Below are 144,179 nucleotides of genomic sequence, written 5' to 3' on the forward strand. Positions count from 1 at the left end.
CTGAGAAATTTTCTTATATTATTTCTTTGATAATTTCTTTCCTTCTGTTTTCTCTCTCTAGGACACATATTAGTTGACCACCTGGGTTGAACTGTTAATATTCTTCACCTCCTTTTTTTCTATTGTCTCTTTGTCTTTTTGGTTGACCTTCTTGGAGATTTTCTCAACTGCTTCCTCCTACCCGTATACCAGTTAAAAAAATTTCTATTATCATATTTTAATTTCTGCGAGGTCTTTCTCACTATCTGAATGCTCTCTTTTTTGGAAAAGTTTTCTTGTTTTGTGGGTGCATTATCTTCTCTTATCCCCAGACTCGAAGAATGTTAATTATAGATTCATTTGATAATTTCTTCTCTTCTCTGTGTTGACTCTATTTTTTTCAAGTCCTTTATTCATGTTTGCTTTAGTCTCTAGCATTATATTAGAGGCGTTTTCAAATGCCTGACCTCCTTGACTGTTATTCCATACTTAAAAGTGAGGGATTAGGGGCATTGTTTGGAAGCTTTATATGCATAGACAGGGCTTATGCCTGGGTGTTTCATTGTTGATGATCTGGCAGGGGCAGGGTAAGCTTTTGGGGGTGAGGAGTAGGGGAAGAGACACTAAAAGTTTCACCATCCATAGGTTTTTCTCTTGGGGCATTCAGTTACTCTGGAGAGGGAACCTCTAATCTTCTGCCTGAGAGGTTATGCTTGCTGGCCCATATTCTTGGAGCTGAGCAGAAGAATATAGTGGGACTTCACTATTCAAAACTGTAGAATTTCACTTAACTCATTGTCAGAATGGCACCTCCTTCCAGTTCTCTGCTCAGCCCAGGCCTCCCACCTTCCTAATGCAGTTTTTTTCATAGAGAAAATCTCTAGCTTCTGATGGATGGGAGAGAGATGTGCCTGGTTATTTGGGGCAGAGGAGAGGAATCTGGGAATCTGCTTGCTCCCCAAACCAAATTTCAGCAAAAACTTGTTTATGGCCCCAATTTCACTCTCATTTCAGAGGTAGTAGATGTCTCTAATTCCTGGGGCCTTCTGAGATTCTATGGCAAGAAATGGTCAATTTTCCACCATATAGGTAGTCTTTTTGCTTGATTAAGTCATTTACAACTTGTCTATCCGCTTCCAAGCTTCCAAAAGTTTGTTGACATCTATTATATGTTATCACCCATTCTCTTTGTCCTTTGGGTTTTATATATTGTTTTATACTTTTTAGTGGCATTTCAGGAGGAAACAGAAATAGAATATGTATCTAATCTACATTGTTTAACCAGAAGTCTTAGCTTTAATTTTTACCACTTGCTCTTTGAAACATTTTTAAATTGGTAAGCACATTGAAAATTCTGATATTTAATTTGTATTTTTTCAGTGCAATAAGTTATTGGGGAAAACAAAAACAAAACAACTACTTTTCCTTTTCCTTCCATTCATCATCCAGTTGTATGAGTTTGTCCTAAACAGATAAAAGATGAACAGACATTCAATAAGAGTTTTTGAACAAGGCAAAATTAATCTGGGCTGATTGCACCAAAATTTCTGATATAGGCAACTACAGAAGCTCAAAGAAAATAATAAAATCAGATCACAGCTAATAATATTGACTCATAGTACCTCAAGCATACATAACTCTTTTGCTTACCACATCTGACTTATCCACCACTACTCACCATAAACTCCATGGAAAATAGCACATTTTATTACACTTCAAAACTTTAATGTCCTCACTTCCTGTCCAGCATCAATAAGTGGTCTTGTCTATTGTAGTTTTATTTTTTCAGGTAGTAAACAAGTGACTATTCTACTTACTTGAATTTTTATCTCTACTCACTTTGATTCTTTTAATGTTAAGAAAAACTGTTGTCAATCTCATAATGTTTTGTATGAATTCAAAACTGCATGTTAATTTCTTTAATGTTAGTGGAAGCACAGAGTTCTCAGTGCTTTACTCAGAAAGTAAAAGAAAGTATTAGTAGTCATAATAACTAATAGCCACAATGAAGATGATAATCAAAGGTTAAACCCACCAAAATGAATTTTTGCAGTTAACTTCTGTGGGTGTCAAAATCTTGATTGCAAATGTCAGTTCTTTCCGTGGTTAGTGACATCAATTAATTGAAAACAAGATGCAGGAACATGCAGATGCTTGTTTAAACAAGTAAATGCAGCGTGGCCTGCAGTAGGTAGGTCTCACTTTGCAAATATTACATGTTCTTGGGAAGGCAGACAGACAACAAGTTTAGACTTGAGGATAGCAAATGTCAATGAGGCTAAGGAGAAATATTTCCAGTTCTTTTTGTTGCCCTGAGAAATAATTTTCCCACATATCTAGAAGGAAAAAAAATGTATATTGGTCCAGGGATTTAGCATTTCATTATCAGTTTTACTCAATACTTAAAACGTGCATAGTGTAAATTCTCCATTAATCTCTTCTACTTCCAAGGATTCATTCACCAGCTATTTACTGACCTTCAAATATGACAATATTTTTCTTTTAAATTTCTAACATATTCCAAAGAATTGTGCTGAGCTATCTCAAGGTCAACAAATCCAAAATTAATCAAACTATCTACCTACCATGCCTAACGTTTTTGCTAAATGTCTTAACTCAGTTAATTGTTTTACCATCTAATCAGCCACCTAAAGTAAAAATTTTAGTCATATTCAGCTACCAAGCACAATCCTTGCACCAGCACCAGTAAATATTTCTCATTAAATTAATGGATAGATTTTCAATGCTTTCTCATCCTGTCCTTCTAACTGACGATCTAGTAAGTTCTATTCACTTTACTTCAAATCCCCTGTAAGGGCATCCCTTCCCTTGATGCACTATTGCTGCTCTAATACGGGTCCTCAAGCGTCCTAACTCTTGTGTCCCTACTGTTTAAACTGTCTACATCCCTACAGCACAGAATTGGAATATTTTAACTTGGTTCAAAAATATTTGATTTCTCCCTTATGTCTGCAAAACAAAATTCCAACTTTTCCCCCTCACTCTCTAGTTATTAGACTCGACTCTTGCTCCTTCCCCTGACTCATTAACTGAACCCTCCTCTAAGGCCACACTTGCCCGTTTTTTATCACACACACATGATCATTTCATAGCTCCATGCCTTTGATCATATTATATCCTATGCTGGAATGTTCCTTCCCTCTATTGTCTAGCCTGCTCAAATCCTGATCATCCTTAGCTCCTAATCCAAACAACTCTTATGCCTCTAATCAGAATTATTTTTTTACTCAAAGCTTTCTGATACTTTTTATTCATACTTCTGCTCTAGCTCTCAACACAGTCAAAGCTGTATTTTATAATCTGTTCATGTGTCTGCCTCTCTCTGAAGCCCTAAAAATCCTGATCATGCTTAGCTCCTAATCCAAACAACTCCCATGCCTCTAATCAGAGTTAATTTTTTGCTCAAAGCTTTCTGATACTTTTTATTCATACTTTTGCTCTGGCTCTCAACATAGTCAAAGCTGTATTTTATAATCTGTTCATGCGTCTGCCTCTCTCTGAAGCCCTAAAAGGCCCTATTCCCAGCACTTAGATAGCACCTCGCCCACAGTAAATGCTGTAGAACATTTGCACAATTAGCATTGACTTAAAGCCATATATATATATTGTTATTATTATTGAGAATTACATATATATTTCAGGAGTGAGAGGAAAACACTAAAATAAAATTGAACCAGAAAGTCTTTAGTATTGAGAAGAGGGTGAAAAATATTAAAACAGTGTGATCCATGATGTGATATAGATTGATATCTCAAAAAAGATCACCTTTTCAGTGAACAGAGGATCACCAAAAAATAAGATTTCTGCTAGAAAATCAGCCTCTGCCGCCCCCCCCCCCCACTGCCCCTTAGCCCCCACTCCTCATACTGTTCCTTTCCTTTTCCTTCAGACTCTTCAGACCACAAGTAGCTTGTGAGGACAGTATTTAGGCCTTGGTATTCATTCTTTATTCTTTATTCACTGGGTTTGTGCTTTCCCATCTCATCTTCCAGGTGTCATGAGTGCAGCTCGAAGAAGCCCAGTGCTTAAGATGAGATAATACGATGCGTGTGGGAGGGAAGCATTCCAGCTCCCCTTGGAAAGCTTTCATTTCATTCCAGTACCTCTGAGAGAACACGAGCCTATCTGGAATGTTCTGCCCTCTCTCTCTGCTGCCGTGTTCTCCCTTATTAGAGGAGGGGATTGGAGAGGAGAAAGCAGGCTGTCTTGGGTTCCTCCGCACACTCCCAGGCTCTCCCTGTATCAAGTTCTGTATTTGCAATGGCCTCATATATAATGTGCCAACTGAGGGGCCAGCAGTGGCAAGAACTTGCTGGGTCTGAATTTTAATTACACGTGGTGAAGAGTCCTTGCTCGTTCAGAGAATGCTACTCTTCAGGTTTGCTTTCTTTTAGTGAGGGGGCATTTTATCCAATTAAAGAGAAATTATCAGAGAGTAAAGAGGCCAAGTACCCACCTCAATCTCACTGCAAACTTGCCACATGAGAAGGTACTAATTAAACTTACCTGACCAATGGTAACAGACTCTTCTCCAGCAGAGCAATCGTTTTTTAACTCTTTATTATAAAAAAATTATAAATATATACTAATTAGAAAGAATTGTAAAGATCCCACATGTAATCATTTTCAGCTTCAACGGTTATTAACAATTATTATCCACCACTCCCACACTTCCACATTGTTTTGAAGCAATTCAGACATCTTGTTATTTCATTCATAAGTATTTTTAAGTATCACATATGAATCTTATTAGCAATATTGTTAAAACAGTTTACCTTTGATTAATGAACTTCTTATTTTACCACAGAATTCATATTTTGTTGCCTTGAAACTTGAGAAGTAAATGGGGCTTCCATAGTATATTGAATGTGTAAAACTTACATGGACAGTTGGATTGTGTGAACTGGCTCTTTCCCTGTGATTAGTCTATTCTGTACACAGTGGCGTCCAGGGTGCAGGAACGCCCCTCCTTTGGTCACCTAGTAACTTTTCACTGGTCAACAACAAGCTGAATAAACTATTATGTTGCGGAAAAGTGCTTGGCTAGCCAACTTGGATCATCTCCTAGATTTTAAGAGAAATAACCATCGCCAAATTTGAATTCACTAAACCTTTGGGCTTTGCTGGCAGGAAAAAAGCATTCCACTCTTGGAGCATAAAATGGATACAGAAGACATGGGCTCAGGTAAACTAGGCCAAATATTGAAGCAGATTTGGAGACAAAACCTGATGCTAAAGCAGGCGCTCCTGGATGATGACCACTGGGAAGGGGCTGGTAGGGACACTTGGATAGCCACAGTGGTCTTTCTGGGTCAAGAGCTCAGTGGGGCCCTGCACCAACTCTTGGAGCACACTGCTGGGACCCTGCGCTCCACCTGCCAGCAGCTGTATGTACTGCTTGACAAGGAAAATCACTCTATCTGGAAACAAGGCAAGTATTTCTTTCATTTATTCTTTCTCTAAGAAATATTGATCAGATAGCCACTCTGAGAGGAGTTAAGGAGACACAAAGAAGGCTAAGATAGAGTCTCTGTCCAGAAGGGACTAACAGTATAGGGGAAAGAAGATAAGACAAATGTGCGATGATGCAAGGGACTCTGAGGCCAGTTCCATTAGAGACTTACAAATAAAGTGCATTAAGACTTCAGAAGCAGGTGAGATCCCATATTTAGAGTGGGGAATTGGGAATTTTGCTAGAACAAATGTGGTATTTAAACTGAAGCATAAGGAATGAATTGGATTTATGCAGCCGGAAATTGGGAATCTTCAAAGAGCATGCCAGGCTGAGGTATTATTAGCAGGATCCAGGACTTAGAGGTAGGAAAATATAGGCCTAGTTTGAGGCAGAGCAAATAGTTTTTCTATATTGGAATATGATATTCTCTTTTTAGACTTATTTTAGCTTGAACCTATTAATTGCAAAAACATTGGGAAGACTAGGGTAGGCTGGGATATGGAATTGGACCCCCTGACACACACTAAGAAGGGTGCAGTTTCTTGGGAGTAGTTGTGGATGCTGAGAAGTACAGTACGGAAGAAAGAACGTGGTATCTGTTGAATATGATCTCAGACAACAACAGTTACTCTAGATAAGAAACTGGGTGGCATCATGAAATCCAACTCAATAATATAGCATCAAGACAACTGGGCAGGTCTCGTCAGTCAGGAATCCAGGGCAGAAAATGTTAAGGAATTCAGTCTAGAGGGCAGATAGTGGGCATCAGAGAAGTCTATCCAAAGGCAGCATGATGCAGAGACCATCAGCTGGAGCTCATAGCTAGGAATCGAGACTGGAGAGAATTGAATGTGGTCCTAGGCAACATATCAAGACAAATACTTATTCCTGAAAATGGTAAGGACTCACCTACCAGAAGAGGAGTTCAAAATAAAGACAGGGTTCAGGTACAAGATAAAAAAACGAGTTATCAGAACTGGAGCTCAAAGATAAGCCCAGACTAGTGAAAGGATGATTCAGTGATGATTCTGAAAACACTGAGCTGTAGGGCCTTAAATTACATATTCTTTAGCTCAGAATTGAATTCTAAAGATTGGAGGGTTACTAAGCCTGCAAGAAGCCATCAGGTGACTCCAGCTGTGAGGAGAGGAGGGATGAACAAATAGGAGAATGGTAAGGAATGAGGATGGAATGAGAGAATTCTATCAGATTAGATCATGGTGAGGGTTTATACCAGAGAGAAGAGGCTTGACTTGGTTATAGTCCTTGAGTAGCCACTGCAGGTTCTAATCAGAGAGTTGGTATAATTAGAGCTATTCTTTGAAAGACTAATTTGAAAATTGCCAATGATCACCAGCTCAGCAGCAGGAACAGTGTAAACGTAATCCAATTATCATAGCGAACAAAGCACCCAGTAAAATATAGCATCAGCATCGGCAGAAATGATGTCGCTGTGGTAGGCCTGTTACCCAGGTCTCATTTGGAGTGTTCAGATTAATTTTACACAAATAATTATAAGTGGATCATTGATAAACTATATAGTAAATTCAAAGGAAAAGGAACAATTCTCAAAATCATACCAAATGAGGAATGAGTGAAGGAGATGTTGACTTCAATTGAACAGTCTTATGGGGTGGGGGTGGGGGTCATGATATCTGTCTTCAAATATTCAAAGCATTTTCAAGAGCAAGAGGGATTAGATTTACTCTTTGCTACTACCTTAAAAAGCAATTTGTCCCCAATTCCTGGATGTGTTAAAAGAGTGACAGTTGTACAAATGATTTCTCCTTCAGGAGTGAGAGAGGCTTAAATGCCCGGTGAGGGTCTTTGTACATTTCTAAGGTAATCTTGTCGTACCTCATTACATGTTAGTGGAGCAACATAACTTGCTTTAGTTTTGTATTTATTCTTTTTATGTGTCTGTGTGTAGAAATCATTACTTTCATAGACTGCCTCGTGAAAATAAATGAATATTTGGGGAGCACTGTTACACTTCTAAAGAAAGAAGAAAAGGAGATGTGTAATTTATGCGGCGTGCGTGATGAATGTACTCCACTGCAGACAATGTCCGCCATTCAAGATATCGAAGCAACAGACATTGCTGCAAGAGGGGAACAAAATGTCATAGAAACAGCTACTGTTTCTCCTATAAATGGAGAGGAAAGTCATTACACAAACCAGGTCCAGTTAAAAAAAAATAAAACACATCTGAGTTCGGAATTAGTGGAAAAAGAGAACAATACGTCATTGAATGGAGATGTAACAGGGCAAGAAGAGTCACAGAACAAAATGTTCCCAGATAATGCAGAAATTGAAGATGATAAACAAATAGAACACATGACTGTTGAGAACATAAATGGGAACAGGGAAGAAATGCATGACATAATCCAGACGGCAGAAAGAGAAATTCAAGAGAACTCAGAAAGCCAAAGAGAAGGGATTACCACATCCTCAGCAACATGTGATATCTCCAATAAATATGTGAATAATCTTCTTCCCAATGAGTCAGAGAGTCTAAAGCAAAAGAATAACGTAATGGAAAAGGAGTAAGTAAATGCAATGCGAGAGGTGCTTATATATGCCTACTTTCATGTGTGTTTCTATAGTTAGTATACATAGTATTTATACATGAATAAAATTTTATATTTCCATTTTAGATCTCCAAGAGATATTGTAAATCAATAATTCAGTTTCAGTCCCTCCCATAAAAATTTATATGGCTTCTATTACTAATATTGTCTGTTTCTTATAGCTTTAGGAAACAAGCATTAAATGTTTCTTTAAAGGAAGAAGGAATTGACTATGTAAGAAAACAGTTAAATGGAACAATTGTCCAGCACATGGACATTTTTCTAAATCACTACTCTTTCAATTATAATAAGCAAAAACTAGGAGGCTGCAGTGTTCAAATATTAGGAGAGAATTTTCTAGCCTCAGATTTATTTTATTTATATCGTCAAATAAATTCTCAGATTTATTTTATTTATAAATCATTGTGAATTCTTAACGTGTGTCTGTAGAACTCTAGGGGGCTCATAGACAAGCTTTGGGAGGTTCTTAAAATTGAATATATATTTTCATAATTACTTTATCTCCATGAGATGGTCCAGAGCTTTCACCAGATTCTCAAAGAGCCCATGACTTCAAAAAAAAAATGTTGAAATTGACTGATCTATTTTATGAATTATCTCCCCTATGCAAGGGAGTAGTAATTCCTATTTGTCCAAATAAAATAAAATATTCACAAGTCATATTTTCCTAGCAAACATAACACCCTTAGAAGACAATGAAGAATAATGAAAAAAAATCATTGGTTTGGGAGTCGGACAGACTTAGATTTTATCTCCTGTTTTATTACATCCTAGTTCTGTGACCCTGGGCAACTTGCTTCATTTTTCAGCCCCATTTTCTTCCTTGTAGAAATTATGTATACTTCCTGGGATTATTTGGTAAAGTCAAATGAGGAAATCATGTAAAGTGTCTAGCACTTTGCCATTTTGCAGATGTTCACACTCAGCTCAATGTTAGTATGGTAATTTATTTCACCCCCAACAACTCTCACTTTCTCTACCTCCCACACACTACCAACCTTCACTTATGCCCTCTCTGCCATGATGTGTGTTGCTCTTTCTGATGTACAATACCATTTCCAGGACAACACCACAACTGAGCCTATGATCTCAAGCAAGTCATTTTGCTCACTTTGACCTTAGTTATCTCATCTACAAAATGAAGAGGTTGAGCTGATTTAGCTGTGATGTCCCTATAGGTCTGAGAATCTAATGAATTCTGCAGTGTCACAGCAGTACACTCAATGCATGAAAGACCTCCATGGTTTGAAAGACTCACTGCCACTGCAAAACAACTATTAAAGTAGTCAATATGTGGTTGCCCACTGCACTTGAGAAAAACATTAACACTTCATATCCTCCCATTCAGAAATGACTCAAAGCGTCAACGAATGAGTCATTGCTGAACCACTCCCTCTAACACCTCCTTTAGATGTTCCCTAGTTAGTGATTTCCTCTTTGTGGCATCCAAACCAATCGTGCTTGGCTTGCATATTTAAGAAGATGACTATTCATTTCAGTCCCTCAGGCTAGGAAGCCATCATGCCACATAAAAGATGTGTGTTATAAACAAAACCTAGCTCAGAATCTGTTGTGATTCCTCCCTGGATACCTTTTTGAAAAAAGCCTATCTCTTCTAGTGTGGTTGTCCCAATGTGTACAGACTCAAAGGGAAACAAAACTAGAATAAATCAATGTGATAATTTTAGCGACTGGACTAGATCTGTTTGATTAGGGCTAGGGGAAATGGAAGCCTTTACAGTTCTCCCACTCTACTTCATGTCAGTCTGTTGGAAGAAGAATGTGTTGAGAAGGTTTCCAGGGCACAGAAGAGAGTCATTTTTGAAGTTATGCAATGCTGGGTCACTGTAGCCTCTATTAAGTAAAGTTTCTCATTTTCTGTCACCATCATCAGAGAATACTCAAACAGACCAATGTGCTGGGTAATTTTCTATTCCTTCTAACTTTACGGGTTCAGAATTGTAAATATAAATAAATAACCCTCTCTACAATTTCAACATATTTTTTTAGATTTCTGTGTTAAAGAGCACTATGCAATTCAATTTACTAGTAATTGAAAAATAGTTAAAACCTGATTATTCTAGAACTGGGTATTAATGCTGTATTTTCTATAGATCCTCTTATTTCTCTTTGACATTGCTTGTATTGCAATCATTCTACTGGTATGAAATGACAAGCAGTAAAAGAGGAGAAACTCAAGCTGGTAATTTTGATGTAGAGATCTAACATTGAGTTCCCATTTTATGCTAACCTACTATAATAAAAAGTTTAAACATTTTATCTCATTCAATCTTCACACTATTGTGGAATAGGTATTAGTTTCAGTTTGTAATGGATAACAAAAACAGTTCTTTGAAATGATTTGAGGATGTATGATACTATATTAGAAAGTTTGGGCTTTTGGGTTAAAGATGGTGGATTCAGTTATTGATTCTACAACTTACTACCTGTGTGATCTTCAGCAAGTTACATTTTCTAAGCCCCAGTTTCCTTATCCGTAAAATGGTGATGATAGTCATACCTGCCTGACCCCATAGTGTGAGGATTAAATGAAATAATGTGTAGCCTAAAACCCGGTCCACAGAAAGGGCTAAAATATTAGCTGTTTTAATAATAACTATTGATATTTAAGGTCCAATAGTAAGTGACTGATCTCAAATTTAAATTCAAATCTATAAGACTCTAAAATCTTTGGCAAAGGTGATGGTATAAAAAGCAAGAGTAAAATGAATGGTCAAAATAAGTTTTTGGATTGATTCATTAAGGATTGTAAATATTCTGTTTCTAATTACCTCAATTAATCGTATGTTCACAGTACTTTTGTAGCTTTCTCAGCTTTTCTAAAACACGTAATAAACATTGTCATTTGATCTAATGTGTTTAGACAATTCTAATACTAGATATATATTACTCCTTTTTCTCAAAATTTAGGAAACTATTCAGGTATTAGTATTTGGTTTATCAAAAAGCTTCAGCAATCTTTAGATTCCTATTGTGAAGTGAACAAAATTGAGGAATGAATCAACCACTCAAATAATAATAGTAAGAGCAGTAGTCACAATAGTAATAATAGCTAACATATATAACGCCTACTATGTGCCAGGCACAGGTTTTTAATTACTTAGCATATAATAGTTCATTTAATTCTCACATAATAATACCTTCCTATGTGATAGGTATTATTTTATCACCATTTTACACTTGAGGAGACTGAGGTACAGAGAAGAAGTTGAGTATCTTGCCTAAGGTCACAGAGTCAATAAAGTGGGAGAACTGGGATTCACACCAAACAAGGGGGCTCTAGAGCTTGTGCTCTTATGCATTTAGTTATATAGTATATAAATCAAATAATTGGAAAATGATGTCCTTTTTTTCCCCTGCAGATATTTGCATGTGCTGAGTGATGATACTGGTCCCCAAGTGTCTTGTTATATTACAGCACCATCATATGTTCTACAACATCTGGAATGCCGGATAATTAATAGCATGAGTTCTTTAATAGTGAGTGATAATGAAGAGTTGGTCAGCAATGTCATCGCTGTCGAGTGCTCAGATATGGAAAAGAGATTTCCATTTCCAATATGCATTGCAATTCCTTTTACGGCTCGTTACAGGGGAAATTACAGAGACGTCTTGGTGAAAGTGTCTGACGTGAACCTTCAGTCAAGTTACCTAACCCCAAATGCACTGGAAGGAATGAGAGAAAGTTACAAGGTTGGTAAATCCTTGGCTACATCTACGTCTACTGTTTGACTCCTCTTCTAAATATTACTCAGACGACTGGATTGTATCACTCCATTGGTAACAAATGGAAGGGTTGATAAGATTTATGCCAGAGAATTCGCGCTTTTTTGACCATCCTTAAAGATCAAAGAGCAGAAATTATTGGCCAAAGTTAGGAATGAGGAACTTAGGTCTAGGACATAACAAATGTTATACTTTCACCTGGGAAACAAAACCAACATCATGGCTTAATTATCTTCATGCCTTAGACTAGTTTTAAACTAACATTTCTAATGTGATGGACCTCGGTCTAAATTAAGAATGTTAGAATCCCTAGATGATAGTAGCTTTATTTTTATCATTCAGGGGCTGGCAAAATATGTTAAAAATGAACAATTGTTTGTGTGTGTGTGTCTACGCCTTGAGATAGTTATTAAGTCTATAAATGGTGTTTAGTCTGTACATGGAAGACAGTATATGTGGTAGTTAGGATGTGGGTTGTGGAGGAAGATTGGCTGGGTTTGAAATCTGGTTCCTACACTTTCTTGCTATGTGAACTTGGGTAAATTATGTAATCTTGTTATGACTCAATTTCTTCATCTAAAAAATGAACACAATAATAGTGTCTACCTGATAGCATCATATGGATTAAATGAGAAAATACATTTAAGAAGATAAAATGAAGCCTATAAACACCTTAGTAGTTAATAAATTATCATTTTTCATGGTAGACTCTATTGTAATAAATCTGAGGCCCTCTAGGGTCCCAAATTCATATTTTTTAAAAACACTATACATAATTATTAAACTTAGCATAAAGTTGATGCAGACTAAGGTTTAAGGTTCTTCTGTCGGCCACTGAACTTATTTTTTAAACAATTAAAATATTTGTCTTTTCAGCTTTACGTAAGGTGTCATTATTTGAAGAGGAGGGCAGGGAATAAATGTAAGAAAATTCCATGAATACAAGAAATTCTTTATAACACATCTCTTCCTTTTCTGATTTGGATCTTTTCCGAGTTAGAGACAAGGTTACACAGTTGAATATGGGGCTAAGTCTGTGCTAATTATTTACTCCACTTCATGCAAGTAATACATTTTATATTTAGTCTAAGATGCCTGTAAGTTTAATAGTCTGGTCAGCATTGCCCTTGATTGTGGCTTTTTAATTTTGACCAGTCTGTGTGACTGTCATAAGAAAAGCAAAAACTGCTCACAGCACATGTACTTTTCACAAAATGGGCATGCAGGATGTTTAGTAAATGGATAATCAAAGCAAAAGAAAAAAAAAATTAAGAGAACCATTGTCTACTGGAAAAAATAAAAGCATGTAATTTTCTTTTTACAGTTTTCTAATGGTAGTTATCCCTATTTTTAGCTCAAGAAAATTTAAACTCTGGATTCCTTCCAAATTTTTGTGTGGTTCATACGACATTTAAGAATTCTAATTCTGGAGTCAGACAAACTATCGTCAGAGTTTTGTTCATGACGCTCCCTTGCTGAAAAACCCTTCCAATTCCCGAGTATCTGCCAAATGTGCTCTAAATGCAAGACACCCGCCATCGGTTCCCAGAAGATCTTCCTTTCTTGCCTCTCACCATTTTCCCTCCAGCCAATTAAGAACATTCATCGCGTCCTGAATTTTCCCAGCGACGGATTTATGCAGTGATATTGTGAAATCTCTTCCTTAGTCAGTTTTCAAGTGATAGATTACTTTCCATTGTGATTGTCCCTGAAATGTTTGTGTGTGTGTCTGCATGATTATCCACTCACGCCGGGGTGGAGCCCAGCTGCTGTTTTTGGAAGCATGAATAGACCAAATTTCTTCAAGTCTTCCTGCTCGTTTTAAGCTTTGGTGATTATGTATGAGTAGGTAATTTTGTTTTCATTTATGTACTCAGTTCCTTTTTATGTGGTATAAAAGCTTAAATAAGTCCCTGCATATATGCATTACAAATTTAAATGTCACCATATAAAAATAGTGTCTTTTTGCAATCGTTTGCTCCCACTGCATGGAGGAGACAGAGAAAAACTGACTTTACTAAAAGATTATGAGTTGTCAGCAGGAAGACTTTGCTGACAGTACAGGTGCTGTAGCATTTGCGTAAAATACCCAAATGATGAAATTTCAGTACTTGGAATTCCCTGAAACAGTGTTGAATCTTCTGGATAAAGGCCAATATTTAAAGTCCATTCTAGTAAAGAAGGATAGGATTCCCAAAATAATTAATATTTGTGAAAACATTAAATGCGATTGCCCATTTTACATATACATTTTGGGGGGAATTTAAATTTACAACTACATTTATTTCTCTCTTTTCTATCTTGTGGTCCAAATTTAAGAAGCTCGTAATATCTATTCATACTTCATCTCACATCAGGACCATCCATTTGGGGTTAATGGAATCATTCTCAATTGTGGGAGATTACAGGGACAGCATACAGATTTTTTTCACAGTTCAGAGAATGTACTGCACGTACTTCCAGGACAGTGCTGTATTAATGTCCTTTGACGTCTTTGTCTTAATGTCTTTCAATCCATGCAGGGGACCTGTGCTGAAGTGAAAGTTTACAAGTTGGGTATCTTTTCTGTTGTGTCTTGTTTAAAGAAAGAGTCCTTCACAATAACAAAGAAAGGCCTTACTCTTAAGCCAAGCATGGATTCCAGAATATCCTTAAGTTACCCTCCAGGAGTTTTCAGCTCGCCAGTGCTTGTACAATTAAAGGTAAATATTAAAAACTGGTGAGTTCCTTCTCACAGATTTTGTGGGTCATCAAACATGGTCCTAAAAGATAAAGATACAAATATTTAATATAACAGTAAATGAATTCTTCTCTTATACTTTTAATGATGTAACATATAGTGTTATCAGTGATAAAGTGATGATTTGGAGCATATTGAATCTCATTCCAAAATAAATCCCTGTTTTATTTGAAAGGCTTTCCTAGCTAATATCTTGTGTTGTTATATTTATGATGCTTACTGGCAAAAACATACGTTGAATATCTATGATAGAATTGATGCCAGACATTGGGACATTCATATGATTAAAGATTTCCACCTGAAAGGATGGGAAAAAAGAGGCTAATCAGTTAAAATATTTATGATTATGAATATTTGGTTATATTTAATTATAAAACAGCCATTTTTAGAATGAGGATTTAATATATACAAACACTATTTGCAAGATGTGTAATCACGTACATTTTAAAAATATACTTCCTCAACATTCCCTGTCCTTCTAGCCTCAACTCTCCCCCATGCTCTCCTATTTCTTCTAGTTGTTACCATAAGCGGTAAGCAAAGAAGAAAAGTTAGGAAGAAAACATATTATGAATAATTTATTCATAAATATTTTCCATAAACTTTGAAAATTTGGAATCATGCTAGTTATTTTTATTAGTCATTCTTATGTAAGAGCAAACAAATAACTATAGTCTTGTTTCTCTAGTTTCTGAAGATCACTTGGTCTAACAATAGTTCTAATTAGAAATTATGTAAAACGTCTATTTTGTTTTGTAGGTCATTTTGTTGCCTACAATTAAGTGTTTCTCAGTTATTTATAACATAGGACAGGGAACCTAGATTTCAGAAAGACTTTGTTAAAAAGAGACCAAAGACATTGTAAAAAAAGAGACTAAATTTATTAATTTTAATAAATTAATGCAGTGTTGATTCCAGCCAACAATGTGTACAGAAATGAATGAAACTATGTTCCATCAAATTTTCAGAAAATTGGCTTAGAAATGTGCTGATACTTTGATCTTTTGCTATTAGAATATAGGAATATATACATTTTTCTTTGTTTAGGTCCAACCAGTTGACCCATCTGTGGTGGCATATTTAAAAACACAGCAAGATACTTCCTACTCAGTACTATGCACAAGTCCTCTGATTCACGTTCAGCACCCATCAACACATCCTTTCCAGAAGCCAGTCACTGTATTCCTACCTTGTTCTCCACATCCTGATAAAAGGAATCTTAGGTCTGAGATAGATCATAAAAGAACAGCTCGTGCCACAATAAACAAGATCATACCTTTATACCTCAACCGGTGAGTGAGATCCTAATATCTCTAACTGACTTGATGGTAAACAAGGAAACTTAAATGATTTAAAAATGTAATCAGATGCCTTGTATTTAAATATCAGTATTGAAATACTATGAAATATTTTTAATGTAGACATAAAATATTGGTGATCTACAAAAGGTAATGATTTTAGCTGTAATGGGCCCAAAAGTACTCTATGTGGTAAGATTGATAAAAAGAGGCAAAATGAATCCCTGTTTTCAAAGAATTTATGATATGATTAATTACAAAGATGTGGTATGGTGATTTTAATTTCTTTCTTTAAGAGTGTTCTGTTAATACAGGAAAAAGATTAACCTGATCTTTTCTAAAACAAATTAAATTTGGGTCTACATTTGCCATATAGGTAGATTCCACCCTCTCCTAACTTTTATGGTTAAACAAAATCTCCACCAATAAGAAAATTATACATATTCAGTTACTGGCCAGAAATGAAATTGGAGATGAAATGCTAACAACAAATAGGGTACACTGAAAATAGTAATCCTGATCTGAATTTCTGTTCTTTCATTTAATACTTATTTTCTGTTCTTAATGAAAATAGTAGAAGGGAACTTTTCTATTCTTTGGTTCTGCAGGGAAATTTTTTTCTTTGAAAAACTAGATGAGAGAGAAACAAGTTCAGACACTTAATTGAAATAATAACTACTATTAATTGAGAAGGTTAATGTTCCAGCTTCCTTATGTATATTATCTCATCCAATTTCCCCACCACCTTATCTTCATTGTATCAGTGAGAAGACTGAAACTCAATGAGATTAAGAACTTTCACAAGTACCTATACCTACCAACTGGTGCAACCTTGGTGTGGATTCACATCTCTCTATTTCTAATCATGACTCTAGGCAGCCATCCTTATTTAGTTTGAGGTTGCAAGGCTAGAATTTGAAAAGTGGATTATTTGTTCTTTCCCACTATGTTTGCAATTTAGGGGGCTGGAAATAGTAGAAAGTTGTGTTGTAGCTGGGAGAAGAAATCAAACTTTCTCTAGTGTTAGATAGATGAGAGAGAACATGGAAATATAGACATGGTCCAGTTATATATACTTTTGCTACTTGGTGGCAATGTAGTTAATCCATGTTCCTATATATCATGGTAAAGTAAGATTTAAAACCAGAAATGTACTGGAGCTTCCAATCTAAAATGTATCATTCTAATAGATTAAGACATTCTCTTTAAATATCCCCTAAAATACCTACATATATATATTTAAAGATAAGAACTTAAACAACTCTAAAAATTGATTCTGACTGGTAACCTGTTGCTAGAATCTAGTTGACTATTTCTACTGTCTATAGAGTGGATGGCAAAAGATTAATAAAAATAATTTGTGACTGACATGTACTTTACATCACAAAACAAAGCAGCACCATTTGCCAGAAAGATGATAGAAAAAACAATTTGGCTATCCCCAATTGTCTAATCCCATAGTCTACATATACCAATGAGAATATAAATTTATCTGTGTAATACACAAATATCAATTTTGGAAGTGATTAGATCAGTGTTCCTTTGCCCCTCCTTTGCTAGATTTCCACATCCCTCAGAAACAACAGAGCAGAACGTAGAGAGAAAATGGAGGCAGCATATTGCATTGCCAAAAATGAAATTCCCACAAGTGTAGGGGTAAAGGCAGAGGCAGTAAGAGCCCTAACAGAAATGCATACTGAGGGTGGCACATTTTCATACACTCAGTTGATTCAAAGTACTGGAAATCCAGTCAGCACAGGTAGGAGAAGGTTACACCTTAGTCCAGAGTAAGTCATTTATACCTGGTAAAAATGACTAGACGCTGAAAATTGGTTTGGAAATTATACACGTGGATCTGACCTCCAAATCTGAGAAAGAGATTCAAATGGCAACCAAACTGAAAGTGGGCGGATGAACATTGATTCAAGGACAAGAAAAAACAAAATCCTACATGGTATCTTAAGGAAAAAAATTAATACCAATCAATACCACGATTTCAAAAGAAGAGTGAAAGCAACAAAAAACAAACTAGAAATAAAGAAAGAGAGCATCATCTTGACATTTCACAGGAATTTGAATAATGAGAATTACAGTTACCTAGAGAACATTACAGAAATCTATTTTGTAGGTATAGTAGTAAGCATAATTTCCAAGAAACAGAAAGCCATCAGGACAGACCAGGAAAAGACAAAAGGACAGGAGGATGAGATACAAGATAATAGCTGAGCTGAAAAGCAATCGAAGTATGATAAGGAATCTTTTGAAGTGATGTAACCCAATAATTATAGTACCATAGAAGAAGAGACCAACACAACCATAAAAGAAGTAATAATCAGGGAGCCAGCACCTTGGCTTAGCGGTTAAGTGCATGCACTCCGCCACTGGGGGCCAGGGTTCGGATCCCAGGCGCGCACCAACGCACCGCTTCTCCGGCCATGCTGAGGCCGTGTCCCACATACAGCAACTAGAAGGATGTGCAACTATGACATACAACTATCTATTGGGGCTTTGGGGAAAAAAAGGAGGAGGATTGGCAATAGATGTTAGCTCAGGGTCGGTCTTCCTCAGCAAAAAGAGGAGGATTGGCATGGCTGTTAGCTCAGGGTTGATCTTCCTCAGAAAAAACGTAAAATAAAATAAACTTAAAAAAAAAAAAACGGAAGTAATAATCAAAGGCACAGTTGAATTTGTTTTCTGATGTTGATTAAAACCTTGATTTAGAAAGTGCAGATTGATTACTAGACAAAATTTATGGAAAAAACCCTATACTTAGACATAAGGTGGCAAACTGAAATGTAAATTTAAATAAAATATAATTTTTTGAGCATCCATTCAGCAGAAACAGATTAAGTAAAAAGGAGTGAAATTAGTCTAGCTTCAGTCTCCTTCTTTGCAGCATGAAATATCAAGAAAAAAATGGACGAAAACCTTTGAAGTTTTGAGGGAAGGTGTTGTGAAATTAGGATTTTCACCCAACAAAGAAATTTTTTTTTTTTAATACAAGGGCTCACAAAATGTCCTACTCACAAGTTCTTAACAAAAAAATAGATAGATAAAATTGATGAGCTGACTAGATAAAGTGAAATTTAAGAGATCAAGAATAGGACAGTCTTATTTTTACTTTTAAAAATCTGGTACTGAACATAAATAATATAAAAGAAAAAGTGAAAAAGGAAAAGTTCATATGGCAGAGATAACAGAAAGAAAAGAAAACATCACGGTGACATTAAAGAGAAAACTTTAGATGATATAAATAAAATCAATTGTGACAATAAATATAAATGGGTTAAACATAATTTATACTGTTGTCCATTTTAATTTTTAACATTTTTAATACTTTATATGCTGTATTGGGATGATTTCCTTGGATTTATCATATATTTTTACCAATTTCCCCATCAGTGTTTAAACTGTTCATTTTAATCACTAAAATTCTCATTTATAAAAGGCTGTTGCTATATTTTAAAAATCTTTTTCCAAGTTGCTTTGTTTTTTCCTTAGGCTTTCTATTTCTTCCTTTATTCCTTTAATAATTGTAAACATACTCATTTTATGGTCTCAGATTATTCTATCATCTATTAGCATGGTATTTACTCTCATATCTATTAGCATGGTGATATCTAGTACATTGTCTATCATGCTAATTCCATTCTATGAACTTTACCCTTAGAAATTCATTTCCAAGTACTGATTGTAATTTTTGATTGGATCAACTTTTCTTCTTCCCTTCCGTCCCACCCGAAGCAGTTTTCGTGTACTTCTTTGTTGCTTTCTTGAGCCAATGTTCAAAAGGATTTTGATTGCTTTTGTTGTTTCCGCCTTCATGGCCAATGCTGCCCTTTTGGGATTCCAGTTTTATGACTGAGTTAGTTTCAGCTAACAGCTGGAGGCTGTATGTGATGTCCCTGAGTACACATTAAAATCCAGCCCCCACACACCTGGTGTGTGTGCATGGCTGGTGGGATGGGGACAGGCTGATGAGGGTGGAAGTTCCCATAAAATCAGTTCCTGATGTTCCTGAGGGAGGGAAGAGAATTCTAGCTTTTTGAAATTCTTTTTGTTTGTTTGCTTCCAGATCAAGGGGATTTTCTTTCCAGCTTTTGAGTTCATCTAACCTGTGTGTGTGTGTGTCAGATTTTGTCCAGCATTCCTACTTAGTGGGAAGATGGCCACTTGTCATCAATTTGATTGGCTCAAGTGCTAATTTCTTTGCCTTAGTACATGATCTCTCTGCTGGGAAATCCTTTTTCTACCATGTTTAGTTAAAGAACTCTTGTTTATTCTGTAAGTGGCAGCTCAACTTTTTCCTTATCTGTCAAGACATTCTAAGATCTCCAGGAGGGATTGATTAGTCCTCTCTTTGTGTCAGCCCCATTCTTTGTGCACATTTTACATCATATGTCAGTATTACTAAATTCCCTTTTCATTTATCATCACTCAGCACAAGTACAACATAGTTGGTGCTCAAAAAATGTTAGGTGAATTAAATAAATTAATGAGTAAATGTATAGAAATGTAAATTGTATTACTAATTCCTCTATACTTTTTGACAATGTTAAATCTATGTGTTATAACGTGCTCTGTTGTTATTGGTGCTAGATTTGGTAGATGTATTTTCTCCATCCAGCGAGGCATAAATCAATCAAATGAGAACATATATTAATCATTTATTTAACATTCTTTCATCAAAGGGTGAAAGCCAGTTGAACATTTTCTGTGGAACTAGAAACACAATGAAGCAATTCATGCCTCATAAAATAAAAAAGATAAAAACTAGTTAAGGCCAAAACATAGTCTGAATATGAAGCATTAAAGGTCTTTATTGCATTACATTCCTTCATGTCTGAATGATTTCTGGGGAAAAGATGTGAGTCATGTAATTCTGAGCCAGAAAAGATTTCTTGATAGAAATGAAAGGGGGAATTATTTTATTAAATAGATGCTTATTCCATATTATACAAGAAATATTTTAGAGAGTTACCTAGAAAATGTTTTTGCTCATGAAAAATGTCATTTCTACATAATGCTATTGGTTTTAACTTGTTGAAATGTAATATTGAGTCATACACAAGAATATGTGTAAAATACGTGTGTCATATCACGTAATAATAAAATGGACAGACTGTTAAAGCTACCACATAACTGGGCCGGCCCCGTGGCCTAGTGGTTAAATGTGCACATTCTGCTTCTGGCGGCCCGGGTTCGGATCCCGGGCGTGCACCAACGCACCGCTTCTCCGGCCATGCTGAGGCCTCGTCCCACATACAGCAACTAGAAGGATGTGCAGCTATGACATACAACTATCTACTGGGGCTTTGGGGGAAAAAAAAAAGGAGGAGGATGGGCAATAGATGTTAGCTCAGAGCCAGTCTTCCTCAGCAAAAAGAGGAGGATTAGCATGGATGTTAGCTCAGGGCTGATCTTCCACACACACACACATACACACACACACAAAAGCTACCACATATCTTAAGAAATTGGATATTATCAAAACAATTGCATCTCCTCATTTGCCCCTTGCCTATCCCATCCCCAGCCTCCCTACTACAGCCACTTCTTATCCTACCAAAGTTAACCAGTATTTGGAAATTTTGAATTATTTCTTTGCTTTTATTTATTTTTTAGTTTTATCGTGTATATTTTTATTCATCCCTATACAATGTCTTGTTTGGCTTTGTCTGTGATTGAGCTTTGTAAAAATGTATCCTACTGTGTATATAGTCTCATGGTCTTGCTTTTTCATTTTTAATTGTGTATGTTCATTTTTATTGCTATATGATGTTCTATGAAAATAAGTATATATTTTATTTATCCATTTTCCTATTGATGGACATTTGGGTTGTTTTCAATGTTCTGCTAATACAGATAGTACTATAATGACTATTCTTGACTCAAGGTATATTTGCGCAAGTACTGCTTTAGAGTATGTACCTGGAAATCTAACTGTTGAATCAGAGGGTATGCATACGTGTGGTTTTACAAGCTTTATGAAATGGTAGAACTAAACTACAATCTCCCACTGCTGCTCCTCATCTTCTCCAGTCTTGCATATTGTCAGGTTTTATAATTTTGAAAATCTAATGGGTATAAAATAGATCTCATGTGGTTTTAATCTGCAATGTTCTGATTACAATGAAGCTGACATCTTTCAGAATGTCTTTTATTAGACATTTGTGTTTCCTTACATGTGAAATGTCTGATAATGTCACATTTCTTATATATGAAATGTTTTTTGCTCATTTTGAATTCTTTACATTGATTTGTAGGATTTCTTATCATATTATCAATGCTAATCATTTGCCAGTTTGTGGCTTGTATTTTCATATTTATGTGCTGAATTTATCATATTTTTTTATGACTAATGCTTTGTGTCCTGGTCCTAAAATACTTCTATCTCCTGAAATCATGAAAATGTTCTTCTTTATTATCTTATAATTTTAAAAGTTTGAATTTCATTTAAGTCTTTAAACCATCTGAAATTGACTTTTGCATACAGTGTGAGGTAGGAGTATAATTTTTTTCCACATGGATAACATATTTTCCCTTCATCGTTTGGTGAATCTTTTTTTCTTTCCCCAATACTCTGCAACGCCTCCTCTGTCATATAACAAATTTCCTTATTCTGGGCTATTCCATTGGTCAGTCTTTTTATCTAGTTTTGAGCCAATATAACACTGTCTTAATAATTGTAGTTTTATGATAAGTTGATATCTGGTAAGTAAATCATATCATGTTCTTCTTCAGGAGAACTTTGGTTTTTCTCTTCAAATTTTCCCATTCATATAAAATCGAATTAGTTTGTCAAGGTCCACAAGAACAAACTCTGTTGGGATTTTAACTGTAATTGCCTCTGACCTCGAGGTCAATTTGAGAGAAAATAACATCTTTACTATATTGAGTCTTTTAATCTATTACTATTATATATGCTTCTATTTGTGTGGTTCTCTAATGTCTTCCAATGAAGTGTTATATAAAAGTCTCCATACATGTACTACACGTGCTTTGCTAGACTTATTTCTAGATACTTTATAGTTTTGGCTGCTATTATAAATTATATTTAAAATTTTTGTTTTCTGTTTGTTGGGGATATATATATGTATATATATATTTATTTATGTATATATGGATTTAGTGGATTTGTCTACAATGGTATTGAAGCCAGCCACCTTTCTAAACTCTCTCATTATTTCTAATATTTATTTGAGAATTCCTTCAAGTTTTTAATGTAAATTCTTATATCATCTTTAAGCAATGACAGTTTTGTTTTCCCTTCCAGTCATGATGTTTAAGTTTTTAATCCATTTCAAGTTAAGTTTTGCATATGTTCCAATTTCATTCTTCTGCAGGTGGACATCCAGTTTTCCCAAAACCGTTTGTTAAATAGAACATCTTTTCCCCATTGTGTGATTTTCACTTCCTTGTCAAAGACTGGTTGACTATAGATGCGTGGATTCATTTCTAGGCTCTCTATTCTCTTCCAGTGCTCTATTTTCATGCCAGTACCATATTGTTTTGATTACTGTGGCTTTGTAATATATTTTGAAATCAGGAAGTGTGTTGCCTCCAGCTTTGTCCTTCTTGCTCAAGATTGATTTGGCTATTCGGGGTTTTTTTTGGGTTCTATATGAATTTTAAGACTGTTTTTCCTATCTCTGTAAAGAAAGCCATTAGATAGAGATTGGGTTGAATCTGTACATCACTTTGGGCAGTATGGACATTTTAATAATGTTAATTCTTCCAATCCATGAGCACACAATGTCTTTCCATTTGTCTGTGTATCCTTTTTTTGCATATTGTATGCATATTGTATGCGCCCGGGTTCGGATTCCGGGCGCGCACCGATGCACCTCTTCTCCGGCCATGCTGAGGCCGTGTCCCACATACAGCAACTAGAAGGATGTACAACTATGACGTACAACTATCTACTGGGGCTTTGGGGAAAAGAAGGAGGAGGATTGGCAATAGATGTTAGCTCAGGGTCGGTCTTCCTCAGCAAAAAGTGGAGGATTGGCATGGCTGTTAGCTCAGGGTTGATCTTCCTCAGAAAAAAAGTAAAATAAAATAAACTTTAGAAAAAAAAAAACAGAAGTAATAATCAAAGGCGCAGCTGATTTTGTTTTCTGATGTTGATTAAAACTTTGCTGGATGTTTCAGTTATCTATTCCTGCATATCAAACTATGCCAAATATTTTATTATTTCTCATGAGTCTATGGGTTGTTTGGGGCCTCAGCTGGATAGTTCTTTTGTTGATCTTGCTTGAGGTCTATTATGCATTGCAGTAAGATGGTGTCTGAGGTGGGAAGTCCAAGATGGCTTTATTCACATGTGTGGAGGCTTGGTAGTGATAGCTGGAAGCCTGGACTCAGCTGGTATGCAGAAACGGTTGGGCCTCATTTTCGCTCCATGTAGTGCCAAGGCCCCTTTCTTTCCACCTGACTTCTCCATATGGCCTCTTTCTGTCATGTGGTCTTTCATGTGGACTACTTACATGGAGGATCAGAGCTTCGAAAAATGCAAAAGTAGATGTTGCCAGGCTTTCTTAATTCTTAAGCCTGGAATTATCAGATCATCACTTCTGTAACATTCTATTGGTTTTAAAGCAAATCACAGAGCTGGCTCTGGTTCATTGAAAGAGAGTGCTACACAAGGGCGTGAATACTGAGAGGTATGATTAGCATCTTTGGAGACCAGCTATCACATTTGGCATAAGAGTCTAGACTTACATTGATTTTTTTTCTCATTTCTTTGGAGATATTATGCCATTGTTTATGGATTTTATTATTGATGTTGTAAAGAACTCAGTAAATTTAATTTTCATAACTTTATGGGTGATCTGTTTTATCTTGCTGGCTGCTTTTAAGATCTTTTCTTTGTACTTGATGTTCTGCATTTTTCTATGATGTATCTAGATGTGAATTTTAAAAATTTTTTCTGAATGCAATACATCGTGCTTCCTGAATAAGTAGATTTATGTCTTTTCACATTTCTGAGAAATTCTAATGTTTTCTAATCAAATATTTTCTTTCCTCCATTTTATCCACTCTGTCCTTCTGGATTTCCAATTAGATGTATATTAAACCATCTCTTTCTAAATTTCGTATTTCTTTGCTTCTCTTTTATATTTTTCATCTCCCTGTCTCTGTGTGCTATATTCTGTGTAATTTCTTCACATTCCAGTTCAAATGCCACTAACGTTGCATAATTTTAAAATCTATTTTTAATCTACCATTGAGTTACTGTTTTCAGCAATTATATTTTTTGTACCTTAACGTTCTATTTAGCTCTTATTCAAATCCCCCTAATCATTCGTGATAGTCTCTTGCTGCCTGCTTATTTTTATGATACTGTCCTTTATCTTATTAAACTTTTCATACACAGTTGTTTTCATTCTGTATCTACTAATTCCAATACCCGCAGTCTTTGAAGGTGTTTCCTGTTGCTTCTGCTGTTTGTCATTCCTGGTGTTGACTTCCTTGTTTGGGGACTTTTGTTTGTGAGCATATACATCTGAGAATTCTGAAGGCATAAATGGAGCTGCCTTCCTCCAGATGGCGTTTGTTTCTGCCTCTGCTGAGAACCAGGTGCTACTCACCTGGGACTGCTTTAGCCTCGTTAAGAGTCTTGGTCAAGGTCTCAAGTTCACTTTTTATGGATGGGATCCCAAGGATCACAGTTCCTTGTTCTGCTCAATTGATTATCACTTACAGTTTTAGTCTCCTGTATCTAAATTATTGGAAAGGAATTTATCCTTGTGGTAATCCTATCATTCCAGTCTGGTTGCCCCCTCATCTTCAACCCTGGCTTACACATTTTTTGAAGGGGAATTTGGGACATTCCTTTAAGATTCCTCCTGCTTATGCAAAACAACAACAAAAAGTATTAAAAAGTATGTTTGTCAGGATCCAGTTGGTTAGCATTAGGGAGGGAGAGGCCTTAGATTACTTATTCTCTATTTGTTATTTATAGTCCTGTGTTTTGTATATTAAATTCATAATATTTTAGAGAGTCAATCTAAAAAGAAGAGGTCATTTTCTCTATGTTTTTCAGCTTTATTGAGGTATAATTGACAAATAAAATTGTAAGATATTTAAAGTGTACATCATGGTGATCTGATATATGTATACATTATGAAAGAATTCCTCCCATCTAGTTAATTAACACATCCATCACCTCATATATTTACCTTTTTTTTCTTTTTGGGGTGAGAACATTTAAATTCTACTCTCTTAGCAAATTTCAATTATATAATACAGTGTTATCAACTACAGTCACCATGTTTTACATTAAGAAATGGTGATTTTATGAATAGTAAAATCACACATGCTGTATTTCTCTTTGTACTGATCAGCCAGAACTATATTGTCAACACAGGTTAACTTCATTTAATGGAGTAAAACTTCAGCGAAATTTTGAAGGACATGCTTACTGAACAAATATGATTTTTCACATTTGTTAAACTTGGAGGTAGTGTACTGGAAATATTTTGAATTTATTATATACCATTGTATTTAAGAGCATGTAATGTTACCTCTGGATTGGAAAGCCCGATGAGGATGAATTCAGTTTTATCTTTCAAATCAAAAAGAAACCATCACCCAGAATAGCCAACACAATATTAAAGGAGAAGAACAAAGTTGGAGGATTGACACAACTTGACTTCAAGGCTTACTACAAAGCGGCAGTAATCAAGACGGTGTGGTACTAGCAAAAGGGTAGAAAAATAGATCAGTGGAACAAAAGAGAGAACCCAGAAATAGATCCACATGTTATAGTCAACTGATCGTTGACAAAAAAGAACAGGAAATACAAGGAGAAAAGACAGTCTTTTCAACAAACTGTGCTGGAGCAAGTGAACATCCACATACAAAAACGTGAATCTGGACACAGACCTTATACTCTTCACAAAAATTAACTCAAATGGATTATAGACATAAATGTAAAATGCAAAATTATAAAACTCCTAGAAAATAACATAGGTGAAAACTAGATGATCTTGGGTGTGGCGGTGACTTTTTAGATGCAACACCAAAGGTATGATCTATGAAAGAAATTATTGATATGCTGGACTTCCTAAAATTAAAAACTTCTGCTCTGGGAAAGACAATGTCAAGAGAATGAGAAGATGAGCCACAGACTGGGAAAAGGATTTGCAAAAGACAGATGTGATAAAGGACTGTTATCCAAAATATACAAAGAACTCTTAAAACTCAACAATAAAAAAACAAAAAACCCAGTTAAAAAATGGGCGAAAGACCTTAACAGATACCTCACCAAGGAAGATATACAGTTGGCAAATGGGCATATGGGAAGATGCTCCATAACATGTGTCATCAGCGAGATGCAAATTAAAAAAACAATGAGATACCATGACGTACCTATTAGAATGGTCAACGTCTAGGACACTGAAAACCTCAAATGCTGGTAAGGATATGGAGCAGCAGGAATTCTCATTCATTGCTGGTGGAAACGCAAAATGGTACAGCTACTTTGGAAGACAGTTTGTTGGTTTCTTACAAAACTAAACATACTCTTACCATATGATCCAGTAATAGCGCACCTTGGTATTTACCCAAAGGAGTTGAAAACTTACGTCCACACGAAAACCTGCACAAGGATATTATAGCAGCTTTATTCATAATTGTCAAAACTTGGAAGCAACCAAGATGTCCTTCAGTGAGGGAATGGATATACAACATCTATACAGCAGAATATTATTCAGCACCAAAGAGAAATGAGTATCAAGCCACAAAAAGACACGGAGGAATCTTGAATGCATATTGCTAAGTGAAAGAAGCCAATCTGAAAACGCTGCATACTGTATGATATGTACTGGATGACTATCCGGAAAAGGTAAAACTATGGAGACAGTAAAAAGATCAGTGGTTGCCAGTGTTTGGGGTAGGAGAGGGATGAATAGGCAGGGTACAGAGGATTGTTAGGGTGGTGAAAATACTCTGTATAATACTATAATGATGGATACATGTCATTATACATTTATCCAAACCTACAGAATATACAACACAAAGAGTGAATGGTAATGTAAACTATGGACTTTGGGTGATTATGATGTGTCAATGTAGGTTTACCAACCATAGCAAATGTACCGCTCTGATGGGGGATGTTGATAATGGGGGAGGCTATGCATGTATGGCGGCAAGAGATATATGGGAAGTCCTGTACGTTCCTCTCAATTTTGCCGTGAACCTAAAACTGCTCTAAACAAATAAAGTCTAAAAAAGAAAAGAAAAAGAAACTATCCTTGAAAAGTTCCCAGTAATGTCCATTCTACTTGCAGAGACAACATGTTGAGGTACCTTGGAGCAGATGTTTTTTGCATTGGGAAAAATCTTCTGACTGTCTTTTAATTGTGTAGCATTAAGGCATTTATCTGGGAAGGATGTGTCAGGGCGCTGTTACACCTGAGAAAGGTAGCCTGGAGAGGACACTTGTTGCTTTGTTTACCCAGCCACTTTATTTTTTGGGAATTATACCAAAAATTTTGGAAATTGTCCTTTCTATGTGGATCTAATCTAATGGGAGCTCTCATGTTCTTCAATGTCCCTGTTCATTATAATTGAACACTTGACCCCAAATGGGCCAATTATAATTCCCTCAATGCCTGGAATTTTGGATATGGGAAGAGTCTTGGACTCAAGAAAGAGCAAGCCCAGTTATTCTTGAATAAACAAATTGATTTAATAAAGGTTGATTATGTTTTATGGAACTCATAGTACATCAGAATGTTGTCTTTTGTGGCATATAATCAAGTGCTATTCACCGCTAAGCAATACTAGTTGTCAAAATTTGCTAAGAGCATATATAAGAGGAAGAGTTTATTTGCAGAGCTGTTAAGAACAAATGGGATAAATAAGGATGCCACCAAATTGTTTATTTTCAATATGAGTCGTATCTATTATCATATTAAAGTCTAAATTTGAGGTGATGGATGTGTTAACTAACTTTATTGTGGTAATCATTTTGCATCAAGTCATCACATTGTACACCTTAAACTTACACAATGTTATATGTCAGTTGTATCTCAACAAAGCTGGAAAAAATGAAGTCTAAATTTGGTGTTTATATCAGTAAGAACTCTTGATTTTAAGTGACAAAAAAGCAAACCCAAAGTTTTTAAGAAAAAAGAAAATCTTTGGTCCATAGAAATAAAAAAACTAGGGATATATTTTATCTTTATATTTTTCTTGACTCAGAAGGGGCCCAGTCTCTCTCCTCTTCTCTTTCTGCCTTCCTTTGTGCCATTTCCATTCTCTGACATGCTTGTCCCTCATACTGGCAGTATGGCTACATCTTCATAACTCCACATTCAGTGGAAAAGAGGAAGCTTCTTTGCTCCATGAATATATACATGGAGGCCCTGAGTATTATTCTCAACTGCACATCTGTCACAAACCCATCGCTGAGCAGATTACTGGGACCAAAAGGAAAACGTACTATACAGGGAGGGTTAGCCTAGGTTATAGCATAATAACAAAAGCCTGAAATCCCAAGGTCTTATAACAACAATCTTTATATCTCGTACACGCTATGTGGCCATAAAAGGCAAGCTGCCTCCTGGTCATCCTCACTCCTGGACTTATGTTAAAGGGCAATGACTGGCTGATTGCCGTCATGGTGATAGGACAAAGAACTTTGGATAGAACCAAATTAACAAAATTAAATGCTTGGCTTCACAGTGACATATTTCTTTCACTCACTATTCATTAGCCAGAACTAGTCACATGGCCCCACTCAACCATCAGGGACAAGGAAGTGCAATCCTATCACATGCTCAGAATGAGGGAAATTGGATTTTTTTGGCAAACAGCATTAATGAATGTCAAATGCAATATCTGGCTCAAGTTATACGCCTACCTGGACCTGGGAGTAGGGTTAGCCACATTACAGTTGAGAACCTGTTAAGTCCTCATAGAAAAGTTAGGCTATTGGTAGAAAAAAAGTAAAAGTTTCCATCAGGAAAAAAAAAATCAGTATTGCATTTAATTGTCAGTTTCTAGTAAATGACCAAAGTTTTGGATTCAGTGTGAGTGCATCTTTCTGTGTTAATAAATTATTAACTTCCAAGGGTTATAAAATTTATCATATTTGTGGTTATAAACCAAAGCCAAAAACTAAAGGTTTTTTTTTTTTCCCATATACTCCTGATTTTAATCTGGTTGATCCTCTGAAGGAATCAACACAGTCTAAAGTTTTCAGAGTAAACATTTTAAATCTACTTCAGTTCTTAATTTATGGGTCCTAGAACAGCTCAACCTTCGAAACTAAAGTAGTTTTAAACCCATAACTAATTCTATTCACAAATAAGGATGTGGGATTCACACTTGGGTCTTCGTTCTTAATACCTAGCTAGAACGGTTCTGTCCCCTTATGGGTTGTAGCATCATTAGACCAGGTTTTATTTTCCTGCAAGATGTTGAGTATCAAGGATTTTTCTTCCTTTAGTTATAAGGAACAGATATCCATTTAAGTGAATTCAAGAAGAGGAGTTTATTATAAGGCTACAATGGGTAATTTCTGCTTTCTCCATCTCTAGGACTACACTGATTATTTCATTTTGATTTTTCTCCTTTTCTTTTTTAGCATCTGCTCTATTTTTCCTTTCTTAATAATTTCTCTGCTTATTTATTTTTATAGCTCAGGGCACTGCAGCCAAAGGACAATGAGAAGTTAAAATCTCTGGGTCTCTTACTTAGTCAAACTCCAAAGAAAAAGAATCAGATTGGCAGAGTGTTGGAAATTGGTCTACTGTTAATCAAATCAGCTCTAACTGGGGGAAAGTATCACATGGTACATACAGTGGCCTCTTTCAGGGCTTCTGGGTGGGGCAAGTTAGGCAAGAAGGGAATTGTACAAGAAAGCTAACTGGCTCTGTCTGCTGTAGGAATTAGGATGAGAATATTAATATCATTTATGCTTACTACAATTATAAGCGCTTTACAGATATTAACTAATTTAATCCTGTGATGCAGATGCTATTATTAGTCTCATATTATAGATAAGAAAACTGAGATGCAGAGAGATCAGAAAACTTGCCCATGATCATACAGTTAACAAGAGGCAGAGCCACCCAGGATTTTAAAGTAGACAGTCTTGTTCCAGAGTCTGTGGTCTTACCTATTATGCTACACCACTACTCTTGGCTATATCCTAAAGCATCTGGGTTTACACCAGCAAGTTTATTAATGTTTTGAGGGATTCCCTTAACTCTTTTGCCAGTAGTAAAATGCTTCTCATTCTCCAAAGCTCATCTCAAATATCAGCATTTTCACTTTGCAAGCTTTCCTGAGCACCTTCCTTCTGCTGCGAAACCACTCTGTACATTCCCTTAATTACTACACAGATACTTTTTTCTGTATCGGGTAATACTGCAATACTGTGAGCTTCTGTAGCGCAAGGGCAATATATTTCTTATCTTTGCATTCCTGGTGCACAGTATGATTAGTGGCACATAGTATATACTTAATAAATTGTTATTGGATTATTCACTTGGTGAAGGTATGAATGCATTAAATATGATTTGTGCTATACAAATTTTACCAATTTTTCTTCTGCTACCATTATACAGGACAAAAAGTGCTTCTGTAAGAAAACCTGGGAACAATGCCTGTGAATCTTTAAAATTACTGGGATTCAGAAGCCGAGACAGTGGTTGGTTTGTGCTTGACGATGTCGTGGTGAGAACCATGCAGAGTGGCTTGATATCATTCGAATTATGTGAACATTTCGAGAGGTAATACAGTCGTAGACAATAAAAGATGACGTTCTATCCTGATGGTCCATAACTGATGTTTGCAGAAATGGAATCATAGTATTAGATTTTTATTCCTCAACTAGAAATATGAATAGTTCTTTAGGGTGTGCTTAAAATGCAAACCAGGATTGATAGGACTATGCTATCTATAATTTCATTCATGATAGTTTAATAAGTGCTTTTGGAAACCACTCATAACAGATTTATTTTTACAGGTTTCTTCTAACTTCAAAATAGTTTTAAAATAGCTCCTTCATTTCTGAAATTCCATGGAGATAGTAATTAACTGTTCGTATTATGCTCATCTCATAATTAAGTGTATGTAAACTGAATTTGTTATTTCAGTGTCTTCATTTTGCCTTCATATTTGCTTGTTTTCTAGACAGCTCATTAGGAGATATGTTTTAGACAGTTTTTATTTTTTTTATTTTTTTTCCCCCAAAGCCCCAGTAGATAGTTGTATGTCATAGTTGCACATCCTTCTAGTTGCTGTATGTGGGACACGGCCTCAGCATGGCCAGAGAAGCAGTGCATCGGTGCGCGCCCGGGATCCAAACCCTGGGCCGCCAGCAGCGGAGCGTGCGCGCTTAACCGCTAAGCCACGGGGCCGGCCCTGTTTTAGACAGTTTTAAGGTTCATGAGGAGCAGACTCTCATAAAGAGAGGGAAATCATGAAATAAAGGGAAAGCCTTTATTTCAAAATGGAAGATCTTACATCTACCGTTATCTTGGGTCAGAAACAGAGTCCAAGATGAGAATGCAAGTGATTTATTGAGGGAGGGCTCTCAGGTGAATCCTGTAAGGGAATGAAAGAAGCAGGGAGGGCGAGGGAAGAGGATGGGAAAACCTATGATTTCAGCCGGAGTTTTACCTCAGCCTGATACTGTAGGAGAACTCTGGAGTGTGAGTCCTAAGGAGGCTCGGTTTACATCCCTGCATTAGGCGGTCCTTGTCTTTGGGCACGGGGGTGCTCCAGCAGAAGAGGCTCCTGTAGGGCAATTCTCTGGAGAAGAGCTGGGCGATGGGTGGTCCAGCCCAGGGAGCGGTATCTGTATTAGTAGTAAAGTACCACAAACTAGGTGGCTTAAACAACAGAAATTTATTGTTTCACATTTCTGGAGACTAGAAGTCCAAAATCAAGGTGTTCGCAAGGTGCATTCCTTCTGAGGACTGTGAGGGAAGGATCTGTTCCAGGCCTCTCTTCTTGGCTTGCAGGTGGCTATCTTCACATTCACATAGCCTTCTCTCTGTATGCATACTTCTGTGTCCAAATTTCCCCTCTTTATGACACCAGTCATATTAGATTAGGGTGTACTCTAATGACCTCACGTTAACTTGATTACCTCTGTTAAAGACCCTATCTCCAAACAGGGTCACATTCTAAGGTTCTGGGGGTTAGGCCTCCAACATATGAATTTGGGTAGAGGGGACACAATTCAACCCATAACAGGGTCCATCATAGCAATCCTTACCATACAGTGACAGATATGAATGCTGCAATCTCCACTTTTTTATGACATATATTCTGCATCCTATTGATAGTAAATGGTTTATCTTTCTCTTCTATGTTTTGAAGTACCACTCTTTGGTAATGCTGTTTAAAGTATAATTTAAAATATTTAGAGCAGAGCTGAGACTGGATGATTTCTTTGTCTACAAACATCTGTTTTAGAACTTGGTTTGATTTGAGTTGGTTTGATGACTGCCAAGAGTTTCATTAAAAGTCATTCATGAGGGGCTGGCCTGGTAGTGCAGTGGTTAAGTGTGCGTGCCCCACTTCGGCAGCCCAGGGTTCGTAGGTTCAGATCCTGGGCGCACACTGACGCACCATTTGTCAAGCCATGCTGTGGCGGCGTCCCATATAAAGTAGAGGAAGGTGGGCACAGATGTTAGCCCAGGGCCAGTCTTCCTTGGCAAAAAGAGGACGATTGGCAAGGACTGTTAGCTCAGGGCTGATCTTCCTCACAAAAAAAAAAAAAGTCATTCATGAATCTAACCAGTTGGTCATCAGAATGCTTGATTTTTTTTTTTTTTTTTGGTAAGGAAGATTCACTCTGAGCTAAAATCAGCTGCCAATCTCCCTCTTTTCTTTTGCTTGAGGAAGATTAGCCCTAAGCTAACATCTGTGCCAGTCTTCCTCTATTTTGTACGTGGCTTGCTGCCATAGCATGGCCACGAGTGGTATAGGTCTGCACCCAGGAACTGGATCTGGGCCCCCGAAGCAGAGCGTGCCAGACTTAACCAATATGCCATGGGACCAGCCTCCAGAATGCTTGATTTTAAAAGAAGTTTGGATGATAATGGCTCTTTTCTTGGGTGTTATTAGTTACCAGTGATGTTTTTGAGACTGTATGTTCCCCTTAGGTCACGCCTCTTTTCTCCCATGCAGGTTCATTGTGCTTCACCTGTCTTGCATTGTGGACAATAGCCATTTGGTTTCTTTTGTGAAGTCTTTAGAGGAAGCCATGCTCAGCACCACTGCCTCTGTTGTGCTGTATCACGAGAAAGACAATCCATATAGAGTTGTTGTTTTAGTGGTGCCTTCTAAAGATTTAAACCAGGTGCTCAGGAACTTGAGCTTGGAAGGGTTCAGTGGTCCTCCAGAGCCATCTCGCCATTTCCAAGTAAAAGAAGGAGAACAACTTCTTTTAAGATTTACTGGAAACATATATGCTTCAAGTAAGTATAAGACGTCTTTTTTCATATTCTATGGGCTCTCAGCCACACACTTCAGGAGTTCGCTAAACTTGTACTACTAAGGAAAACTTCAGAGGACTGAGGGGACGCTTTTGAAAAAGAGGTAGGGGACAATACTTATTGACTTCTTTCCAGTCTCTTTCTTGTCTTTTTAGAGGATGTATGTCCCTTTATGGGCAGACTCTAAGTGACGGTCTTTTATAATTTTATTTATTTATCTTTTCCCCCAAAGCCCCAGTAGATAGCTGCATGTCATGGCTCCACATCCCTCTAGCCGCTGTACGTGGGACGTGGCCTCAGCATGGCCGGAGAAGCGGTGCCTCGGTGTGCGCCCGGGATCCAAACCCAGGCCGCCAGCAGGGGAGCGCGCGCACCCAACCGCCAAGCTATGGGGTCGGCCTGTGATGGTCTTTTAGAATTAGTCTTCTCCATGATTGCTATCTGAGTCCAAGCTAGGGTCATCTCTTTCCTACACCAATGCAGTGGCCTCCTAAAAACGCCTGTGCTTCCACTATTAGCCACATGAAACCTATTTCCATACGGTAACAACTGTGATTTTTAAAAAATTTGAATCACACTTTATTACTCCCCTGATTAAAACCTTATAATTCCTCCTGTTCTACTTAAAACAACGTCCAAACTCTTCACAATGTCCTACAAAAAAACCTAACCTGAGGTCAGTGGACTCCCAAGAGATGTGTCCAGTATAATTTTCGTATTTATAACTCCATTTGTTTTATTTTCTATATTTAAAAGACTACTCTGAGAAGGAATCAATAGATTTCACAAACTCCAAAAGGGTCCAAGGCACAAAAGCAGTTAAGAACCTCTGATCTAAACGACACACCCCTGCTTACCTCTCATCCTCATATTCATCTAGTGCTTTTTTGTTTCCATTCTAAATCTTACCACAATTTGAAATTATTTTGCTTATTTATTTGTTTACTTACTTTTCATTCGTATACTTATGTTCTTCACCGGAATGTAAATTTCATGAGGGCAATGACTGTGTCTTTCTTGCTATTTACCCCTGAGCCTAGTATAGTGCCTGATACATCAAAGGCTTTCAATAAATATGTAGTGAATGAATGAATATATGGCAATGCTGAGTAAAACAAACAGGGTGAATGAATATGAGAGGTGGCAGGAGAGGTGGGAGATATGAGGGAATGGATGAGACAGAAGAGAGAAAAGGAGATGAAGAGAAAGAGAAAAGGAAGAAAAAGGAAAACACAGAGAGAAAAACCACCGTGTGAGGGAAGAGAGAAAAACATCTTCAGGGGAGTTGCCATCACAGCAATTTCTTTTTCGTTAATTCAGCCCCTTCCCCTCTCTACTTCCTTTCCTTGAGGTAGAATAGACTCTAACAAGTATACACGTAGAGATGAGTTGTGGGGGAGAATTCAAGGATGGGTTTTATGGGGATTTCTGGTCCAGGAGTCTTTGTATAGACTCCACTTGAGGTAATATTCTCCATTCATTTATAAATCAATATAAATCTCATTGATTTTTAGTGATGTCTATTTTCTCTCTAATTCTGGAAATTACCCCAAGCCCCACTGGCTCTTTGTTACTTGAAAAAAGATACAGCTTGAGGCTGAGGCTGTCCTTTTTCTGGTATCTGAGAAATAAGTGTGACTCAAAGTGTCCTGACTTGAGGTGTCTCTTCCACTTTCACATGCAGAGTCTCAGTCTCCTGAATCAGCTGACAGAACTTAATGAGTAAGTGACAAGGGTATCAGCTAAAGGGGAAGCGAAGGGAGGGGAGGGGGAGGAAGGAAGGGTGGATGAGATCCCTTATTACTTGGCTTTTGGAGCACAAACTGCAGTGTGTCCACACTAGGACAATCCCTCTAAGAAGAGATAGTCAAAAACCAGAAGTGTCCCACCCAAACTAATGATGCAAATGATTTTCCTGTACTATTTGTGGCAGCAGCTGTGTTTACCTACTGCCCTAAACAGGAATGAATTACTGCGCTTCTTATAGATAGTGGTACCAAGTGTACTATTGCCTATAATGAGGGGCGGGGGGCATATGCTAAGAAGAGAGTGCCTGAGGATAGCCAGCAGGTTTGCAATTCCTCCATATAAGGAATGGGGAAGAACTCATCTTCATTCAAGGACAATGAGCCAGGTAGGATGCCTGGATCATTTCTGCTTTGCCTTTCCTAGAGACCTATGCTCAGATCTGGAGCCTCACTAGATTCTTCTCCATCTAAGAGGAGCAAGACCCTCAGTAAAGAATTGATATCTCATCCTTTCACCAGGGTGGTCTCTGTGAATCTCAAAGACTTGCAGTGAGAGGTTGTCTGCCTGGAGGGTTCTCCTCCCCACCAATCCTCATCCCCATCTCCCATTATCTCCTGCTCTATCTTCAGATCTCACCTTGAGGATCATGTTCAGAGAAGCCTTCCATATCTGTACTGATTATGTCAGTTCTTATTTTAATTCTTCAGAAACTTATGTACTTCTCTTTTGTGGACTTTGCCGTAGATGCAGTCTTTTATTTATTCATTTAATTGTTTCATCAATGCCAGTTTCTCTGACTACAGTCCTATGGAGGGAGGGCCTGTCTTGTTGATGGGCGCCATTCAATCCCCAGCACCTAGGATGGTACCTGACAGCTAGAAGGAGTTCACTGAGTATTTGTGAAGACAAATTTGTGAAAAATGAAGACAAAAGCTTGGGAAAGGACCTAACACAATGGTAATGTGTGACTAAAAGTATTTAAAACTTTAATTAATGAATTTAGATGACTGCCTTTTGAGCAATATCAACATCTCTATGTTCGTTTATATAGACTAGAGATGATTCTTTTGTGAGGTCATGGGACACGGACTGTATTTCTAGGAAGAGAAAATAAGATAGATAGATGCTCCCCTTGGTTTTTATATTGGCCTTTGGCATTCTTCTGGAAGAAGCTAGAGTATGCTTTCATTCTCTAGGTTAGATCTGTTAATTCAGCACTTAAGCTTCTATTACACGACATCTCAGCCCCCAGTGCACAAAATCCAAAAGTGCTAGAAATGCTTTTACAAAATTTTATATAAAGACATCTTAGCATTACCTATAACATCTAGTAATGTCCTATGGAGGTCTGCATGTGTCAAAGTTGCCCTAAGTGCCTTTGGGCCCAGGGAAGTGATTGTGTCAGATACTTGTGTAGGATGTTAAAATGCCCATCCTTTTATTCATTCAACAAAAATTCCTTGCCCTTATGTATATTATATTCTAGTGGGGAGAGACAGAGAAGCAAGCAAATAAATAAAATGGACAGCTTAATGGGGTGAAAAATGCCTTATGGAAGAATAAAGCAGGGAAAGGAGACAGAGAGTCTCAGAGGGAGTGGCAGAGTTGCAACTTTAAATAAACTCATCAGGGAAGACCTTGAGAAGGAGGCATTTAAACAGAGACTTGAAGAAGGTAAGCGAGCAAGCCATAATCCTGTCTCAGGGGAGTTCGTCCCAGGCAGCAGGATTACAAGTGCAAATGAGCTGAGACAGAAGTGTGCCTGTGTGTTTGATGGAAGGCAGGGAGGCTGGATGAGAGGGAGTGAGACAACAGCTGTAGGAGATGAGGTGAGTACCAATCACGCCTGCCTTGAAGGCCATTGCAAAGACTTTGCCTTTTATTCTAAGTGAAATGGGGAGCCATGAAGGCTTTTCAACAGAGGAGTCACATGATCTGGCTTAGATTATAACTGTGTTGAGAATAGAATATATACATATATATATATAGAGAGAGACCTGTAATAGATTCTATTCTCAACACAGTTATAACCTAACTCAGAGGCAAAGGAAGAAGCAGGCAGACCAGTTAATGAGCCATTGCAATAAACCAAGCAATGGATGATGGTGGTTTAGAGGTACAGGTGGTGGAGATGTGTTAGAATACAGAAATACTCTGAGCCAGTGGTTCTTATAGGATTCTTCTGGTTTCCCATGTTCCTAGTCTTTCACCTCCTCATCTGACTTTTCTAAGCAGAAGCATATATTTCTACATTTGTACTTTCTATGTTGTCAATGAAAAATATTCCAATACCCATTACTGAGAAGAAAATATATTGCTATAAGGAATACCTAGTAACTCACAAAATGCAAATAAATTCTGTATTTCTTTATATGACAAATATTTGTTGAATAGCTACTATCCCAAGGTCCTACTAGAAACTATATACATAATATTTTGAGGAGAAAGAGGTTCTCAAAATGTGAAAGAATGATTGATTTTGTAATTTTGGCATGCAACGAATGGCTTTCGCTTTTGCTTCCCCTTTAAATTTGCCAGTGTGGGGGAAAAAAGTAGAATAGTGCAATTTCTTTGTGCAACTTGCCTTTTTTTCTGGTTCTATTTTTTTCCATGACAAAGGATCTTCAAAATATAGTGTTAGATTTTGGCAACAATGAAATTCCAGCTTTAAAAATTCTACATAGTGTTTTCTATTTATAACACTATGATCATGCTATTTATTACTGGTAAATCCACAACAATTTCATCCCTTTTTCATATATAAATATGACTGTTAGAGATTGCATTGTAGATCTTTATTTTTAAAAATTAACTAGCAGTAAGAGGTAGATAAGTTTTAAATCTAAATCAAACCAATGTAGTTATGCCTTACCCTCAATCCTTGTATTCTATATATAAATTATTCCTTATGAGTAATCATATACCTGGGAGAAGTATAAAATCTTTCAAAGAATGGAAGCAGAAATTTACTAAGTTGTATTCTATTGGGCCCAAAGTAGCAGCACTTTCTTGATAGTACTCTGGTGATATGGAAGTAGAAGTTTGCCAGGTGTTACTCCAGAGATCTGGAAACTCTCGTTTACCTAATCTACGGAGTGAAACTCTTCTAAGAAGGCAAACCAGGGCTAGCCATTCCTGTCCTAGGATGTCCTAGAAATCTGTTTTGTTGAGGAGCCAGTTTGCCTCTCAAATATAGACTTATTCAAAGGGACGTACTCCTATACCTTTCATAACCTAGAATTATTCTATTTCTAAATGTAACTACACTTTAAAATTCATCAAAATGACCTCTAGCAGTCACATCAGGGAGAAAGGTATTCGTTTCTTCTACATCTCTCACTGAACTCTTATTTCACTTGGCAAAATGGGAAGGTTTTCCATGAAAAAGAGTTCTGGGTACTCAACTTTCAGGCTTCTAGGAGCGGAAGATGTTGCAACTTCGATATCAAAGCTTCACATTGACATTTCTTTAAAAAGTGTGAGTGGGTTGTTTTTTGTCATACAAATTCAAAACAGTGGAAAAGTTCTGCTTCTGTCTTGTCATTTGCTATCATTTATTAAGCATTTATTATGTGCCAGGCCCTGTGCCTTTCATTTTATCCATATTATCTCATTTCATTCCCATCCTTGGAGGTAAGTTTTATTTCTCCTGTTTTAAAGATAAGGAAGTTAAGGCTCCAAGAAGCTCAGACATGTGAAAGAACAGGGTAAATATGGCAGTATGTAGCTAAATAGTAGAGGCTGGACGTGGATCTAGAGATTTATGTCCGAAACACATTATCTTAGCTGCTACACTATAGCTTACTTTTAAATTTTGCTGAGGGGAACGCAGACATGCTTTAGGAAACAGACAGTGCTTGTTCTACTATTGCAATGACGAGGTGAAAATATCCTGACGGTCGTGGTAAAATGCCCATGAGTAAAGGATTATGTTCACTAAAGCTCCAGATTTTCAGTGAGCAACTGAGAAAACGTATCATTGCTTTGGGGGAATTCATCAAGCTTTAATAGAAATTTCAGTAACGTGAGTTTAGTAACTATTCCATTTGGAAGTTCTAGAACAGCACTGTCAATTTCTGTGATGGTGGAAATGTTTTATATCTGCTCTGTCAAATAGAGTAGCCACTAGACATGTGGCTATTAACATTTGACATGTGGCTACAGTGATCGAGGAACTGAATTTTTAACTTTATTTAATTTTAATTAATTTTAACTTCAATTTAAAAAGCCACATGTTGCTAGTGGCTGCCATATAGGAAAGGGCAGTTCTAGAATGTCTATCATGAGGTCATGATAGTATACAATATGATGTAAATAGTTAGGGGAAAGGAAAAAGATAATTGAAAGGTGAAAATTTTCTAAATACAGAAAGAGCTGAATGTTTTCAATAGTTTCTTGTTAGAGCAAAATGAAATAGAAAAAGAAAAGAAAAGATGATTAGATCTAGAAGCAGCCAGAGAATACCTAGTCCAATTATAGATGAGAAATCTTTTTAGCAGTCTACACAGTCTCAGCCCATTGCTGCTTTGTCAGGTTTTGTTTTGACAAGAGGCAATGAAACAAAAAAGCTTTAATTGTATTAAAAGATAAAATGATTGTTTGGATTTTAAAAAATTAAGACAAAGTGGTATATCTTAATATTAACAAATGCATTTTACTTCTATTTAGCCAATGGGAAGGATTATGGAAAAGATTACAAGCTTATTTTTCATTTACAAAGAAGACCCAGGCTGGAACTCCAAATCAAAGAGGTGGATGAATTTGGAAACTATAGCTGCTCTCATTATAAGGGCACTATTGAAGTTTATATAGTACCCAAGGGAAAGATAGACCCCAACTTGGCTCAATCTCTTACACTCAGTGAAAACAGTTGTCAGTTGCCAATTTGCAAATTACCATTGAAATTGCCAAAGGTGAGTTATTTTACTTCCCTAATTACCTTGTTTTGTTAATGCTTTATATTTCTCTGTCACAATCAATACCGCAGGCATGCGGATACTTAAGGTTATAAGAAAAGGTAGGAATAAAGTTGACAAGGAAGAGTGGGTAGATCCACTTTCAGAGTGGTAGAATACTTCTCAGGATTTCCACGTTCTTTCATATCAATTTTTCTAACAGGAGTGATTCAAGTTGATGTGGTCCCAACAGTATGTTGTTAACGACTGCGGAAATAATGTCATTCATTTTCTGTAACTGCATTTAAGTAACTGGGAAATTGTTTATGAAAACCCTGAATGCATTTCAGAGCACAACACTCTAAGGAAAAATGATGTGGTGAGCAGGAAAATGACATCAAAATATTTTCACTGGGACTACCAAATCTTGCACATTTGTTTTAGGAGTTAGCGTCTCCTATCTAAACTTCGTATTCTTATTAGGAAAGTAGGATTGAATTGTTTCTCTGAACATGTCAAACAAACAAATAATTTTATTGCTGTGTATAGTATTTCTTTCAGCGAACCAGGACTTAGTACTTCTAAACTATATTCTTTTTTTTGTTTTCTGGTGAGGAAGAGTGGCCCTGAGCTAACATCTGTTGTCAATCTTCCTCTTTTTGCTTGAGGAAGATTGTCCCTGAGCTAACCTCTGTGCCCATCCTCCTCTATTTTCTATATGGGATGCCGCCACAGCGTGGCTTGATGAGCGGTGCTTAGGTCTGTGCCCGGGATCCAAACCTGCGAACCCTGGGCTGCTGAAGCAGAGCCCATGAACTTAACCACTACACCACCAGGTTGGCCCCACAGCATGACATGTTGAGGGGCGTGTAGGTCTGTGCCTGGGATCTGAACCCAAGAACCCTGGGCCACCAAAGCGGAGCATGTGAACTTAATTACTACACCACGCAGCTGGCCCCTAAACTATATTCTTAATGAGAAATATAATTGAAAAATTCATTTTATCACTCCAGAGGAAGAACAAACTTCTTATATTTTAAAGAAAGCCAAAATTATTTTTCCGTGTTTTTACTTTTTGTTATGAATAGCAGAAATACATTTTCCATGGGGTTAGATTTTGTACTAATTTTAAATAAATTAGTAAACTAAGTAATTTGACAAACATTAATTGAAATTCTGAAATAGGGAATGTGCTATGCTAGGCATTATGACAAATACAGAGCTATAGAGTATAATACGTGTCCTAAAGCTGCGTTGTCCTGAATGGTAGCCACTATCCACATGTCTACGGAACACTTGAAATACGGCTAGTCTGAATTGAGGTGTATTGTAAAATACACACCAGATTTCAAAGACTCAGTCCAAAAAAAATATAAAATATCTTGTTAATAATTTGTTTACATTGATTTCATAGTAAATTATAATATTTTGGTTATGGGGTTAAATAAAATATATTATTAAAATTAATCTCTTCTGCTTAAAAAAATTTTTTTTACGTGGCTAACTAGAACATTTTAAATTACTTATATGTCTCAAACTGTATTTCTGTGGGACAGCACTGCTCTAAATGATTTACAGTCTAGAAGAGTATGCAAAACATGTATACAAAACCACCTTGTAAGATAGTAAATGATTAGACTAATGGTAGAACAGTGTACTAATAGTTGTTCAGAGGAGGGAAATGACTTTTCTGGAAGCAGAAATCAGTAGAAGTTTCGTAGTAGTTGTGGCATTTCATGTGAGCTTTGTAAGTTGGTAGAAATTTGGCCATTGAAAATGAAGAAGAAAGTATGTTAGGAGGAGGAAATGGAATGAATTTGAGCGGGGATGGTAGGCATAGCTTAGCAGGAATTAATAATTCATATAATAACCATTATAATCATTTCTAATGTGCCAAAAGTCTTTCAAGTGCTTTACATGCATTGTGTCATTAAATCTTCACAAAAATCCTGCAAGGCGTTATCACTGTTCTCACTTTGTAGGAAACTGAGGCATAGAAATCTTAGGCAACTTGCTCATGGTCCCGTAGCTAAGTAAGTGGCAGAGCTAGGATTCAAACCCAGAAAATCTGCTTCTGACATGTGTACCCTCTGTGTGCTGTTGACTCTTTAGCAGATAAAGCTAGGATTCTTGGTCAAGGATACAGGATAGATCTTACGATATCCATGTTCACCCTTGAAGTTGTATGACAATTTCATGTACACTATGCTTTAGTGTAGAAGTGATATTAAAATTTTAACAAATGATATGACATGGGTTCTGGTCATTCAAACTGAAAGGAGCCATTTGAGCAGAAGTGCAGGGTCCTAGAGACATTAACTCTTTACTTGCTTGTTTTGGGGAGATCCTGGGGTTCCTGAGAGGCATGTGTAGGGTGGCAGAGTCTATTAAACCACTGACACTGAAAATTATATTTAAGAACAGTATAGCCATATAGGTGCATACTCACTCTTAGTTTTTCCTCTGTGCATTTTCATTTCCATCTTAGGGCGTCTGCATTTGCTGCTTACTATGAGTGGGGCCCTCTTCCTTCAGATAGTCACAAAACTGGATCTCTATTATTCAAGTCTCAGCTCAAATATCATCTCCTTATCCTTATTCCCCCATCTCCTTACTGAAAGTCACTCTAACCCATTATCCTTTTAAAATTTACTTCATAACACTTACCATGATTGAAATTATTAGATTTATTTATTTGTTCATTTATTTTCTATTTGCCTTTGCTCCTTGAGAAAGCAAGCTCCATGAGTGGAGGGGTTTGTCTACCCTGTTCCAGCTCCGTCGTCACTAATCAGAATAGTGTCTGGCACATGGAGGCACTCTAAATGTTTGTGACTGGATGAATGAAGGGACATCTGTTAGATTCGATTTGATTAGACTCTAAAACTTTAAGAACCACTGACTTAAAGGAATACTCGAATTCTCTCTAGACAGTGGTTTAGAGCCTCATTGTACAAACTCTTAGCTGGCAGGCTAAGGGGTTGGTTTGGATCAATATGAAGATTTGAGAGAAGAGGCAGGATACACCAGGGGTGCTCTCTCTCTGCAGCTCAGTTTAGCACATTACTTCCTATGGTCACTATGTGGTTCTCCCGCTATGGGATGACTAGAAGGAGGGAAGTAGGGGCCCGCTGGAATTCTCTGGCAGGAGGTGGTGAGGGCCTCCCTGTGATGATGGCAGATGATGGAAAGAAAGGTCCTTGTGTAAGAGGACAGACTTGAGGTCTAAAATGTGACACACATTCAGCTTTCAGTTTGCAGTGTTTTCTCTGTGACCTATCTGACTTCATGAATTAATTAGCCAAGCTAGATAGTTTAGGGGTTTATATAGACTTTGCTCAATAAAAATCTGTGTTAGTGATTGTCTAGGTCTTTTGCATAAGCTCTTCCTCAGCCTTGATTCTAGCACCCACTTGCTTGAGCAATTCCTAGTGGTCATCTCTTACAGCTCTGCTGAGGTGTGGCTTCTTCCAGGAAGCCTTCCCTGACCTCCTATTCATAGCATGTTAGGTGTTCCTGGTGTGTGTTTCCACAACATCCTGTTCTTTCCCCATCACTGTAGTTATCATATTTTACTATAATTACATGCTTCCCAATAAGCAAGTGTTTCTCAATCTTTTTCGTTTTTACCTCCCTAAGGAGTCTTTTTAGAAATCTTTTTCCCTGACCACCCTTCTCCATTAAATTTTAATATCACAGATATACTGTATGTCTGATTATGTACTGTATAAGTATTTGTATTTTATAATTAAAAGTGTAAGCATTTTTTTGGCTTGCCCAAGAGCAAATTTTCTCTCCTGGAGGGTGACGTCACGCCAGTTGAGAATGCATGCAACCGACTGTGCAGGCACATGGCTGTCCTGCTCAATTTGTATTGTCAGTACCAGGCATATAGTACATTCACATAATTTGTGAATGATTAGATGGATGAGACAATTTCTTCGAACCTTAAAATGGTCCAACCTTGAAGTTGATAATCTTGAAACTATATTGGCATATTTAAAAATAGTGCATTTTAAACATATGCTGCCTTTCATACATGAATCTACTGCCTGCATGCCCTCTGTCCTTTTGTTCTCCCAGATGGGTTTGTACAGGGCTTTCCAGGTTCACTCTTTTAGCTCTTCCTGATGCCTAAACAGAGTCTTTACAAGTAAGTTTGTTGGAGTTGAGAAAGAACACGTGGGTGTAGAAACTTTTTCCCTCTTTGCAAACTGACATACCTAAATGAGAATTAAAACCATGACCTTTATTTTTGTGAGAATAGATTTCTTCCATAAAGCTCAGAGTTTAAAAAAGATCGACCTTAACTAGGCAGCATTAGAATATGCTATTTTTCAGGAAATGGAAGTAGCTTTATTATATGGAGTTTGACATTAATGGCCATTGCATTATGCATACATTTATACATGTAGCATAAATTTGGTGAAGGCATTTGTCAAAATTAAAAGTGCTTTCCACACAGAAGACAAGCAGCAAATATTTACTTTTATGTATGTAGATATAAACACACACATGCACACACACATAAGTATAAGGTGTGACCTCAATGTACTATGTCTGATTTCCAAAGATGTGAAAACATATCACCCGTTACTTCATGCTTGGGAGGATCTCTGTGTATCTTATCCTTCAGCCTCCATATTCCATTTATTCATATATTAATTCATTAAACAAACATTTCTTGTATTCCATGGACCAGACATACAGTGGTGTTCCTTGTGTATATGGTCCTATTTTTCCCTTGTCTCTCCATAGACTATTCTTAACTCAGAGGACAGAGTGAGACTTTAAACCATCAGTCAGATCATCTCCTGCCTCTGCTCCAAACCCTGCAGTGGCTCCTAGTTTCACTCAGAGAAAGACTCTATATGAACTTGGCCCCATTGCCTCTAGGACCTTCTCTCCTACACTCTCCTCTTCACTTATTCAACTCAAACCACAAGGACCGTCTTGCTGTTCTTGGAACTTGCCATACATGCTTCTGCTTTAGGTTTTTGGAATGCTTTTCCTTCCATCAGACACCTGCACAGCTAACACCGTCACCTCCTTCAATTCTTTGCTCAAATTTCACTTCCTTTCTGAGGCCTACCCTGATTCTATTTCTTATTGCAATATACTCCCATGCAACCTGATACTCCTGATGCTCCTTCACTTGCTCTGATTTTTTTCTTTTCTCTAAAGCATGGTTACCTTCTAACAAGCATTTCCTCATTTATTATGTTTATTGTGGGAGCACCTCCACTCCACAACTAGGACATAAGCTCCTTGAGGCCAGGGATCTTTGTTTCATTTGCTGCTGGATAGTGAGGACCTAGAATATTGCCTCACATATCTTAGGTGCTCAATAAATGTTTGTTGAATGAATGAATTCATAAATGGAACTTGCATTTTAAGCACCAAAAGTGTGAAGAGGAAAGTGAGAAGTGTCGAGAAGGAAAATAAATTAGCATCAGAGGATTGGCAGAAGTGGTGGTGTACACTTATAGATGGATGATCAGGGAAGGCTTCACTGTGGAGGTGCCTTCTGAGCTGAGGAGCAGAAGTGACAAGAAGCCCATCTACCTGGGTGGCCAGAAGAATACTGCAGTGAGAGAAACGGCAGGTACCAAGACTGATGGGTGTGAGCTTCTAATAAAGGACTCAATGGAAGACCATTATGGCAAGTGTGCGTATGAGGGGCAGAGAAAGGTGATGAGGTTTGAGAGATAGAGAGGGTCCAGGTGAGAGTTCACACTTCAATTTGATCTTCTGAAAATGGTCACATAACCAATAGATGTGAAAACTTATGGCTGAAGAAAACAATGATTGGTCTCTCTGTCTTTCCTAAATTGTGCTTCAAACTTCCACCTTTTACAAAACATTCAAGTAAATTCAATTTATTCTATATCTATTTGTGCTTTGACAGAAACAAGGCAAGTTTCAAAAAACTCAAAGATTTTTTAGGTGGAAGGAAGTGGTGCGTGTGTGTGCACTTCTGAAGTCACATCACGTAGGTGACTGTCTGTGCCGCTTGGTCATTTGCGCCAGCTTGAGTTGTGACTGCCTTTTACTCTTCCTGTCTGCTCAGAGGTTCTACTTTGAAGGAGAGAAGGGCTCTGGGGCTGGTGGTTGTTTCTGCGGGAGGGAGTCTGTTCGAGGCTGCAGTTTCCCAGTCAGACCTAACCTATGTATTTATGTAAGCCGTTGACCCAAGTTTTGCTTAGCCTGAACTTCCTCTTTTTTTTTAACTGAACTCATGACATGTGATTTCTAGCAAATAATGATACTGCTCAACACTTGCTTTCTCACCACATTAAATAACTTGCTGTGTCAAAGGAAGGAAGCATGCAGAGGCTGTTGCGACATTCAGTTCGTCAGCATCGCTACTTTCTCCCCACTTTGGACTTTCATTGCTGTCTCCCTGCCCTGCCAGGAAGATGGCTTTTTTTTCTATATGATTTTTTTTTCCTAACTATATGAAGTACTGAAGAACAGTCTCAATTAAATAAATGAGAAGATTCCAAGCTACTGAAAATTTTTACATTCATGGGCACTTCAATTCTACTGAGGTTTTTCAGTTGTAATAACTTAAGAAGTGAAATCGCACTTATTAGTTTAGAGCTAGCTATTAAGAAAACAGATTAGAAAAAGCATATGCTTTAAAAATAACACTCAGTTAGAGAAATCAGGGTTTGTTTTGTGTGTGTGTTTGGGAATAGTGAACTTACTGGTGATTTTCAAATTTTCTGTAACTTAGCTTCATGCTTTCTTCCAATAACATGTAAGTTGTTTCATGCCCCACTCCCTACTAATTATAGAGGAAAGTCACTAGAATCTTGGCAAGTAGGGATATCAGGTCAATTTTTTTTTAACCTGTGAAAGTTTTATAAGCCTTCTTACTCTTTCCAGTGTTTCAATTCTGGCTCTCCGTGGCGTGCCTTCCAGGCCTGAAATCTAACCTTCCTCTAAGCCATCAGAATGACCTTCAAAGAGAATGACCTTCAAAGACACAATTTTGACCATATCACCAAAAAATCAACTTTACATTGTGCATGAGATGTAAAAGGGAGAAAAATGAGCAAAATTGGTTTAGTCAGGAACAGGATCCTGTATTCTTTTTTGAAAAGTGCTTTGCCCAACAATTTAATCAAAAGAGAATCTTTCCCTTCTCTTTCCCCCTCTCCTACCTCTTCATCTTCCTCCTCCCTTTTCTTTTCCCGGTTTCCTCATCTCCCTCCATCTCTTCACTCCCTTTCCCCTTTCTCCTTCTCTGTCCCTTCTGATCCCTCCTCCTCCTTCCTTCTTCCCCTTTGTCCCTAAAAGGGAGGGTTTTCTCTGCTCAGTGGGCAGTATAACTAAACCAGGAACTGTGCACTATATTGTCATATGCCTGTCAATAATCGTTTTACAAAGGAAGCACATATATTCTTGCCTGTCTGAGAAAATTTAACAAAAAAAGTAATTGATGTGTTTGCATTTATTCTCTTAAAACCGTTAACATTTAATAAGTAAAAAATGATGTTCATTAATTCAAATGATTTTCTAGTTTATGAACTCCAGCTGTTGTTTTTTTCTTTAGATATATCAATCAACATGTCAATTAACAAACACTAATTGTGTCTCCTATATATGAGATATTATGTGGTGCCTAAAAATATAGTAATACATACAATTCAAAATCTTAGCTTTCAAGGAAATTACAGTCCAGTTCAGGAGATAAACCACAAACACTTTAAAAGTTTAAATCCTATGAATAGCAGCAGAGCATTGTCTGATACAGCACCGGAAGTTGAGAGGATGGCACAAAAACACTGGGCAGGTTCTGATCTGCTGTACACAGGGTCACTAGGAGTTAGAATCGACTTGATGGCACTAACAACCAAATGACCTTAAAAGTTATAAAACAATGCAAGAGATAAATACTAATTGAATACAACAATACAGTAATATCACAAGACAGGAACTGATGATTAATTGCAAACGAATGACCAAGATGGTAAATGCTAGGGCATTTCAGAGAAGAGAGTGATCGGTGTGGGCTGAGGTGAACTGGGGGCACTTCATAGAGCAAGATAGATGTAGAGAATGTTTAGGTTCTGGAGAGGAAGAAAGAAAGAGGTAGTAGGTTCCACACAAGAGGGATGGCATGAGCTGAAACTTTGAAGTAGCAAAGCACAAGGGGTGTTTCAAGAAATGACGATAAATAGATCTGTATGGTTTGAGTGGAAGATTTAGAAAAATTTCATATTGGAAATAAGTTGGGGAAAGACTATGGAGGGCTCCGAATGCCTTGTTTAGATCAACCAAATGTCCCTGTGGAATTGTTATAGGTGGGGCCTTCTGTCAAAATTTGTCAAAAGAATATGGTTGATTCCATGATGTAGAGATCAGGGAATGATCATGTAATAAGGCAGAGATTCAAACCAGAGATCCTTAGCATATGAGTAAGCAAAAAGAATCAGCCACTGCTGTTCTTGAAATGAGTTTGGCCATAACTGAATTTGGAGAAGTACGGATCTAGTTAGTTTATAATTAAGCTCATCTTTTATCCTATAAGTAATGGCAAGCCATTGGAAAATTTTAACCAGGAGTGTGACATGATCAAATTTTGTTAGCAATGTCACTGTGAAAGCCTATAAGAATAAGTTAGAAAGAGATGAGCTTAACAACAGTAAAATAAAGGGTGAATGAAGAAGTTCATGGAAGAGATGGTGATGGCCTGATGTAAGACCATAGGAGCAAGAATGGAAAGAAGAGAACAAACAGAGTTGGAGAGAGATTTAGGACTTGGGATCAACTAGACTTGCTGATAGAGTGAATGTGTGTGGGGATTGGGAGGTAGGAGGATGTTGGGAGATGGAGAAAGCTGTGGAGAGGAGAGTTTGGAGGGTGGCTCCCAGGACACTGGTGTGAGTTATAGTCCTATGATACAACATGGTGCTTCATTGACTTTACTTTGGAAGTGTGTTTAAACTTGCATTTCATCTCTATTCCTCCTAATATTGTCCTTTCTGATAGATGATTGCAACTTTCCCCTTGAAGGCCTATCATCAATCCCCTTTTCTGCTCTGGGCCACACAACCAACAGGGTAGTTTTTCTCAAAAACAAATATGATTTTATCACTCTTCTCCTAAAACTTCTCAATTGGCACTTTCTCCTAAAACTTCTCAAATGGCACTTTATATCTATTGATCAAAGTCCAAGCCACTTACCCTGGCGTATAAGGCCCTTCACAAACCCCCACAACCCTTTCATATTCCATTTACCCAACTAACATCTTTTGCTCTATTCCACTTAAAAGTCTCATTTCTTTTATACATTATGGTCTTAACTGCCTCAGAGGCTCTTCCCATAGCTGCCTTATGACTGTATTGACTCTATACTTAGCTCTATTGTCATCTCTTTAGAAGAAGGCTTTAAATTTCCCAGGCAGAATTAGGTACTACATTGTAATTACAACCAAAACACTTTGAATATATACTAAAGTATGGTCTGTTATATTTGTTATTTTTATAACAATAGTGGTTATGATAATTATAACCAATATTTATTAAGTTATTCCTTGATCTTGATAAAGTATCTTGCTAAAGCATTTATACATATTAACTCACTTACTGAAAGGGTATGTGGTTGAAGAAACTGCAGCACAGAGAGGTTTGCTCAAGGGGAAATGAGTAGAAAATGACAAATCTACTATTTGAGCCCAAGTTTGCCTGATTCCAATGGCGGCACTCCTAACCATTATATCTATTATGTCTTTTCGTGACTGAGTTCCTCAGAAATGGGAGCATAGCTCACTCAATTTTGTAATCCCATTTCCTAGTTCACATTCAATAATGTTTTGTTGAACTATTTAATGAATAAATGAATGTGTGCTGGGGACATCGATAAAGCAATTGAAGGTAGAGTCTTAATGCCTGACAGAGATTTACCTATTTCTTGTTCCAGCTAACAGTGACATTTAGCAGAAGCTTTTCAGGCCTTCAAAGGAATGACTAATGTGGAGATTTCACACACTGTGGCAAGACCTGAGAGGAAGATGTTTGTGGCTATCCAGGCCTTTCCCTGCAACATTCATATCACTCTCAGAAAGGCTATCCCTATCACCAAGCCAAAAAAACAAAACAAAACAAAAAACAGCAAATTAAAAAAAAAGCTGTTAGAATATTCTAGAAAGAATACTACTCAGAGTTGAATAGGCACCTTGTCAGGTCTTCAGAATTGACAAAAATATATTGGGATTATAATTTAAAAACGGAACAATAAAGAGAGGAGGTTGAAGTTTATGCAAGTTCTAACAGTGTTGTGTATCTTTGATTCATTGAGAAGCTTTTAAAACCAATAGCATCTCCCATATCACTGCATTTATGGATCAAAGCCATCTGCTTTTGCCAGAACTGCTTGAAATAGCGAGCAAAGTTTTAAGCATGTTAACAATAGTTAACATTTATGGACTGCTTGCCAAATGCCAGCATGTTTGAAGTACTTTATATACATTATGTCATTTAATTCTCACTGCAACCCCATTTAGTCTGTCTACTGCTTGGCCTGTTGGTAGATAAAAAATGAGACTGAAGACATTAATTTAGAAACTAGATTTATCTATTCCAGACTGTTTTTGACAACTTTTCTTTACTGACTCCACGTACGTTCCATTATTGATATCCTTGCTTGCTTTATATCTGCAGCCATCCCTGAAAACCCCTTCCTTCTATCTGTTCCAACTCCTTAGACACTTAGAACTTCTTGAATTGGTCTGTGTGGTTACCAGGGACCTAATGTTTTCTCCTTTTGTGACTGACTTCTTCAAAGGCTGAGAGATATTGACTTCCTTCCTCTTGACCAGCCATAATCAGATTGAAGCCTTAAAGAGAGCCATTTTCTAAGAAGCAATTGAAGAAGATAATGAAGAAACAAAACATAAGTTTGGTGGCATTAAAATGTGCATGGGTTTAAAGAAAGATCTGAGCTAAACAAAGATATGGACTGGCACTGCTTCTGGGATTGGTAGCAGCCTGATTTCATTTCCAGAAAACCTAATTTCCAGATTTATCTCCAAGTGAGACCACTCTGGGTCAGTTCTTCTTCCTCTGAACTCAATTCTTATTTTTTTTCCACACTAATCTTACTTCCCTGTGGGTTTCTGCTGATCTTCAGATCTCTCTATGTAGAAGTACTTCCTTTTGTTGTGTGGGTCAAGCATTTTTGCCCAAGCCTTCAGGAAGTCCTACACTGACTGTGCAATTATAATATCCATGTGAAAACAACTTGGGATATTTACTGATTAATGCTGGTGTCTTTTTTTTTTTTTTTGTGAGGAGGATCAGGGCGTGCACTTAACTGCTACGCCACCGGGCTGGCCTCGCTAGTGTCTTTTCATTTATTTACTTTAAAAGGTTGGTGTGTGTGTGTGTGGAAATTTTCAAAGGCACACAGAAATAGAGAAAATATACAATAAACCTACATGGACCCACCACCCATCATTTTCTGCTGTTCTTGTTTCATCTCATACCCTTGGGTTTTTTTTTTTGAGTATTTTAAAGCAAATCACAGCTATTATATCACTTTACTTGTGAATAATTCTGTACTATGTTTCTCTAAGGCATAAGGACTTAAAAAACACATACAACCGCAATACCATCGCTACACTCAATCAAATTAGCAATTATTACTTAATAGCATCTACTACCCAGCCCATGTTCTATATTCACTTAGTAACTCAATTTTCTCTTTTTGTAGTTAATTTGTTCAAAAACAAGATCCAAAAAATGTACACTCATCTCATTTGGTTTGTGTGTCTCTGCCACCATTTGTTGAATTCTGAGTTTAGGTAACGTCCTTTACAGACATTATATTAATTGACGCTCATAGCACACTTCAGAGCTAGGAACCAGCATCTCTGTCTCACCAGTTAAAGAGTTCAGTAAGAGAGTTTAGATGGCTTGCCTCAACTTGCATGACTTCACAGTGCCAGAGGCTGTACTAGGACCCAGACTTCCAAGTCATTCCTTTTTTATGCTGTTCCACATTCCCCTATTTCTTGAGGAAGCCAGCTCCTTGCTTACTTTATATCTGCCACTTTTATCACTATGTCATATTTTGCCTCTTGTATCCTTTGACCCTTCAGGGTGTTTGGCAAATCTTGATCTTTCAAAGAGCCAGATTGCTTGTACCTTTTGTTGAAACTAATCTTTGGAATAGAGCCGTCATAGCCTAGGATGGTGGTTTTCTTGTTTTCTGGAATTTTTCAGCTCCCGAGGCAGAAGCAGACTTTCTCTGTCATCTTGGTTTTAAATGCGTAGTAATTTCGGAATAGCCCAGTAAGTTCCTCTGTCCTGTCCATGTAGTGACATCAGCTCATAGCTCCTCATTTTCAGAGCAGAGATGGCCACCTTCCCTTTAACATGATGAAGGCTTCGGCTTTCTTTGGCTTAGGTTTTGAGTTCACACTCTGTACTCTTTGTTGATGACTTATAACTCAGATGCCCTCAAAATAATCTCTATGGTTTTAAAACAACAAAAATACTTTCTGTGAGTGTTTATGTAAAAGATAGTAAAAGATATGGATATGATTCCCAGCAAATAAAAGGGGATGCTCAATTATATTGCTTTTTCCCAAATTTTAGAATTGCTAGTGCTTTTTTCTTTCTTTTTTTGGGACAATAACATATCAGCTTTACATAAAATGGATTGACATGGTGAGGAATTTATTCTCTTTTTAATCCTTTCTCTGATCCTCTGAATAGACCTCAGGTTAGTGTTAGCGTGTATTCACATCTCTCTAACACAAAAGCTCCCCTGTAAACAAGCTGAGAACAACTCTCAGGCTCAGTGATCTTGGCTGCAACAGAATTTAACAACATTGTTTTGTTTTAATTGTATTTACTTTTAAGGTTTCCATGTGCTCATACAAGTGAAGTTGTTTTCCTACTTATGATTGAGATATGAGTTTCTTTTAAAAATGTTTTTGTGTAGGTTAAAAAAAAGTAATTTTAAAGAAAAAATATTAAGTAATAACAGTTATTATTTTGAGCAGTTATTACATATGATGCCCTGCTCTAAGTTACATGATATGACTCAATGTTTCCTTCAATGGCACTATGAAGCAGGTACTATTGTCATGTCCAGTTTTCTGAATGAGGAATGCAAGGAATGAAGGGAATACTTTAAGATCACAAAGTTAATAGGTAGTGTGGTCAGGAGTTGAATTCTTCCCCTTCATCTAATACTGGCTCCAAGTCCAGAGCAGTAAAGTTGATGTATGTAAATGGTGAGCATAATGCAAGAGGTACTGGAATGGCTGAGGGAAAGTCCTGCCTTACAACCTTCACTTTACATACAAGTTGTAACTTACAGGTTGTAAATAAAAGATCTGCAGTCTTACAAATGTTAGTTCAAATATTATGTCTGTCACTTAGGGTGGGTTTTTTTGATGAGGAAGATTGGCCCTGAGCTAACATCTGCGCCAATCTTCCTTTATTTTTGTATGTGGGACACCGCCACAGCATGGCCGGATGAGTGGTGCGTAGGTCTGCACCTGGGGGATCCAAACCCGTGAACTCCGGGCCACTGAAGTGGAGTATGTGAACTTAACCACTACACCACCAGGCCAGCCCCTAGTGTGTCTGTTTTTGATCAAATTATTTTAACACTCTAAACCTCAGTTTTCTCATTTGTAAAGTAGGCATAATAACAACTACCTCTCAAGGTTAGAGATATACTAGACTATACCAAGGTTATACAATATACTTTTAGGTTGTTAGAATAATTACTGGTACACAGTAAAAAATAAAAATTAGTAGCTGTTATCATTATCTGGAGGCAATATTATTTATTGTTTAAGTAAGGGCTTTAGATAGACCTGGGTTTCAAGATTAGTTCCATGTTACCTTGGAGAAGTTACATCTGTAAAGTGGGGATGATGTTCTTCAAACTACTATGAGTTTGGAATGAAATAATATAGCTATGTGTTTAGCCCAATCCTTGGCATTTATCCTGCTTAGTATTCTCTGAGCTTCCTGGCTCTGTGGTTTGGTGTCTGACACTAATTTGGGGAAATTCTCACTCATTATTATTTCAAATATTTCTTCTCTTCTTTTCTCTCTTTCTTTTCCTTCTGGAATTCCTATTACCCATATGCTTTTTGTAGTTGTTCCACAGTTCTTGGATGTTCTGTTTTTCTCTTTGCTTTTCAGTTTTGGGGTTTCTATTGAGATATCCTCAAGCTCAGAAATTCCTCAGCCGTGTCTGTCTATTAATAATCCCATCAAAGGCATTTTTCATTTCTGTTAGTCTGTTTTTGATCTGTAGCATTTCTTTTCAGTTCTTTCTTAGAATTTCCATCTTTCTGCTTACATTGCCCATCTGTTCTTGTATGCTGTCTACTTTTTCCATGAGAGCCCTTAGCATAGGCCTTTAGTCATGGGGTGGTGAGGGAAGGGGACGTGTTCTATAGTCCTGTGATGAGATCTCAGTCTTCAGTGAGCCTGTACCTCTGGACTATGAGCTTCACATGTGATTCTCAGTCCCCTCCCCCCCAATTCGGTGGGACAGGATGGCTAGAGTGGCCTGTGGTTGGGTATTTCCCTTCGCCTACGTCAGTTAGGCTCTAACCCCAGCAGATTAGGCTCTGTTTAAAAAGTTTCTTCTGAGGGCAGGACTGGTAAGAAAAACAGAATGCTCTGGCACATTTCAAAATGGTTCCTTTTCCCCTCTGCCTGCCAGAAGCACAAGGGGATTTTTCTCAGATATTCACTATGAAAACCTGGTTGAGCTCCTGCAAGTAAAATTCACACGAGTGTGGAAACTCCCCTCATGACTAAGGTCCCCCTGGAATTTTTAACCCTCAGACTTGTCCACACTGAGCCTCTGGCAATTTGTCAATTACAGATCTGATTTCCTTCTCTGGCCTGGTTCCTGTGGTGGTTTGTGCTTGCGGGTTCCTGCTCTAATAACTTGTGATTCTCTCGCCTGTTGGTCTCTTCATATTTGGGGCAGAGGTTTACCCTGTGACCTTACTTCTCTGACAGATCTAAAGAGAGTTGTTGATTTTTCCGTTGTTGTTAGGACAGAGTGGCAACTTCTAGCCTCTTGCAGCCTGACTGGAAACCGAAAGTCTAGCCCAGTTCTTCACACCAGAATATCCTCACTCAACACTGATATAAGCTCTTATTTGATTTGTAGTTATCTTGGACCCATAACTGCAGCACAAAGTTTTTATGCTAACATTAATCTTTTGTACCAGATTACTTCTTTGATCAATATTCTATCTAACTTATTTACAATGTACACCATTAAGAATTTTATAGGAGTTGTACATTATAAAGATTGAGAATATACAGTTTACTATTATGATGCAATAAATGAACTGAAGTTAAGCAAATGGCAACTATTACTTAGTTGAAGAGGCCTCTTTGCAAAATAAATACAGAGTAGTATTATAATAGTTTGTATAATAAATACAGTAAACAGTGAAAACTGGTACTTAGTTATGGTATCTTAAAAGCTTCTGGAAAATTTGTGCTAAACATACACAGAAATATACTAATTATTTATGCTCCCTTGATCTATTATTATTCATACCACTTTCACTTGCATATCTTCTAACTACAGAATAAATGATCTATTTATAAGAAAAATCTATAGTAAGTGTGTGCGAGTGGGAGGAACATGAGGGTTAAGACTGGATGGAGGAGTCATTGACACAAAAGCTTATAATAATTACCTGTGAAAATCTCTTTACACATAAGTGCCTTAGGATAAATAATAATGCCAGCATGGCATTTTTGTTGCTATTGGTTGTATTACACTGACGATTAGCTGTAATGCTATGTGGCGTCCATTTTAGATGGTACTGCAAATGTCAGAAAGTCCTTAACATTTTACCTTAGACGAAAACTAGTTCTTCAGTAGAGACCCAAAGAACTAGTAGGCAAGTAGAAATTAAAGAGGAAAACTCTACCCCTTGTTATTGCTAGATCTGCCAAATAGCAATAGTATTGTTGTGGGTGCCATTGAAACTAGTGAGTAGTACCTGTTACAATTTAAAATAGGATATTGCTCTAGGAGTCAAGGATACTGTCATTTTATATCATTGTTTCCATTTAGCACTTCAAAATCTGTGTGAAATTGTGGGAAGGATTTATAATTTTTCTGACTTTCCCTCTTTTTTTTGCTTTTATATTAGGTTTTATGAATTATTGTGGTGAGACCTGCAGGAATTTCACCCCATTATCTTTGCTGAGCTCCCTAATTTAATCCATGTTCATCCTTTCAGGCTGAAGGAGGGCACAATGATGACATGATGTTACCAAACAAATCAGCCCTAAAGTCAACCCTTAGCAACAGTTGTTTCCACTGCATTGTTTTTCACTCTTTTTTTCATGCACATATTTCTAGAGTGAGGTTAACTTAGTTAATTCCAGCATCCTAAGCTCCTCGAAAGCACATTATAACAAAAGTGAGTCCTGGCCAAGACTGAAATAGTGAGCTTCTTTCTAGGCCTTGTCAGGGATTAGATGGTCAGCAGCGGCTGAGCCCAGGTCAGCTATGAGACCACAGGGAAGGTATGGTCTCCAGTGCTATTATGTCATGGTAGCACTTGGATCACATCTTGCTGTACATAAGGCTATACTTAACAGGATTAGCTTTAGTTACAAATGGATCTTTGGACAATCATCTATGCATTGGAATTAGAGAGGTGTGGAGAGCCTTTCTGCGTGCAAAGTGAGACTCTAGATCTGTCAAGACTTGTGTGACAGATACAATTAAGTGACTTTTATTGAGTACCCACTATGCACAAGAAACCGAACTAAGCTTTTCCATGTTATTTCATCTAAAATGTATTATCTATTTTATTTCATTTAAAGCTCACTACAAATCTAGGAAGTAGGTAAGATAATGCTAGTGATTTTAAAGTTTAGGAAACTGAGGCACGAATTGACTCAGGAGTCAACAATTGACAGAGGGGGTTTAAATTCAGCTTTACCTGAGTCCACATGCTCAAGCAGCCTGTATTAGGGGAAGAATCAGCTTTGAGTTAATCACAGTGGGTTCAACCCACTGCTCCCTCACTTACTCACTCTGAGGTCTCAGCATGAGACCTAACCACCCTTGAGCCTTGATATTCTCACTCCTCAGAGAGGAAAACAGTAAGAGCTCCCCTTTCTTCCTCACAGTATTTTTGAGAAACAGATGAGACAACCAAGAAGAAAATAATTTGTAAATAACCCTGAAGCAGGCTCAATTCTGAGAGTTTCAGACACGCCTGATATGTGGGTGCTGAGGGTCTACCAGTCCAGAAGATTAATTGCATGGAAGGTGAGGTGCTTTCTTGGGTAAGAAATTAACCTGTGTTCACTGCTGGATCTGAAATAACTAACTATATGAGATATGAAAACAGAATTCTATTTGCAGGGGCATCAGAGTGGGTCTGCCTAAAAACATACACATATTTATATATACTCAATATATAAATATATTTTATTAAATATATATAAATATATATTAAATAGTCTATGTTAAATATACAACATATATATTTAAAGCATAGAGGCCATCAGGTGTCTGGAATAGAGTGCTATGGTTATTAGTGAAATCTGTTTCTCAATTCAGCCCCTTGGATGCATGACTGTGTCCTAAGAGGAAAACTTTTAATTTAAAAACAGAAGACCTGTTTCATTGAGTTCTGTGATACATCAGGGCACAGTCAATATTACTCTAATGTCACGTAACACAAGGGGTAGGGAGCCACTTCCCTCATTGTGTCACATTTTACCACACAACTTATGTACCAGGAGGGCTTAGGGTGGCCACTAATGGAGAATTGCTTTGCTTGGGAGAAGAGTAGGAGAGAGCTGCATGAGCTCCATGTGGAGCAGGTCAGAACGGTATCACTGCTGGCAGGATGCAGCAGAACAGTGACGGGACAGCAGCAGAACAAACCTGTGGTAACCACTGATGTCGAACAACTGTGCTCATGTGGTAGCTCAAGAGCAAAAGTTCAGCATGGGTAGAAACCATCGTGGCGCACTGCACGGTGGTGCACGTGACAGACTACATGGCAGACACAGGAAGGGGAAGTGTGCCCTCAGAAGGATCGTGGATGGCTGCGTTGCCTGGCTGAGCGTTGTGGGGTGCCTGATGGAACGGTGTGGATACCAAGAGAGTAAAGCCCATGGGACTGCCAAAAATACTTCTTTGCCAGAAACTAGAGATTCTGCACGAGGAGGTGTGCACCAGAGCTAGGTCATCTGTGTGACACCAATGAGGTAATCTACGAATTAGAAATTATTATTATTACTGTATCTCTATATTACTAGGTATGTAAGAAGCAATCAGAAGTTCACTTGGGTCCTGACATGATATTGGAAATCTTCATCACTTTTTGGATAAAGATATTTCTTTTGTTCTCCCATGCATTCATTGGGATACCTTTGGGGTGCAAGTTGATAATTGGTGTAAGTCCTACTTGGTAGTGTTTTTCTAAGTGCAGCCACCATACTTCAGTATCTGTATTACCCAGTTTGCTTGTTATAAATGTGGCCTTATCTAAGTCCAACTGAATCAAAATGTGAGCTTACTTTTTTGCCTTTTTCTCAGGATTCATTTTCATGAACACTAAGGTTTGAGAACTACTGCTTTATTTTCTCAGTGAGTAGAAGATAAAACCCCTTGCTGAAAGAGTGGTGGGCAGGGGTGAGGTAGAGGTCTTGCAAAGAGTGGTAAAGATCTGAAATATCTTCTGTACAGAATGGTGGAAGAAATCTTCAGGGATACATAAAAATACTGCTGAGCAGCCTGGTGCCCAGCTAAAGCTGCAGACCCTAAATCTGTGGTGATAAGAGTCCTCATGATTATCCAGGGAGGGTCCCAATGGCTCTCAAGTATTTATTGAGGGTATGGTGTGGCAACCACATGGTAAATATAAGTACTGATATAAAAGAAGACAGAAAAGGATACAATAGGTTCTACCAGCAGTGTGTTCGTAAAGAGGTGTTAAAAACTATTAAAAAAGACAATAGGTAATAAAAACAAATTTTATTTAAAACTTCATGAAGTGAACAGCCTCCTTTCAAAGAACTGCAAAATGGGGCAGAAGGCAAGAAGCTTTTATAAGATGAATAAAGAAGAAGGAACAGACAAATAGAAAATATTTGATTGGCTGAGGCCACAGAGTCAACCTTGTTTGGGGTGAGAAAGCCCAGAGTTGGCCTGGCGTTTGGGGATTGGCTGACTGGATATGCTGCATTTGTGAAAGTTATCTAAGTTTCAGTTTGCTGACATGGCAACCCAGGCAGGAGAGAATCCATCTTGGGCCTAGAAAGTTATCTCAACAGAGGCACAGCTGTATTGTGAAAGAGGCCGCAATACACTGAGCTCTGGCTGATGGCTGGGTCTCAGCTTCTGCTTTTGTCTGTAGCTTCCCTGCTCACGTCCATACTGTGGTTCTGGAATAGCAGGAAAAATGCAGCCCTTGGACATCGTCAAGCTGGAAGAACCAGAGGAAATGGAAGTGCTAGAGCCTGAGGAAGATTTCTAGCAGTTCCCGATTGCAGTCATCAGTGAGATGCGGGAGAATATTGTGTCTTGAGCTCAAGTGCACAGGAAAGCATATATGTGGAACAGGAGCAAGTTGTAGGAAATGGAATTTATCCTCATCCAAATAAAAACGCAGGTGGAAGCCTTGGAGGAAAGTCCTCTGAATCATATTTAGAATGCAAAAAATGGAGTCGAGGGCAGAGTGACCAAAAAGAGTGAGAAGGCCGAGGAGAAGGCCGAGGAGATTGCAAAGGTGGCAGACTAGGTTGGTCTACCTAGTCCGTTGGATAGAGAAAAGCAATTGTCTTGAAGGAGGGTTGGCAATTTACAGCCAAAGGATTCTGGTCAACTGATGGAGATTGGCTGACACTCTGCAGAAGATGAAACTAGAGAACCTTCTGTTTTCTCTGTCTACATGCTGTCCTCATATACGCTATGTTTCTGCTATGGTCTGTGGTTGATGACCTCAATATGAGTTGTGACTGTTAAATGTTTTTGTTTGGGGAAGTCACTTTTATTTAGAAAATGCTCTCACATATGAGAATTAAGGCCTAGATTGTAAGCTCTTGCATCAGTCGTGTTTGTTCCTGGGTTTTGGTTATTTCTATAATTGAGTTGCTTTGCTCTTTCTTGTGTGACCAGATAGTTCCCTGGAGCTTTGGGTCTGTGTGTGACACATGAGACTCGGAGTTGGAGTTCTCCAGCTCTGGAGGTGCTGAAAGAGCTGCATTACTTCTAGAAGATGACTCCATGCAGCAACTGCTAAAGTAGCTGAACAAGGGACCAAACTTCCACTGGGAACATGATGGGCCTGACTTGACTAGGACTGATGAATCAGAAGAAGGAGTGGAGGATGGTATTGTCTGTATTTGGGACTTTAATTTCTGTGTGAGACCAAAGGAGGAGAGATGTATTTTGTTCAAGATTTAAATTTTATGTGGGACACTATCTGAAGTAATCTGTCTGCTCAGTTTCTATGGACAACCTAACTCAGCTTTATTTGACATGGAACCTAGAATGACAGATGAGATCTTGGTGTTCTGTATAAGTTGGTGTAATACCCTGATGCATTTCAGAGGATTTTGGGTGTAAAATAAAAGAGATATTTTCAAAGGCCATTGAGGGGCTGAGAAAGGAATGTGAGGACTGTCTACATTGGATCATAAACTGGACAGGGAATAGGTATCTTCAAGGTTCATAAGTTGTCCAGCTATAAATTCATTTGAGTAGCAGAATTGATAAGTATTTGAGGTCAAAAAAACCCTACTATGAGGGGAAAAAATTACCATGTTAATAAAGGTATTAATTTGCTTGGAAAAAAAAGGATACAATCAAGTACTGAAAGCCTAATTGGGGAGGGAAAATAGGCATATACGAAGGGCATTAATAACAATACAATATTAAGGTAGAAGATAAATTGAATGGTAGTGTATAAATTCCCAAATAAGAAACCAGGGACTAGAGTAGTTGATAAAAGGGGTGGAATTTGACCAGTGCCATGAAAATATGGTAGGATTTGAAGGAGATCATTGAAGTCAAGAAAAGATATCATCACATGAAATAAACAGTTTTTACTACCGTATGTGTAAAATGCATGTCAAGCCTTGTGAAGAATTAATGTAGGAACAAATTACATTATTGGTTCTCAAAGAGATTACAGTTTAACAAGTAGATCCAAGATCATGGCTGGTTCTTGGAGTGATGAAAAGACGCAACAAAGGGAAATTTTTGGAGGTGCCGTGGCAAATAATGTCAGGTAATATAATGGATGTGCCCAAGTCCAGTTTTCTGGGTTGCACACAAAAGATCAAGCTGGAACATGCATGAACTCAACTGAAAAACGGTTTGCTGAGTTTTAAGAATTCAATAACAGGGTTTTATTTAGGCAGCATGGAAAGAATAATCAGTAACTGAAGGAGTCATACCTACAGAGGCTTCTAAAACTCAAGACATAATACCCCTTTTGGGTGTACGTCGCTGTCTTTGGTTCCAATTTTTTTAACCACTTTCAAGTCATTGAGACCTGTGTTGTGCTTAGCGGCGTGAATAAGACACATCTGTACATATCCAAATTATTTATACTTTTATACTGATGCCCTTGGGAGGCTTAGAGTGAAGGGAAAACTGTACATAAGCTCCAGTACCTCCTTTTACAAGGTGAATGTGTGTTGGGAGACAGTTTACAGAAAGCTTGAGAGCCAGGTTTGGATCTGCCAAACAAGCTTCCTGAGCAGTGATGTGTTCAAGTGACATTTAAGAGATTGTATTCAGCAAAATAAAAGATACAATATTAACCTAAAAACAGGTTACTTGAGAGGAATAATGAACCTTCCTTCAACACATAGTAGAACCTGAGAAGATGCAACAGAATAGGACTTTTTGATTGAAAGAAGGAAAGAGAGGAAAGTAGGGAAAAATTAGATCCAGTCCTGCCAATGAAGGCATCCAGAGAGCCACATGTAGACACTGGGAATCTGTGGGAGGGGACATACATAGGATAAGCAGAGGCTTCCCTGTTTGGCTTGGAGCTGACCCTGAGCGCCATTGAAATTTAAAAGGTAGTGTGCAAGGCAAAAATAGTGCACAGACAAAAATCATACAAAAAAAGAAAAAAGAAGAGAAAGGGAAGGGGGCATTGAAAATCCTTGATGAAGAGGCCGTGTGGGAGACCATCATAGCGCCTGGAAGTCTGAAAGAGCCAGCAATTTCCCGCGCCTCCACAGTGCACTGCTCCTGTGGCTGTGCACCAGATGAAGGACTTGGCTTGAATTTTCATGGGTGTGAAAAAATATATATATTTAAACACTAGAATCACTCTCAGTGCATCAAGATGCCATGAGACATCTGTGAAGAAAGAATGATTGGGAATTATTTATACAAAGAAAGGAAAAATCCTAATGTGAACCTTGTCCCAGGCTCAGTCCAGGCCATGTGCCTGTTGATGGGAAAGATAGAATCTGCTGCACTGTTTAAATTGGTATTTCTCTCTCATATTTTTTGAGAGGTTTAAGTACATAGTTGACGTCTTGAAAATTTTATGCACTTATTTTGCAGTGCTACAGTATTAATATACTTGAATTTATGCTGTTCTTATGTTGTTTCTTAATCTCCTCCCATTAAAACTTCTTAATGGAAGTTTTATGTACATGTTTATGTAATGTTTACAACAAGAATCCCTACAAAATATGATATTCAGATTTAATCAGCTTGTACTGAGTGCTCATTCTGAACCAGACAGTGAGCTGTACATTAGCATAGAGCACTTACATCATCCTTGTATCATCGCTGTGAAGTAGGCTTTTTAAAAAAAATTTATTTTGAAATAATTATAGATTTACAGGAAGTTGCAAAATATAGTACAGAGAGGTCCTGTGTATTCTTGACCCAGTTTTCCTCGGTGGTGACATCTTCCATAACTATACTACAGTATCAAAACCAGGCAGTTGACATTGCTGCAATGTGTGTGTATAGTTCTATGCCATTCTATCACATGTGTAGATTTGTGTAACCACTGCATTCAAGATACAGAACTATTCTATCCCCAGAAAGATCTCCCTTGTGCCACTCCTTTATGGTCATCCCCCACCATCCCTGACCCGGGCAATCACTAATCTGTTCTACATCTTTATAGTTCTATAATTTCAACAATGTGATATCAATGGAGTCATAGAGTACGTGACCTTTTGAGACTGGATTTTTCACGCAGCATAATACCCTGAGGTCCATGTAAATTGTTGCATATATCAACCATTTGTTCTTTTTATTCCCGAATAGTATCCCATATTGTGGAAGTACTGTAGTTTGTTTAACCATTCACCTATTGCAGAAAATTTTAGTTGTTTCCAGTCCAGTTTTTAGCTGCTACAAATAAAGCTGCTATGAACACTTTTTTGCAGGTTTTTGTAACATATTTTTTTTTTTTTTTTTTAATAAATTGCTTTTCAGACCGGAGACTAAATAAATTGTCCAGAGCACTGCACAGGTTTCCAAACCCAGACGTTTTTACTTTATCTCCTGTGCTGTTTCCATGATCCCATATTAACCAAGAACCAACTGTTCTGCAGAAAGCATTGAAAAGTAATGACTATATATTTGATGACTTCTTGATAAAACATTGGTTTCAGAATAATATCTGCTCAAAGACTCGATTGTTTTTAGCATCATGGATGCACATCGATTTGCTCATTTATTCACAGGAACTATTGTTTGAGTACCCATTAGGTACCAGGCCCTGTGCTATTGAAGCAGGTGCCTGCCCCATGAGGGCTTGTACAAAATCCTGTATTTGCTGCATAGGGGTAGCTTGCTCTGTGTTCAATGGTTTTAGCAGTTTTAAATTTTATTTGGAAAATATTTATTCAGAATTAATGTGACTGCTCTAATAATATTTAAATGTGTATTCTTAAATTTAAATTTGTTGAAAGATTTGGGTTAATATATTTTGCCTTATCTTAGGAAAGCAATTGCTGAGCATGCATGCCCAAATACACAATCTAATTTTGCAGTATGCAAAATGCAATTCAGTACTTCTTTCAAACAGGGGTGAGGTTCAGATGAATTTTCGTTTGTAGCTTGTTCACAAATTAATGATTTCTTTGCTTATTCTTTGTCTCTTTCCTCCAATAGCATGAAAAATTGATCAACCGCCCACAGAGTACCAGAAGAATTTCTACAGATCCTCTAGGTAAGGAATACGTGCTGTGTCCTCATTACAGTGGTGCTCTTTTCCTCTTATATTTTCTATTTTATGGGAATCCTTTAATAAAAAAGAATAGAGAACTTTGCAATTAAGCAATCCTTAGGTTTATCAGCCTAATGAATGAATTTTCCCTTGGAAGTCGTGCACATATAGACCAAATCATTCTCAAATATGGATGTAATTAAAATTGTGTTAAAATCTACAAGAAATAGGAACCCTATTAGGTATTATTTTACTAAAATAACTAGTAATTCCTTAGTTTAGTAAATAGACAACTATAGTTTGTTCTGAAATATGGACTATTAAATTATAAATCTTAAATTGTGGTCACATCAAATCTACATTTGAAGGCAATAGATTGTATATAATTTTATTTATTTATTTTGCCCCAAAGCCCCAGTAGATAGTTGTATGTCATAGCTGCACATCCTTCTAGTTGCTGTATGTGGGACGCGGCCTCAGCATGGCCGGAGAAGCGGTGCGTCAGTGCGCGCCCGGGATCTGAACCCGGGCCACCAGCAGCGGAGCGGCAGCGGAGCGCGCGCACTTAACCGCTAAGCCCCGGGGCTGGCCCTGAAGGCAATAGATTTTAAATACAGGTATATTGGTATGAAATCACAAAGGAATCCTGTAATATTTGATTGTGGTTATGCGTAATTCAATTACGGAGCAATGATGCAGATTTCAGGGCAGAATTTCATACTTTTATTCTATTTTAGCCTTGAAATAATTCTTTTTGTGATGTTAATAGTTATACTGTGATAGTTTATTGGTCTTCAGAAGGCATCAGTGAGTGTGTTTTGACTACTGTGTCAGGCCCACTGCTAATGGCATAGCATTCCACTCAGGGGTTACCTTTATGGATTTGTACAGAAAATGTGCAGGCTTTACTCACTTACATTAGAAGTGAGTAGGATGGGAATCAACCTTGGTGTTATACACCCTCTCAGAGGCAATAAAACTGTTTTCAAAAAGAGAGCAGGTGATATAGCAAAAACAAAACAAAAAACACCAAAGCCATAACCCCAAAAACCAGAAAAAAAAAAAAAAACCCTAAACAATAACAGCAGTAGATGAAAGCCCAGCAAGATTAATAATGTTGTTAACTTTTGAAGAATTTGATGTTCAAATAAAAGCAACCTCACTACCACTGTCAACACCCACCAGAGAGCACAGGGTATGATCTTTCCTACGTGTACCAGGAAGTCCTAGGTTGTAACACAGTGTGGTCTTGCATGACCAATGACATCTGAGCTGCTGCAGGAAGGAGGATGGTAGATGAGGTTAGAGGAGAATACAACTATGAAAAGTTTTAAATGCTGAGTTAAGAAGTTTAGACAATGGGAGGCGCTTGTGAGAGATTTATTAACAAGGAGTGTATAAGATCAGATGAACTTTGAAAACTTCCCTCTATTAGTTGTGTGGAAGACAAAATTCAGTCAAATCTGAGAGCAGGGATGTGAGTTAGAACCCTCGTTTCTGCAATACTCCAGAAGTGATTAAGTGATTAAGATTGAGTCAGTAAGGCTGGAAAGTGGGAGAAGTGTCTGAGATATGTTTAGAGTTAGGACCAATAGGACTTGGGTTCAGGGGATTAAGAAATAGGCTTTGAGAAATTTGAATAATATTACATGCTTTAGCTTACTCAGCTGAGTGGTCACAGTCATTAAGAAAGTGAATAGAGTGAACGATCAGGTGGAGAGATGGAAAAGCCAAAGTACATTTTGATTTTAGAAATATGGAGTTTGAATCGGCTGTGGTATACAATGGTAAAGATAATTAGGAAAAGAATATTGCAAATGCTGTATTAGGATTTAGAAAAACAAATCCAAAGATGAAGACATAGTATATGTGGGATATTTCACATAGAGGAGATGGTTAAGGCAGTAAGAGTTGATGAATTCATTGACAGGAGAGGACAGAAATAGAAGGCTGAGATAGGAAGCAGTAATTCAACAGTATCAGGAGGCAGAGAGCAGGCAAAGGGGAAAGAGAAGGAAGAGGAGAACCAGGGCCACCTATGGAACCCAAGGGAAGGAATAAAATGCTCTGTAGAAGCCAGAGAAGAGGCAGACTGAGAATCAGCTGCTGTAAGTAGTAGTTAGGAGGGCTCTAGGAAGATTGGAAAGAAAGGCTGCAGCAGAGTTCTAAAGGAGGGCACAGAACCCCTAAACAAGGGTTTAAGGAGTGAGTTGACAGTGACAAACTCGAGGCATCAAGTTTACATTAGGTATGGAAAGATTTTACGGTAAAGGGAAGGAAGAGATAACCCAGTAACTTGAAAGAGTAGCAGAAGCAAAGAGGAGGCTTGAGAGTGTTTGTAAGGAGCATGGAAAGAACCTGTGGTGAGGAGGAGATTAAGAAACAGGTGGGCAGGAAATTACTTGATGAAAAACGCTGTGGGGGATGGAATCTGGCAAACATGGAGGAGTGAGATTTTGTAAAAAAGTGATTTTGAAATGAAAACAAGGTTATGAGGACTCAGGTCAAATGGCTTCCGGTAAAGTAGGAGAAATAGACACTGGCTGAGCGAAACAGAATGAGAGTGAGGTAGAAAACTTTTGGGGTTCTGCTGTGAAAAATTTTAAATTGAATTCAGGAAAAAGACTTTTTACTGGATTTGTAAGCCGCTAAGGGCTTAAATGGTGTAAAAAGCGAGTGCGTTGATCACATTCAGCATGGTTTCATAACCCTGGGCATTCCAGCAGTTGAGTGCAGTGTGAGTAAAGCAGGATTGGTAATGGACAAATTGAGAACAATGAAAGCTACAGAGGACAACCGATTTTAAGGTGGCTGCAAGATCATCATTGATGTACATAGCTGATCATTAGGGGCGGTATGGGTACAGAGGTATGTGAGATCCAGTAGAGATGACAGAATGACAGGGGGCATCAAAGGAATCGCTGTATTAGTGATGGAGGCAAGAAGCATATTAAGCAGGAGCAAAGGAGTAGACGCTGTGAAAGTTTAGGAGGTGGTGGTCAGCAGTAATATTGAGAAGCTGAGACCATGGAGGTGGAATAGTTCTGGCTGATGATGAAACATGAGGATTGGCCATGAAAGTCAGTTTCTAATATGGAGTCATGGCCCAGGTCATTGATGTTGACAAGATTAAGGAACCCTGTAGCCAGTGGTGTGACTGATTAACAACAGCATTGCTGATGCTGCTGCCTGCTGATGGCAGGAGATAGATGATGTGGGTGGGGAGAAGAAGGCCTTCCCATGTAGCGTGGACATTAAAATGAACACACTGCATGATGGAAGCAGGATGTTGGCTTGAAAGGGGTGATGGAGAACAAGGATGTGTTGGCTCCATTAAATCAGGTGCAATTTGTGTGAATAGGTAGCTGGAAGGAATAGTTGAGTAAAACGTGGCAGACATAGAATTCTTTGTTCACAGCAGACCAGGGAAACTGGTGCAGGGGTTAGCATGAGAATGGGAGAAAGTGACTGTGATGCAGGCTCCGGCTGGTGTATGGAAAGAGAGAGATAGTAGGGCTTAGGGGTTTTACTGAGAGTGATGGATCTGAGTTACACATGAAAACATAACCACCAAACAACAACAGAAAAATGGAATCGTGAGTTCAGGTGGTAGACGAGTCACAGGGTAAGGGAAGGGGCATGCTGAACATACAGGATATATTCAGAGAAGATGTTTGTGGTTCTAAATAGTCCGGAAGCCAGGGGAAACATAGGGGTAAAGGACCTTCCACAGAACTGCTCTTTGGGTAGTGGATCTTGGCGAATTTGTGTGTGTGGGTAGTTGAGTGTGTGTGTGTGAGGATTTCCTAGCTACTGGTATAATTTATGCATCAGATTAGTACTACGTAAGAAAAGTATTTTTTGAACCTAAAAATATCCTTTAACATAGTACTACTCAAAGTATGATTGGGGACCCCAGCATCAGCATCATCTAGGAGCTTGTTAAAAATGTCAAGTTTTGGGCCAGCCCCATGATGTAGTGGTTAAGTGTGCGCGCTCCGCTGCTGACGGCCCGGGTTCGGATCCCGGGCGCGCACCAATGCACTGTTTGTCAGGCCGTGCTGTGGAGGCATCCCATATAAAGTGGAGGAAGATGGGCACAGATGTTAGCCCAGGGCCAGTCTTCCTCAGCAAAAAAGAGGAGGATGGGCATGGATGTTAGCACAGGGCTGATCTTCCTCACCAAAAAAAAAAAAAAAAAAGTCAAGTTTTGCCCCCACTTTAGTCCTACTTAACTAGACTATCCGGAGTGGCGCCTAAAAACCACGTTAACAAGCCCTCCATGGAAAGTTAAAATTTGAGAAGCATTTCTAACCCTCTGCAATAGGTGGTTCCCTCAGAAGGTCCTAGAAGTGGTCAGGAGTCAAAGGCTCTTAATTGTACACCTGGGTGGTCCCAAATCTTTCTACTGCTCCGAGGCCAAACCAGAGAGCACTTAGATTCCCTGTGAACAGGTGTGGAGGGTGAGATGCGCACATCCTCCAAGAAAGAGTCCTAACGCTGAGTGTCCACGTGTGCCTGACAGAAACCCTGTGGGATAACTTGCTCTACTGGCTGGCAGACGAGCTTTCGGAAGAAGATGCTATGTGTCTCTCCACATCCCTCCCTCTTCGCCGCAGCACCATTCAGCTCATCAAACTGAAGAACCCTGATGATCTCACAGAACAGATCCATGCACTCCTTTGCTTCTGGAAAAAATCACTCCCAAATTCCACTGATAAACTTCGCCTTCTGGCTCGCCATCTCCGCAAGATCGGCAGGAGTGATCTTTCAGAAGAGCTCAAATTCAAGTGGGAACATAAAGTGTTCACCGAACCACAGCAGTGGTTTGAAATGGCAGAGTAATGCCAGCGTGTTCTTTCTTTTGCCCTAGAAAAGGGTCAGAGTTGGTTTTAAGATGGTTTCTGTCAACAATTTACTGGCAGTTTCCAAGTAATGTTGTTTGAAATGAATCTTTTTGATCAATGTGCTGTTGAGACAAGTGGAGAAGCGCTAATCAGACAATAAAAAGCAATCCTGGGTTTGAGCATCCTTCATGGTTCAGAGACATATGTTCTGCAAGCATAATTGTCTTGAGTTCAGCCAAACCTAATAGCATTTGTAATCGAGTTTGCTCTGTTTACGTTTTAATAGGTGAGGTTGCTTTCTAAGTAGAAAGGAAAGATATGATATACAGAATCCCTTTTTAAATTGTTATCTACATAAAAGGAAACTAGTTACACAGGATTCCAAGAAAATAATTCACATTGTGCACATACCATGGAGCCCACAGGTAACAATGCAAAATAAATTGGGCTGCAGAGCCCTGATGCTGAAGACAGCAAATCACTTTAAGAAAATAGACCAGCTTGAAATAAATTAAAATAAGAATAACATTTCATCCATTTACTGCCACAAACTTTTATTTTATTAAAAATGTAGCTTGGAATAGGGAAAATCTCATGTGAAATGAGGCAGTGCAGAGAAAATGAAGCATCAGTGAAAGTATTCAGGGCCTTTTTCAGCATCTTAGAAAAAACAACCTGCTTTCGAATCAGTTTGACAGAAACCTTATTACTTAAGCCCTCTATGTGCATCATTAAAAAAAAACCCACCTGTAAAAAAACACAAAACTAAAAGAAAAAAATAATAATTCCCAAAGCCCCTCCATCATTGATAATCCTGTTAATGTCTAGCGTATAAGCTTTGAGACCTTGGAAAACCTAGAGCACCTTCGCTGCCTGAGTCAGTGTGATACGAGTGGGGGATTACATTGGTGTTACAGATTCATTAATGCAACCATCAGGGCCTTGGCCTGCAAACATCAGTAGTGATTAGTTTATATTATATTATTATATTATTAGTTATATTATTGAATTCCTGAAAATTAATGACGTCACATGGAAAATTAAACATTTATATGGTTTTGAAATGAAAAGACAAGATTTCCTTCTACAAATTAACCAGGGACTTAGATATCTGTTTGGTTATATATTGAAAAAGAGGATTCCAATTTTCAACTACATTCCTATTAAGAAACATTTTGTTAGTCAAGATTTGTATTATTTTTACATGTTTCCAGAAAGGTACAATATTTTTCATGTGTTCTTGGAACGAAGAAAACACTGAAATGTTCATTGTTCTGACTACAAAATAAGAAAAAAGTAAAGAAAATAAAATTCGCATCTTATTCCAAAACTAGAGGTTACTATTATGAACATTTTGGCGTATTTTCTTCCAGTTTTGCTTTTTTTTCCTGGAAGGAAATGTTTCTATTTCTGTGTATACAGGTGTATATAAACACACTCACCTATGTGCTCACATGCACACACACACAGATACATGTAAATCCCCTCACACATACCGCCTCACTCATTCATCTCCTCCTTACTCACTCACTCGCATTTCCTCACACCCCACCATGTCCTTGCACCCCCATAAGGACTCTCACTCATGCAAACACACACATCCCCTCCCACACACCTCTCACAAACACACCCTTGAACACATACCTACCCTTTACACGCTCACAGTCTCACATCCACATGCATCCTCACATGCACCCTGTCACAAACAGGGGTCCTCCCACATACCCCACTCCCACCTCTCTCATACACACTTATTTACATGCAACCCTCTCACACGCATATGGTCTCTGATCCACTTGTACACTCTCACATATGCTTTCACAAACTCATACACACCTCACTCCCACATCTCATACACACATGTACTCATTAATATACACACCCCACAGACACACGCACACACACAAATATGCCATCTCACATTACCTGTACACCTTTACGTACGCAATACACGCTGACATGCACACTCTCTTCTCACACACCGCATTCCCACCTCTCTCTCGCTCGCTCACTCTTGCTCTCTCACTTTCACACACACACACTCACTCATTCACATACTTCACATACATACCCTCACAGGCACACATCCCTTCACACACACATACTCTGACACACATTTTTTCCCAGAATTAAAAAAAAATTGCTTATATTATTGCAACAGTAAAACAATACAAAGGTATATAAAGGAGAAAATGAATCATCTCTTAGGTAATCAAAAGAATCAGTCTGGTATGTGGCATGTGGCTCGTGTGTTCAGTGTGCCACGTCCACACCCCACACTTGTGCACCCAGCTCTCTGTCTTGTGGGTTGACCTGTATGGACCACAGCAGCGATGTCTCTGGCTTCTTATTGGGTCTGGGTAACAGGGAGCCCCAGCGGGAGACTGGGTGGAGGGAGGAGACTGAGTTAGACTATTCCCCTTCCTTCTTCCCTTTGTATTCACCAGGGCCAGGCTGTGTCCCTCAGCCAAAGGCCACTGCTCCCCTCCTCTCCAGGCAACTCTCTCCTGGGTTTTGGGAACTACTCCTCTTCGTATCTCTTTGAGTCTAGGGGTAGTAACAGCTCTATGGCTGCACTACCCTTGTGGTTCTCCTGTACCCTGCCCACCCTTTTAAGATAAAACCTCCTGTAATTATCCTAATTTGAATGTATCATATGTTTTGTATTGAGACCCCGACTGACACTTTTCATAGGAACTTATGCATATATTTTTTTCCAGAATGGGAGTCATATATTATACATACAGTTTTAAATATTACTGTCTTATTTTAAATTATAAGCATTTTCCAATGTCTTCAAATGTTTTAATAGCTGCATAATATCCTACTTCATAGTCATACCATAATTTTAGTATTAACTATTTTTTAAAATTTAAAAAATGGAATGATGCAGTATGTATTCTCTTATGTCTTGCCTTTTTATTCAACTTTATGTTGTTGAAATTCATCCATTTTGTGTATATGGCAATAGTTTGTTCCTCCTTACTAATGTTTTATATCCCATTATATGCATGTACTACAAATTCCATCTCTATTCCACTGTAGATGGGCATTTGAGTAGATTCTAGCTTGGCACTATCATGAACAATGTTTTATGAATATCCTGTACGTCCTTTTAGTGAACATATGTATCTATTTCTTCAAGGTATATACCTAAGAGTACAATGATGGGTTACTTAACTAACTTAACTTTCCCCTTTTGTGGTATATTCAAGTGACTTCCTTCTTTTCATAAAAATAATATGATGACAGCCATTTTTCTACCCATGTATGTAAATTATTATTTCGCTAGGATAAATTTTTAGAAATAGAATTACTTGCTAGGAACATTTTTAAGGCTCTTGATACACATTGCCAAATTGCCATTTTATATTCTAATCATCATGTTATAAAGATTCTTAGGAAAACAGTATTTTTAAGTATATATACAAATGAATTAATCTGAGGCACATAACATGATATTCTATATCCTAGATAAGCCTGGATTTTCTTCGATTGCTCTATTGAGGGAAAAAAGGTATTGGCTTAAATCTTTTACAATATTTCCTCTACTAATGAGGAGTATATTCCATTACCATTGCCATTTATAAAAGTATCAGGAGAAACAATATGGTAGACATGTGGACAGATTTCAGGATGTCAGAGAGCTTGTGGTATCAATATATAGCTAAATTCCAATGAAAGGAATGTTAAATTCATTTATTCAACAGATACACTGAACACAAACTCTGGGACAGGCAATCTGTTCAATGCTAGGAGCACAAAAATGAGTAAGAGACAGTCCCCTGGGTTATGTTTTCTGTTTAAGTAAGAGTGAGTGACCGAGATCAACATATTGTTTATTGCCTGCAATGGACTAGGCTCTGTATGCTTTGCCCTTTACAAATATTCACTTATTTAATCCTCCCAACATCCTGTAAGGTAGTACACTGCCCCATTTTATAAGAGAAGGAACTGGAAATTAGAAAGATTGAGTGCCTTGCCTCAGATAACAAGTGAGTGACACAGGCAGGATTCAAATGCAGGCTGTTGGCTTGGCTCCCACCATATCATGCTGCCACCAAGCTAATGAGAAGAAAGAAAGGAAATGGAGATGTCTATTAGCCTAAACTTTCTCTACTCCTACTTCTCATTTTGCAAAACAACATTTCTAATTCATATCAGTGGTGCAAATAGATATTAGTTTGGAGGCTAGGTGGGGGAGGGGCAGGAGGTGGGAGGGGAGTGTGATGTTGACGTGATTGATATTTGTGTTATTGCAAATTGACCTAACACAAATTGGTGATGCATAAATCCTGGGTTATTTGCGGCAGGTATGAGTAGTCACCAATAATTAGAGCTTCTTTGCCACAACTTGGCTACTCAGGCACATCAAGAGCCCTTCAAAATAGTGGTTGCAAAACAGGACCATTCAGCACTTAAGCCTTGGGTATCATTACTGAGGTGCCTGCTTTATAGCATAGATGGGTAAGAACGCTTCTATCATTGAGAGCCAATCTACATGTCTTGAAATAACATCAGTTTCACTAATGAAAACCCATTACAACCATCATTTTGCTAACTATTAAGCACCAAATTTTACAAATAAAAATTTCTAACATTCATTATTCTAATTAACAAGACCTGTGATGTTAAACTACAGGTCAAATGCTTATCATACCTGGAGTGTAAATTCACGATTTGAACAACTAATTATTCCTAAAAAAGTGTAGCTTAAGTGAACACATACACAATATCACATTGTATATTCTGAAGTATTACAGAGTAAAATTGAAACACCTTAACAAGTAAGCTAGGTAGGATTTTTATCATAATCCAGTTTTCAAAATAGCTAAATTTTGTGGGACAAGTTCTGTTTTCCTAGTCCAGTGTTTCTCAATGGCTGTCTTACTGGCACTTTGAATAGAATATATGTATTTTGAGTAACTGGCTCATGCATTGCAAGCCATTCAATATCGCTGACTTTTATCCACCAAATGCACAAAGCACCCCCTCACCCTGGTAAGTGTGAGAAACAAAATTCCTTCCACGTGGTTCCAGTCATGGGGCAGTGGGGGGTGGTTGGGAGAGTGTAAAAGTGCTATAACTGGACTTAAGAATAGGGTACCATGGACTTTAAGAGAGGGTGCTGAGAACCACTGTTTTAATGAACTTTCGAAGCAGGGCATAAAAGAGGCAGAAAAAGTTAGGGGAAATTTAGAACATTACAAGCAAAAGAGGGCCCTACCTTAAACTCTTCAAGTGCTATCGGTGTTTGCAAGAAATGTCCACTGCTGTGTGATGACTTGCCCAGAAACATTCTCAATGAGGGGTCTTCTCTGTATTATAATCCAGAGCTGTGCTATAGAACAAGAAGTTTGTCTAAGGTACAGAGTCAGGCTCCCTGAAGTTAGAGGAGCAGTAAGAAAAGGGAAGTATTGAGTGAGGTCAAACAGTGGCTGACGCAGGTCCTGGGTTTCCCCCGTAGCTTCGCCAAGCATGGCGTCTGTGATCTCACCTCATCAGAATGCCCCTGTGCTACGTCCAGGTGTATCGACAGACGTCACACCATTTAATCCTTTACTCGCCCCTTCTCCCAGGTTTCCTCCACTGGCACTTTCAATTTCCTCTACTCTGCAATTAATTATGTAACAGTAAATAATTTACATTTTAATTATGGTTATTATTTATTTTTTGTAACCCCCCCACCTTAATGCATGCTATGCAAGGGTCAGGGAGCTTGTGTCTTTTGTTCATTGATGTGATCCTCTTAGAACTCTGTCTGGTCCTCAGTGAATGTTTCTCTGTTTTGTTACCCTTACTTCACAAATGAGAAAATTGTAACTCAGACTTAGAGTGATACCCAGCCAGTGGTAGAGCCTGGATTAGAGCCCAGGTGGTTCTGTTTTCAAAGTTCTTCTTCCTCTACTTCTAACTTTCTGCCCCTGGCTACCCCCGCTCCCCACCCCCGCCCACCCCAGTCTTCTGTCACTTCAGGTAATGTTTTTCTAGTTCCCTAAACACCCAAGACTGGGCTAATTGTCCAGGGTACTCTATACTTAAGTCTAGTTATAGCAATTCTATACACTGTTGTAATTGCTTATTTATCTGTGTTTTTCTCCAACCAGTTTGTAGGTTTCTTGAGGGCTGAGACTGAATTTTGTTCAGCACTGAATTTCCAGTACCCTGCACAGGTTCCAGCACATAGTAGGCAGTCAATAAGTCTTTGCTGAATTAATGCATGAATAACATCTACACATTGACATGCTAGGACTCTCTTTTATTGTTCCATCTACCTTCTGGAAGCAACGCTGTGGGGGCAGATGTCATGTCTGAAATGGTAAAAGTTAGCTCAGACAGTAAATATCTGCCCTGCCATTCATCAGGCTCGAATAATAGACACAGATGAAGCCAGCTGCAAAGTTAGCAGGATTCAATATTAGTCCCCAAAACACACTGCAGCTATAAAGTTATAAAGGGTCTTCTTTGGGTGACTGCTGCTTTCTTACACACTGAGAAACTGCTCTCCAAAATCATAGACTATCAGCAACTTTGCTGTTTGAAATCATATCAGCAAGAAAGAAATATCCCTCTCTTACCTGGAGGATCTAAGTCACTTTGACACAGAAAAACATTCTCCACTGACAACCCAGGTGTAAAGCTTCAGATAAAGGGTTTCTGGATACAACATTGCACACCTATCTCAAGATTAATGTTTCCAAGGAAACAAGGCTCTAGGTCCACTTTGCAGTGCGGACCTGATGTTGATCCCTTTACATAAGCTCTGCTTTGTTTTGAGGCCATCAAAACACTCAACTCCACCCTGCTCCTATGTCCTAAAATAACTCTGTCTTTGCCTTTGTCTAGTGAGGCACCATTGTTCCTTTGGCATGCAATCTCCCTCATTGCAATGAGTCAATAAACTCTACTTTGTTGAACTTGAGGTGTGTTCCTTGTGGTCTTGGGCTGATTGATTGGGCTTTGACAACTTTGCTTCTGTGCTCCAGCCCAGTGCTTCTCAAATTGGCTGCACATTAGAATCAATGGGGGGTGCCTGGACCCATCCTGAGAAATTCTGATTGAAGTAATCTGGATTGGGTCCTGGGAATCAGAATTTTAAAGCTCCCCGGTTGATTGTGCAGTCGGGCTAAGAATCATTCTTCTAGCCTAAGGGATCCAGAATAACCTGGAGTGGGTGTTAAAATTCAGTTTCAGTCCTCTAAATCAGAACCTTTGGCTATAGACCTGAGGAATGTGTATTCTTAGTGAATACCTGAAGTGATGTTTATGCACATGGAAGTTTAAGGACGTTGCCTGCTGGATTTACTGTCCAATTTTTATTTTTCATGGTAAGCACAGAACCAAGAAGAAACAGAGCAGGCTCTGTGCTGTACTGAATACAAAAGGCTTTTTCTTTTAGTTTAAAGTCGTCTTTGAGACAACTTATCTCTTCACAAGTCTAAGCAGGGTGGAGTCGGGAGCTGGGACAGGGAACTGGGATGGTTGAAAAGGAGGAACACTTCACCCAGGCCTCCTGGTAACAGAGGAAGCAGATATAGAGTTTTAGTAATCTCTCTTAATGGGAATAGCCATGCCACAATCACAAGATGAACTGACTTCCCCGGGAGCTGATTATTGCACATCTTTCAATCTGGTCCCATTAATAGACTACACACCAATCATAAACTGTGATTTAATATTTTGGTCTTTTCTCTCATTTTAAAGATTTTATTTATTCAGTTTTTTCCCCCCAAAGCCCCAGTAGATAGTTGTATGTCATAGGTTCACATCCTTCTAGTTGCTGTACGTGGGACTCGGCCTCGCGTTGGATGGAGAAGTGGTGCCTCGGGGCGCTCCCGGGATCCGAACCCGGGCCGCCAGCATCAGAGCGCGCGCACCCAACCGCCAAGCCACGGAGCCGGCCCTTTTCTCTCATTTTAAAGAGCAAAATTATATTCCATTGTTTTTTTGTGTGCTAGAAAAATTTAAAAGGCACTGTATTATGTTCTTTCTCTACTTCTTTTTGGTCATTTTTGCATATGCTGAGGGCCTCAAAAATTGAAAGTGATCCAGGCCTTGCTCCACCTGAAAAGCCCTGTCAATGTGCCAGACACATTGAAACTCTTCTTTAAAAATAGTCACTGCAAATGCCTAGATGCCACCACAAGAGGTCCTCTGTGTCTCGGATAAAATTGAGGAAACATTCAAGACTTTACAGAAAAATGTTTTTATGTTGTCAAAGAACTGTTTTGAGTGATACTAAAAAAAAAAAGAACTTTTTTTTAACTAAAGTTATTTTAGGGTAGAGAGCATAAATTGACCTATGGTCAATATATTGTTAATGCTGTGTGATGACATAACTTCTGCTCCAGTATTCTGAAATGTCCAATTCTCTTTGTTATGGAGAAATGAAGTACACAGAAAGTGCTGCATTTATAGAGGTCCTTTTGTTAAGTTGTATCCTCTGTTTTTTCAACCAAATCAATAGAAATAATAATGCAATCTATTATTGAACATTGGAACTGATGTGTGCAATTTCTTTGAAATTGCCTGGAAATAGAAATTGAAAGTATAAACTATTGAAAGTAGCATGGAATAAATTGTACTTTTGACTCACTTCACTTTCCAATAATGCTATTGACTGACAGGATTCCTAAAGAATTACCTTCTAATTTTTGAAAGGTTCTGAATGGAGTGTTGCTATGGTTTGTCAGTAAATATAAATGGCTAACATACATTCAAAATGGACTTCTGAATTAAGATTATTATTTAAAAATAATCAAGTGATTTTTTTCAGTATATTATTTTTAGTTATGACTTAAAATAATATATTTCCTGAGATAAATACTAAAAAAAGCTGAATATTACCCCTTCCACAAAGCATCATAAAACACATGTGTTGTGATGGCAATAAAACAGCTCCTGAACATAAAGCAAAAATGAGCAGCGCAACTGAAAATAGTCGAATATAAAAGGAGGACCACTAAAATGTGATTGAGAATATTAAAATATTTGCCATTCCTCTTTCAGAGAGGATTATACATTCCTATCCCATTGATGTTACTCTTGGTCATATGATTTAGAGTGCCCAAGGAAATAGGAGTGCCATGTTGGGGCAGAAGCTTTAGGAGCCATCGAGTGGTACCATCATGTTTCTTTTCTTTACCTTGAGGCCAGCAAAGTCCCAGGGAAGGCTCTCCCATTAGCCTGCATCCTGGAGCATGGGAGAGATCCACAGCCTACTTGTGACACATATGTGAAACATATATTTTTGTTGTTTGTAATTCCCATTTATCCTGATTGATAGAATTAATTTACCAAGCATAAGGAAGAAAACACTATGATTGGCTATCAATGCTATCAGACTTCGACAAAAGAAGTAGAGCCATGAGCTCTATAAACAAGGCAAAAAAAAAAAGTTATGAGAAGGGCACCAAAAATGCAAGATTGGAATCAGTGTTAACAGCAGACTGCTACAGCAAATGGGAGAAATTAGAAGTCATTATAGGAATGGTAAGCCCAGATAGTATGCCACTGTAGAAAGATTAATAATTGATACCAATTTATTGAGTACCAACTATGTGCCAAGAGCTTTCTATGGATAATCTCATTTCATTTCCGTAAGCATCCTTCAATTAGATGCTATTATTTTTCTTTCCTAGATGATGAAACAGATTTTGAAATGTTAAGTTCATTCATTTACACATTCCCTTGTTCATTTTTTCACTTATTCACTCATTCATAATTCAATCAACACATGTTTATTAAGCAACCTATTATATACCAGCTGGTGAAGTTAGGTTTTTAAACCCCTTCCTATCTGATTTCCAAGTCTACCTTCTCACCATTCCGTAAAACTCTGTGGTAGGCAGAATTCTAAGATGACCCCAAGATTTCCCACTCTCCTATCATACACACTCTGAATAATCCCCAGGACTGTGAATATAATGGATTTAACTTCCAGGTCTAGGTTATGTGATGTCATGCAGTTGACTTTAAAATAAGGAGACGATTCAAGTGGGGCTCACCTAATCTCATGAGCTGATTTCAGAAGGAGAAGTTGGAGAGAATTGAAACATGAAAGAGATTGGAGATGAGAAAGGTTCTCAATTCCTGAGATAAAGGGGACCACATGGCAAGGATCTAAGTGGTCTCTAGGAGAAGAAAGCAGTCCCCGATGACAGCTAGCAAGACAATAGGGACATCAGTCCTACAACCACAAGAAAATGAATTCTGCCAACAGCCTGATGGAGCTTGGAAGAGTATCCCTAGTCATACCTCCAGGTGAGGACACAGCTGGCCAACACCTTGAATTCAGCCTTCTGAGATCAAGCTTGAGCAATGGACTAGCTAAAATGTACCAGACTCCTGACCCATGGAAACTACGAGTATATAAATAGGTGTTTTTCAAGTTGCTAAGTATGTGATAATTTGTTATAGCTATAGAGAACTAGAGTACTCTTGTTAGGCTGGTAACTTTGAGTCATTAACAAAAGTATAATTTATATTCAGATTTATTTACTTGAGAAGATAGGAAAGTATGATGGTAGAGTTTAAAAATATCTCTAAACTCAGTAAAGAGTTAGGCAAAAGAAAAAGTGTTGAGCAGAAGGAGGGAAGTAATAAGAATCAGAGCAGAAATAAATGAAATTGAAGTTAAAAAAACAGTAGAAAGGATCAACGAAACAAAGAGCTGGTTCTTTGAGAAGATAAACAAAATTGACAAACCCTTAGCTAGACTCACCAAGAAAAAAAGAGAGAAAGTGTAAATAAATAAAATTAGAAATGAAAAAGGAGAAATTACAACAGATACCACAGAAATACAAAAGATTATAAGAGAATACTATGAAAAACTATATGCCAACAAATTGGACAATCTAGAAGAAATGGATAAATTCCTAGACTCATACAACCTCCCATAACAGAATCAAGAAGAAATAGAGAACATGAATAGACCAATCACAAGTAAAGAGATTGAAACAGTGATCAAAAACCTCCCAAAAAATAAAAATCCAGGACCAGATGGCTTCTCTGGAGAATTTTACCAAACATTCAAAGAAGACTTAATACCTATCCTTCTCAAACTATTCCAAAAAATAGAGGAAGATGGAATACTTCCTAACACATCCTATGAGGCCAACATCACCTTGATACCAAAGCCAGGCAAAGACAATACTAAGAAGGAAACCTACAGACCAATATCCCTGATGAACATAGATGCAAAAATCCTCAAAAAAATATTGGCAAACTGAATATAGCAATACATTAAAAAGTTCATACACCACGATCAAGTGGGATTTATACCAGGGACAAAGGGCGGTTCAACATCTGCAAATCAATCAATGTGATACACCACATTAACAAAACGAGGAATAAAAGCCATATGATCATCTCAATAGATGCAGAGAAGGCTTTTGACAAGATCCAACATCCATTTATGACAAAAAATCTCAACAAAATGGGTATAGAAGGAAAGTAACTTAACATAATAAAGACCATATATGAAAAACCCAAAGCCAACATCATACTCAATGGGGAAAAACTGAAAGCCATCCCTCTGAAAACAGGGACAAGACAAGGGTGCCCACTCTCGCCACTCTTATTCAACACAGTACTGGAGGTTCTGGCCAGAGCAATTAGGCAAGAAAAAGGAATAAAAGGAATCCAAATAGGCAACGAAGAAGTGAAACTCTCGCTGTTTGCAGATGACATGATCTTATATATAGAAAACCCTAAGGAATCCATTGAAAACTATTAGAAATAATCAAAAACTACAGCCAAGTGGCAGGGTACAAAATCAACTTACAGAAATCAGTTGCATTTCTATATACCAACAATGAACTAACAGAAAGAGAACTGAAGAAGAAAATCCCATTTACAATTCCAACAAAAAGAATAAAATATCTAGGAGCAAATTTAACCAAGGAAGTGAAAGATCTATACAATGAAAACTATAAGACATTACTGAGTGAAATCAGTGATGACATAAAGAAATGGAAAAAGATTCCATGCACTTGGATTGGAAGAATGAACATTGTTAAAATGTCCATACTACCTAAAGCAATCTACAGATTCAATGCAATCCCAATCAGAATCCCAAGGACATTCTTCACAGAAATAGAACAAAGAATACTAGCATTCATATGGGGCAACAAAAGACCCTGTATAGCTAAAGCAATCCTGAAAAAGAAGAACAAGGCTGGAGGAATCACAATCCCTGACTTCAAAACATACTACAAAACGATAGTAATTAAAACAGCATGGTATGGGTACAAAAACAGACACGCAGATCAATGGAACAGAATCGAAAGTCCAGAAATAAAACCTCATATCTATGGGCAGCTAATCTTTGACAAAGGAGCTAAGGACATACAGTGGAGAAAGGAAAGTCTCTTCAGTGAATGGTGCTGGGAAAACTGGACAGCCACTTGGAAAAGAATGAAAGTAGACCATCTTCTTTCACCATACACAAAAATTAATTCAAAATGGATCAAAGACCTGAAGATGAGACCTGAAACCATAAAACTCCTGGAGGAAAATATAGGTAGTACACTACTCGTCATCAGCCATAAAGGGATCTTTTTGAATTCCATGTCTACTCAGACAAGGGAAACAAAAGAAAAAATAAACAAGTGGGACTTCATCAGATTAAAGAGTTTCTACAAGGCAAATGAAACCAGGGTCAAAATGAATAGGGAACCCACCAGCTGGGAAAAAATATTTGCAAACCATATATCTGACAAGGGATTAATCTCCATAATATATAAAGAACTCACACAACTGAATAACAAAAAAACAAACAACCCAATCAAAAAATGGGCAGAGGTAATGAACAGACACTTCTTCAAAGAAGATATACAGATGGCCAATAGGCACATGAAAAGATGCTCAACATCACTAATCATCAGGGAAATGCAAATCAAAACCACACTAAGATATCATCTTACACCCATTAGAATGGCTGTAATCACCAAGACAAAAAGCAACAAATGCTGGAGAGGCTGTGGAGAAGTGGGGACCCTAATCCACTGCTGGTGGGAATGCAAACTGGGGAAGCCTGTATGGAAAACAGTATGGAGATTCCTCAAAAAATTAAAAATAGAAATACCTTATGATCCAGCTATCCCACTACTGGGTATCTACCCAATGAACCTGAAATCTACAATCCAAAGAAGCCTATGTACCCCTGTGTTCATCGCAGCATTATTCACTATAGCCAAGACATGGAAGCAACCCAAGTGTCCCTCGACTGATGAATAGATAAAGAAGATGTGGTATATATATACACCATGGAATACTACTCAGCCATAAAAAAGACAAAATCATCCCATTTGCAACAACATGGATGGACCTGGAGGGTATTATGTTAAGTGAAATAAACCAGAAAGAGAAAGACAAACAGTGCATGATTTCACTCATATGTGGAAGATAAACCAACACACAGACAGATAGAACTGTTTGGTGGTTACCAGGGGCTAGGGGGGTGGGGGGTGGGCACAAGAGGTGGAGGGATGCACTTATATGGTGACTGATAAACAATAATGTACAACAAAAATTTCGTAATAAAAAAAAAGACCAAGAAAAAAAGAAAAAGTGTTGAGAAATGGTTATAATACAGGATCACTAGAAGCTTCCTTCTAAATTCAGAGGTTATGATTGTATTTTCTATGATTTCATGACCTCTCAAGTCCCTGCTTTTCAAATTTATTCTATGGATTTTACTAATTTTGCCAGATACACTAATTGAGTTATTTGTTGACTCTGGGTGAAGGTTTGTAGCAGTAAGGTCCACCCATAATATGACTTTGAACATGAAATATTTTTCAGGGCCAGGAGTCATTTAATTTAAACATTTCCATTTTAAAAAATTTCTTATGACTACACAAGTCTCTGCAGCAGCCAGACTAGACGTCTTCATTTTTTCTTTTATGTGAGACTCAGAAGTCTATTCAAAAGCTTTCCCCATGAGAATAGTAGGAACAAATATAAAGGCACTTTCATTATTATAGTCTTTTATTTCAATGCACGTATTTCCTACGATAACTTTCACCTCTCCTCACTTATGCCTTTCCTCTGTTCTTATTTACGTAGCATAGGTTAAATAGTCTGACTATTTGAGCTATTTTTGACAAGCCCCCATAATTTTTGTGCAAGATACTTTTTTATTTAACCTTAGTAGTAGTCTGTAGCAAAAGCTCCATGAATAATTTTAATTTTCCCTATTCATAATATGCTTCTATAATAAAATATCATTTAAATAAAATACATGGAAAATAAATGTCTTTATTTTAAGAGAATTCTTTCCCTGTTTTGAGACGTATGTGAAATGTTACTTGGTGTGATTAAAGTGGTTTGGACAACATGCTATATAAAAGGATTTAAGCAACGCGATCTTGAAAGTTTACTAAATCCAACAAATACAAAAATAAGGCACAAAAGCAGCAAACTGATCATCCAACCTACAGATTTATAAAATGAAATCTTGCCATGAGACGTTATTCTAAGCTTTCTAAGTAATGGATCTTCTTGTAGTGTCTCCTATGAAGTGTGCTCCATTATTCATTAGTATTTACTGTCAGGATGCCCTTCATCCAGGTTCAACTCCTTTTCTTTCATTTTAACTTACTACATTGACTTATGTGTTTCCATTCAAGGTAACAATCCTCTTCTTTGTTCCCATGTATTTGGGAATGTAATTACCTTTGGATTCAGTAACATTGTTTCAATTACTGTCTCCAGTTGTCTTTCTTTTTTTTTTTTTAATTTTTTGTTTATTGCAGTAACATTGGTTTATAACATTGTAAAAATTTCAGGTGTACATCATTGTACTTCTATTTCTGCATAGATTACATCATGTTCACCACCAAAATACTAATTACAACCCATCACCACACACATGTACCGAATTATCCCTTTCACCCTCCTCCCTCCCCCCTTCCCCTCTGGTAACCACCAATCCAATCTCTGTCCCTATGTGTTTGTTTATTGTTGTTATTATCTACTACTTAATGAAGGAAATCATACGGTGTTTGACCTTCTCCCTCTGACTCATTTCACTTTGCATTATACCCTCAATGTCCATCCATGTTGTCACAAATGGCTGGATTTCATCGTTTCTTATGGCTGAGTAGTATTCCATTGTGTATATTCCAGTTGTCTTTCTAGAAGAGGGTTGTTCTCGTCTTGTCTGTTTGGGGCTTCCACTGTTTTGAATAGCATGTAAAGAAGTTAAAACTGCCACTCCCAGTCATTGAATAGAATACTGTAGTCAGCTCTAAAGGAGTTATTTACCTAGTTTATAAAATCTTGCAGAGGAACAACTCTGCTTTTTGGAGAAGAGTCTGTGTTAGAGTATATAAAAATTGCATAGTATAAGCTGTGAAGCTACTGCCCTGTGACATATGTGACAGCATCAGTATTGGATTATGGGTCAGATGTCCTGAGTTTCCAGTTCAGGCTCTGAAACGGGTTCACTGTTGACTTTTGGCAAGTCCCTTAATATCTCCGTCTCAATTTCTTTCACTTAAAGATGAAAGGATTGGATATATCTGGGATAGCATATATACTGCTTGAGGGTTGTTATTCTTCTCCCATCTCTACATATATCCATAATACACAGTTGATCATGACACAATTCGTTCATTCATTTATTCAAATTCAACCAAAACCCTTATTCTTAACTCAGGCGCTTTCAACATACTTATTAACATAGTTATCATTTAAGATGAAACAATATACCGTTCCTGGAATAGAAGGTCTCCAAATCCTCTTCTCTTTTTCTAGTGTTCTATGTTTCTTGCCTGTGCAAGGAATTTTGCATGACCTCACAGAGGGCTCCATTTTGCTCTAGTTCTTGATTATGTGCCTTGCTTGCCTGCCCTTTCCTTCCTGCAGGACATACTTCTTTCCTGAGTAGAATGGACCACTGGGACAGTAGTTCCCACATGTGAGTATGCATCAGCATCTGTTGAAACACAGATTGCTGGGCCCCACCCCCAGTTACTGATTCAGTAGGTCTGGGGTAGGATTTTGCATTTCCACCAAGTTTCCAGGTGACGATGCTGGTCTGAGGATCACATTTTGAGAACCATCGCTTTCTAGAAGAACAGTCCTTAACCTAGAGTTCATAGATCTCAAAGGCATTCACAGACGAAATTCAGAGAGTTTATGAAAAAAGATGGGTTAAAAAATTACATCCAGGGGCCGGCCCGGTGGCATAGCAGTTAAGTTTGCGTGCTCGGCTGCAGCGGCCCGGAGTATGCAGGTTCAGATCCCAGGCGCAGACCTGTACACTGCTTTTCAAGCCGTGCTGTAGCGGCCTCCCATGCAAAGCGGAGGAAGGTGGGCACAGATGTTAGCGTAGGGTCAATCTTCCTCAGCAAAAAAGAGGGGGATTGGCAAGAGATGTTAGCTCAAGCCTAATCTTCCTAAAAAAAAATTACATCCATATTTTTACTAACCTACTCTGAGTATAGTCAATAAATCACAGAAATATTAGTACTACCTGATTTTGTCACAAAAAATCAGCTATATTTTCATATCTTACAATTGTTTCAGATATCTTGAAATATGGTTTATGCACATCACTACTTTGACATAATATTGGTTATTTTCCTCTCAGATTTTATTTTATGAGTTATTAAAACACCAGATAGTATATCTCAATTAAAAATATACTGATGCAGACACAAAGAAATGGAAAGATATGCTGTGCTCTTGGATTGGAAGAATTGACATAGTTAAGATGTCCGTACTTCAATGCAATCCCTATCAAAGTTCCAACAACATTTTCCACAGAAATAGAACAAAGAATCCTAAAATTTATATGGAACAACAAAAGACCCTGAATAACTAAAGGAATCCTGAGAAAAAAGAACAAAGCTGGAGGTATCACACTCCCTGATTTCAAAATGTACTACAAAGCTATAGTAACCAAAACAGCATGGTACTGGCACAAAAACAGACACACAGATCAATGGAACAAAATCGAAAGCCCAGAAATAAACCCATACATCTATGGACAGCTAATCTTCGACAAAGGAGCCAAGAACATACAATGGAGAAAAGAAAGTCTCTTCAACAAATGGTGTTGGGAAAACTGGATAGCCACATGCAAAAAAATGAAAGTAGACCCTTACCTTACACCATACACAAAAATTAACTCCAAATGGATTAAAGACTTGAATGTAAGACCTAAAACTATGAAACTTCTAGAAGAAAACATAGGCAGCATGCTCTTTGACATCGGTCTTAGCAACATATTTTCAAGCACCATGTCTGACCGGGCAAGAGAAACAATAGAAAAATAAACAAATGGGACTACATCAAACTAAAAAGCTTCTGCACAGCAAAGGAAACCATCAACAAAACGAAAAGACAACCTAACAATTGGGAGAAGATATTTGCAAACCATACATCTGATAAGGGGTTAATCTCCAAAATGTATAAAGAACTGATGCATCTCAACAACAAAAAAACTAAGAACTCAATTAAAAAATGGGCAAAAGACCTGAACAGACATTTCTCCAAAAAAGATATACAGATGGCCAACAGACACATGAAAAGATGTTCAACATCATTAACTATCAGGGAAATGCAAATCAAAACTACAATGAGATATCACCTCACACCCGTCAGAATGGCTATAATTAACAAGACAGGAAACAACAAGTGTTGGAGAGAATGTAGACAGAAGGGAACTCTCATACACTGCTGGTGGGAGTGCAAACTGGTGCAGCTACTATGGAAAACAGTATGGAGATTCCTCAAAAAATTAAGGATAAAACTACCATAAGATCCAGCTATTCCACTGCGGGGTATTTAGCCAAAGAATTGAAAACACCAATGCATAAAGATACATGCACCCCTGTGTTCATTGCAGTGTTATTCACAATAGCCAAGACTTGGAAGCAACCTAAGTGCCCACCAAGGGACAAATGGATAAAGAAGATGTGGTATATATACACAATGGAATACTACTCAGCCATAAGAAACGATGAAATCCAGCCATTTGTGACAACATGGATGGACATTGAGGGTATTAAGCAAAGTGAAATAAGTCAGAGGGAGAAGGTCAAATACCATATGATCTCACTCATTAAGTGGTAGATAATAACAACAACAAACAAACACATAGAGACAGAGATTGGATATGTGGTTACCAGAGAGGAGGGGGGGAAGGAGAGTGAAAGGGATAATTAGGCACATGTGTGTGGTGATGGATTGTAATTAGTATTTGGGTGGTGAACACGAGAACATGATGTAATCTATGCAGAAATAGAAGTATAATGATGTACACCTGAAATTTATACAATGTTATAAACCAATGTTACTGCAATAAACAACAACAACAAATATATATATATATTGATGCCTGTGTTTCAATATATTTCTCCTCTGTAATTTTATATATTTCATTTTAAACATGGAAAACATCATTCTGAATAGAATTAATAGGCTTCCTCCATCTGCCTGAAGAGTTCATGGCAGGGGACATGAACTCCCTTCCTCAAGAATAGATACAATGACGACTTTGAGATGAAGTTCTAATCCACCTACTACGACCATTCTGGTTGTACAAACACTGTCTGAGGCTCTGGCAGCAACAGAATTGGAGGTGCTGGGTGAAGTCTATCTCTAATTATCTTTGCACCTGAGCAGGTAAATGTCAAGCTACATGATTGGACAAATGAAACTATACATTAAATTTTACCTTTCCTGTGTCATTTTTGCTATTGTAGATGGCACTACAGGGAGATGCTACTGAGACTTCTTTTAGTTTAAATATCACTTAGGGCAACGGTTCTCAAAATGTGGCGTTGTTGGGGTCTCCAAAACTCTTTCAGGGGATCTGAGAAGATGAGATAAAAACTCTGAACTAACATGCTGTTTGCCCTTTTCATTCTCATTCTCTTATTAGTATGCACCAGAGTTTTCCAGGGTCTACATAATGTGTGATGACTGAATGTAACAGTAGATATGAAACTCCAGCTGTTTTTTTATCAAAGATATTAAATAAATTTGCAAACATTTAGGCAATTTAATTTTTTTTGTTTTGGAAAATATAGTAATTTTTAATGAAAATATGTTTTTTACATTAACATGTGATGGATTTATAATTGCTATTTTTAAGTGAATTAATCAATAATTACTTAAAAAACTTATGTTTTAGGGGCCGGCCTGGTGGCGCAAGCAGTTAAGTGCGTGCTGCGCTGCGGCAGCCCGGGGTTTGCCAGTTCAGATCCTGGGCGCGCACCGACACACTGCTTGGCAAGCCATGCTGAGGCGGCGTCCCATATAAAGTAGAGGAAGATGGGCATGGATGTTAGCCCAGGGCCAGTCTTCCTCAGCAAAAAAAAAAAAAAAAAAAGAGGAGGATTGGCAGATGTTAGCACAGGGCTGATCTTCCTCACAGAAAAGAAAAAAAAAAACTTCTATTTTAATTTATAATGTGGTAAATATAGCTAGATATAACCAACATAAACAAAAGCACAATGAGATCTTCCATTTTTAAGAGTGGAAAGGAGTCTTGAACCAAAAGGGTTTTCCTTAGAGAATTTATAGTCTAAGGAATATAATTATTAAAATATCAAAAAGTCTATTAGCCACCATGTGCTTTTGCCAGGTCCTGACCCAAGCGTGTAAAAACTGGCTCTTCTTTGGGAATTTACTAAGACCATCTACACTGACAGGAACAAATATATATATATATACACACACACACACACACACACACACACACATACAAAGAGAGAGAGGGACAGAGAGAGAAAAAAAGAGAGAGAGAATAGATTAAACAGGAAACATAAATGATTCAAAGAAGATTTTAAAAAAAAGTTCCAATAGCTTCAGGGGATGACAGGGTTAAACGGAGGCACGGTTGGAAAATACAGGTTGAGTTGGTGGCCACACCTGTGGCATGTGACAGCACGTCAGGAGATTTTCTTTCCCTACAAGTCTCCTTTACCTGCTTGCCATTTTTATTAAAAGAAGAAATAAGACAAAGTACAAATATTCCAGACAGAAAACACCTTGAGTAAAACTCTCACTAAAGTATGAATAGTTGCTATCCAAACACCAGAGGAGCCAGGCAGGGAATGTAGAAATGCAAAGCCCTCTTGGTGTTGGACAACGTGGGTTTGTAAGCTAGACTGTATTTCATTCAGATGCTGACCTGGCAAAGGAGGCCCTGGCTACAGTCTTCCCACAGGGTAACATATATTTATAATCCCTGCCTTAGAGGAAGTCTTGATGGAGAGGAGAGAGATGACCTAAGGGGGACCTGAAGGAAATGCCAGCCAATGGGAAAAGAGCAGAGACCAAAACAACATTTATCCACTTCAAAATAATGTTTTGGGTAAAATTGGTAAATCTACGTCATGACTAAGGGTGAAAACAATGTCTGTCTTTTTATAGACAGAGCAGGTATTCTTCTGCAGGAAGTCGAAATCCGTAAAACTCTTCATCCTTATTCTAAGTTCCTCCTGCAAGCAGGGGCATTTCAACTGTGTTACAATAGTCTGTTATTTGGGAAAAGGAGTGCATTACCTAAAAAACACATTAATATGGATTAATTAATCTAATTAGTTCCTAAGGCTCCCATAAGTAATTATTTGGATGAATGATCACATTAATCAAATAACTAGACTTATTGGCTAGGTACAAACCCAGGAGTAGCACCATCCCCAAAGAAGCAACTAGTTATTTCCAGTTATTAGTAACTTGTGGTGCCGCTGTGGGCAGTTGGTCACGAAAATGCAAAGAGGTTCTCTATTTTGTTCACTTATATTTCCCAAGTGCTCAGCATAGTATGTAACAAACAATTGGTGCTCGATAAATATTTTGTAAATAAATTGATTAACTTGGTTTAGGGTGCATGAAAGACAAAATTTAACTCAAAGTAGTTTAGATAGTAGAGTGAATTTATTAGTTCACATAGCTGACAAGTGCACATGGAGATTTGGAGCATCCTCTCCTACAAAGGGAGGGCTTTAGAGCTTTTATACTAATCTCAGTGATTCTCTCAAACCCACTGTTGTCAATGAGTTGTCTTTGTCCACTGGCTGTCTTTGCCCGTGGTTGTAACATACTAGCTTCCTTCACATGTATCTGAAGAGAAGGAATCTTACCCAAAATAAATCATCAAAACCTTCACCTCACAGTATTTGGTGAACCAAAACCTTCACCTCACCACCACCCTGAATATATCCTCACGACCAGGAGGGTGCCAGATGCTGGACACTCATGGTGACAAGGAACAAAGTGATCAACACACCCGTCCACACTCATGATGAGCATCATCTCTTCTCCTTTAAAGCTCTGGTACCATCGGCCCCAGCCTTGGGTGAGAGACTCACCTTCCTTCTATGCTTAAGCATTAATTAAGGCATTTCCCTCCGTACCATTATGGTTATTTTACCAGAAGGAAAAAATAGGTTAAACAAAATGTTCCTCATTTTGTTAAATTCTAGAACAGTGGCTGCCAAACCCGGCTGATCATTAGAGTCATTGTTGAGTTCTCTAAAAATTCAGATTCATGGGCCCAAAGTTGGCAATTCCAATTGATTAGGTTCCTCAGGTAATTCCGGCAGCCAGTTAGGTTTCAGAATCATTACTATGAAGCACTGCAAAAACGTATGGTACAATATTTGAAACCACAGAGCTTGTTTGTATTGGGTTTGACGCTCATCCTTGTAGTGTTGGGTACTTGCTTGTCTGTGTTTTCCCTGAGATTGTAAGAATATTAAAAACTTTTAAAAACTCTGTTACTTATATTTATGCCTTGCTGTGTCATTATAGTTGATATTTTGTGCATAGTGTACACTCAACAAATGGGATTGAATTTGACACAACACCACAAAGGAGAGGGGTAGGGGTTTGGGACTGCACGTCTGGAGTCCGAGTCTGCTTCTGGAAACTGAGAGATCTGTGCCTCACATTCTACCTAGAAACCACCCTGTGGATGAATCAGGGGCACTGCTCCTCCACGATAATCGGGGGATGCTCAGTATGATTAAAACCTATATTTTACCTACGCAAATGAAAATATTTCTAATGTAATATTCGACATCCACACAAAATCTATGTCAACATTTATCAAATAAAGTTAGAGAATAAGAAGAGACTCAATGTAGATTAAAAATTCAATGTTCCTTCTGGGGACAACCAGTGAGATGACAAGCCAAGGAATAAATATGCTAGCACATATTTTCCACTACTATGAATTATATTAAGTCTTGTTCTTTTCTATTATAGTAAAAATTCAACAAGTAATTTTTATTTTGTCTTAAATCTAGACTTGAAATCTTGACAAGATTAACATTAACACTTAAGTGTAGTATTTATTTGGATACTGCATTTAGAGTAAAAAATGAATAATAAAGTGAACACATAAATATATATATTTTATGAAAATATTCAGATTCTGGATAATTGGTTCTTTCATGTGATTTATAAATTCCCCTTATTCTTAAAATCTGGGATACAATTCTATGGGTATAATTTAGGGAAGAGCAGGGGTATGACCCAGGTTTCTTGATATCTAGTCCATTTATCTTCCAGTATAGTAGCATTTTTCAAAGTCCGATATTTATAATGCTGGTGGTAAACTAGATGATTCCAGGTTGATATGGATGAACATAAAAAAATTATTATGCATTCATTTTAAAAGGTATTGGAGCCTTCTGTCTTCTGCTTAGGATATAAAAATCTGAGACAGGCACTGCTTATACCTTAACAACCAGAAAAAGCAAGATAATCTACGAAATTATGAATTTTATTGAATCCATCAGAGAGGTGAGGTTGCAGGTTCACCAACTAATCTGAAATCAGAGGAATGACAGGTACCTTCAAGGAGATATAGGTCATGTGCACTGACCCAAGTAATATATCACAGGTAGAAAATAGGGCTTCCATGTAAGTCAGTAGGAAGTTGGTAGGAAGAATTCAGATAAAAATTTTAATGAAAAGTTGCTAAAAGTAGAATGTGGGCAAGTGTGAGAACCCCTAGGAGCTGAAGACACAAGGGGAATTTGCACCCACTCAGAGGCTCTTCTCCATAGCTCTCCACTGGATGCTTACAGAAAGATTGGGAACAGGTGAGAAAAGAGAGAAAGTTCCCTCATGGTCCAGCCTGGAGAAGGGGAGGGGCCCCTGCTAGGGGAAAGGCATAAAGTCTACCTGGATACTTCTCCAGGAAAAAAAAAGCCTTACGTTATTGGGGAAAGAGAAGCCAATCCTGCCACACCCAGGTGACAGGTCAGTTCCCATTGTGACTTGGAAAAAGGAAAATACTACTTTTGGCAGGAGCAGGAAATCTCCTGAGCCCAGACCATAAGAAATCTCCTACCGCTGAGGGTGGGGAGGGATTCCTGAGGAAGACCTGAGATGCAGTGATACAGAGCCTGCAAAAGAGTGAGGCTGAGGCAAGACAATAGCAGACCCTGCTTCCCTCTACCACCAGACCAGCAAGCACTCGTAATAAGCAGCAGCAGTCTTCTGCTGGGAGATGGACAAAAGCTTGGAGAGAGAGCTTCTCTGAAGCGCAGGTGCACAGGGAAGGCCTAAAGCTGAGAGTGAAACAAGAACATTGTGAAAAGCCCTCCAGCAAACCAGCCCTCTCCGCAATCACAAGGTAGCACTAGAGGAAACTGAAGCCAGCGATGCCCTGAAAGTGAAAGCCATTGAGATCTTTTCCCCGACTCTGCTCACTAAAAGACTTAAATCTTTTCCCCCACTCCACTCACTAAAAGACTAGCAGAAGAGGTGTGCCTACCTCCAGGCGTAAATACTAATTACTTTAGTCTCTCCTGTCCTACACAATGCTAAACTTTCAACAAAAATTACAAGAGGCACAAAGAAGTAAGCAAAAAACAACACACTGTCAATGAACAAAGCAATAAATAAAATCATATTCACATATAATCCAGATGTTAGAACTATCAGATAACAATTTTAAATAAGCATGATTAATATGTTACAAGATCTAGTGGAAACATTGGACAATATGGATGAATAAGAGGGAGAATTTCAGCAGAGAGATGGAAACTATAGGAAGAAGTCAAATGGAAATACTAGAAATAAAATTACAGTAACAGAGATAAGAATGCCTTCCATGGGCTCGTTAGTGGACCCAGCACAGCTGAGGAAAGAATCAGTGAACTTGAAGACAGGTTAACAGAAATTGCCCAAATTGAAACATCAAGATAAAAAAAGGAGTGAAAAATGAATTAGAAAATATTAGCAGCCAGCCAAAAGTGTGATCTGAATTCTACTAGTTAGATGAAGTTGAAGTGAAAAATAAACAAAGTTAACATCAACAGAGGTAAGTCATATTGATAATATGTAATCTTGATACGACGTGATGAGAATGGGCACTTTACCTTTGTGGTCTTCCTCCCAAAAACCTATAACTCCAGTCTAATCATGAGAAAAACATCAGACAAATCCAATTTGAGAGACAGTCTACAAAATACCTGACCTGTATTCCCCTCAAATGTCAATGTTATCAAAAACAAAAGAGATCTGAGAAACTGTCACAGCCAAGAGGAGCCTAGGGGCGAATGATGATTAAATGTAATGTGGTGACCCGGGTGAGATCTTGGAACATAAAGAGGACATTAAATAAAAACTAAGGAATTTCAAGTAAACTATGGCCTTTAGTTAATAATAATATATCAGTATTGGTTCATTAATTGTAACAAATGCATCATACGAATTTAATATGTTAATAATAGGGGAAAACAGGTGTTGGGTATATGGGAACTCTCTGTACCAGCTTCACAATTTTCTTATAAATCTAAAACTGTTCTAAAATAAAATGTTTATGCAAAAATAATTTAATTTTAAATCTCACTTAAATATTTATACTAGTAGTATGCAGAAATGATTAAAAAAATTGTGAAGGTGGTATGGGAATAACTCAGGTTTGGGAAACACTACATTAAAATAGTTAAGTGATTATACTGTGCCATGATATTTGCCAATTTGTTTGGAAAAATTCTGAATTTCTCGGTCCTGGGTCTATATTTTTACTCAATTCCTCAATGGTCTTTTCTGGTTCCATAAGTCCTCAACAGCCAGCCCTGGTGGTCTAGTGGGTGGTTAAGATTTGCTGCTCTCACCGGCACGGCCTGGTTTGTTTCCGGTTGGGGAACCACATCACCCATCTGTTGGTTGTCATACTGTGATGGCTACTTGGTGCTCTGATGCTGAAAGCTATGCCACTGGTATACCAGCAGGGTCAACGATGGTGGACACGTTTCAGCAGTCTCCCTGATGTAGACAGACTACGAAGACAGACCTGGCCATCCACTTGTGAAAAAATTGGCCATGAAAACCCTATGAACAGCAGTGGAGCATTGTCTGATATAGTGAGGAAGGTGAGAGGATGGTGAAAAAAGACCCAGCAGGGTTCTTCTGCTCTGCTGTACACAGGGTCGTTAGGAGCTGGAATCGACTCCATGGCACTAACAACAAAAAGCTCACCAATGTAACTTTCTCCCTGATTGGAAGCTTCATTAGGGTAGAGCATATGGCTTTCTTCAATTCCCTTGGGGTCCTGTATAAATGTTCAAAATGGATATGGAGCATTTATTCACAAAATCAACTCATAGGAAGACTAATGCTTCGTTGTGCTTTTCTTTAATTTTACGTCACTAATTTCTCTCAAGTATTGAGAAGCCCAGATTATTGCTATGTTTTCCTTTCAAGTGACTCTAACATTTTAATCATTGATAATCACAAAATTGTCACAGGGATGTTTTCTGTGATCACTTGCATTGCCTTATATTGAGATCAAGGTAGGTGAATCTCTTGATCTCTGCCAGCTTTCAGTAAATCTGTTTAGAGCTGGGAGAGCAAATAGGTATCATTTTACAGGCCGATTCCAATCCCATGGCAGTAGCTGCCCAGAAATGTGTCTTGAGGATTCTGAGACCATGAATGCTGTGACAAATCGAAGGGTGAAGGAGAGGGAATGATGATGCCATGATGGCTCATGTGTCACATATCTGACAAACTCAATTTGAAGACTATTTGACATTAAGTGTTGTCACTCTCATAGGAAGCCTCCGACAGCCTAAATATTAAAATATATAGATTTCTATTGGCAAATTCAGACACTTTGGCAAGTGGCAGGTGGTAGGGTAGGTAAGAAGTCTTCCTGGCCTCTTTCAATTCTTGCCACAAAGAAAGTTATTAAATTTGCCTCTTTGTGAGGCTGTTCTTTTTGGCATTTTTCATATATCTTCACCAAAGTCTTTCATGAAACACACACAAAACTCAATTTTTAGGTAAAAATTGAGTAAAAAAATATTACCATTAGTATCATTGCTGAAGGGAAAAAATAAATTCAGATGAACATAGAGAGGTAAAAAGTTCCATTTTATAGCATAGGATTTTTATTTTTTTATTGGAAGAGGAGAGATCAAATGGCAACCTCTTAAATTTAAAAAATGTTTCCCAGTTAGCCTGGCAATGATCCCAGGCCTGATTTCTGGGAAAGCTCTGATTCACCTCTGACTTACCTCATATATGCCAATCTAAGTATGGTTCATCCCGACTGAGGCCAGAGGCCGTCAGTTACCTGGCTATATCGCCTCACTTGCCACCCTGCTTGTTCCTGCTGAGAAAGATGCTGCTGTGATCAAACTTCTCCAAAAGGTTTTTAGAATTTCCATTTATAGGAAATGTTTCCAGAAGTCTGATGAATGAGCACACTCTCCATTGCATCACTTACCAGCTAGATTGTAAGCTATTTGGGAATCGGAGAGATGTTTTATTTGTCTTTGCATCTCTGGGTCCTAGGGCAAATAAATGAGATTGCCCCTTCTCACACTGTCTCCATGTTGACAGCTACTTGGCTCTGGTATATGCAGGTCCCTCCCATCTGTCTATCTCTCTCTCCATCCATTCATTGCACTAATCAACACAATCATGCACAAACATTTATTGAGCATCTACTGTTATCAGGCATAGAGACGAATGCATCTCTATTCGTCTTTTTTTTTTTGTCCTCAAGAAAATCACACTCTAATGTGGAAGAGTTATAATATCTCTACTTCAGCTTTCTGTAGCTAGATCAGAAGTGCATTTAGTGTCTGCCTAGGGTTCAGGGAAAAATTTTTCTGAACAGTAAAAAATCTAAATGTCAATGCTTTTATAAGAAACATCGTTTCTGAGCAGGCTTTTCTTATACATTGGGAGTCAAAGTACAGGGAACTTATGGCTGACTATAAAAGGCGCTGCAATTGAATGATGAGTTCTATCCAACAGGAAGCACCTGGATCAATGGTGAGGCCAAGCAGGTAAGAACAGGAGTGCACCTCTCTCTGAGCTCTGGCAGAAGCATGAGACTGATGGATGTTGTCCTTGCTTTAGAGAAGGACACCCACTCTATCATTTTTTTTTTTCAGTAGAAATATCTGTTCCATTCATTAATCTGACAATTGAACACCAGAGACGTGTTTGAAAACACATCCATCTCTCCCTGAACTCTGCAAAGATACTTTCCTTGGCAGCTGAAAAGTCAGCAAGCATACCTGTGGTGACATTGGCACCATGAGCAACAGGAAGAGATGCAAAGCCAAACCTGCCATGCACAGTTCGCAAGTGTCAATGGACAAGTCTTTCTCCATTCGTCACTTCGCAGCCTGGGACTCCCATAGTACTCTGCCCACCAGGCAAACTGGGCATTTATTCATTTGGATACATTAGGATGATAGAGTCAGTGGATGGATTAAAATTTTTGAATATCTTTCCTATTAGAGAAAACATCAGAAGAAAATATGAGGTAGTATGCATCCTTTTGAACAGCTGTGCATTTTTTCAATGGAGATCATTTCATCCATTCAGTCAAGTCAGTCATTCATGATTATTTTTGACTATCAACCAGCTCAGAGTCAGATACAGTTCTAGAAGCTGTGACTTAAACAACTTAAAAAAGTTCCTTTTCTCGAGAAGCTTTTGTTCATTAATTCTTGTATTCAGCATATATTATTGGAATGTCAACTATGTGCCGTGTACTATGCTAGGTTCTGAGGATAGAATAGTAAACCAAATTAGACACGGCCAGGTCCTGCCTTCATTATTTTGGAGTTTTCCTTTTAATACTTCACTAAGAATACTAGTAAAATCTATTGTATTCTCTTTCTGTGGCTTGTCAGGGGCAGGGGTGTGTGGAGCAGGTGGGTGCTCCCGTCAGGGCAATCAGGGAGAGGAAGAAGGAAGAAGCCTCTTTACTACATGGGAAAGGCGTCACAGTTAGTCTTTGCCTTGGAAAAGAAGGTTGTTAAGCTGATTAATCTGATATATATTACCCTATCAGTAAATTATGCTGAAACATACCTTAGTTCAATGCAAAATGAATTTTGGAAAGTACAGTTACAGTACAAAACCTATGAAAAAACTTAGAGAAGCAGTAATACATATTTTACTTTTTTAATAAATTTATTGTTTTCAGGACACTGTTTTTCATGTTAAAGTGACACGAAACAGTACAAAAAGATCCTACAAGGAAGTAGAAGAGTGACACAGCTGGGTTTTTTGACACGGAAATCTCTGACATTTGGCATTCCTAAAAATCTGGGCATGAAGTTAGAATTTAGGTTTCCTTTATTTTACATGGCTAGAAGAGGATAGCGATTTAAACAAAATTAAAAAATAAATGGGTTTTAAGTAGAGGCCACACCAAGAAGGTGACATGAAGAAAATAAAAAGTATGGCTGGTGTTTATGGCTATTTCTGATTTTTTTTCCTAAGAAAAGTTGGAAAGTGTGGTGTGAGATGACTGAAACGAAAATCTATTATATGGGGTTGAAAGGGAAAAATTCTAAGTAAGAGGAGAAGTCAGTCCAGTTGCTCTCCTCACTACCCACGAATGCATCACACACAGCGCTGGCCTGTTGCACATGCTAATTATCTCGACCTGGAATAAACTCTTCTCTTCCCACTACTAGCCAAATAAAATACTTCTCAAATCTTCCCTCCTTCATGGCTTTTCCAAGCACAGTGATCTCTGAACTCATTAAACTTGTCTCTGTCGCCCACTTCTCTAACTATATGTTGCTTTGTGATTTTTTTTTAGATCTCTCATTTCTTATTACTATTCAAGTGTCCAGACAAGGCCCAAGATGCTAAGCTCCATGTTTCTGCTTGGCTTTCCCGGAAAAGGCAGGCCTAGGCCAACCTATCAGTGCTTGCCTGCTCAGCACAAGTTACCTGACCTGGCTCCAAGCCCTCCCTTTAAGGAAATATGCTTTCCGGATAAAGAAAGCAACCCTGCTTTAACCAATCAGAAATGTCCAGGTTAACTTCCTTCTTCCTGCTCACTTTGGTCTATAAACTTCTCTTGCTTTGTATAAATCTGAAATTCTTTTCTGTTTTCTAGACTGGATGGTTTCCGATTCATGAATCATTGAAAAAAGCCAACCAGATCTTTTCAAATGCTATGATTGTTGGACTTTTCATTTAACATTATTTAGCTCTTCCAGGTGTACATATCTCACATTTTTTCCCACCCCAATCACCAACTTTTCGGGATCAGAAAGTTGTAAGGACTTCTTACAGATATTTCTATATCCATCACACGGACTAGGCAGAGAATCAATCGTGAAGCACTCCACGACCTTAGGTAACTCAGAAACTGCTCTCCGCATTCGGATCACGTGGATTTAGGAGGCAGCTGGAGCAGCAGGCAAACCTGCAGATACCATCTGGGCCTCATACATCCTTTGCCCTCTTTTGGCTTCTTTTATGAATAATTCCTGGATCTTCATAATAAATATTTGTTGAACAATTAAATGAATAAATGAGTGAATTGTGTCCCATCTGGCAGTCTTGTTATGGCTCTAAAGATATGGAATATTTTGCATACTTGAGATGAGAAAAATCTTTGGGAAAACTTTATTTGGTCAGAAGGCTTGAGAGAGACATAGGGTAATTTCTTTAAACTCTTGTCAAAACATGTAAAATGTTGTAATTTAGCCTTTGCTTAAGATAATGCCTTGTCAGAATTCTGTAGAACCGAGAAGAGTATTCTTTCCTTGTTCCTTCAGACTCTCCCTCATGTTTCACCCATGTCTTTAGTGAGGGGAGTGTACTCCAAATGAATGAGTTTTTTCTCTCTTCCAAGGCTATGCTGCATGACCATTTTACTTCAACTTTACTATCTACTTTAGGATCCTTTTTCTTTCTTAAGCCTTGGTATTGTAGTTACTAGAAAATTCTAGTAACAGTATATCCAAGAACTTGGCTAGTACAAAGCAGAAGTAACACACACTGTCAAATTAATTGCACCTTTCTTTAAAATTTCAGAAGGCCCTTGAGTCTCTTGATACATTTTAGAATAATTATTATGAACGCAAATTACATGTGCCTTGGGAAGAAAACAAATGCTTCAAACTTTCTATTTACTTGATTACCGTACACACAGGGATTTAATATTTTAGTTTACTGGGATAAGGAACATTTATTCTCCTAATATCAATTGAAAAGATGGTACAAATATAAAAATAGTAGTTAAATATATTAAGTACTCGCTTTTTCTAATTACTTTACATGTATTATCTCTGTTGTAATTTCTCACAAATATCCAATGAGATACTTTTTTATTGCCATTATATAGATAAGGGTTGAGATATGTTGAAGTTAAGTAGTTTGATCAAAGTTACACAGTTAGTATATTGCAGAGTCAAGGTTCAAATCCAGGCAGTCTGAGTCTGGAACTCACGCTCTAAATTCTGGTAGCAGGAACTGGTTCCTTTTGGCTCATAAGAGCTGGCTGCTAAATTTTCAGGAATTTTGTGAGCCAGTTGATGTCATATTAGTAGCTTGAAATTAGCCATGGTGGGTGCTGTGGGCAGAATAATGGCCTAATCCCTGGAACCTGTCAATATGTTACTTCACACGGCAAAAGGGACTTTGTAGATGTGATTGAGGTTAAGGACCCTGGAGAGATTATTCTGGATTATCCAGATGGGTCAATCTAATCCAATGAATCCCTAAAAGTGAAGAACCGTCCCCACCTGTAGTCAGAGAAAGAGATGTAAAAACAAAAGCAGGCTGAGAGATGCAGTGTGAGAAGGAAATTGCTTTGGCAGCAACAGAAAACTAAGGATTTTAGTGGGAGTATTTACAACACAGAAATGACCAAATGGTATAAATTGGCTTTTATGTTTTTTTCCTGGAGAGACAGTTTTTAAACACTTACCAGCACATCACTGCTCTCATAACCATCATATTATGCTGTATCCTATTAACTAGATGAGGAAATAGAAACAGAGAGAGGTTAAGCAACTTATCCAAAAAACAGAATAGAGATTCAATTGTCTTTATAAAAATGTTTGTTGTAATTAACATGTAAGCATGTTTTTAATCTTTGCAATAACCAAGGAGTTTAATTAATTTCTTTATTACTGTACAATGTATTTAGGTTGAATATATTTAAGTAGAATCCTCCTCTATCACAGCACATCTCTTCAGTGCATACCACTGAGTCTCTGAGAAATAGTCAGGACAGGATCCAAGGGTATGTAGACCATTTACAGAAAACAGAGAATCAGACAATGATGATTCATCCATCTATCCATCCCTCCAACCGTCTATTGATTTATACATTCAAACAATAATCCAGTTACTTCTTCAATTTAATAGATTCTTATTGATAAACTATATGCTCAGTTCTAGGTGTTTGGTTATTAGTGGACAAAACAGTCAAAAAACAATAACAAAAAACCAAAAACTACCATGCTCTCATTGAACTTAAGTTTTAACGGAGCAATACACAAAAATTACTCCCAGGCAAAGAATTTTCATGTGGAGAGTAGAGACTTTCTCATAACTAGATATTGTCATTTTGGGAAAGTTCATGGCCAAATAAAACAGTATGGGGTCTACTCTTGTAGCCTCCTAGCCTTTCATTGCCCTTCCTCCTTCTCATGTTATCCCTCCCCTTCTTTTGTTTCTTCCTTTTTATATAAAGTGGGTCTCCTTTAGAAAGGTCCTTGCAAATAAAGATAAGGTTCAAATAAAGAGTAATTATTGAAGCCACTAGGCATGATTAAAGCTACGGGAATGACAAAGGATAGTGGGGGCGCTCAGAAACTAACAATGGCAAGGTCCTGAACCCTGAAGCAATTGTCCCTGGATAGGAGCTATGCCCATGGAGAGGCTCCTGCCAGAGGCACAGTACCCAAGCAGAGAGGGAGTAGGGAAAAACACCATGCTATCTCACTCCTTCTGCCACCTGCTCTCCTACTGGTGCCTCCCATCAGCCGGCTCAACCAGAAACCAGCCAGCAAGGGAGCTGGGTGATGCAGTATGCCAGGCTCATCACCTGGGGTACAGAGAAGGTCAGAGATTGGGTCCGGGTAGGAGGCAAATGGAGGGCAAAAAATAATTCAAATTATGTTGCACCCGAGTAAACTACATTATTTGCATATTAATAAAGAGATATACCTTAAACTAAAGATTTAATCTTCTAATAGAATTTAAGGTAATGTTAAAAAATATCTTGGGCTGATGAGAGCTACTTCTTGGCCCTCAGATGGTGCCAACCCTAGCACAAGACCTTCTGTGCACCTAGAACTCCCTGCTGCTTTCAACCATCCACTAACTTTCAAGTCAGCTCCATTTGCTGGTTTACCAAGATAATGTGTTTCAAAGGGAACTCCATAGCACTCAAGAAAATAATCAGATATAGGAGATGAGAAGGTTAGGATGTCCCAACCAGACTGTCTTTTATCCTCTAATTTATTAGTGTTTATTTGTGTAAAATGAAATCCTGTGGTTTAAAGAATGGATCCATGGAACGCATTGGGTGAAAGGAACCCTTCCAGTCCATGGGCGTTGTCCTTCCATGGGTAGCCTTGGGGATCTTATCCACTGATATATTTGGAAAAAAGACAAATGAGCTTTTGCATCATGTACACCCTTAACCAGCAGATGTCATACAAAGTCCTGCACATACGTTTTTCTGTTTATTGTTATCAGTAGAACAACAATATGTGAAATCCAAGGAAAAATTCTCCTAGAATTTTAACACCAATAAGTCTGTCCATTGTCTTTGATAAAAAATAGTAAGTTTAATAAAAAATAGTTCATATTTTAATATATTTGAGGGGATGAGAAACAATAAGATATTTTATATATTTGGGGAGAAAAGCAATCAGAAAAGAAATAATCAGATAGTCTCAGATTTGTATATTAATCTTAAAATACAATTATTCGAATTATTCTCCACTAGCTTTCTAGCCCTGTATAGTTGTTTAATAATTGTGCTGCTTCAAAATGTATGTTGGACAGGGTAAATTTAGACTGACTTTCACCGGCATTGATTTTATCCCTTTGATCAATAGTTAGGTATTTTTTAAAACTAAATCATGTAGATTTAGAACACAGTGCTCTAGACTGAAGAAATGCTATCATTCTCCACCAAATCTGCTTGTTAAACACACCAAGAGTAGCTTTCCCCAGAGTCACACAGAAAAGTCATACCCTGGTCTAAGACTGAAATATTTTTTTTTACTTCATGTGCATTGATATGGAAATTTTTCCCTTTTGAATCCCACTCTGTTCCTTCTGTATAAATAAAATTCCCTGAAGGTATGTTTACTCTATTTTTTCCCTTTGCTATCAGCTACATCATTTACAATCTTTGCATTGTCCACATATTTTATTAATTTGCTATTATCTTTCTCTTCTACATCCTTAACTAGTTTGTTATACATCATTGGACTAAATACTGGGTTTTGCGTGGTGCTCTATGGGCCATCTCCTAATTATTTGGAAAAAATATAATGCATCATTATAATCTAACATATGTGATTATGTTTTCATTCAGACTAATGTGAAACACAGAGTTTACACCCACTGGGTCAATGGACCAATTATGGAAGAACAAATGATCTGTGCTAAGCAAGCAGTGATTATTGATGGCAAATGATTAGGATTATAAATTTTAATATTTTTCTTACATTTAGCCAGACTTCAGAGTTACAGACCATATATTAGTCAGGATTCTGCAGAGAAACAAAACCAATAGGATGTATATATACATATATAGATTTCTATATACAAATATATATATAGATATATATATAAAGTATAGATATATATATGTATAAAGATTTATTCAAGAACTGGATCATGCAATTATGGAGGTTGACAAACCCAAGATCTGCATTCAGCAAGTTGGAGATCCAGGAGAGCCAATGGTATAGTTCCAGTCCAAGTTTGAAGGGCTGAGAACCAGGAGAGTCAATGGTGTAGATTTAGTCCAAAGGCCTTCAAGCTCGAGACCCAGGAAGAGCCAATGTGTCAGCTCCAGGCTAAAGGCAGGAAAAAACTGATGTCCTAGCTTGGAGGCAGTCAGGCAGGAGGACTTCTTTCTTACCCAGGGAGGGGTCAACCTTTTTATTCTATTTAGGCCTCAATAGAATAACTGATTGAATGAGGTGCATCCATGTTATTGAGGGCAATCTGCTTTACTCAGTCTATCAATTTCAATGTTAAACTCATCCAAAAACACCCTCACAGAAACACCTAGAATAGTATTTGACTGAAATATCTGGGCACCCCATGGCCCAGTCAAGTTGACAAATAAAATGAACCATCAAAGACTATAAGACACTTCACAACTCTTTGCTCAGCTTCCTCACTACAAAATGAAGGATTTGTTCTAGATCAGTGGTTTCCAAGTCTAGGTGAACTTCGGAATCAACTGGATACCTTAAAAACAGATTTTTGGTTCTCACTTGAGACCTACTGAATCAGACTTTGTCTCTCTGAATAGAGCCCAGGAATCAAGTCATTCTGATTCTATATTCTGCATGTTGATTGGGACTCTGCAAACTATATTTTTCCATTGTCACCTGATTTTTTACCGTATCTTCCGATAGAGTTTACTAGAAAAAGAATGAAATGCAGGAGGAGGAAAGAAAGGAATTTTTCCTCTTTGCTTTCTGTTTCCTGTCAACATCACTCTCGAAGTTACCCTCTTACCCTGGAAGAAACAGTTGATTCTAGTTTTCAGTTTTTGTTGGTACTTTTAGAACTGGTCTCATTCTAATTCCTCAGAGTCCCCACCTTAGAATTCTAGGTCCCAGTTCTCCAGGCTCATCATTTGATCTTCTGAGGCATCAGTACAGATGAGCAATGGTCCTTCCTCTGAGGTCTGAAACCAAATCTTACGGGATCCTCCTCTGAGCTCCTGATGTCCCGACACCAGATCAGCGCACCATCTTCAGATGTCTGAGCCACAATTCCACCGCCACCCCTCTGAGCTGCTAGGCTCTAATGATCTCAGACTTTCCATTTGTTTCTTCTAGTCGTAGAGGTGGTGGCTGCGTCTTGCATTTACTATCTAGTGTTCACCTTAATGTTGCCTTTGGCTGTTTCCGTCCTTCAACATCTGCTTCACCAAGTCTACATCACATCTTCTCTCTTGAAAGACTTAATGCCATTTGTGTTTCCTGATTGATAACTATCTGCATCAAGTTAGTGGATTAACTTTGTGAATGTTTAGGTGAAGAATTGTCCATCCAGTGGAAAGAGCAAATTCAGAGCCCTTAAAGCAGAAACATGTCTGGAATGTTTGAGAAACAGGAAGGAAGCCACTGTGGTTGGAGCAAAATAAATGAGAAACAAATATCTGGAGATGTCAAAAAGGGCCAGATCATGTACAGCCTTATAACTTATAGAAAAAAAAATCTTTGACTTTTATTTTGAGTATGAAAGGAAGCCACTCCTTTTTAAGAAGAGGAATGACATGATGGTAATTTGTTTGAAAACTATCACTGTGGATGCTATAGTTAGAATATATTTTTGGAGAGAAAAACAAAAACAGAGACGCCAGTTAGAAGCCAACTGTAAACATCCAAGCAAGAGATGATAGTGATTCTTTTTTCCAGGGTAATAGCAGTGTAGATCATAATAATTAGAGAGATTACAAATATATTTTGGTGGTGGAATCAACCAGGTTGGCCAAAAAATTGGATGAAAGAAGAGAACAGGCATCAAGAATAGCCTCAAGGTTTTGGCCTGTGCAATAGGAATAGTGAAGCTACCATTAACAGGAATGGAGCTGTTTCTTTTTGTTGGAGTGGGGGATGGACAGCAGGAGCGATGTTTTTAACATGTTAAGTTTTACATGTCTATTAGACATCTAAGATGTTAAGTAGACAGTTGTATATATGGATCTGAAATTCAAGGTAGAGGTCCAAGATGGAGATATCAATGTGAGGGACTTCAGAATAGAGATGATCTTTAAAAGCTATGAGACTGGATAGAATAACCTAGGGAGTATAGATAGAGTACAGTAGAGGTGTGGGGGATGCCAACATTGAAAGATTGAGAAGATGAGAAGGAACCATCAAAAGTGACTGAGGATCCAGAAAAGTAGGAAGGATAGTAGGAGACTGTGGTATCCTGGAAGCCAGTGATGAAGGTTTCTAGGAAGAGGTAGGATAAACAGTGGCAAATGTTGCTGATAGGTCAACCGAGATAAAGATAGAACACACAAAGTGGCTTTAGCAACATGGAGATCACTGATGACTATGATAAAGTACAGTTTCTGTGGAGTGGTAGAGTTAAAAGTTCGGAGTGGTATTAAGAGAGAACGGAAGTAGATAGACTGTAGTCAGAGTGTAGACAACTTTTTCAATTCATTTCCTTCCTCCCTCCCTCCCTCCCGCCCTCCCTCCCTTCCTCCCTTCCTTCCTTCCTTCCTTTCTCTTTCTTTTTTTGACATAAAGGAAATGAGAGAAGTAGGATGGTAACTAAAGTGGGAAGAGGGAAGGGGGATTGAGAGAGTTTTTAAAAGATGGTAGAAAAAACTGCATATTTGTGTGTTGCTGGGAAAAATCCACTAGAGAGGTCCATTTGGTGATTTGGCAATGAGGAAAGAGTTGCTGGAGTGATGTTCTTGAGTAGGAAAAGGAGGATGGGATCTAGGGCATAGGTGGGGAGATTTGCTGTAGAAACATGGACAATTCATCTACAATATTTTTAAGTCATAAATCATATTATTTCATTCCCCCACATAAAACCTCTGAATGATTTCTCCTCGTTTTAGGAGAAAATCTGCAATCCTTACCTTTGCCTTCAAGGTTAGGCACGACGTGGATTTTGCCTTTCTTGCTGCATCATCTCTTACCACTCTCCCTGCACCACTGAACTCCAGCTGGACTGGCGTCCTTTTCGTGTCTTGAACACATCTACTTTTGCTTGCTCCAGGGCCTTTGAACTTGCTATTCCCTCTGCCTGGTAAACTATTCTCTTGGCTTTTTATTTTCTTCTTCTTTCACATTTTTTAGGTTTCAGCCTAAACACTTCTTTTTTCAGAGAATCCTTTCCTGATAACCTTACGTAAAATATGTGCTCAGAAATTACTCTCTATCATTATGCTCTGTTTAATAGCACTTATCGCAATTTGTAGTTATCTTGCACGCGTTTATTTATTTTCTCATTATCTTTCTCCCAAACCAAAATGTAAGTTCCAGCTATATCTGCAACACATAGTACAGTGTCAGGCTCACACAGGTGACCAATATATTATGTGTGTGACATAAATAATTCTTTATTAAAATAATAATTAAAATCTCAGTGTCCTAAAGTTCTCTATACATTTAGGGTGTGTATTACTTTTAATATACGTGCAACATAATCTGACCTCTTATACTGGATAATTGCAGGAAGTCTAATCGTCTTCCCACATATTTCTGAGATCACTCCTTATGTGTCCTAGAAATCCACCCTGTTTTGCTTGTCACTCCTTTTTCTCTCTTACAGAGTGCCTTCAGCTGTCTCATCACCACTTTCTCATTCCTGAGCATACTTCATCCCAAAACATGAACACAGGCTCCCAAACACAACTATGGTAATGCTCTCAAATTTAAGATTTTACTAACTTTTGGGGATGATCATAGTATTGGTAGTAATAACAATCATATTTAGCACTTGCTAGGACTATACACAGTTCTATTATAATATTCCATAATATAGATAATATATAATATATAAAATAATAATTATATAATATTACAATATATTATATTGTATATAATATTATATTAATAATATAATATTGTATATAATATATAATTCTATATGTTATATATTATATATCATAATACTATATATATGTAATGATATATATATAGAATATATATTCACTTAATATCCCACCAATCCTATGATGTAGGTATTATTATCATCCCCATTTTATAGATAAGACACCTAAGCACTGAGAGAGTATATGTAACCCAAAGACAGGTAACTAATAAGCGATTAACTCAAGATTTAATCCCAGGCAGTCTGGCTGTAGAGTCCACTCTCTTAAATGGAAGAGAATTGTGATGTAGAGAAGGGATCATTAAAACTGGCTATCTGACACCTTTCTTCCTCCAAGGTGTTGGCCATTCTCTGATTTGAGTTCTTCTGCTGGATACATCTTTCTCAGTTGCTGGTTTATTTCCAGATTACTGAGGCTTGATTCTCTTTCCTTGTGATTTATTCAGCTTTTCTCAGCTCTTTATTCATCCTCACCACCTGCCCTCAGCCAGAGAAAATCAATATATCTTAACAACCTAATAATCTTTGCAAAGACTAACTCAACTCAACATAAACAGAACCTTTTATATGAGTAAATATGTAACAACAGCTTGGTCTGAAGCATGTGTATTTTCATTTCTCACCTGCCTTACATATGCATGGCTAACAGGGTCAGAAAAGAGGTCCCTATATGAGCAAAGGGAGGATGTTGGCGTTCACCCTGGAATTTAGAAATGGCTGTGGCCTTTAAAATGGCACACTCTTGTCCTCACTTTATATGCAAGACACTGCAAGGGTTACGTAAAACAACAATGGCATTTGCTACTCCTAAGAGCTAACAGGAAAAAAGGAGACAGCATGACACAGTGTTATAAAGTAGCATCTAAGTCCTGGGAAATAACAGCATTTTGCTCAGCAAAGATATGCCACAGTCCCAAAACCAGACGTAAAAATCAAAAGTGACCACCACAAGCCTTTAGGAGAGCATTCATGTGAAGACTTTTCGGGGGAAAATGCTGTTGAGCAATTAGGATGTTAGACAAGACTGATTCTCACGGCTAAACTCAGAATGTAGGGACCCCTGGTATGTTGGAAATCCAGTGGCAACTCTGTCCTCCCTAAACATCTTGAGGGCAGTACATGCCTAGGCGGGTTGGAGATTTAAAAAAAATACATCATGATGTCTCTCTTTATGAATACCATACAACTCAGGAGCTTACATTAATAACAAATACGAGAACAGCAATTCAAGCAGCTGCCGTTAATTAATCAATTAATTGATTATATAAAAAGTTATTAAGCAGTGCCAGGAGCTGAGGATCTAGCAATGAACAAAGCAGATAAAAATCCCCGCCTTTATGGAGATTATGTGTATGGAGTACTTAGTGTGCCAGACCTTGTGTACTGAGTTTTATAGACAGTTATTATTGTTATTCCTCATGACAACTTTTGAGGTAGTTTCTCTTTTGGAAGGTATTATACTATTATAGAATGAAAAGAGTGAGACTTAGACGGGCTATATCAGTGATGGAGGTCCAGTAGTCAATAAGCAAGAGAGCCAAGTCATAGACCTAGGCCTGCCTGACTCTCAAGTCTAGAGGTCTGATGCTTTTAAACTCTATTTGTGTTGTCACCCACTACACCCATTTGCATTCTGTGAATTCCCTGGCTGTCAACTGCTAACCTCAGCCTACCAATTTGGCTTTGTCTCCTCGGCTCTATGCATATATATTTCCACTTCATAATAGATTTTTGTCTCCAAGTATAGTACCCTTGGTGATTCCACCCAGACAAACACATAATCATAGCAGCACCATTAGTGCTTCTTATTTTTTTTCTTACATTTCTGATGAGAGCATTTATGAAGCAGCATCATTGTGAGACCTTGATTTACAGGATACTTACTTAAATATTGTTATCTAGGTCCATTCAGTTGTCTAATAAAGGATGTATTCTGGTGATCAAACGGCCAAAGGTGTGTTCTAATGAAGTCCTGCGTATATGTAGACTAAGATTTCAAGCACAGACACATTTCCTGTTTGTATCTGATTTTCACAAGGAATGAGTATACATATGACATTTGCTAGGGTGAACTTGATTAGGCTGGGAGCTACTTTTCCCTGTATGCTTCCAAATTAGAGTTGGTCAAAAGGACTATGTGCACTTGGAATGCAGAAATAAAGGAGCATCCATTATTCTCTGAAAGCTTTTTCCCAACCATATATGGTGACAAACATTCACAGAGGTGCTTGCTCTATGTCCATTTATTCCTCCAGACTCCTGGCCATGCTGACTAACAGTGACCTCAGGCTTTTCCGAGACACTTAGCTGTGGACTCATTGATTCTGTAGCTACTCAGAGCAATGGCTTTTCATAGGCTTCTCCACAAACTTGCCTTTCACGTTTCTACATCTACGGCTGGTAGGATGTGGCTTCTCTGATTGACTGGTTGGTGATTCAATCTCTGATCCAACCCCTCTTCTGGGCCTGTATTTTCCAACAATTATGTAAGGTCTACTTCCTATAGTAATTCTTTTATTCGAAAACACTCAGACTGACACTTTTCCACTGATTGAAACTGGGTTGCTTCACCAACAAAAGTTGAATGCTAATCATTAGTGAGCCAGATAGAGAAAGACAAATACCATATGATCTCACTTATTTTTTGAATCTAAACAAAGCTGAACTGTTGGAAAGAGAGAGTAGAATGGTGCTTGCCAGGGACTAGGGGGTGGGGGAAATGGGGAGATGTTCATCGAAGGGTACAAGTTTCCAGTTATAAGATGGATAATTTCTGGGGATCTAATGGCCAGTATGGTGACTATAGTTGATGATACTCTATTATATACCTTAAAGTTGCTAAGAGAGTAAATCTTAAGTGTCACCACACACACACAAAAAGCTAATTGTGGGAAAAAAGAGAAGTGCTGTCCTATTGGGAAAGTTAGTATACTACACAGGGCGTGGTATTTTAGTGCCTCAGACATTTTTAGAAATGGGCTACTTTGTCTTCTGTTGATTTTAAGAAGCAACAGCTTGAAATTGACAAGGCAAGGAATGACAGAACAACTCTACCCCAAATCCCCAGATGAGTTTGATTTTGCATGTAAGACAAAGGATAAAAAAATTACTCACAAATCTTTGACTCTATTCCTTTATTTTCTTTTACGTCCTTACTATGGAACATAAAAAATTATTCAACTGAAATTAAATGAACCACAAATTGTTTATGTAACTGTCTAAGGGTAATATGTCAAAGAATATTATAATTCCCAGTAAACTGATAGGGAAAAAAGATTTATTAGTTATAGTTTAAAAGCATAAAAAAAACTGTCACAGATCATGTTTGAAATATGCATTCTGCCTCACTGAACTGCATAAGTTATATCAATAATTTATGATCATACTATTTTTTATTTAATGTGCACATTAGCTTTTATGAGCATGTTGGGAATTATTGCAAACTGAATTGCATATAACTATACCTGTATTTCACAGGATTTAGTTTTATACATTTTAAGTACCACACTCAATGTGTAACTGATGCAATTTTCTTCACTTATTTTTTAAACTTTTCATTTTTGAACAGTTTTGGATTTACATAAAAGTTAAGAAGAAAATACAGAGAATTCCTATATAACCCAGGCCCAGTTTTGCCCTATTATTAACATCTTATATGATACATTTATTAAAATTAACTAATATTGACATATTATTAACTAAAGTCCATAATTTATTTAGATTGTCTTACTTTTAACCTGATGCTTTTTTTCTATTCTTGGATCTCATCCAGAATATCACATTACATTTAGTCATTGTGTCTCCTTAGGCTCCTCTTGGCTGTGACAGTCTCTCAGACTGTTCTTGATTTTGATGACCTTGACAGTTTGGGGTTTTATGAGGAAGAACCGAGAAGTAAAGTGCCCTTTCATCACGTTATATTATGAGTAAATACTATCAATGGGACCCATCACTGTTGATGTTAACCCTGATCACTTGGGTGAGATAATGTTTGTCAGGTTGCTCCACCGTGGAGTTAACCTTTTTTTCTCTTTCTGTACTCTACTCTTTGAAAGGAAGTCACTCTATTAGTTTGCTGGGTCTGCAGTAACAAAGTACCATTAACTTGGTGGCTTAAACATCAACAATGTATTGTCTCATGGTTCTGGAGGCAAGAAGTCTGAGATCAAGGTGTTGACAGAGTTGGCTCCTTCTGAGGGCAGTGATGGAGAGTCTGTTCCAAGCCTTTCTCCTAACTTCTGGTGGTTTGCTGACATCTTTGGAACTCTCTGGTTTGTACACATATCACTTGGATCTCTGCCTTCGCATTCACTTGCCATTCTCCCTGTGCTCATGTCTGTGTCCCAATTTTCCCATTTAATTAATTAATTTATTTTTAGAAAATTTTCCTTTTTTTTTGCAGGGAAGGATTTGCCCTGAGCTAACATCTGTTGCCAATATTCCTCTATTTGTTTTTCCTCCCCAAAGTCCCAGTACGTGGTTGTATATCCTAATTGTAAGTCCTTCTAGTTCTTCTACGTGAGCCACTGCCACAGCATGGCAACTGACAGATGGGTGATGTGGTTCCACCATTGGGAAATGAACCTGGGCTGCCAAACCAATGAAAGTGCCAAACTTTAACCACTAAGCCATCAGGGAGGGTTTAAATTTCCCCATTTTATAAGGACACTATTTGTATCAGATGAGGGGCCCACCCTATTCCAGTACTGCCTCATCTTAACTAATTTCATCTGCAGTGACCTTATTCCCAAACAAAGTCTAATTCTGAGGTACTGGGATCTAAGATTTCAAGAAGTGAAGTTTGGGGGACACAATTCAACCTATAACAATCACTATGCACAATACACCCTTAAAGAGTGGGGAGTTATGGGCTACCTCATTTATTTATATTAGTATGGACTCATTGGTACTTACTTTATACTTTGGGTTATAAGCCAGTGCTACTTTGTTTGTTTAACTCAGCTTTGGCCATTTGGAGCTCTTTCATTTGGCTCCTATGTCCCTTTAACATACTCCTATCAACATAGTTTTTATTTCTATTTAAAAAAGACCTTTTAGCACTTCCTTACTTTCTGACGCCACAAAATGCTCCAATCTCTTCTTGTGTATTTCTAGCCCCAGTATTAGAATCAACCCTTTCTCCAAGGAACCAAAGAGCCCTGGTTCCTTTTATTGGATAATGGTACAGGCATAACTCATTTTATTTCACTTTGCTTTATTGCACTTTGTGGATATTGCATTTTTTACAAATTGACACCTTGTGGCAACTGTGTGTCGAGCAAGTCTATTGGCGTTATTTTTCCAGCAGCATTTGCTCACTTCATGTTTCTGTGTCACATTTTGGTAATTCTTGCAACATTCCAAACTTCTTCATTATTATTATTTTTTTGTGGTGATCTGTGGTCAGTGATTTCTATCGTAACTACTGTTACTATTGTAATTATTCTGGGATGCCAGAAACTGCACCTATATAAGATGGAGAACTTAATTGATAAATGTATGTGTTCTGACTTCTCCACTGGCTAGTCATTCCCCATCTCTTTCCCTCTCCTCGGGCTTCTCTATTTCCTGAGACACAACAATATTGAAGTTAGGCCTATTAATAACTCTACAATGGTCTCTAGTAGTTCAAGTGAAAGGAAGAGTCACACGTCTCTCACTTTAAATCAAAAGCTAGAAATGATTAAGTTTAGTAAGGAAGGCATGTCAAAAGCCCAGAAAGGCAGAAAGCTAGGCCTCTGTGCCAAACAGTTAGCCAAGTTGTGAACACAAAGGAAAAGTTCTTGAAGAAAATGAAAAATGCTACTCCAGTGAACACACAAATAATAAGAAAGTGATATAGCTTTATTACTCGTATGAGAAAGTTTTACTGTTCTGGATAGAAGATAAACCAGCCACAATGTTCCCTTAAGCCAAAGCCTAATCCAGAGCAAGGCCCTAACTCTCTTCATTCCAGAAAGGTTGAGAGAGGTGAGAAAGCAGCAGAAGAAAAGTTTAAAGCTGGCAGAGTTTTGTTCATGAGATTTAAGGAAAGATGCCATCTCTATAACATAAAAGTGCAAGGGGAAGCAGCAAGTGCTGATGCAGAAGCTGCAGCAAGTTACCCAGAAGATCTAGCTAGGATTATTAACAAAGGTGGCTACACTAAAGAGCAATTTTTCAGTGCAGACAAAACAGCCTTCTATCGGAAGAAGATACCATCTAGGACTTTTCTAGCTAGAGAGGAGAATCAAGGACTGCCTTCAAAGCTTCAAAGGACAGATTGACTCTCTTTTTAGGGGCTAATGCAGCTGGTGACTTTAAGTTGAAGCCAGTGCTCATTTACCATTCCAAAAATCCTAGGACTCCTAAGAATTACGCTCAATCTACTCTTCCTGTGCTGTATAAATGGAACAACAAAGCCTGGATGACACTCTGTTTACTACATGGTTTACTGAATACTTTAAGCCCATTATGGAGACCTACTGCTCAGAAAAAAAGATTCCTTTCAAAATACTACTGGTCATTGACGATGTACCTGATCACCCAAGAGCCTGATGGAGATGTACAATGAGATTAATGTTGTGTGTTTTCATGCCCGTTAACACAATATCCATTCTGCAGCCCATGGATCAAGGAGTCATTTTGATTTTCAAGACATTATTTAAGAAATACATTTTATAAGTCTATGGCTGCCATAGATAGTGATTCCTCTGATGAATCTGGGCAAAGTAAGTTGAACACCTTCTGGAAAGGATTCATCATTTTTGATGCCATTAAGAACATTTGTAATTCATGGGAAGAGGTCAAAATATCAACATCAGCAGGAGTTCAGAAGAAGTTGACTCCAACCCTCATGGATGACTTCGAGGGGTTCAAGACTTGTGGAGGAAGTAACTGGAGATGTGGTGGAAATAGCAAGAGAACTAGAATTAGAAGTGGAGCCTGAGGATGTGACTGAATTGCTGCAATCTCATGATAAAACTTCAATGGATGAGGAGTTGCTTCTTATGGATGAGCAAAGAAAGTGATTTCTTGAGATAGAATCTGTTCCTGGTGAAGATGCTGTGAAGATTGTTGAAATGACAACGAACGATTTAGATTATTACGTAAACTTAGTTGAGAAAGCAATGAATAGCAGGGTTTGAGAGGACTGACTCCAATTTTGAAAGAAGTTCTACTGGGGATAAAATGCTATAAAACAGCACTGCATGCTACAGAGAAATTGTTCAGGAAAGGAAGAGTAAATCGATGTGGGAAACTTCATTGTTGTCTTACTTTAAGAAATTGCCATAGACACCCCAACCTTCAGCATCCACTACCCTGATCAGTCAGCAGCCATCAACATCAAGGCAAGACTCTCGACTAGCAAAAAGATTATGACTCCCTGAAGGCTATGATGATGGTTAGCATTTTTTAGCAATGAAGTACTTTTTAATTAAGGTGGGAAACCAAAAAATTTGTGTGACTCGCTTTATTGCAATATTCGCTTTATTGCAGCGGTCTGGAAACAAACCCACAGTATGGCCGAGTTGTGCCTATATTAGCAACCAAGATCAGTGCCCCAGGTGTGCTCATTGCTACTGAGTCGTTTCTAGGCTCTCAGCTGACAAAGCAAGGAGATGTATGTGTATATACTATCCTACATAAATACACATATCTCTGTATATTTCCATATGTAACCATTTGAACCTGTATTAAGCTAAACAAGTTCATACTAATGCCCCCAATTCTAATCCAGTACCACAAGGATCATTCTACACTCTTCCTCTTGCTTATCTGTAATCTCCCACTGAAGCAGTGAGAAACCTGGCACCTACCACCCACCATCCATTCACTTAATTGTTCAATTCCAGTATACACTTATAGCAGGTTTTCATTTGCTTTTAATCTACAGAATTATTAAAGTATAAATATTTATAAACCAGTCTTAAATATTTAAATATGCAAAAATTCCACACAGTAATGGCTTACATTTCCTAGGAATAGCTGCAGACCAAATTGATGAAAATTAATTTCTTCTCTGGATCATTGTTAATGAGGGCAGTGCCATTACCGAAGTGGAACTGACTTTCTGCTTAATGTAATATGTTAAGATATGCATTAGGCCCATTAGAATAAATGATACAAACATCAACGTCATGTTTTCATCAAGGTAGTAAATTATAAAGTTTACATAATCTCTCTTTCTCTCTATATATATTTATATTCATAGGTTATACATACATATACTCTAAATATCCTTACACACACATATGATAAAAATTTCATTATGAACATTTCAGAAATAGTGAAATAATTATTGAGTTAAGGTAATCTAAAATAGAAGAGACATATAGGTAAAAGCTGAGAGATATTTTCAGTATATTAAATGTCTTTGACTATAAGAGGGGAAGGAAGCTCCTGATGCCAGAGGTTTGTATTGGTAGAATTCCAACTATCTCAAACATACCAAAATGTAAAATTTTTTCTTTGTTCATCATTTGCAGCATTGGATTTTGCCTGTCCTTTATATACTGTATTTGGTATAGTATTTATCAATAGTGTTTTTCTTTCTCCCTTTCTTTCTTTTCTTTCCTTCCTTCCTTCTTTCTTTCTTTCTTTTTCTTCCTTCCTTCCTTCCTTCCTTCCTTCCTTCCTTCCTTCCTTCCTTCCTTCCTTCCTTCCTTCCTTCCTTCCTTCCTTCCTTCCTTCTTTCTTTCTTTCTTTCTTTCTTTCTTTCTTTCTTTCTTTCTTTCTTTCTTTCTTTCTTTCTTTCTCTCTCTCTCTTTCTTTCTTTTCTCTATCTCTCTCTTTCTTTTTCTTCCTTCCTTCCTTCTTTCCTTTCTTTTTTTTTTTTTTTAGTTATAAATTTGGTTATAATTGCAGAGTCCTGCTTTCTTTGAGGCAAAGAAAAAAATTGAATAAGTGTGGGGAAAAGTTCTAAAAATTAAATTAAAAAACAAATGGAGTTAATATATAAAACGCATGCATAGATTCTCTGGTTGTCTACAAATCTAAGTTTTCTGTCATTCACTGTGCATCAGATACCTCTTTTACACCACTTCAGAGCCTCTCAGCCTCACTTGTCTCTTGTCCCAGCTGCCACTGTGGTGACCAGATCAGCATGGACTTGGAGTGACTTCACACGGGTATGACACGACAGCCCCAGGCCCTGGACCTGAGCCACACACTCTCACCTCCCATCCTGTAGCTTCTTTGTTGGTATTGCTTTGGGACCTTCACTCTGAAATCTCATGCCTGTCATCATTAAAGGAATAAAATAATCTTTTCCCTTTCAAACTTTAATCCTGATGCCATTTTTCCTTCTATTGCTCTTTTCTTAGCAAACTATTATGTGTCTGTATAATTATTGTATTAATAATTTGTGGGGCCGTCCCGGTGGCACAAGCGGTTGAGTGTGCGCGCTCTGCTTAGGCCACCTGGGGTTCTCAGGTTCAGATCCCCGGCTCGCACCATCGCACCGCTTGTTAGGCCATGCTGTGGCGGCGTCCCATATAAAAAGTGGAGGAAGATGGGCATGGATGTTAGCCCAGGGCCTATCTTCCTCAAGAAAAAAGGAGAGGATTGGCATCGGATGTAGCTCAGGGCTAGTCCTCCTCACACACACACACAAAAATAATAATAATTTGTTACATTTGTTACGCCAAATTATTAATATTGGATTAATAATTTGGTGTATCAGACACCAAATCGGAGCCTATCCCATGTGAGCCTCCAGGTCTTTCAGGGAGAGAATATGGTAATTCACTACAACATTAACAGAGTTGTCAATAGCATCTTTTTAACCTTCTGTATTTGTCTTAAGAGTTTAACATGAAGCTGTTGAACATGAAGAACTTCATGTACATTAGGAGAAAAGCTGGTTACCATTGATTGGTCAAGGGAAAAGGGATTTAATTTTTAATTTAGGCTCACTGAGATCTCATAGGGGGAGAAATGTGCAGGGTGAATTTAAATGTAAACCCAAGCGCAGTGTTACCTGGCAGGTGTCCTTGAGGGAAGTGCCTTTATCAAGGCATTTACTTCCAATGATCGCAAGTCACATGGAACCCATTCACTTGGCTTCCTTTGTAACAAACTGACTGCTTTTAAAATAAAGCTTATTCCCTTCTAGTCCTTCTTGACAACAGCTTGATGCAGCAGGGGAGATTGTTAACACAAACTGGAGAACAAAATAAGAAAAAAAGAGAAGAACATTAACACTTCCTTCCAAACCATCGAAAGTGAAATTCAGGCTGTGACACAATGATGCTTCCTGTCCAGTGGAGACTTTATAACCTTTTATTCATGGGAAATTCAATTAAAATGTGCATCTCTCCTATTTCCTGAAAAATTTAATTTGTGTCTTAACTTGCTACTGCTGTGCCCAAGATTTTCAAATCAAATATTAAAAATGAACTCGTCAACTCCAGCAGCTTTGTGCTGGGAGCTAAACACGTCATAAATTCTCCTTCATTTTGTAGTCTATTAAGATACACTTATAAGTGAATGTGTAGTGTCCTAAATTGTTAATAGGTAAATTTTACAATGAGTTTTAAATTAGACTCTCTCCACTCACTAATCTACCTCATTTCCTGTGTGTATTTTTATCTTCATGCCAGATTCACTATCTTGGACTCCAACACAAGCCATTGTGTTGTTTGCATAATCTCAGAAGTCCTGTAGTCTAATAGCTCATAAACTTGGTTTTTCTATCATGTTTCTGAACTATTTTAGATCTACTTAACCAACAATGCAAAAAAAAAAAATCAGAATTTATTAGACATATGTACCTTTGAATGGAGAAATTATAATCTTATTATTCTTTAATAAAATTTTCAAGGTTGAAATTCAAGATGTTTTTTATTTTTTTAAAAAGTGTATATAACATTTGACAGTCATATAGTGATATCCTCTGTATAAATTAGAATTATTTTTACTTACAAGTGGGAAGAAAAAAACTTCAAACTAAATTTCCTGGATGTGATGAGGTATAGCTGATTTTAGGCATGGCTAGATCCTCAGGCTCCTTTGGATTGTGTATCTCTTGTCATCTCTTCTGTTCCAGTGGTTTAAAAAATGGCTATCAGAAGGCCTACACTTGTATCTTTCAAGCTTACTAACCTCAGTGGAAAGATAATCTTTCCAAATAGTCCTTAAAGAAAAGTCCACAAAAGGCATATTTGGCTGGCTGGCGTGACATGGTCATTACTGAACCAACCACTCTGATCTGGGCTCTGGAGTGCCCCCCTGTTTGGCTAAACCTGGGTCACAGAAAGGTGCCTATATGGCTCCATAGAACCACATGAAATAGATTTTCCCAGAAAAGAGGAGTTTTGTCACCAGAGAAAGGAGAGGGAAGAAATACTGAAAAGACAAAAATAATTGTAGTTACTACACTCTATTTACTCTTCTCTATTTCAGTCTCTCCTCACACCAGAGCATCCTGAAAATAAGATGCCAATATTATTACTTTAAAAATATATTGTCATTATTTCATTTTCAGAGTCTAATCCAGTATTTGGCACTTAGTAGCTCTTCAATCTATGACTACTAATTATACTAAATAATTACATGTACTACAATTCTATTCTCCTTATCTCTGTTTAGACATTCCTTCATCTTCTTATTCAGCCTTTATAAAAAAGTTCTTTTTTTCTTATACTTACTTTTATAGCTCCATTTTCTTTTCATTTCATCCAGTTCTTCAATCACTTTCCTGTGAAGCCAAATGAGAAAAAATATATATGCTTAAAAATATATTTTATTTACAACAGACACTTTCATGTTTGAGAGAGGCTGATCTCTTGGGTTTATAAAGAAAAAAGAAACAAAAATATAACAAATTGAATTGTTTCATTCATGAAGTTATCTAAATATACCTAAAATCTCTGATCCCTCATTCTCTCCGATTCATGAGAGTACCTTGGCTTCTTGTTAGCCTCACCCCTAATCTCCAGGACCTTTGAGATTAATAATTGCCATTCTTAAAATGGAATTAATTTTGCTTGTGTAGTGTTATGATGCATCTTTTGTTACGGAATTCTGGCATATTTTCTATTTTATTGGCTGTTGACGAGTCACGTGTATTGTTATTTAACTTATTACAGGTCCAAAGCTAGTCTCATTCTAATTAAACCCAATGAGATTTACTTTGTGTCGGCAAACAACACGCCGGGTCTTGTCCCAGTCTCATGGCTCTGGGCTGGTCTTGAGGCTGTTATAAGGTAAGGTTGAGGTTACTCCCGATCAGGTGCTGGATTAGCTGATATACTCCAGAACACCATAAAGAAAGGAAAATTAGTATAGCTTCCTATGCAGTCACTTTTCTGTACTAAATCCTCTTCATGATTAGACAGTTCTCCCTTCATTCCTGAATCATGCCATGTTTAACTGAGTTCTTTTCAGTTACTTCTCTTTAGAGTGTCTTCTTGGAAATTTTTCCCAATTTATTTCTACTCATTCTTACCTTCTCCCTCTTCTGAAAAGCTTTCCCTAAACTCTAAAAAATAATTGAGTCATCCTATTGTGTACTGTGGCATCACCATGTAATTTATTCACCACTTTATCACTAGTCATAATTGGACATTTAAAAATGAATTTTTGTGTTCTCTATTATATTGTAAATTCAATGAAAGATAAGACCACCGTGTCTTGTTCATTATTGAATAACCAGCTTAAATATGGCACACAGCAGGATTTTTCCTCCAGCATTTTATTATTTTTGTTTTATTTTATTGTGATAAGAATACTTAACATGAGCTCTACCTCTTAAATTTTTAATGTTCAATACATTACTGTTGACTACAAGTACAATGTTGTACAGCAGATTTCTGGAGCCTATTCACCTTGCTTGATTGAAACTTTATGCCTATTGATATGTAACTCCTCATTTTCCCTCCCTCAAGCCCCTGGCAACCAACATTCCACTCTTTGATTATATGAATTTGACTATTTTACACTTCATATAAGTGGAACGATCTAGTATTTGTCTTTTTGTTATTGGCTTATTTCAGTTAGCATAGTGTCCTCAAAGTTCATCCATGTTATTACACATTGCAGAATGTTCTTTTTTAAGGATGCATAGTATTCCATTGTATGTATATACCACATTTTCTTTATCCATTCATCTGTTGATGGACATTTAGGTTGTTTCCATATCTTGGCTACTGTGAACAGTGCTGCAATGAACATAGGAGTGCTAATATCTATTTGAGATCTTGATTTCAATTATTTTGGATAAATACTCAGAAGTGAGATTGCTGGACCTATGGTAGTTCTAAGTTTTGAGGAAACTCCATACTGTTTTCTATAGCAGCTGCATTAATTTTGCATTCCCACAGTGTGAAAGGGTTCCAATTTCTCTGCATCCTTGCCAACATTTGTTGTCTTCTGTTTTTTTGATAGCAGCCCTCCTGACAGGTGTAATGTAATATCTCACTGTGGTTTTGATTTGCGTTTTCCTGATGATTAGTGATGTTTCATATACCTGTTGGCTGTTTGTATGTTTTCTTTGGAGAGATGTCTATCTAAGGTTTTAGCCCATTTTTAAGTTGAGTTATTAGTTTTTTTACTGTTGGGTTGTAGGAGTTCCTTATATATTTTGGAGATTAACCGCTCATCAGATGTACGGTCTGCAAATATTTTCTCCCATTTCGCAGGTTATCCTTTCACTCTGCTGATTGTTTCCTTTGCTGTGCAGGAGCTTTTTACTTTAATGTTATCCCATTTGTCTATTTTTGCTTTTGATGTCCGTGCTTTGGGTGTCACATCAATGAAATCATTGCCAAGAGCCGTGTCATGAAGCTTTTCCCTTATATTTTCTCCTAGGAGTTTTAAAGTTTCAGATCTTATGTTGTCTTTAATCTTTTTGAGTAATTTTTGTGTATGATGCACAATAAGGGTCCAATTTCATTCTTTCGATTGTGGATATTCAATTATCCCAGCACCATTTCTTGAAGAGGCTATCATTCCCCATTTTGTATTCTGGACACCCTTGTCAAAGATCGGTTGTGGATTTGTTCTTCTTTCTCAAGTTTGATTTGGCCATTCCTGGTCCTTTGTGGTTCCACATGAACTTTAGAATTGTTTTCTCTATTTCTGTAAAAAATATCATTGGGATTTTGGTAGAGATTGCATTAAATCTGTCCATTGCTTTGGGTAGTATGGACATTTTAACTTTCTATTTGTTTATGTCTTGATTCTAACAAGATTTAGGCTGTTTCAAACCATCATTTTGAGTGAGATCTAAACAAGCTCAGTGATAGAGACCTTATTTCTCTTATTTATTTCTTTATACCCCAGGACCTAGAACATTGCCTGGTCCATAGTATGTGCTCAGTAAATGCTTTTTGAATAAGTGAAGAAACTTTAAATTTCACACGTCAAGTAATAAAATGTCTGAGCATTAAAGAACCAGTTGCTGAGCCCGTGGTGCCCTCTGGTGACCAAAAGTCACCACTGTAGCATTTTTATAAGCCTAGTGACTGGCCTTTGGGATTCTTTTTTGTGTCTAGCACTTCATAGTGTAATGTGACTGGTGTTTGTCCCAAAGAGATACCCTTAAGAAATCTTAGTGCAATCCTAGCAGCGTAAGAATAACAGTCTTAGGGCATATATAGATGTATTAGTCAGGGTTATCCAGAGAAACAGAACCAGTTAGATATATATGTAATTATATATACATATATATTGGAATGGTCTTGGTACATTCAAGGAAGAGTCAGAAGGCTAGTGGGGCTGAGAACAGAGTGAGTGATGAAGAAAGAGGTTGTTGAGGTTGGAGATATTGTCAGGAGACTTGAGCTTTATTTCTCTCTAATTGACAGAAGAGGATATTTACCTAGCATAATGATGTTACAAACATGACTTCATTAATGAAGTGAGTAGTGGTCAAGACTTGTGAATTGGTTAGAAACACTATAGAGTCACTGGCCTCACATGAACAGTGAGCCCAGCCGTCTGTATGGTTCTGATGGCTCTTGAATTTTTTTTTCCAAAGAGTCTGGTATTCAGTCACTAATTTAAAAGAATCTGGTTGTCCATTGCTTACAAGTAGATAAGCAGACTCTCGTCTCTAGCATATTGTCACATTTTCTTTTAGAGAAGTTTTCAGGCCAAACATGGTCAAAGCATTTAAAAGGACAGAAAGTGAGATTTCATTGAGCTTAAGGAAACAGGTTGCATGACAGCCTCAGTTCCTGCTTGTTAATAAACATTTATATTGTATAGAATTTATTCTAACGATTGCTTTGATACCTGGCAGTAGGTGACTAGAAGAAAGCCCTTAGTGCTCACCTACCCGTAAAGACTGAATGCTATGATACCAAAATGAAGCCAGCAATTATGAAGGCCCATATTGGCTTAGACTAATTTACAATTATATCAATTTCACTGGTTTCCTTGAAAGTTGCTTCTGAATTGATGAGTTTGAGTCTGCCTTCGGCCTTGTATGTACCATAGTAGAACTGTATATGAACATTAGCATCATAAGACATGGATTGTTTAATGGAAACAGCACTGCTATGAAAATCGGAAGACAGAGTTCTAGTCTCAATTCTACCATTACTTGATTGTTTATATTAAATAGGTGAATTTATCTCTCTGGGCCTGTCTTTATTTTTCTGTAAAATGAATTTCATCCAGACTGTGAAAATCTTTGAGTCTATGTAAAACACATAGATTCTTATCTCTCTGAAAGGAAGCTGTTTATGGGTTGAATCGTGTTTCCCCCTAGAATTCATATATTGAAGTCTTAACCCTCAATGTGACTGTGTATGGAGATAGGGTCTATAAGGCGGTAATAAAGGTTAAGTGAGGTAATACGAGTAGGGCCTTAATCCTAAGGGACTGGTGTCTTCATAAGAAGAAGAAGAGACAAGAGAGAGCTCTCTTTCTCTCCACAAGAGCACAGAGAAGAAAGGCCATGTGAGGACGTAGTGAGAAGTCTGTCCTCTACAAACCAGGAAGAGAGGTCTCATCAGAAACCAACCCTAATGGCACCTTGATCTTGGATTTCTAGCTTCCAGAACTGCGTAAAAGTAATTTCTGTTATTTAAGCAACCCAGTCTGTGTATTTTATTACGGCAGCCTTAGCAAACTTACACAGAAGGATTGCACAAGATCTATCATCCTGGAGGTAAGATTTTTCTAATAGAAAAATCTATAAGATTCAGAGTCAGAAATGTAGCTAAATGCTGTGTGAAGTTGGGCAAGGGACTCAATTTTTCAAAGGTTCAAATTCTTCCTTTTAAAAATAGAGGCAATAATACCTAATTTATTGGATTGTTGTAAGGATTAAATGATTGAATACTATAATTTAAGGAAATGCTTTGTAAACTGTAAAGAATTATATAAATATCCTGGTTCACCCTGCTCAGCTTGGGAATCTTCTTTCAGAGAGACAAAAATAACATCTCCTTCCAGACACTAGCTCAGATCTCATCAGACTATCCTTGGGCAGGGAGCTCCACTCAAGTGTTTCAGACTGAGGGGACAAATACTCCAACTGCTTATAAACAATTTCCTTCCACAACTGGTTTGAAGTCAAGTGTATGAAAGTCTTTCCTTTTAAACCAATAATTCTAAGGAAGCAATTCTATATAGGAGAACTTTGCCATTCAATTTTTTCCCCAAATTTACTGAGGAATAATTGATAAATATAATTGTATATATTTAAAGTCTACAACATGATGATGTGATATACATATACATTGTGAAATGATTAGTAATATCAAGATAATTAACACATCCATCACCCCACATAGTTAACTTTTGTGTGTGTATGGTGAGAATTCTTAAGATCTACGCTTAGCAACTTTCAAGTATACAATACCATATTATTAATGATAGTTACCATGTTGTACATTAGATTCTCAGAACTTATTCTCAATTTTTGATGAAGATGATAAAGGAAAAAAAGCACAAGTACTGCCTAGAGGTTAGTTTAAGAAGAAAAATCGGTTACCTATTTAATAACTTATTAATTCATGAATAAATGGGTCCTCTGTGTTAATTCCTAAGCAATATCTTCCTCCTATTTTAAAATTATGTATTTTTTAAAATGTGATTTCATTCTCATTATTCTTTTAGCAGGTTTCTGTCAGTGTGATTCAATTAGGAGACTGATATTTTTTTCCTTTCAAAAAATTAATTGAGATAAATATGTTTTCAGAACACAGATGACTTTCTTTAGGGTCTTTATTAAAAGGAGTCACCCTGTTTTGTTGCCAAGGACACTAAAATTGCTAGTTGACTGGTTTCTTTTCTAATGAAAAGAGACAGCATAGAGATTTCCTGGAAAATGAATCAATGTGAATGGAGATAGTGGTTTAAAATCTTTCTACTGAACTATTTAGAACATGTCAGAGACCAAACAAGATTACAGAGCGAAATGAATTGACATAAAACGTGTTAAAAAGATCTCACGTTATGCTTCTAACATAGTTGAATCTGCCATGGAAATAGCCCATGCCAATGAAAAGAAGGAATATTAAACTGTATAGAATTGGGTTATCCCTCAGCTGTTACAGAAACTAGGACAAAGTGTCTCCCCCTTATTTTTTAAATTAACGTGCCCTTTATTCCATTAACCAGTAGACATTGTGCACTTTTTATTCACCTAAAGTTCAGAAATCAGAATATTGTAAAGAATGACTAGTGGCTTTCATGTAACAGAAGATGATGGAGCTCCTGAGACTTAAAAGTAAAATTCTCTCTGGGTGTAATCTATCATTTTAGGGAAAGAAAACTGTCTTTGAAAGTTACCTTAATTTGGAACCACTATCCAAGGACAGTTATGTGTCCTATATGACCAGTTTTTGATAGCTCAAAGGCAGGAAGAATGGGCCAAACGTCAAGGAATGTCAACGAGGAAAAGAAAAGGAAAACAATTATGTTATTGCCTAAGTAAAGTACAAAGAAGAAAACAATCTTCAGTCTACACATATCCACTGTCATTTAAATAGAGAAGCTTTCATTCATACATTTATTATTTTTTAATTACAAAAGTAGTACATGCTACATATTAAAAAAATAAAGAAGCATATGACAGTCTTTTGATGTGTCAATTTGGCTCGGCTACAGTCCCCAGTTATCCATCAAACAGTAATCTAGGTGTTGCTCTGAAGGTATTTTGTAGATGTGATTAAAATCCATAATCAGTTGACTTTAAGTAAGGGAGATTATTCCAGATAATATGAATAGATTTGAGTCAATATGTTGACAGGCCTTAAAAACAGAGCTGAGTCCTCCCTGAAGAGGAAGAAAGGCCACCTGCGGACTGCAACTTCAGCGTGTCCCTACAAGTTCCGGTTTGCCCTTCCTGACATCCTGTCCAACAGATTTTGGACTTGCCTTGCCAGCCCTGGCAATTGCATAAACCAATTCCTTACAATAAATTCATTATTATGTACTTCCTGCTGGTTCTTCTTCTTTTGTTGAATGCTGACTGATAAAAATATTGGTGATGTTAGAAGAATATAAACTGAAGGATGAGTTTTCTGAGTTGGTTCTGGGTTTTCTGGAATTGGTTTTCTAGTTGATAGATTTAAAGGCACTAATGACTCTATTTCCAGTAGTAAAGAGAGCACTGACAATCCCTGGCTGGATGTGGCTACAGAGATATGCAAAATACTGCCATTGGATGTTCCTAACCAAATACCTATAGAAGGTGAGGTTCTGGGTGACCATGTATCTGCTCTTTTAGGACATTTTAGTCAAACTAAGTAGTATAAAAGGATTGAGTGCTGCCCCTAACTGTGCTGGAAAAAGTGCAGAAAGGAAAAGATGAGCACAGGGCTTCAAATTCCCAGTACAAGGTCTGTACAAATCACTTGTAAGTGTCAACACAAATAATCCCTAATCAATCTATAAATCAAAATTGGGGTGAGTTTATTATGAGGCAGGTTTGAGGGCTATAGCCGAGGGGCTTCCTTCCCCAAGGAAGGAAGGGTCCCAAAGAAGTGTGTTGTACAGACTGGTTATGTACAGTCTTGGAACAAAGAGCACACACCACATATTACAGGAGTATCACTTTTACTACTGTCAGGAGATGCTTAGCTGGTACAGCCTGTTGGTGGACAGCAGGTCAGCGGTCACAAGGTGAGCACAGCAGGTCATTAATTAATCTTTAGTTCCTAGGAAGTGATGGTTATCCTTAAGGAAACACTGATATGGGGGAAGCTACATCCCTATCCTTAAGGACATCAGTCTTATCTTTGGGACACAGTAAATGTTTAATGCAGATGTACAATGCATGCTCAACAGGCCACATCAGGCTCTTTTGGAAAAACAAGGTTGGGCTGAATTAGTTTTAAACCAAATGGCTTCCTCATATGCTCCAATGCATCCTATTGCTTTTCATTTATTTTTCAAAAGCTTCTATATCTTCCCTGAAGGAAACCCTTGTCTGCTGTACTTGCAGGGCCAAGACTTCTGAAAACCAAACCCAGAGTCTCATCCTGTGACTGAATTATGATTCAGATTTAATTCCCAACCTCCCAGGATGTCTTCTGTTAAAGTGGGGGCATTGACTAGAAAGGAATGAAATCCTAAAATTGGAATGGGGCCATATAGGTAGCTCCTGATAAAGCTGGGGGTATTGAACACCTAAATTATTCCAAGTCATCTTTGTCAGAGAAAGCAGCCCTTTTGTCTTCGGCTAAAGATACCACAATGGCCTCCTTGAGGCAGTTACCTGACAAGGCACTACTGAGTCTCCTCAGGACCTACCCCCTTCCACCCTCTTTGCTTCTAAACACTATCATCAAACTCAATTCACAGCAGGCTCTGAAGGTTGAGGTAGAAATTGAGGTGGAGGACCTCCAAGAAGAGGTTTACTATACACCAAAAGAGCTGTATGATTTTTCTAATTCATACAGACAGAAATCTGGTCAATGTGTGTGAGGATAGATCTTAAGGGTTTGGGATCTTGGTGGAAGAAGGTATAGTTGGATCAGGCTAAATTTATTGATATGGGCCAAATTATGAGAGATTCTGGATTCAAAGTTTTAGCTTGAAGGCTTGGAAAAGACTCTAACAGTTTGGTTGGTTGACTGAAACATGGACTCAAACATGGCCTACACGAAAGGAAATTGAAATCCCAGAATTGCGTTGGTATACTTTAAAAGAAGGTGTCCAAAGGCTTAGGGAGACTGGAAGCTTAGAGTGTTTTTATCATGTAAGATCTGCTCACCCACCCTGGGAAGGGTCAGAGGATGTACCTTCCCCCAAGACTGTATGAAATAAATTTGTGAGAGTGCCCCAGTATCCTTGCAGAACTCTGTCATTGCTTTTCTCTGTAGGTCAGAAATGACAGTGGGAACTGCTACCTTCAAACTGGGTTGCCTAAATGCAATGTAAATAATGGGATTCTGGAGCAGCAGGGGCCAAGGGCTGACACTTAATCACCAAACACAAAGTGAATGTGGTTACCATGATGGACAATGGACCCAGGGCAGTAATCAGAATAGTCTGACTCAAATAAATCAACACTGAGTCCCTGATTTGGCACCATTCTCCAGTGCTCAAACTGTTGGTGCTCTCTTTTCTTTCTTAGTATAAGTTATGTCATTCTTATAAGTCAATTAAATATAGAAGCAAAATTATTTTTTACAATCAATTTATAAACATAGTATCAGTCTTTTTATGTGAGCATGAGTATGCCTCTTTTCAATCTGAAAAGTATATAATCACTAAACACCTGTGTATTAATAACACATTACTTTTGTATCATTAACTCAGGAAGGCTGATCTCTCATGATTTGTTAGGTATCTTTTTTAATTCCTGTATTTGGTAACCAAAAGAGATTTCAAGTTGTTTTGAGTGAACAAAACAATAATAAATAAAATCTGAAGACTGTTTCACAAATTCCTCTTTCCCTCCTTTTATGAGCTAATCTTTGTGGTTGCCCAGTGGCCACTGGAGAAACACCAATAATAGTTTAGGTTTGAAAGACATCATAGGAATTTCATTCTTCTGAACCTGGGGCCAGAATTAGGAAAGGCATTACCAAAAAGCATTGTCAGAACATATTGGTCAAAAACACAAAGAATCCTTAGTGTGTTTGCTCCTTTATTAGTCAGAATGATATATAATAATTAAAATAAATATGCAAAGTTTAACATAATACACATTAAAATTCTGGTTCTTCTTGGAGTAAAGAATTTTTATGGCTCTATTGAAAACAAACTAGGAGCATGGTAAAAGACAGCACGAAAGCACAAAATTAGACTTATGAGAATTAAAAGTCTACATAAATAATGAAAAAATAAGCTTTGATTTTCTTAGTAAAATATGCAGACGCCAAACAATAATTCTTTTTTCCCCCCATATAGAAAGCTACCTATATAACTGAAGGTCACAATTTTTGTTTACCTATGAGTTCTCTCCTTTTTATTACATCTAAGACTTTTTTCTCTTTTTTTGATATGGTATAATATATTTAAACATAGAACGTAACCATATTAAACAATGTTAGATGACAATATTATTTAAAGTTTTAATTTTTTGTCTTAAAATATAATTAAACTTATTTATACATAAAACAATGTATATATAAAATTAATCTTAGCATTTTGATTTAAGCTTTATAAGATACGTCGCATATATATATGCAAGAATATTTTATATGTATATGAATATAAGTAAAAACTATAGTATGACAGCTGTATATTTGTTCTGTTTTAGAAAGACTGATTTCCATAGGAATTGTTTTTTGTAATAAAAAATTATTCACTAATGACGTTCAGGTACTCAAAGTTAGTTGGAGGCCTTGGAGAATAAATTAGAGTCATTCTTTAAAGAACAATAGAGTCACAGTCGATATTAAAAAGTTCTATAAGAATAAAGCATTTTTTGGAATTTATGTAAATGGTTTGAGTAGGCTAGCTCTCTAGATTCACGTAATTTGTAGTACTATCCGAGGTTGTAAGATTCAACCCGTTTCATAAAAACTTTGGTTATTATAAATCAGTTTGGTTAAACACATGTTTTCATTTCAGCCTCAATCATTTGGTCATAGTGTGAACTGAACAACCTTTAGAAAGCAGAGCCTTGTTCTATCGTCTCTATAACCAAACTGAACTTCCGATTTTTCCCTCTAAGACCTACTCTTTTACCATCTAAGTAATCGAAAAATCCCCTTTTTCCTATTGTTTAGGTCAAAAACTTAGAGTTAGTTTTTACCTTTCTCTTTCCCTCACGCCAACCATTTCAATCCATCAACGAAACCTTTTGGGTCTACCTGTATGATATGTTCATCTAACCATTTTTTCTCGCCTTCCACTGTTATCACTGTAGTCCAAAATCTTCATCATATTATGTGTACATTATTACAGTGGACTCCTAAATGGGATCTCAGTTTTCAACCCACCTCCCAATCTATTCTGAGCACAGAAGATACAATAGAGCTAATTTGGCCTAAAATATATAAGTAAATTCATGCTACTCTTTTGTTAAAACTGTCTAGTGATGTTCTACTTCGTGTAGAGTAAAAACCTTAAAAAATCCTTAAAACCTTACATCATTTGGTTCTAAATGTCTCTCTGGTTTCATTTCCTGTTATTCTCTGCCCTGCTCACTCCCTGTGGTCAGATAGGCCTTCTTGCTGTTCTTGGGCTCTCCTACCTTGCCCCTGCCTCAAATCACAGCACATGACCCTGTTTTCTTCTCTTCTCCCTTGCCCCCCAATTCTCAAAGGGTTCATAAAGAAATAATAGCCAAATAGAATTATATACTGGGCATAAATTATTTTACTTCAGAAAAGAAGTGAGATAGTGACCTTTTCAGAAAAAGCAAAAACTCTGTGTGTTCATCACTAACAGAACTTGACTAAAGGAGGAGCTCAGAGGGAAGACGGCGCTGGACTGAAGCTCAGAGACGCAGGAAGGATCAGGAGCGACGGGAAAGGTAAACACTCATGGAGACCTCAACCAACACCAACTGTACAAAGCAACAGAAGAAAGGTGTTTTGAGCTTTAAAATATACACAAAATCAACATACAAACACCTATGTAATATTAGTTGAAGAGGCTTAAAACTAGTTTAAATAGTCAAAGGTTCTTTCATTACCTAGAAAGTGATAAAAGAACAAATTTACGTGAGAAGTTAGAAACGAGAATAGCAGATTAACTGAAGGAAATTATAAAGAAAAAAATAATAGATAAGAGAAGAAAGAATGAGGGAAGATACAAATAACCAAAATTAAGGTTTACAAAACAGGATATCCTACAGACCTTAAAAGGCCAATAAATTTGAAAATTTAGATAAAAATGGAAAAATTCTTGGGAAAAAAACAACTTATCAAAACTGACAGAAGGAATAGAAAATATCAAAATCCCAATAATATAAAAGGGAAAAAATTCATAGAATAACCTCAATAGATGAGGACAGGCATTTGATTAAAGGCAACATCTATTCATAACACAAAAATTTAGGAAATAGGGAACAAGAGGGAACTTCATCACCCTGGTAAGATTCATATTATCAAAATATATATTTTCCATTTTTTTTGTCATCTTGCTTCAGGTTATTTTCTTATATGTATTTTCCAGTTCTCAGCCAAAATCTCAGTTGTGTTCACAGTTGTTTAAGCATAATTTTAAATATTTTAAAGGATAAGTATAATTATTTTAAAGTCTATGCCTGATAACTATGGCTCTTTTGCTATTGTTTATTTGTTTCTTTTGATTATCAACCTATGACCTCTCTCTCATATGAAAAAAATTAGAGATAATTTTTGGGATTTGGATGGTATTATCCAATTCCAGAAAGGATTTGTTTGTTTCTGGCAGATGGCTAGGTTAGAGACACTAGCCTAATCCAAGCAGTGTTTGAGACTGAGATCTGGACCTTCCTCTGTAAGGACCAGCATATTTCTATTTCACTTTTGCTGTCTAAGTATAACCCTTTGGGGGCCTACATTTTTACTAACTTCCCTCTTTGTTAAGCCTTGAAATTCATTTTTTTTCCCTCTTTAGACATTCAACTGTTTTGAAAGCTTTGCTTGGCTTTTAAGCATCTCAGAACAAGTACTTGTAGGAAAAAAAGTGGCTATAAGTGTGAGAATCAACTCTCTGGTTTCCTATATTCTCCCAGATCTTGCCTTTTAAATTCTTCCAGGCCTTGGCAGATCTCCAATGCATTGGAACAAACTTTAACAAATATTTTGTTTAGCTTTTCTTGTTGTTCTCAGTAGGAGGATTTATCCTAATTACCTACTATGCCATTAGCTAAAGCCCAACTCCCATTATGGTTATTTTTAAGTGTAATGTGTGCATTTGTAGCATAATGTTAAATTTTATATTTATAGTAATGATACAGGGTTTCCATTAAAATAAATTTAGTGAGTAAAACGTGAGTTAATTTAAATAACAATGTCAAGTAAGTAGTATGCATAGAAGTTAGGCAAATATGGCAAAAGCATTAAAGCCAATGACTAAAGCCTGGGAAAGACAAAAATGAAGTAATCCATATTAAATGACTAGTATGGTGCCTTCCAAGTTTTTGATACTCAGAGCCAACCGTCTCTCAACATTAAGTCATCCTCGTTGGTAGGATCTCTGTTCATAGAATCAATTTCCAAAAAAACTGAGCTCCTGCTTAGTACCTGTACCCAAGACCCTGTGTGGTTCCAGTTTTGCTCTTTTACTTTTTCAGCAAACATTTATTAGAATCCATTGTGTGTCAGGATATTTATAAAATGTTGGTGATTCAGTGCCTGATCTCACGGTGCTCACAGCCTGGCTGATGAGACAGAAAAAGGAGCAAATTGCATTAGTGTCACAAGTGAAACAACAGAATCATGGACAAGAAACAGAGGTAGCACAGTACTGGTGTGATTAACTTTCTCTTGGGATGGGAAATTATGAAAAAATTTCTTGGGGAATCTGAGGATGAATAAATTAATAATAATCTGCCAGGTATGGCAGAAGGAAGATGAAGAGAGTCTAAAATGAGAGTCAGGAAGGGAATTCTTGAGAGAGAAAAGAGCTTGACTAAATGCAAAGAAGCAAGAAGCATCGTGGTTTGGTTGAGTAACTGGAAAGGGTCAATTGTCACTGATAATAATGTAGAGGAGGGAATAGTAAGATAATCTGGTTAGAGAGAAAGGCAGGAGTGAGGTCACAAAGCAATATATGGAGCTCTGACTATTCTCTGTAGTCAACAGAGAACCCTTGATAGCAGTGACATCATCATATTTGTTCTTATCCAAGGTCATGTTGGTGAAACAAGGAAAGATGATTTGGGCATCAGGGTGAGGATTAAGGCCTACACAATGGAATCATTGCACAACAAAGTGTGTCATGAAATTATACAACTTAGTTTTCACTGAAGTCATCTTTGGTTGGAGTTGAAACAAAAAATTCTTTAAGACTTCAACATATGCGGTTCTTGTTCATATCAATATTTTGGGAGATACATTATAGGACAAGAAATTTGATTTTTCTATTGATGGCTACAATTAGTATTTTATGGAATGTACATTTTAAACATGTATATTAAACTTTTGCTTAGAGAGAAAAGTTCTTAACATTTTTTTTTATAAGAAAACACAAAACAAATCAATTACTGGATGACAATTATTCCTATATTCAAAAGGTAGAAAGCACATTCAGAGTCAAGCTAGTTTTTGAATATTTACTGAAATGGTGGGCATGGGGTAGGTTGGAGAAACTATCAGTTAGCAGCTTGCTACCTCTGTACAGCATGCAGGTCTGTAATGCTGTGTTGGCAAATTAATATGAGAACTCTTCAAACTCATTTTTGCAAACATCATGTTAATAACAGCATAGACCTTGGCCCCAATTTGTTGGATATCATTTTGTTTCAACCTCTGTGTAATAATTATAAACTAACTGGGAACAGAGAGCAGAAAAGAGATAAATAAGAATTTTTTAATATTATTGTAATGGAAAAAAAATCCCTTCTTTATTTGCTTCTCAATCCTCACCATATATGTTTAAAACCAATTAATTATAATTTTGATAAAATGAGAAGTTTTAAAACAGAATCTCTCATAGGATATGTACTCTGAATTCTCAGCATTAAATAACTAGGTCTCCTTTTCTTCATGAATAAAATCTGAAAAAATTTGATTACTCCTGATAGAATTCTAGCTCAAAGTTGTTCTTGCTTCTATTTATTTCAATGGCAATAGATTATGAAAAGGGACATAAGAGTACTAATTTACTAAACAATATAGCCTTAATTTTTATTATTATATATAATATTATTCTACTAACAAATAATTTAATTAATTGTTAATGCATTCTTGCTAACCTGGGTTTTGAAAATTGAAAAAAGAAAAAGAACACTTTTTAAAAAAAGGTCAAAATTGGGGCCAGCCCCGTGGCATAGCCATTAAGTTCTTGAGTTCTGCTTCAGCGGCCTGGTGTTTGGTGGTTTGGATCCTGGGCACGGACCTACTCACCACTCATCAAGCCATGCTGAGGCAGCATCCCACATAGAGAAACTAGAAGGACCTACAACTAGGATATACAACTATGTACTGGGGCTTTGGGGAAAGAAAAGAAAAAGAGGAAGATTGGCAAGAGATGTTAGCCCAGGGCTAATCTTCCTTAAAAAAAATAAGTCAAAATCATATCTAATGAAGACATGGGCAGATACATTAAGATTGGCAAGCTTTTTGAAAATGTGATTAGGAACCAAAATTTTAATTGAATCATGTGTTCTTTTGATTATTTCAAATAATGCTCACTAAAATGAGTATCTAGTCCAATAAGTACTGACAGCTACGGAGAAGATATTCTTTAATCTCATTACCATTCACCAATTTCTAGAGCTCTGAAATATTTCTTTGTAGACATTTTATCTAGTTTTATACTTGTTTTCTGGGGACAGGATGTGCCAACCTCCTCATCCTACCATACTGGAAGTCCCATCCCTCCACACATTTTTTAAGGCCAAGAGGATAGTCAATCAGTTTTCTGTTTTAGGACACCTCTGCTAGCAGTGAATGCTGGGCCAGACTGACCAGTTAGAGGCCGTTGCCAATGACCGGAGAAGAGATTGTACGTGCCTGAACCTGGGCAGCAAAATGGAGTAGATCTGGATTCAAGTGAAGTTTCAGAAGTACAATCAATGGAACTGGATTATTGGATGTTGGCTGTGAAGAGAAGAATGAATGCTGCCTTTAGATTTCTAGCTTATGTGACTGCATAATCATAGTTTTGTTAGTTCAAAAAATATTTATTTATCTTCTGCTTTGTGCCAAGTAGTATGCTAAGCGTTAGGGATATAGTGATAAATAAAATGACGCCATCCACATCTTCAGCTCACAGTTATCAATGGCACCATCAAACAAAACGGAGTGGCTGATAAATTATAATCATTTTGTTGGCATGATTGATGGAACAGTTTTCACTGGAAATCTTCATAAATCTCAAGATATCAGTTGTCAAGTAAGCAAATGGAATGAAACTGTAAGAGATAGTAATGATTGCTTATTTCCACATGAGGGCACTTTTAAACTCAGAAACTCTGTTCTCAGCGCTTGTCCAAATCTCAGTGTTGTTATTTGGGAACAGAATGATTGTGGATGTTTGCATTAATCTCCAGTATTTTTTAATGTCTTCTTTTTGAGAAAAACAAATAATAAGCATCTTTTCCTCAAATTCATTGGCATAAATGCTATCTTTTGAAAATACAGTCTCTCCTTCCCCTATTTTTCTTATGATCCTGGAAGTGTTGTACAAAGAAGAAATTTGGCATATGTTCAGTTTTTCCCTTTTCCATTTGGTCTTCAATTATTTAGAAAATCTAGAAGGGTGACTGAGAGCTGGCATTCAGATAAGAGTTTGAATCTCCCCCATTACCTAAAATGTTTGTAGCTAGTAGACAACTTTTGAGGAAAATGTGCAAAATTTGAGTGCTTTCTTGACAAATGCAAGGAATTCTCTAACCTTGAATTCTAACTTTGATAAAAAGAATACTCTAAGACTCTGGTAAAATTGTGGGCTGTCTCTCTACAAAGAAATGTGTCATTAAATAGTAGCTTTTCGTTAAATGTGTTTATATACTCATTTCTAGCCATAATGTGGAGAAAAAAGTTATGACCTACCTCACTAATAGAAAAAGTCTTCATCATCATCTTATTTGTTCTGGAGGGAGAGAGTGTCTAAATTATTATTTTGTAGTCTCTCTGATTTGGTAAATGTCAGTGCTAGGAAATTCTTTTTTTACTGGATAATTGATGTATAGTCACTTGCAGAAACACTTACTGTGATTTCCACAAGCTGTTCTGCCCTGTAGTTAATCTATTAAATGTAAAATATATATCTTTTTTTTTCCCTGAGATTTAGTTACACCCCCACCCCTCCCTTCTCCTGAATGGAGGTAAAAGAACAGGAAAAAATGGGAGAATTTTTGTCTCAGTTGAGGCTCTTACATGTGCCTTCTTCAGAGTTTTGAGTGAATTGTAGAAGTAATGGAAAGTGATTGTATCAAGTTCACCTTCAGCAAAATGAGGAAATTAATCTACTGAATATTGCCTCTAAAATTCTGTGATTTCATTATTTTTATACGATTTATTATAAATTAGTGAGAAAATTTCTTAAACATACCTGTCCTAATCTAACCAGATGCTTTTTCCTCATTTGAACAGTGTCCTATACATTTGTTCTAATGACGCTAATACTGTCCCCCAAAGCATGCTTGGAACTCTTTTGGAATATCTTCAAAGAGTAGGGAAATTATTTTGGAAATCTTCAATCACAGAAAATCTTGGAGAATGAATTGAATTTGTGGAAGTCATCATATTCTTTCAGAGTCAAATATTTCAAACAGGGTGTATGAGTTCTTCCATATCTTATTCATTGTTCCATTTTTTTCCTATTCCCATGTTGTTTTTATTATTTCTTTTATTATGTTTTCTCATGATACTATAAATTAAAGTTATTTTTAATTTTTAATCTAGCTTCTCTACTTCCCTACTAGATAGTGAATACATTGAAGTCAGGGACCGTTATCCTGATTTATTAGAAATTCCCTGTAGCTTGCTAAAACTTTTTGATACATTCAGATGCATCAGATACATTTTAGATTTTGTGTAATGTAGAAAACAGTCTTGGAGACTATTTATTGACTTGCCTTCATCTGGATTGATAGCTCTCCATGTGTGAAGTACAATTGTCAACACGAGATCTCCCATCCATCGCCATCATCCTGAAAATTCCCTTTGCTTCTCTGATGTATCCCCTCTTTTCCGTATTCCCTGTCTTTTACTTACTCGATTTCCTCCTTTGTTTTGGTAGGGCTTCCTCAAAGAGTTTCCCAAGAAAAGGTACATGGGAGGCAAACTTTTCTAGAACTTCCAAGTCTTAAAAATGTCTTTACTTTGTCCTCGGGATATTTAAGGTTTCTCTCTAGCTTCTGTCTGTCTTGCTTTACATCTAACCTTTTTCTTCTCTCTATTAAAGCTTATAGAATCTTCTCCTGACACCCATTTTTTCACATTGTTATAACTGTCTTGAGTTAGGTCTGTTTTGCTTCCATGTTTATAGACATTTTACGGGCTCTTTTAAACTGAAAATTCATATTCTTGAGTTCTTAGAAATAGTCCTGAAACTTTTTTTGATGATTTCATGCTCTCTGTTTTTTCTATTCTTTATTTCTGATGCCCCAATGAAGGATTTTCTGGATTTGTTCTCTAATTATCTTCTTTCTTCTTTTATCTTCTTCTTCTTTTTTTTTTAATATTTTTTTTATCTTTTGTTCTACATTCAGGCAGTATTCTCCAACTTTACCCTTCAATTTCCTATTGAGTCTTCCTTTTCTACCATCATATTTTTAAAATTTCAGGCTTCTTTTGTTCTCTGAATCTACCCTTTTTATTGTATTCTGTTCTTTTTCATGGATGCAACACTTGTTCTTATTTCTCTCAGGATATTAATGGCAGTTTCTTTTCCCATTTTTTTTTAATTAACTTCTCCCATGTTAGTATCTATCTGTTTGTTCCCTTCTAATAGCCTTTCTGCCATCTGTGTTATTAAAAATTTTCCTTGTATATTCAATGACTCTCGCTTGTCTCTTTATCTTTAAAGAAAAGTTACTAAAATCTGACTGGAGGTTTTGAGTGTGTAGGAGCTCGTCACTTTTTCCCTTCACATGAAAGTGATCCGACTGGACTGTTATATTGCAGACAATATTAATGTCAATAGTTTTACACACTGTTGAGAGTTTAGCTAAACTACTTCATGGTATTGCTGCCTCAGCAGCTATTTTGTTTGACCAAGAAGCCTGTAGGGACCTTAAACTGACACTAGCCCCTTATGCAAGCACATGCCCTAGATAACAGCCCACAGAGTCACCAATATATGTTTCTGATGTGACTTCCCCAACAGCCCTGTGATCAAGAGCCTCCCCTGCCTCCCAGTGCCTTCCCTTTATGCACTCCTTAGAAAAGATCCCTCTGGGGTTTACCAGAACCTTGCTCTTTTGGTTTGAATTGACCAATCCAGCCCTAGCCTGGGAAACCCAAAGCACTCCACCCATGGACCCTAATAAAGGCATGTGCCACAGGTCCTGCTTCTCTATTTGTCTGCACTCTGCCTTGACCTCCCCGTGTGGCCCCTCAAGGTGTACCCCTCCAGGACCTGAGAGTAATAACTTCTCGACTTCAATTTCTTTTGTGGTTTGTTGTTGAACCTTGGCTCACTATCTAGCATCCTGTGCTCCGCTTAATAAATCTTAATTTAACCAAGTCATAACACACATATACACACATATACATATATTCATTTACCACACACAAGTTGTTATTTAAAAATTGGATTCAATGGTTCTGGATCTTGCAATTATAGTAACATTATCTTCTCATGAGAATTTTGTAACATTGTTCAAATATTATTTGGAAATCTGATAGTTAGTGACTCTATAGTATTTCGTGGTATCAACTGAATATATGTGCTTTTACAGGTGAATCAGGTACAGAGGATGACACAACCACCTGTAGCATCCTTCTGCACTCTCAATTCTCTGACTACACTTGCCAGGTTATAACAAGATTTTTCTCTAGACATTGCATAAGTGGTGTCACCAAAGCCCCACAGCACTTCTGGCCGTTTATATCAATCAAAGAGTCAGGTGCCAAACATCAGGTTCAAAGGATGTAGTTAGGCATAAACAAACAAGCAATAAAAACAAATTATGAGATCAGAAACTGGAGAAATAAGAAATAGTTATGAAATATAATTTGAACCTTATTAGGGTGAGGTATGAAAATAAAGAGAATGAACAATTTCAGGGGTTTAGAAACCCTTCCTCTTAAAAATAAGTTTTAAAATTATTTGAGGCGTTTTAGGGTACTGAGTCACAACACAGGCTTGGAGCCAGACAGACTGGGTTCAAATTTAACTCTGTCAGTTACTATCTACCTGATGTTGAACAATTTATTTAACCTCTAGGACCCTGTTTCCTCAATTATTAAGTGAAAATTAAATAATATCTAACTTCTAAGATTACTGCGAGAATTAAGAGAAATAATGAATTTAAGTTGCTTAGCATAGGGCCCAACACAAATATTTACTCAATGAATGTTAATTTTTATGACTACAGGTGAATAAATACGTGCATATTATATAAAATGGGAAGAATACAGGAAAGTATAAAGCATTATATAATCCAAAGGTAACCATGATCACTAATCTACACACTTGAAAAATTAGCTTTTTCCCTTTGGTTGGTCAGAGTCTTCAGAGAAGGACCTTCAAGGTCTTGGGAGAGATGGGTTGGCAGAATTCTGGGAACCTAGTTGGAAAAGATCACTGTGTCAGTGTTCAGTATGCAATTGTTTTTGTCCATCTATTTTCTTTCAGTACAGGAATCCTGCTCGCACCAGTGAGTGGTGTCCCTTGGTTCAGAGTATCTTTGTTTGATTTTCCCTGTGGAATAAAATTCCAGTCTTCTAGAAATGGATCACCAGTCATCTAGTTGCAGAGAGAGGAAGATTTCTTCCTGGGATTTTTAAAGCAGATTTATTCAGAGATTTGGCTAGAGTCCCAGGAAACATTGGGAAAGAGCTTAAGGATAGATACTCAGTACTGTCCACTGTACCAACTCTTTTTACTCACCAGCTTATTTGTATCTGTTCTTTTCCACACCCCTGACTTCATACCGCCACCAGATTGCCCAAGTACCCAATTTTGCTAAATCACTAAAATTTTCCACTCTGGGCAGATTCTCATGAAACTGTTCCTCCTTTAAAAAAAAAAAAACAAACAAGCAGAAAGACACATGATTTTTTTTATCTCAGGGTCCAATTCTTGGCTAGGTGATTAATTAATTTAATAAGATACTTCATGTTATCCGTTATGCTTATTATTGCTTAGAAGTTGTCTACAAAATGAGGGGATTCAGGTATAAGGATGTTGAACATTTGCCAATAGAGACTCAGCAGAAGCAAAAATTGTAGAAAGGACAGTTGGTCCTCTTGCTTCAGCTGAATGAATAGTCCCGTAATGGGCAAGGGATGAGGCAAACTCAAGCAGAGTTCAGGTTAGCCTTCGAAGTGGTGAGACTGGTGAGTGACAGTGTACAGCAGAGTGTGGCATCCAATCCAGCCAAAAGACACAGGCAAGAGCAGTCAGAGTTGGCAGGTAGAGATACACTAGGTCAGAGAGATGTCATCACTGTGGATCCAGGTGCTTTATCCATTTTGCAGCCAGGGAATGGAGTGCAATAGCAGTGAGTTTCAAGAAGTCGTTTACTGTTAGGCTGTGTGTCAGGGCTTCATCCACACAGATGCAAAGCAGAACAAGGCTCCAGTTCTATCAGGCCCAGATTAGAAGGCAAGGAGAGACTATAGGAAAAGTGGTGACCTGGAGACTCTCTGCTATCCAGAGGGCATCCTTGGCACTATAGGGGAATTAGCTATAAGACTATTTCTAAATGCTATACAAAGTTTCTCCAAGTGTAGTCCATGGACACCCTGGACTAGAATCATAAGGTGAATGTGGCATGAAGACAGATTCTTTGTTCTTTCTGTTTGGCCAGAGAGCACGTGGGTTGTTTTTCTCACAGAAGACGATGTACGTATGCCAGCTGGTAGTAGAGAATCTATGGTTGTGTTATATAGGGAGTGAGGTGTCATTCCTTCTTCCATTTGAAATAAGCTGGCTAAAACAACTTATAAGTGGTATCCAAAGCTGTATAACTATGCAGATATACCCTAAAACTTTTGATGAATGCAACCTCATGCTAAAGATCCAACTTTTTTTCAGTTGAAGTTTCTATTTTAGTAATAAGGAATCAATGAGTTACAAAAAAAATGAGTCACAAGTAATTTAAAACTCAACCAAGTTGCTGTAATTTGCTGATTTCTGCTGAATCTAAGCATATTCTAGCTTGCTTTTTTCCCCAAAGTGATTTAGATAATGAATTTCTTTCTTGACTCTAAGCCAATGATAGGGCAATAGCTTGCAAAAGCTTTGGTTATGAAAACTTGTTTTCTTTTTCATTGTAAACATAAAGCACCAATGTCGATACACTAGAAAATTATTCAATTTGTTTCAGTTAAGAGGTTTCTTCATTTTAGAGTTCAGTATGATGAGTTAGCAAGAATTTCCTTCAGCCTAAGATTTTTGTTTAGAAGTAAGTTTGGCACTTAAAAAAGTTTTATTAACATTTTCAAGTCAGTAAAGTGACAGTAAAAATAAATATAAAATTACCAGTCTGTAAGCAAAATTGAGCTCTCCTGACTTCTCATATTAAAACACATACAAATAATAAAATAATGTTCAAGAATAATAATATTCAGCATCTTACCAGTTGTAACACTGAAAACCAAATTTTCAGCTGTTTTATTCCCCTCTATGTAGTTAACTGGAATTGATGCAAATGCTACCTGAGACAAGAAAAATGTATTTTCTAAAGCATTTGGAAAATAATTCATAAAAGCTATATTTATATAATTGAATACTATGCGGCAATTAAGAAGAATGTATGTTTATGTGCGTTTACATGAAAAGATGCCCATTACATATATTTGAGTGGTGAAAAAATTACAAAACCATGCACCATATATTTTTTTTGTAAAATAATGCATATATTTCTATATTTCTCCATGTACATGTTTGTCAGCAAGAGCAGTCACTAAAATATCAATTATGGATAGGTTGGGTGATGGGATATTAGTGAATTTAAATTTTCTTTTCATAATTTTCTGTATTTGGTTAATATTCTGCTTTTAAGTCTCCTAAAATGAGCAGGTTTATCCTAAAAACCAAAGTTTAGAAAAACAAAGAAAAAATCAATCAAACAAACCCCAAGTCATTATTATTAAAAAAATTTCAAAGAGGTCACCATGCCGCAGAGGCAGCGGCATGTTCTCAGCCCAAAATCTTGAGCTCTGATGGGGAAAAATACTCTTGCTGTTTCTACTCTTCTTGCTTAAGCATAAAAGTGATCCCTGGAATATTAAACTTGGCCCAAAGTTGGGGGGAGCTTTTGTGGACAATTACTTAGCAAGTACCCGGTAACATGTATAAACAGGATCTTCGCAATTCTCCAAACTGCCAGGCAGTCTGGCTCATAATATAAATGACACCAGCACAATTAATATTTAGAAGACAAACATTCCTTTGCTTTAAGTTAGTAGGAAAGAGCTAGAACACTATACTACTCCCACTTAGATTACTCCTTCAGAGTAATCCATTAATACAGTGCCTTACCTTGCTCATCAGTAACAATTTAGAGGGTGTGAATGAAAGAAAGAATTTCAAATATTTTATTTTCTTCTCATTAGAGAAAACTATTTTGTTCAGGCCTGCAAATTATATTTGCAGGGCCTGGGGTAAAAGTGCAAATGGCAAGTCATACACCATATGCCTAAATAATAAAACGTTATCAATCAAACTAATAAACTGTTAAATAAATTATGTTCTAGCATCCTTCTTGGACATATATCCCTACATGACAACCTGAAAGTCCATGTTTGAACTGAGCAGTTTTGGACTCTTCGGCTGACAGCCTGCCTCATTCTCTTCCCATCCCAGCTCAGCACTGTGAGTGGCCTGGACTCTCACTACAAGCATGTAGTGATGGTAGGCTGTGTGTGTGAGCTCTGTCCAACTGTGAACAGCCACATGTTGACCCCTCCTCCAGCTAGGGATGCACACATTGATGATGTCCTCAGCTCTGGGGAAGAGGCTGACACAGGCCCTGTGTGTAGGTTTGAGAGTTATTTGGACAGAGTATTCCAGGCTCCTGAGTTTCTGGAGTGTGGTCTAGAGAAGGGGGTAGTGAAGGCTTTAGGATGACCACTTCCCCATGACCCCACAAATATTCAGCCCATGAGACAGGGTGGAGACAGAGGGACGATCAAATGTAGTGGACCTGAGGAGGCACCAGCCAGAACTCCCATCAAGGAAAGACTTGCAGCCTCCACTGTTGGGAGTGCTCTCAGCCCTTCCAGGGATGGCCTCACCTGCAGACAGCCAGCTGAGGAGGCCTCATCCTTCCCTGGGCAGCCACATCCAATGACTGATTAAGGTGATAATATAAAGCCCTGGTCATTTTGTCCCTACATGTGACGATACTGATTTAAACTCCGGAGCTCCACTTGTGGTCATCCAAGGCTGTCATGGAATCTGAGTCATAACTTGGCATCCCCTCTGTCCACTCTTGCTTTCTTTCCCTCCCTTCCACAGGTGTTGGTCACAAAGGCTTTCCCTAACAAACCTCCTGCACTAAGGTCCATCTCCGAGATTGTTTCCCAGAAAGCCCAGCCTGCCTTACCCAGCAGGGCAAGGCCACTTAAAGTGCAGGGCCGGGGCAGGGCACTTCTTGCCTGGGCCTAAGGTTTCTATTAAGCCATTTGCCTAATCTTCAATAGCACGTGTAAGAATCACCTGGTGAGGTGCTTAAGTATGTGGTCATCATGAACTCGCCTCCCAGAGATGCTGATCTGTAGATCTGGAATGCAGCTGATAAATCTGAATTTTGAACAAATGATTTTGATGCAGGTGGTTATCAGATTGAGTGACTTTTCACCGCGGTAAACATACTCTTTCTGAAGTCCGATGCTACTAGGATATAAAAGGAGTCAAGAGCCTTCTTCCCTGTTGTTCCTCAAGTCAGGGAGGAATATACTGCTTACTGCTTCATACACAATGTCAGATAGTGTAACATGAAACATAGGGAGAAAAAACCCAGAGCAGTAA

The 144,179-nt window shown here is 37.6% G+C and overlaps 1 protein-coding gene and 1 pseudogene across 1 annotated transcript; both read left to right on the plus strand.

Annotated features, from left to right (window-relative positions):
- The first annotated feature begins 4,685 nt into the window (after positions 1 to 4,685).
- Positions 4,686 to 72,714, plus strand: DTHD1 (death domain containing 1). Its single transcript, XM_004418967.3, has 10 exons — positions 4,686 to 5,431; positions 7,386 to 8,001; positions 11,430 to 11,760; positions 14,316 to 14,495; positions 15,581 to 15,825; positions 31,416 to 31,580; positions 33,991 to 34,280; positions 40,716 to 40,960; positions 65,091 to 65,148; positions 69,671 to 72,714. The coding sequence occupies exons 1-10, from the start codon at positions 5,161 to 5,163 to the stop codon at positions 69,988 to 69,990; spliced, it is 2,721 nt and encodes a 906-aa protein (XP_004419024.2). The 5' UTR covers positions 4,686 to 5,160; the 3' UTR covers positions 69,991 to 72,714.
- On the plus strand, positions 60,391 to 60,817 carry LOC106801643 (MORF4 family-associated protein 1-like; annotated as a pseudogene).
- Positions 72,715 to 144,179: the final 71,465 nt, after the last annotated feature.

This window comes from Ceratotherium simum, chromosome 8 (genome assembly GCF_057802395.1).
Source record: "Ceratotherium simum simum isolate JZ-2026a chromosome 8, ASM5780239v1, whole genome shotgun sequence".
In the NCBI taxonomy this organism is placed as follows: Eukaryota; Metazoa; Chordata; class Mammalia; order Perissodactyla; family Rhinocerotidae; genus Ceratotherium; species Ceratotherium simum.

Excerpts from the sequence above, each read along its gene's own strand:
- DTHD1 (XM_004418967.3), top strand. The coding sequence starts at position 5,161 with ATGGATACAGAAGACATGGGCTCAGGTAAACTAGGCCAAATATTGAAG. Across the intron at positions 11,761-14,315 it reads GAATGAGAGAAAGTTACAAG|GGGACCTGTGCTGAAGTGAA; the intron begins GTTGGTAAATCC and ends CAATCCATGCAG. Across the intron at positions 31,581-33,990 it reads TTATGTGAACATTTCGAGAG|GTTCATTGTGCTTCACCTGT; the intron begins GTAATACAGTCG and ends TCTCCCATGCAG.